General features: G+C 39.9%; 6 protein-coding genes and 1 long non-coding RNA gene across 9 annotated transcripts; 1 reads left to right on the top strand and 6 right to left on the bottom strand.

The window, feature by feature from the left end:
• Positions 1 to 50,500: 50,500 nt before the first annotated feature.
• Positions 50,501 to 52,248, bottom strand: LOC122013704 (phenylalanine N-monooxygenase-like). The gene is made up of 2 exons (XM_042569937.1): positions 51,298 to 52,248; positions 50,501 to 50,863 (listed from the first exon to the last, which is right to left on the bottom strand). The coding sequence occupies exons 1-2, from the start codon at positions 52,246 to 52,248 to the stop codon at positions 50,501 to 50,503; spliced, it is 1,314 nt and encodes a 437-aa protein (XP_042425871.1).
• Positions 52,249 to 65,944: 13,696 nt separating this feature from the next.
• On the bottom strand, positions 65,945 to 70,837 carry LOC122015354. Of its 2 annotated transcripts, XM_042572202.1 has the most exons (9): positions 70,325 to 70,772; positions 70,045 to 70,112; positions 69,879 to 69,923; positions 68,716 to 68,782; positions 68,305 to 68,459; positions 68,142 to 68,212; positions 66,895 to 66,963; positions 66,379 to 66,479; positions 65,945 to 66,308 (listed from the first exon to the last, which is right to left on the bottom strand). In XM_042572202.1, the coding sequence occupies exons 1-9, from the start codon at positions 70,637 to 70,639 to the stop codon at positions 66,006 to 66,008; spliced, it is 1,194 nt and encodes a 397-aa protein (XP_042428136.1). In that variant the 5' UTR covers positions 70,640 to 70,772; the 3' UTR covers positions 65,945 to 66,005. The 2 variants fall into 2 exon arrangements, with proteins under 2 accessions (XP_042428136.1, XP_042428138.1); XM_042572204.1 differs by lacking the exon at positions 69,879 to 69,923 and having other exon boundaries at positions 70,325 to 70,837.
• A 156-nt stretch (positions 70,838 to 70,993) lies between these two features.
• LOC122015501 (multifunctional methyltransferase subunit TRM112 homolog A-like) lies at positions 70,994 to 71,915 on the top strand. Its single transcript, XM_042572419.1, has one exon. It carries the CDS (start codon positions 71,105 to 71,107, stop codon positions 71,471 to 71,473), a length of 369 nt encoding a protein of 122 aa, XP_042428353.1. The 5' UTR covers positions 70,994 to 71,104; the 3' UTR covers positions 71,474 to 71,915.
• Positions 71,916 to 74,352: 2,437 nt separating this feature from the next.
• On the bottom strand, positions 74,353 to 74,793 carry LOC122016834. Its single transcript, XM_042574251.1, has one exon. It carries the CDS (start codon positions 74,767 to 74,769, stop codon positions 74,446 to 74,448), a length of 324 nt encoding a protein of 107 aa, XP_042430185.1. The 5' UTR covers positions 74,770 to 74,793; the 3' UTR covers positions 74,353 to 74,445.
• A 1,540-nt stretch (positions 74,794 to 76,333) lies between these two features.
• On the bottom strand, positions 76,334 to 82,121 carry LOC122016522 (Golgi apparatus membrane protein-like protein ECHIDNA). The gene is made up of 6 exons (XM_042573849.1): positions 81,961 to 82,121; positions 81,585 to 81,641; positions 81,292 to 81,495; positions 81,129 to 81,188; positions 78,603 to 78,729; positions 76,334 to 76,580 (listed from the first exon to the last, which is right to left on the bottom strand). Exons 1-6 carry the CDS (start codon positions 81,973 to 81,975, stop codon positions 76,492 to 76,494), a joined length of 552 nt encoding a protein of 183 aa, XP_042429783.1. The 5' UTR covers positions 81,976 to 82,121; the 3' UTR covers positions 76,334 to 76,491.
• Positions 82,122 to 82,489: 368 nt separating this feature from the next.
• LOC122016523 lies at positions 82,490 to 84,850 on the bottom strand. 2 transcript variants are annotated; one of them, XR_006121137.1, is made up of 5 exons: positions 84,799 to 84,850; positions 84,643 to 84,691; positions 84,211 to 84,276; positions 83,531 to 83,630; positions 82,490 to 82,888 (listed from the first exon to the last, which is right to left on the bottom strand). It is a non-coding gene; the product is annotated as an uncharacterized LOC122016523 (long non-coding RNA). The 2 variants fall into 2 exon arrangements; XR_006121136.1 differs by having other exon boundaries at positions 84,643 to 84,688; positions 84,799 to 84,835.
• Positions 84,851 to 109,293: 24,443 nt separating this feature from the next.
• Positions 109,294 to 111,739, bottom strand: LOC122013366 (ubiquitin-40S ribosomal protein S27a-like). Its single transcript, XM_042569626.1, has 2 exons — positions 111,243 to 111,739; positions 109,294 to 109,853 (listed from the first exon to the last, which is right to left on the bottom strand). Exons 1-2 carry the CDS (start codon positions 111,706 to 111,708, stop codon positions 109,774 to 109,776), a joined length of 546 nt encoding a protein of 181 aa, XP_042425560.1. The 5' UTR covers positions 111,709 to 111,739; the 3' UTR covers positions 109,294 to 109,773.
• Between the last annotated feature and the right edge of the window lie 32,440 nt (positions 111,740 to 144,179).

Here is a 144,179-nt window from a genome sequence, read left to right as displayed (position 1 = left end):
TCAACCCCTAGGATTATTTGATCTTGATCTCGTTGTTTATTATATCTGAGATGATTTCATGGAATTAGTCAAGATATTAATGCTAGGTGAATAGTAATTTATGGACATGATTGTCTATTTTCTGCCTATATACTAGTAGGATTATATCATAATATAGGGTACCGAGTATCCTAGTAGACCCTTACTTGTTATATAGGCTCATGCCTATATATTAGTAGAATTATACTATGATATAGTATTTCGAGGATCCTACTAGACCCTTGGTTGCTATATCCTATCGACCATGGTCTCCCATTCATGGTTGAGAGAGTCGTCAGCAACCGTTGGTATATCCTGTTGACCATTGTCTCCCATTCATGGTTGAGAGAGAGTCGTCAGTAACCGTTGGTATATTCTATTGACTATTGTCTCCCATTCATGGTTGAGAGAGTCGTCAACGATTGTTAGTATATCTTATCTCCCATGTGTGGTTGAAAGAGTCGTTAGTGACCATTGGTATATACCCTGTTTGCCCACGGGACCATCCTTGGTAAAGCCTTCTCTCGCAGACAACGACTAGTTATTTACCCTGTCATCCCATGAGACCATCGGTGGTAGAGCGTTCTCCCATAGATAGAAACTAGTCATTTACCTTGATTGCCCACGGGACCATTCGTGGTAGAGTGTTTCTTCTGCAGTCAGTATTTGTTATGTGCTTGCTATATGTCGGTCATGTATTTGTTCATGCAGATTTGGATGTACTGAATGTACTTCCGATTTGTTGATTATACTTGGTTGAGCAAGTTAATGAACTGTTATGTAATTGATTATACTTTTGGTTAGCTGTTGATTTTGTTAGGACATCTACATCGGTTAGTAAGTATTTTACCTGAGATTGCATTCTTTGATCTCCTGATAGTATATTATTCATGCGCTATTTTCTTTTACCCACTGAGTTGTTGTACTCACTACCCCCTTACTTTTCCTTTGACTTTCAGGTTAGTAGATAGAGGAGGTGTTATGTTATTCAGAGGTCCTGGTTGCCGGTCCCACTCAAGTTTGGATTTCTATTTGAGTTGGTGTACCTTCCGCTATTTTAAAATTTTGGTTTTCTTTTGTATTGAGTAATTTATGTTTTTGGTTAGTTTAATATGATCGATCACATGTTAACGCATACATACACGTATTGTCGTTGGTGACTTGGTGTTATTTTATTGCATTGGAGTTTGTATTGGCTTGAATTTGTTTGATATCAAGTATTTCCTATATTCTCACTAGGGGTACTGTCTGATTTGACAGACAAGTATACCCTCGGGGCATGACATAGGAGATGAAGACATTTTACTATAATGAATTCGTGGTAAGTAAATTTAATATATTTGGTATTCCATAATATATTTATCCTTTCTTATACTAAATGTTCAACTTACGTTTGTAGAAAAGATATACATGGTACGAAGACCAAGAAAAACAATTTAAAGTGACATGGAATAACTACTGTGCCAAACTCTACAGAGACATGATGTACTATATAAGAAAGAAAGACACTAAACTGACATATGTTTTCGAGGCGACATGGAATGCATGGGCGGCCACTTGGGCTATAGAGAGGTGGCAAGAAAATGTAGAAAAGACTTGAACAAAGAGAAATACAGAGCCAGGTGGCCTGAGCACTAGAACTGCTCGGCATACGTCCGGATCCAAATCCATTGTTGAGCACACCATGAATCTGGTGAGTTTAATTTAAAGTTAAATAAATAAATTTTTATATTTATTATTAAATTTATATAATTTTGTTCCAAATTATTTGTGTATGTAGGAGTATGAACTAGCCCGCCAACCTACTTGTATGAAGGTCTTTCTTAAGCACAAAAGGATGGATATACATTTGTCGATCTCAGATCGAAGGCCATACATGTAAAATTATTTACTTTATTACATTTAACTTTTTATCTTTATTAACTTTGTAATTATGATTAAATTGAATAATATTTATATTATATTTTTTTCACGCAGGATCAAATGACAGATAGAGTGACTCAAACATCTCTACCATAAGCAGAGGGGGGGGGGCACAACCTCTATCCATTGAGGCACTAAAGGATATTTATTATGATGTTGTTGGTGAACGGGAAAAAAACTCCACCCTTTACGACCTTAGCTCCTAAGCTAAAGTCGTATTCGATCATTTGAGGACTCTTAGGGGTCGTGATGGTTCCTCTTCCTGTTCTTTTACTGAGATGCAGTGTTTAAGATGAGAAAATCAAGCACTACGCACTCAAATTGCCTCAATGGATCAGAAGATGAATGAGTCAATAGCAGCTAAGTGGCAACAAGCCGAGGATGATTGTATGCAAAAATAGGATCATGATGCTCTCATGGCTTAGATGCGAGCGTTCATAGCTTATTTGCCCCCGCTGCCATAGGAGACTTAGGATTCATCAGATCATGATGATTAGTTTTTTTTAGGTTTGTTCAACCATAACTCAAGCAAAATATATTTATTATATTTTGATAATTTACTAGACTAGTATTTAAATATTGTATTACTATATATTTCAGGAGTCCAGAGCTATTGCCATTGATGATCATCATTTAATCATGCTGACTATCCAGGTATCAAAACTTATATATATGCAATATTTTAGTTATATATAAATATGATATAAATCTATCATATTTGACTTTCTGTAGAATTTTCTATTACAATTTTAGATATAGATGTACTATTTGGATTATGAATGGATAGTGTAATTTTTTTCTATTAGTTTATTTGTAAGAATTTTCTATTATGGATATGGATATATATGAGTTTTCTATTGCTATTTTAGATACTATTTGGATTGTAAAATGTATAAATATATGAATGTGAAATGTAATTGTGGATTGTGAGCACTTTATATCATTTGTATGTATGAAAATGTTATCATTTGTGATAGTTCTTTATGTATGACAACTGTATATAGGTTATGACTTAAATAGGAAGGCAACCTGTGATTTTTTTTATTTCCGTCGAAATACTGACGGAATTAGGCATTCTGTTGGAAAATATCGAACGATATTTTCCAACGGAATTAGGCATTTTGTTGGAAAATATCGAACGATATTTTCCAACTGAATTCTTAATTCTGTCGGAAAATATCAACTGAATTAGGTATTCCATCGATAATCCCTAAATGAGATTACCGACGGAATTAGTATTCCGTTAGAAAATAATTAGTACTCCGTCGGTATTTTCTAACGGAATACTAATTCTGTCGGTAATCTCTAAATGGGATTACTGATGAATTAAGTTAAGATTACCGATGGAATAAGCTATTCCATCCGTAATACTACCGACGGAATACCTAAATTTGTCGGAAAATACTTTTCGATGAATTTTATATTGGCACATTATTTTCTATCGGTAAACATCTTCACCGACGGAATTACGATCGAATATTCCGTCGATAATGCTATTTTTTTATAGTGTTATCTTCAATGTCATTACAATGTAGATGATTGTAGAATTTAGATGATGGTGGAATGACAGCTTGAAACGGATTATCTTCCGCTCGATTTATAAGGATCACAATCTTTTTGAGTTGACACTGTAACTGTGTTTTACTTAACGAACAAACATTTAGGGATGACCGTCATTAGTTTTTTCCTCCCATACAACTAATCGACAGTTTATAAATTCTCTCAAATAACTGGAGTATTGTCAAAGCAACAACAAAGTTTTCATGAATATCCATATTACAGTTCTCATGAACACCTATCATCATCATTTTTCCACAAAAAAATTGGTAAAAAAAAAAGACATGTTTATACACACTTTTAAATAATAATTTAATAATGGAAATTTTGGTTATCGTTGTATGTTGCTAAGACAACTGCCACAAGAATGACATACAAGCCAAAGCTACAAAGTATAGTTTTAGCACAACTGAAGATATAATCTGGTGTGTTTGGTGAATGTGCAGCAAAGAAGAGCATTTTTTAGTGCTATGCAGTTTTATCAAGGTAAATCTATTACCTTAACGACCCTTAGTATCGACCCTATAAATATGGAGGGAGGTAAATACAGGTACATAAGTGTTAGACGTATGGTGGAATAAACTCCAGGTCATCAGTTTCTGAGAATCGACTCCTGACTATTACACCAGAGATCCATCTCACAAAAATCATAAGGTTGACTTGTACATGTGTTGAGACATATTAGATACAAGTGAGATGTTAAGAAGATGAACAAAACTCAATATCTTGATTTAGTGCATCTTTTTGAGTTTTAGTATCATCAAAACAAATGTTTTGTAAAGTCTAATCATTGGGAAAGCTAATGTACAAGTCATGTGCATCTAGCCCAAAGAACATGATTGAAAATTTATTTTTAAAATCATTTCAAAATTATTTTGAAATTTTTTGATGAAGTCTATCTTTTGATAGAGATCACCATTGATTAGTTACATCCAAAGTAGAGTGAAACATTGAAATTTTTAATAGTTTCCAATTTTATCTCAATCTTTGAAAATGAGAGTTATTTTCATAGAAATCTATTTTTTCCTGATAGTATATGATATGAGTAATATCTATACAAAATTTCATAATTTTTTGATAATCGTAGAATTATTTATAATTTTCTTAATTGAATCTAAAATTTCATAAATCAAAAAAATCAAAAACAATAATCTACTGGACCCATCGATTACCTCACACTAATCGATTGGTTCAATCAATTAAGGTGAATTTCTATGAGCACAGAGACTCGTGGAATCGATTAGGTGATCGATTAAGTGGGCATAATCAATTAGCACGTGGTGATCAATTAGCACCCAATGCCAATCGATTCAGAACAGGTCAAAATCGATTGGTAGCTGAAACCAATCAATTAGAAAAGTTAATTTTGGTTTAAGTGTTCTGATTTCAGTCCATTAAGCCATATTTAGTCGAGTTAACCCTTCCTAACTCTCTAAAGTACTTTGATAAGTATTTAAGGGTAATTTTCTTGATAAAAATGAGAAAGGAATGGTTAAAGAGCACTAATTTAGTGTTTAGGGAGAGGTTTAGATTCAAAGATGAACTTTTAACCTCACGACTACAATTTTGGATTTCCTAAAGAGTTACAAACTCTAAATCAGTATTGGTGCAATGATAAAAGTTTGGAGCATATTTTAAGGAGGAGTTTCTCTTTAAAGGTATGAATTTTCTTTTAAATGAAAATGATGAGGAGACAATGGAAGATTGGAAATCTTTATTGTGATGGATAAATACTTAAGGCTGGGCATAGTATATAATGAAAGGTATGAGATTTTCATTAAATTCCTTTGAACATAATGATTATCGGGGAGAGTTTTTGATGTATGTCAAAAGGGGAGAAAATGTAGGGTTTAAGTTAGAAACCCTCATTCATGCCTTGGCATGAGATGAAGAAGGAAGTTAGGCTAATAGGTTAACCTAACTTAAACATATTGTCAAATATCAAAACGGGCGAGATTATTGGTGTAATTGTCTCCAGGTTAAGGTTGATCAGTTTGACTAAGCTTGAGTGGATTCAAGTTTGAGTTTCGATGTTTGGATAATATATGAGCAAAAGTTAAATAAGTCAAGGTTGACCGGATATTTGACACTATGTGAGAGAGAAGTCAAGTAGGTGTGACCAGATACTTGACTAGGAAGTCCTAACCGAATGTTAGGCAAGGCAAAATCCTAACTCAAGGGTTAGGTAAGAGTAAAGTCTTAATTGGAGGTTAGGCGGGTAAAATCCTAACTCGAGGGTTAGGCAAGGATAAAGTCCTAACTGCTGTCAGGTAAAGGAAAGTCCAAGTGAGTCAAGGAGGATCGCACATTGGCAAGAGGAAAATCGTAACTGTAGTTAAGCAAGAGGAAACATGTATATGTATGATTAATAAACATGTATAAATCATGACAAGATCTCAATATATGCAACATGCATCTACAACATAAGAAACCTACTTGCATATGGTCCCCGACGGCACTGCAGACAGCGAGGGTGTTTGGTCGGATGACATAGGAGTGGGAGCCGTGGCCGTCCCCAGCTCGAGAAAGGCGAGAGATAAAGTCTCGCCCTACTCGGAAGGCGGATGTGAGGCAGTAGGTGTAGAAGTTTGCAGTGCAAAGGTAGTCGAACGGGATGAAGCTTCCCCTCAATACCTCTTGCCTCAGATTAATGGCTCACCCGAGGTGGACGACTCCAAAGGCACCACGATCGGTGCCATTGATGGCCGCTCGGGATGGAGTTTAGCTGTGGTGGCCACGACATCGCTAGCCACCGTTTGGCTTCCTTCTGCCTCACTAGCCGCCACATGGCTTCCTCTTGCGTCATCGATTAGATCGTCAGATTGGTCGACCGACAGTAAGCTATGACTTTCCAGCTTGGTAACTCCCTTGGCATTAATTTCCATGTCAGCGAGCTTGCTTTTGTTGCTCAACTGTGCCCTCAACATGATTTAAGCTGCAAGAAAGGAAGGGAAATTAGTTAGATTCAAAGTTGGGGAGAAGAAAGGGCATACCTAGGGTAAGGGACAGTCACGTTCAGATTGAGCTCAGTTTGAACACATATAAGGCACTCTCTAATAGCAGTCAGTGTATGTAATATTTCTGATTGGCTAGACTCGAGGTTGCTTCGAGGTAGTCCGATCGGCTTTGATATCTTTCGAGCGATGGAGCCTTCATCACTTCCATTTGCTAGCAGTCGGAAAGTCGGGCCAAACGGGAAAACGAACAAAAAAATAATGCTCCTTCTAGTGCTTATTGGAGGATGACATTTTATCAAAAAAGATAGCACTCACTTGGGCTTGGAACAGAAAGGTCCTTGGCTTGGACAATTTGGGATAATAAAAGTAATGGAACATCCGAGGTACTAAAGGGATGCTATACAAACGGAATAGCACGACCAGTCAGCAAAGCAACCTAAAGGAGTTGGGCACTAGTTGGTGCAGGGAAATGTGAAAATATCTACACACTTATGGGTAAACGAGAAAGCAGAGGTCGGCGCAAAATTGGTCCTTAAAAAAGGGCAAAACCCATCGAGAGGCAAATGGAGTCAGTCATAAGCAGAGGGGATGGCAATTTGATAATCAATTGGAAAACGATAGGTAAGTTTCATCTGATCGATTTCATCGCCGTTAAACTTAGACCCAACCCGGGGATAGACTCAGGAGGCTGAGGAGACATGGCCATAGAAAACAAAGATGGAAGAAGATCAAGGACTCGATGAGAGAAAGAAAGAAAAAACTTACTGAGAAATATCAGACATGTATGCACATACACACCAGACTTATGTGCACACACAACAGAGGTATAGTCTGTTGGATCGTGACACACGTGAGAGGGGAGGGGTGAATCACGTGGTTTTTAAAAATTATTTTCTTTTAAAAATTAAAAGCAGAGTACGCAGAGAAAAACGAAAATGAGAAAGCAAAAACCAGGACACAAGAAAACATAGGCGGGTTTTACTTGGTTCAGAGCCTTCGACGACTCCTACTCCAAGGCCTAGGTACCGCGGACCTATCGATGGGCAGTCCACTAAAAACCTCTTCCGATACCCCCGGAAGAGAGAATCGAGTACAAAAAGTTAGGTCAAGTGCAACACACTACACTTGCCCTTTTATAGTAATTAAGTATAATGACAAAGTTACCAACACTCTTATGGATCAAAATGAGTGCTCTTCTTGTGTTGATGTCTGTCTACTTGGGGCCACCAAAACTCCTTGGATCAGTCATCGGGCTCAGCGGCTTCATAGTAGAGTCATAGTAGCAATCAGGAGCAGTCGGAAGCTTGAATAAACGCACAGTAGCTCGTATGTAGTTGTTGTTTAAGTGCCTACTCGAGACTGCCTTATAAAGGGCTTGGAGGACGCCTCCCATAGCCATGGAAGGCGCCTCCAATGAGGCAAAAGCTATCCCGATTTCCTTGGCACTTATCCGCAGTGAAGTTAAATTTTATCCACGGAAGGCGCCTTCCATGAACAGTACCGAGGCACCTTCCATAGCCATGGAGGGTGCCCTAGGGTACTGTTCACCCGAAGGCAACTTGCTTGATTTCTTTCCCTGCAACAAATGTGTTAGTCCAAATATCCTGCAAGACAAATGTTAGCATAAATGTAATAAATAGAATAATTAGTTCCTGTCCTCCCAGGACCAGGAACTAGTCAAGGTCTCAGTTTAGGGATCTCAAGTGGACCTAAACTGGACCGACGTCTACTGTCCCTCAATTGGGACACGTCCTCATAGTCACTCTCCTCCAGTGACTTACCTTTACTTACCTTTTGCTAGACATCCAATCAGCCCGTCGACTAGTCTGGGCTTCATGCCAGCTATCCGGTCAGCCCATCGACCTAGCTGGGCTTCGTGTCAACTATCTGGTCGGCCCGTCGACCTAGCTAGGCTTCGTGCCAGATATCTGGTCATCCCGTTGACCTATCTGAACTTCTTGCCAGCTATTCGGTCAGTTCGTCGACATAACTGGGTTTCGCACCAGCTGTCCGGTTAGCCCGTCGACCTAACTAGATTTTACCTGCACACTCAATCAAAGTGTTAGGTCACAACAAAACTAACTTAACCTACTTTGTCATTCATCAAAACCTGAGTTAGACCATTAGTGCTATCCGCATCAACAATCTCTCCCTTTTTGATGCAATGACAACCTGAGTTAAGATAGTGAAAAATATGAAAAAATAACTGGACCAATGAAATAATTTTGATTTAGTTAGGTAAGTGTTTTGTCTAGTATTTTGCTAAATTAATCCACCTAACTCTCCCCCTTTGTCATTCATCAAAAATAATAAGCATAGACGAGTTTGGAAAAAGTGGCTAAGTAAAGAAAAGAAATTTTTAACAACAGAAAATTTTCAGGTTTATTGGGAAAATTAACCTTATAATAAAAAATAAAGTTTGTAAAATTTTCAAAATTAAAAAAAAATCAATAAAGAAGTTAAAAATTTTCAAATGTGTCTTAAATCTTAATGGCAGAATTTTTAAAAATAAAGTTGAAATAATTTTCAAAGTCTACATAATTTGCAAAATTTACTATCTTTTCATTAGATTTCCAAAAGGTATAAAATTTGAAAATGCTAGACCAGAGATAGAAATTTAAAGAGACAACATTTTCAAAAAGTTTGGAAAACATTTTGAAAATTGAATTTTGAAAATATTTTAATATAACTTTCAAAACATTAAAAAATTATTTTCAAAAATTGAATTTTGAAAAAGATATAAGGAATGATTTCAAAATTGTCTTTTCAAAAATTTAAGGTTTTCAAAAATAACATGATAGAATTTTAAGTAAGAAAACCTTTTGAAGACTATGTCAAGACGTTTTCAAAAATTTTGACATTTGTCATACTGATTTTTAAAACCTATCTTTAAAACGTTTAAGGTTAAAAAAAAGTAAAAAAAAAGTTTAAAGATAGTAGTATAGTAACCCTTTAAAATTTGAAGCAGTTTTCAAAAATAATTTTATAAAATATTTAAAGAAAAATGTAAGTAATTTGCAAAATATTAATACTCCTCCTCAAACTGATAATATTTTAAAATAAAGCTTTTGAAAATATTTGCCAAAAAATATTTAAAGTAAGATTTTCAAAGTATTTGTTTTAAAAAATTGAGTTAGGATTTTCAAAAGAGATTTTAAAGAGAAATTTGATAAGGAATAATTAAAAAAAAATTCTAAGGAATTTAAAAAAAAACTTAAGGAAATAATTGTTTAAGTAAATATTTAAAAAAAATTGATCCTCCTTCTGAATTTATTACTCCCCTGAATTTATTACTCCCGTTGACTTTATCATTCCCCCTGAATTTATCACTCCCCCTTAAGTTAGCACTAAGGTTTGGGTATGTTAAATTTCAAAGCCTTAGCACATTTTTCTACCTAAGTGTTTTAGGAGATTTAGGGTTAGTAACACTTATGTTTATAAAGTTTACATAATTATCTCTAAATACTTGGTATATACGGATTTAAATAATAAGGTTATTTGACCAATAATCTTATTGAAATTTTTAGAAATTTTTCTAGAATTAATCGGAGCTCGTATGACGTATTTAAAGGGGATGCATTAATGGGCCCGATAAAAAACCTGTTTGGATATCCCAATTAAGTGGGAGTTGATTGAGAAATTAATCTAGGGCTTAATCAAAAATACCTAAGTTTATAAATTCCTTTCTCTTATTATTACCGTGCCCTAGCTCCCTCACCGCCGAACTCCATCTTCCCCAAACCCATCGCCGACACTGTCGCCCTCCCTGTCCTGGTCCTCGCCCGAGCACCACACAATCGGCGATTTCTTCTCCCTCGAGCCACAGCAGACGCCGACAAATCTCTCCCTCACGCGAGCCAGACAGCCAGCGATCACAGCAACCGGCGACCTCCCTTCCTCGCGCGCGAGCACCACCACAGCAGCCACCGGCCTCCTCTCTTCGCGCTGTGCCCTAATTGATCCGGCAAGTACCTTTCACTATGTTGATCTAGGATCGGTGAGGTATGGAACAAGTAGCTAAGGGAACGATTTCCTTGCCTTTAGTGTCCGATTTATGAGTTGTGTGGTGTTTTTGATTCTTCTTCATGATGTTTTTGCTTCGGCTGGTGGCTTTCTGCACGAAATCGGGGCAGTAGGGTTTATTTGAGGTAACTTGTTTTTAAATGGGTGCGATACGATGGTTTCCTCTTGGATGATTTTGAGCGATTCATGGGGTTTCTTCCGGTTTTCGACACGGAATTAAGGCATTGCGTTAAATCGAGAATTGGTCAGGGTTCTTCACCGGGTGTAAGATTTTTACTATGTAGTTTGGTTTCTTGCTTCATTGGAAAAGATTTTTGGTCTTGGATTGGTTCTGACCTGATGGATTTGGGGTTTGACTACGACTGATATGTTGTTCTATTCATGGATTCGCTGTGGGTTTTTCGTGGATGCACTTCGATAACGTTTCACTACTGAAGGTAGCAATGAAGTTCTGCACGATTCCTTTTGATGAGATTCTATTCTGTAGGCAGTTGCAGATTCTACGTGATTTCAAATTGACGTTGTCGAGGTTCAGATTCTTTGGTTGGTTTGAATTCAAACTGATGTGTTTGGCTGCTTGTATAATTGATGCGATGACGATCCTAGAGTTTTGGTTTGTTTTCCCCGGAGTCCTCTTGCGTTTTCTGGATTTAGAAGTGACATCGTTTGAAATGAATTATTTTAGTGTTGTTTCTGCATGTGTTGGCTGTTGTAATCCTAGATAGAATTGAAGTGGTTTAAAATGGTTGTCATTGTGTTTTACCGCTAGTGTTGGCTGTGAAGTTCTGGACAGATTCGAAGGGATAGGATTTAGTGTGGTTAGGTGGATGTGTCTACAATGTTTTCTTAAGAAACCTAAGTTAGGTTTGGGTTTAGCTAGATGTTGTTTATGGAATTAGCTAAATTGTATATCATGTGATTTACAGGACGTTGATTCGAGTCGAGCACTTTGACATGAGCTAGTTTAGCACGATCAACAGAAAAGGCGAGCACTTCTTGCTTTGTTTCCTTTTACTACTTTGACCTTAGTGCATGAATTATTTTGAATAAGGACTGTTTTTACCTTGACTCCACTCTTATTTTCCTGCGCTTGATACTTCCACGAAATCTTTGAGAAATTCGTTTCCATATCTATACAGTCTCTTTTGTTGTCCATGATCGGTAGCAGATACTAGATACCATGTTTGTATGCTTTGACTGTTACTTATTTATGTACGATATTGAGCATGCTGGCTTCATGTAGCATACCCGTTTCTGCTTATATATATATGATGACTGTTGCATTGTTTGCATCGTGTCATTGCATGCATGCCGCATCCTCGGCCACTCGAGAGAGTGGTAGCTGGAGTTGATGCCGCTTGTCTTGTTGTGCCCCACTCGGCCACTCGTGTGAGTGGTAGCTGGAGTACGAGCAGCAGGGACCCCCTTCGCTGTGTAGCTAGTTAGCTACTCAGCACCTGTCCATCCGGTCACTCGCGGGAGTGGCGGCCTTTGGGTGGTACAGTTGTCATTGATCCGACCTCTCGACCATACAGGGGTCATGGTGCAGAGAGGTGGGCGGGGTGACCATCCGTGCATACGCTGTTGTTATTATATTTGCTTTGGCTGCTGCTGTCTATATATGCTGTTATTGCTTACTTACTGCTGTTGTTCACATATGCTGATATGCTTACTTGTGTTGAGATGTATTCTCATTGTAGATGTTTAGTTATTGGAAATTTGTATATACCTTGCTTATTATATCTGTAGTTATGAGCAGTACTGTAGCAGATTAGTACCAGTTCTGACCTACTATACCTAGCCTAGGATATGGTGTTAGGTATGAGCAATTATTTTGGTTCTATTGTAGTATCTGCTATTCCTCTTATGAGACCGTATTCCTTTTGGCATTCTCTATTGGTTTTATTATGTTCATGCACTATCTCTTTCTTTACACGCTGAGTTCCAATACTCACCACCCCACAAAATGGTTTTCTTTCGCCAGGTAACAGATAGATGAGTTATGGATGCTTGGAGAGTCCCAGCTGCCAGTCCTACGTCACACTCGAGGATAATTTCTTTTTTTGGGTGATATGTTGATTTTGTGTATTTTTGCTTTTCATTAAGTCGATGTGAATTTTGGAGTCAAGTCTGGTGATTTCAGATATTTTTGTCAGTGTCGTTGTTGGTCTTATGTTCATATTGTTTTGTGTTTTCCGCTGCGTTTACGTTGTTGTGTGTTTACTTTCAGCCGTGTAGGCTTATTAAACTGCGTGGTTGTGTTTATTTCATTGTTGTCCAGCCGGGTAGGTTGAGTATATTAAACTGTATGTTATGTTGTTTCTATTGTGTATATATTCCAGTCGTATGTTGCTGATGTATATTTTGTATGTAGTAATGCTTCAGATTGTCACCCGTACAGGGGAGATGCTGCCGAAATTTCTTCGGATAGGGACTCCTCTGAGGCATGACAATTATTCATTTAAGTTTGATTAATCATTAATCAATTATTCTAAAAATAATTAACTTTAGATTTAGGTGTATTAAGTTAAACTTTAGTTTAAGGTTAAATAAAATAATTTGTTACTCATTATCAATAGTTTATTGATTAACTTTTACTTAATTAAATAATTTAATACTTATTTGATTAAAATAATTTAAATTTCGTATTAATTGATTGAGTTAATTGATTAATGAAAGTATTAGTTATAATTTAATTTTTCATTTACTTTATTTTTTTATTAGATTTAACTTAGATTAATTAAGTCAGTATTAATTTAGAGTTAAAATTATTAAACAAAGTAAAGTTAAGGTTTGATTTAAGTCAATCTTTAATTGAGATAAATTATGATTTAATTAAAGTAAAGTTAAAATTTTGATTAATGTTTTAACGTGATCCTGTCCAAGAATCGAGGCGATGGACGCTGGGGGGCGTGTCGCTCTTGTTGACTCTTGACGGACTCCGAGTTGAAGGAACCTGCAACCACAACAACGTTAGTGCCGAGCCAGAGTGGGGCTCCCCGGTGATGGCCCTCCGACGCTCAAGTCAGTCTCCGGCGATGTATGAACGAGGAAACAAAGAAGCAGAGTAACAGTAGCTACAGTAAAGTGTGCATACCTCCGTCGAAGCTTGGAGCCCTTTATATAAGGCTCCGGGGAAGCACATGCACGCTTCTCGGGGCATACACGCTTCTCAAAGCTTCTCCTAAAAAGACATGTCGAGAAAGCGTCCCTGACACCTTGCCTCAATGACCTGGGCATATTTCTGACATGACAGTAGAAGTTTCCGCTGTACGATCCTCTGCCTGTCCATGCTGCCAACCATGTCGTCTATCGATGGCACGAGTTCCCATGAGGATATTAGCTGATCCTCCTTTTGTCCGTTAGTGGGCCGAGCGGGAGGGCCGCTCGGCCAGCCCTTGGCCATTCGGGTGGTCTAGCCCTTCGGCCGAGCGGAGTGGCTGCTCGGAGCGGCCGCTCGACCAACATTCCACTGTCAGAGTTCCGTTGTGTTGTGACCCCTTATCACCTGCTCTGAGGTTCGATTTAAGTTCAAGCGAGCTAGCCGCTCGGTGTATGTCTTGCTTTGAGCGTCGGAAGCTCGGTGTCTGACCGAGCTGTGGTGATATCTTATCGATACTTCTTTGTCCCGGTCAGGCGAGTGAGTTGTCCGACCGGCCATCGATACATGGATGTTGACCGCTTAGACTTTAACTGCCACCGTGGCCATGACCCCCTGAGGGGTGGGCCCTTATCATCGGATCACATGCCTTCCTTTCGAGTCTAGTCGAAGGAGGCTGTAAGTTTGACTGACTGGACATCAAGAAGCATGGGACCGGTTGGCTGATCGACCACCATATTGGTAGAACTCCGATCGATTCGTCGAAGAGTGCCGGCTGGCCGTGAGACCGACCCCGGTAGCCGATCGACGCTCTAAGCATTCGCACTTGGGCTTTCTCCTTCAATGCCTTCGGACGCTTGGGGTCAATGCTGACATCACCAGAATCTCTTTGAAATTCATGGAAATCACCCCGTTAAGGCCAAGCACGCGCCTATTAAATGCGAACCAGTGAGGGAATGCCATGTGTCATGGCCGCAGTTACCATCTGCCCGAAGCGACAGGCTTTGACGTGACGTCCGACGGTTTGAATTCTACGGCTGGATCTATGTCTTGGATTTCACGCCCTAGATCCGACAGCTTTGCTTGGCCGAACCGAGGGCTTATAACGCCGTAGTGCCGCCTTCCTTGCCATTGCTTTCTGCTCAGTGTTCCGGCGATACGTGACCTGTTGCTCTGGCGATTCGCGATCAGTTGCTCCCGCGACTTCCCGTCTTCCTCTCTTCGTCCGTGGCAACCTTTCTTACTCTCTGTAAGCCTTCTTCGATCTTCACGTAGTTCTTTCAAATCTTCGCTTCTTTCTCGCGCTTATCGCGCTTTCTGTCCTATCAAAATTCTGTTCTTGTTTTCCGACCATGGCTAGCTCTTCTTGGTCGTCCGACCCCGCTCCTGGTCTCTGGTACAGTACCATGGAGACCAAATTTGGTGTGGGCAACGCCAAGAGCCTTAGGAATGTCTTTGAGATCCCCCCTGGCCATGAGATAATCTTGGCTGATTCGTCCGATCGGCCAAATAATCCGTCGGCCGGCACTATTTATCTTTTCCGAGACCAATTTGTGGGCGACCTTCGATTTCTGGTCCACCCCTTTATTCTTGAAGTTTGTAACTACTTCCGTGTCCCCCTTCCACAGCTCGTCCCCAATTCTTTCCGCTTACCGTGCGACATTATTGTGTTGTTCCGGTTGCACGACATCCCTCTAACCCCTCAAGTCTTTCATTATTTCAACTATCCTAACAAGTTTGAGCTAGGGACCTACCTTTTTTCAGTCTCGGGTCGGCCTAGTATTTTTTGACAAAATGTCAACTTCCAATAAATATTGGAAGGAGTATTTTTTTTCTTTCTGCGACCTCCCGAACGACTAAGCTTCCAGACGCGCTGGCAGGTTGGACTACCCTCTCAGCTGAATCTGAAGAAGCACAGGAGCCGACCGGATTACCTTCATGCAGCGAACATGCTGGTCGGTCATAAATACGACATTCATAAGCTACTGCTGGAGGGTGTTATGTATATCTTCGGGTTGAGTCCGATCCGTGCGAGGCTCTCGAGCGGCTTAGGTATGGGATTTCTTACCCTTTTCCCTAAAATCTAACTGATTTCTTCTTTTCTTTTGCACCTAAAATCATGATGCAAGCATGCGCGGTCGGTCTAACCAAACTCAAGGATGCTGAAATCGAGGCAGCTGCAGCAAAAGAAATGGCGAGCCTCGACTTGACGTCGATCGACTCCCATGAAGGCATGCTGACGGAGAGCGGGGGGACGCCTACTATGGACGAAGGCGACACTGGCCGGATGGCCAACATAGAGGTGGTGGGAAATCCACTCCCCTAAACCTGCCGCCCAAGCCGGAGGCTCGGAGTCTTCAGGTGATGATGAGCCACTCGTTAGGCGCAAGAGACGCTGCACAATCACATCTTCCCGATTTGCCACCTCGGTCGTGAGGCCCTTCGAGCGAGGGGGTACATCGTCTCCCGCGGTCATCCCCGAAACAGTGGAGGTCACTTCATCCAATCGGACACCCTCCTTGGTGATCTGCTGGCGGAGCCTATCACCGTGCGGCCGATCGCGTCTCTGCCTCCGTCTCGAATCCAACGGAGGCCACTACGGTCCAGGATCGATCCAGCATCAACTGCTACTCCTTCCGGTCCAACGATTTCCTCATCATCAGACTCGAGCGGCCAGCGATCGGTGACCGCGACCCTCAACCTTCCAACAGAGGACTACCTAGAGTAGTGCGCTCGCCCGACCATCCCCGAGCATAAGATTCTGATCCGCAGGCCACTTGCTAGTGTTTGGGAGGAAGCGAGGGCCCGAGCGGCTACGATGTCCCCAGGACAGCTCGACAACATCCACCTGCAGATGTGTTGGTTGCTACTCGGAAAGCCTAGAGGTTCCACTGTACAAAAATTTTGTACAAAGGTCTGAACCTTTTCCTAGCTACCATGTGTTCTTTTAAATTAAATTTTGGATCGCCTGCGGAACTTAACACGTTTGATCCAAAACTTAATCTATTTATTCTTTTAGGTTTTGACTTGGATCTCCTGCGGAACTTAACACGTTCGACCCAAATCACCTTAAGTTATTAATTCCATTAAATATTAATTTCCATAATTGGTTCCCAGTACTGACGTGGCGAGGCACATGGCCTTCTTGGATATGGGAGCAACCACCACCGACTAGACAAAACCTTTTATAGAAATCTAATATTTAATTTCCTAAAATAACTTTAGGTTAACCGAAAAGAACAATCAAATCACAAGGAAAAATAAAACAAAAGAACACAACTTCGAAAAACATATTCGAAATACTAGAATCGTAAGCCTCTTGTATTTGGTATTATTTCCAAAAATAACTAGTATGATGCGGAAAGAAAAATACTAGTTATACCTTTTAGAAAGACCTCTTGATCTTCTACCGTATTCCTCTTCTAACCTCGGACGTTGTGTGGGCAACGATCTTCCGAGATGAGAATCCACCAAAGCACCTTCTTCTCCTTTCTTCAAGTTTCGGCCAAGCACAAAGCTTCCAAAAGATGAAGATCTTTTTCCACCAACCAAGCTCCAAGGGATACAAGCTTTCTCTCCTTCTTCTTCTTCTTCTCCAAGTAGTATCCGGCCACCACAAGAGCTCCAAGCAAATAGAGAAGGTTCGGCCACCACCAAGAGGAAGAGAGGAAGAGAGGTTGGCCACCACACCAAGGAAAAGAGGAGAGAAATAATAGAGGTTGTTCACCATGAAGCCTTCTCTACCCCTCTTTTATAATCCTTGGTCTTGGCAAATAAGGAAATTTAATTAAAAACTTCCTTAATTCTTTTGCCATGAAAAGGAAAATTTTATTTAATTAAAAATAATTTTCCTTTTCTCAATTTACATGGCCGGCCACACCAAAGCTACAAACAAGGAGAGTTTTAATTAATTAAAACTTCCTAATTTGTCTCCAGAAATTTATAAAATTTCTCCAATAATTTAATCCCTTCATGATTGGTTTATAAAAAAGAAATAAATTAAAATCTTTCTTTTAAACATGTGGATAAAAAGAAAGTTATCTCTAAAAATTAAAATCTCTTTTAATCTACAAATAAGGAAAGATATCAAATCTTTTCTCAATCTTTTGTAGAAACTAATAAAAGAGAATTATTAATTTTTAAACTTTTCTTTTAAATCATGAACATGGTTAAAAAGGAAAGTTTTCTTAAAATTTAAAATCCTCCTTTAATCAACAAATAAGAAAAGATTTCAAATTTTAAACTCTCTTTTAAACATGTAGATGATTTACAAATAAGGAAAATTTTTACCAAAAATTAAAACCATCCTTTTAAACTACAAATAAGGAAAGAGATTAATCTCTTCTCTTAATCTTTTGTAGAAAACTATAAAAGGAAATTTTTAATTTTTAAACTCTCTTTTAAAATCATGATATCCACATAAGAAATAATTTTAATAAAAATCATTTTTAATATTCTAGTGGCCGGCCACCTAAGCTTGGGACCCAAGCTTTGGCCGGCCACCTACATGACTCATCCACTTGATCTTGGCCGGCCCTAGCTTGGGTTCCAAGCTAGCTTGGCCGGCCCCATTGGATGGGTAAGAAGGTGGGTATGCGGTGGGTATAAATCTCTATATACTAGAGGCTACGATAGGGACCGAGAGGAGGAATTGGTTTTGGTCTCCGATGAAATTAAGCATCCCGTGTTCGCCCGAACACACAACTTAATTTCATCAATAATAATTCATTCCACTAAAGAACTATTATTGAACTACGCACCAATCCCAAATTACATTTTGGCTCCTTCTTATTATGAGCGTGTTAGTCTCCCCGTGTTTAAGATATCGAATGTCCACTAATTAAGTGAGTTACTGACAACTCATTTAATTAATATCTAAGTCCAAGAGTAGTACCACTCAACCTTATTATCATGTCGGACTAAGTCCACCTGCAGGGTTTAACATGACAATCCTTATGAGCTCCTCTTGAGAACATTATCAACCTAGTATCTCTAGGACACAGTTTCCTTCTATAATCAACAACACACACTATAAGTGATACCATTTCCCATCTTATCGGGTTTATTGATTTATCGAACTAAATCTCACCCATTGATAAATTAAAGAAATAAATATCAAATATATGTGCTTGTTATTATATTAGGATTAAGAGCACACACTTCCATAATAACTGAGGTCTTTATTCTTTTATAAAGTCAGTATAAAAGGAACGACCTCAAATGGTCCTACTCAATACACTCTAAGTGTACTAGTGTAATCATATAGTTAAGATAAACTAATACCTAATTACACTACGACCTTCCAATGGTTTGTTCCTTTCCATCTTGGTCGTGAGCTACTGTTTATAATTTATAAGGAACCGATAACATGATCTTCTGTATGTGACACCACACACCATGTTATCTACAATATAAATTAATTGAGCAACTACATTTATCATAAATGTAGACATTTGACCAATGCGATTCTTATTTCTAGATTAATGTTTATACCAAAAGCTAGGCTTTTAGTATACACTCTAACAAGATGTCCACCGGGGTACGTATTTCGCTACCAATTCACTAGTTACTTCTGATCGGTGCTAACATTTTTCTGTTCTGTTGCAGTACTGGGTGGAGAGTGTGGCCACGTGCCAACGACTCGCCTTTGTGGAGGATGAGCTGAAGAAGCTCAAGCTTTCAGGCGACGGATCCTCTTCCCAGGGGCCATCAATCGCTGAGCTGCAGGCCGATTTGGAGAAGGCCAACAAACTCTTAGAGGCCGAGCAGAAGAAGTCTGCCGATTAGGCTATCATGTTGGGTCAGCTCGAGGGGCAGGTGAAGACTTATGACAAGAAGATCGAGCTGACCACAACTAGAAAAAATCGTGCCATTGCCGACTTGGAGCTGAAAAACCTGGAGGCTCGGTCCTTCGCCCAGAAGCTCAAGGAGGCGGAAGACCTATTGGGCTGAGTGAGACGGCCGCTCGACTAGGGAAGCTGCTCTTCGGGGGAAAGTGCAGACCCTCGACGATGCTCTGGAGGCTTCCCGCGCTGCTTTGAAGACTTACCAGGAGGCTGAGCCGAGCCCAGTTTGAAATGATGAAGCAGGAGTACCTCCACTCGAACAAATTTACCGACAAAGTTGTCCATCGGATCATCCGGGCCTTCGAGCTGGATATAGATGGGACGCTCGGTCAACTGAAGGCGAACGGTCACCTCCCCGACTACCTGACGGATGGTGTCATCAACCGTAGCCAACTGAACGATTCGATGCCCGATGACGTTTTCGATTATCTTGAGTGAGGTAGTCCTGTAAGAGTTTTTATTTTTAAAGTCACAATGTATGCCCGCCACTCGGCGGTACCCCTTTTCAATTAATGGATATTTGCCTGTTCGGCGAGCTTTTTTTTTTTTTTTTTAATTCTCATATGTTTGCCCTCGCTCCTTCAGGTCGATGATAAGTGCTAGTCTCACATTGCCTTCAGCGAAGCATTTTTACAATATGGCCCCGAGCGGGCGGAATATTCGAGGGCTCGGGTTGTCGTTTGACCTCAGATGAATTCAGCAAGTTCTCTCAGGTTTAAGGTTGCCGGTCGACCGTTGTCAGAAGCATGAGTTTTGTTGGAACCCCAAGGTTATTTTGGTGTGATCAACAAGTTAAGTTAGGTCCTGTGTTGTTTCTAACCGTGTGTCTAAGTGTGTAGGAGTTTAGGAGCACAGGTACTCGAGCGGAAGACGCAGCTAGCGAGAAGGACGACACGCGGTGCATTCGAGGGACGAGGTGCCGTAGAAGAGTACCCCGATGGACGAGAAGGAAGCGTGCGGTGGTTCCGAGGGACGAAAGCCGGTGCGAAAGATTGCTCGGGGAGCAAGAGACGTAGCTAGTGAAAAGGTTGGCACGGGGTGCGGCCGAGGGACGAACACTGCAGATGAGTACGATGGTGGACGAGAAGGAAACACGCAGCGATTCCGATGGACGAGAAGCCGGAGCGGAAGGCTGCTCGAGAAGACCGGAAGTTGGGTTCGGGTGAGCCCTTTTCCGGATGGCAGAGATCACCCAAGCGAGCGGATCCGGAGTAGAAGACCTGGACCGAGCTGAATCGAACCAGAGCACTGTTCCCAGATGAAAAAGTTAACACGGATTGACTTTACTAGTCCGGGGCGCCCGGAACAGCCCGGGGCGCCAGGAACCCCTCCGGGCGCCCGGACCAGCATGTTTGACCAGAACGCGTCTAATGCATTCTGAACATTGGGGGATAAAGTTTTATCCCCCCCAGGGCGCCCGGAACCCCTTCGGGGCGCCCCGACCAAGGCTATAAATATAGCCTTGGTCCAGAAGTTTGATAACGAACTCATTACTTGTAATTCCTACGCTTGTGTGCTTTAGAGTTAAGGTTTTGTTTCTGTGCTTCAACGTTGTAAGAGGCTTCTCCGCCTGAAGGAGTATTCTAGTGCGCTTAACCTTCCTTGGATTAACAACAACATCGGTTGTAACTAAGTAAATCTTTTGCCTCGTCTTTTTTATGGTTTTATTTATCTGCTTTGTTTATTTTACAAGTGTTAGCTTAAAGAGTTCGAGGAAGGGTTTTTGTTTTTGATTTTGCAGGATATCCAACAACCCCCCTTCCAGCCGACCCAACGGTCCTACAAGTGGTATCAGAGTTAAGACACCTCAGAAGGACTAACCGCCGTCTGAAGCAACAAAACAATGGCCGGAGCTAGCGAATATCCACTAGCATTCAAGGGGGAGTTTTCTTTATGGAAGAAACAAATGGAGGTATATCTTAATTCTGATTTTGGTATTTCTATAATATTAAAATTTGGCTATGAAGCACCAAAGACAACGAATGGAGAAGAACTCGATCTATGCCTCTGGAACAAGAAGCAACGTGATGAGTCAATGGCAAACGGTCGGGCAGAGTTTCACATTTTAACCGTGATACCAAATGAAGATCTCAACAGAGTCGGCGAATACAAAATTACAAAAGAACTTTGGGAGAAGTTCTTGAAGAGCTACGAAGAACCTTTGGAAGCCGACGACTCAATAGACATCGAGCCACCGACAGAACAGTCCGAGACTGAAGAAATTACCGAGACAACAATCATAGTGAAAGACTCACCTACAGATGATGAAAGCTCATCCGAGATGAGCATCGGTCAAGGGGGAGAGTCTCCAGAAGAAAGTAATTCAACAGGGGGAGAACCAACGATCGACGAGGTAAGTAAGGTATGGCCTCAACCCTCTGAACAACTGGTTCAATTAATCAAAAAATTACCTGAAGATTTTTATGAATTAAAAATTGAATCATCTAAATAATTTGTCGGATTAAAAAATCAACTGTCGAACACTTCTTGCAAATTAAGAATATTATCGAAAGAGTTTTTCGAATTACAAAATGTTTTGACGAAAGATTCTTGTGAATTACAAATTATTTTTTCAAAAGAATTTTGCAAATCAGAAATATTGCCGAAAGATTCTTGCAAGCTACAAAATATTTTGTCAAATGAATCTTGCAAATTAGAAAAATTGTCAAATAAATTTTTACCAATTATTTTGTCAAAACAATTTCTTACATGTTTAATATTTGTTGCTTTAAAGCTGAAAGAAATAGCCTGTCGATTAAAGTATCTCGACAAACTATTAACAGATATTAACATGATACAATTCTTTTCATGTTCAAATTTTCTTACTTCAAATTTGAGAAATTGTAATAAGTTAAAATGAGAATTTAAAACTTTCTTATAACAGCATGAAAAAAAATATAAAATAAAATAAAATTAAAAATAAATGCATAGAAATTTTTTTTATTTCTACATGTTCCAAAAAAATTTTATGCATAAAGTTTTCTACTGAGAAAACTCTTAATTTTCATGACGAAAACTTAGAAATTTTCCAAAAGTTATTTTTAGCTTAGAAATTTTCTCTGATATTTTGAGATTGCTTTTGTGAAAATTATTGCAAAATTTTCAAAGTTCTCAAAATTTTCTAAAAGTTCTTAATGACTTAGAAATTTTTCTTGACTTAGAAAATTTCCTTGATTTAGAAATACTTTCCAGAAAATCATTGAAATAGATTTTTTTTCTAAGTGTCAACCCTTAGATTTTTCTTGCAACCCCAATTTTTTATGTGATCAAAGAGGGAGAAGAAAAAGTATAAGTCTAGGGGGAGGTAGAAAATTGAGGGGTGGTAGGAAATTGAAAATTTTTTAAATTTAATTTTTTCTATCTTGTTGCATGTTATTGCAATATAAATTATTTCATTAGTCATGTCTATTTTTTGACCCTAGCTTAACTTGGGTTGATCACATCAAAAAGGGGGAGATTGTTGGAACCCCAAAGTTGTTTTAGTGTGATCAACAAGTTAAGTTAGGTCCTGCGTTGTTTCTAACCTTGTGTCTAACTGTGCAGGATCTTAGGAGCGCAGGTACTCAAGCGGAAGATGCAGCTAGCGAGAAGGACGACACGCGGTGCGTCCGAGGGACGAGGTGCTGCGGAAGAGTACCCCGGTGGGCGAGAAGGAAGCGTGCGGTGGTTCCGAGGGACGAAAGCCGGAGCGAAAAATTGCTCGGGGAGCAAGAGACGCAGCTAGCGAGAAGGTCGGCACAGGGTGCGACCGAGGGATGAAGACTGCGGATGAGTAGGCTGGTGGACGAGAAGGAAAAATGCAGTGATTCCGAGGGACGAGAAGCCGGAGCGGAAGGCTGCTCGAGAAGACCGGAAGTTGGGTTCGAGTGAGCCCTTTTCCGGATGGCAGAGATCACCCAAGCGAGCGGGTCTGGAGTAGAAGACCCGGACCGAGCCGAACCGAACCAGAGCAGTGGTCTCGGATGAAAAAGTCAACATGAGTTGACTTTACTGGTCCAGGGCGCCCAGACCAGCATATTTGACCAGAACGCGTCTAATGCGTTCTTAACGTTGGGGGATAAAGTTTTATCCCCCCAGGGCACCCGGAACCCCTTTGGGGCGCCCCGACTAAGGCTATAAATATAGTCTTGGTCCAGAAGCTTGATAACGAACTCATTACTTGTAATTCCTACGCTTGTGTGCTTTAGAGTTAAGCTTCTGTTTCTGTGCTTCAACGTTGTAAGAGGCTTCTCCGTCTGAAGGAGTATTTTAGTGCGCTTAGCCTTCCTTGGATTAACAACCACATTGGTTGTAACCATGTAAATCTTTTGCCTCGTCTTTTTTATGGTTTTATTTATTTGCTTTGTTTATTTTACAAGTGTTAGCTTAAAGAGTTCGAGGAAGGGTTTTTGTTTTTGATTTTGCAGGATATCCAACAACCCCCCTTCCAGCCGGCCCAACGGTCCTACTGGTTTAACATCACCGCTCGACGATTTGGCGAAGTCCAGAGTTAAGGTCGCCGCTCGACCGTTGGTGGAGACTAGGGTTTAACGTTGCCGCTCGACGATTTGACGAAGATGTGAGTTTAAGGTCGTCGCTCGACCGCCGGTGGAGACTAGAGTTTAACGTCGTCACTCAACGATTTGACAAAGACATGAGTTTAAGGTCTCCGCTCGACCGTCGGTGGAGACTAGGGTTTAACGTCGCCGCTTGACGATTTGACGAAGACGTGAGTCTAAGGTCGTCGCTTGACCGTCGGTGGAGACTAGGATTTAACGTCGCCGCTCGACAATTTGATGAAGACGTGAGTTTAAGGTCGCCGCTCAACCGTCGGTGGAGACTAGGGTTTAACATCGCTGCTCGATGATTTGATGAAGATGTGAGTTTAAGGCCGCTTGACCGTCGGTGGAGACTAGGGTTTAACGTCGTCGCTCGACGATTTGACGAAGACGTGAGTTTAAAGTCGCCGCTCGACCATCGATGAAGACTAGGGTTTAACGTCGTCGCTCGATGATTTGGTGAGTCGTTCGGTCCGGAACTTTGAAACCATTGGGTTCTTTTTTGTAGGTGCAGCGGAGGCCGGCAAGAAGGGGGGTGAATTGCTTCTGAAAAATTAAAACGATACCCTCCTCGGATCTTTCAACTCAAAGATAAGCAACTATAATAAAATTAAGAGCAGAAAATAAAAGGAGACAGAAATTTAACCTGGTTACAACCAAGAGGGTTGTTAATCCAGGGCAGTAAGAAAAGCGCAGTAGAAGATCTCCTTTGCTAAAGGCGGAGAAGCCTTTTTACACACTTAAAACGCTCACAAGTTACTAAGAAAGACTACAGAATTGATTGCTTGAGTTGTTGTTTCTTTCCTAGCTCCAGGGGCCTTTATATAGCTCCTGGAAAGTCTATCCCGAGGGTTGAAGGTGCCTCTATAAGCCTTGAAGGCGCCTCCATGACTTTTGACCGGATAGAACTCTATCCGTGCTCAAACGACTCTTTTGACCAGGCTTGAGGCACCTTAAACAAACTTGGAGGCGCCTCAAATGTTTGAGGCGCCTCCAAGCTTGATTGAGGCGCCTCAAATACTGCTTGAGGCACCTTGAGCTGTATTTCCAGCACATCTTCTCCTTTGCTTTGACTTCCGAAGCTTCACTTGGTTGGGTGATTGCGGCCAACCGAAATAGGGCTCACCCGAACCCAATTTCCGGCCTTCTCCTCGAGCAGTCTTCCGTCCGACTTCTCGTCCCTCGAACACCGCGCACGTTCTTCTCATCCACCGGAGTACTCTTCCGCAGCTCTCTCGTCCTTCGGACGCACCGAGCCCGTCGACTCCCTTCCCGTGCTGTCCTTCTCGCTAGCTATGTCTTCCGCTCGACTTCCCGCACTCCTAAGCTCCTGCACACTCAGACACAGGGATCAAACACAAAGCAGGACCTAACCAACTTGGTTGATCACATCAAAACACCCACGGGGACCAACAATCTCCCCATTTTTGATGCACATCAACCCAAGTTCAAGTTAAGGTAAAAATAGACATAAAACAGTAATTTTAAAGGAAATTACTAAACTAGCATGTTAAGCATTAGTTTGCAATAAATAAAATTGCAACTACTAAATTAAAAGTTAACTAAAAATATTTTTAATTTTTAAAAAATTCTCTCCCCCTAAATATGTACTTCCCTAAGCTTGTACCTTTCTCTCCCCTTTGATCACAACAAAAATGGGGTAACAGAAAAAATTTTTAGCATAAAATTTCAAGTTAGAAAATTTCTAATTTAAGATGAAAAAATGTCTAAGTTAGCTGAATTTGTAGAATTTTCAAAAAATAGAAATTTCAAAAAGATTTCTAAGTAAAATGAAATTTTTTGGAATTAAAAAAATTCTAAGTAAAATTTCTAAGTGACAAAGGAATTCTAAATAAAATGATTTGTTTAGATTTTTCAAAATAATTTCTAAGTCAAAAAATTGATTTTTATAAAAAAAATTCTAAGCAAAACTTTCAAGAGACATTTTTCTAGATAATAAAAAAATGAATTTCTAAGGAAATGTTTAATAACTTTTCAAAGCATTATTTAATTCTAATTTTAATGCTTTTATCAGAAAGTTAATTAAACATTTTCATTTCGATATTTCGGCTTCCAGGTCGTGGCGAGGCACTAGGCCTTCTTGATTATTGGAGCAACAACCACTTCCTTAGACAAAGCTTCCATAAAGAAATTCAAAGTTTAATTTTCTTACTGTAAGCTTTTAAATAAATTAATTTAGCACAGATTTCGGAACCCAATAGAGGTTCCTTCCTACAGGGTTATTCAAAAATTTCGGGGGTACATAGTTCTTATGCACTCTTCTAAGTTGACCCTGATGATTTCTAATGTACCAATTCAATTTTCCATAAATTCTAACTTTTGATTTTGGAAATTTATTTAAGCATGCATCAGTTTTTAAATTCTTAATTTCTAATTTTAGATTATCATTTTTTGATTTTAGATTATCGTACATCTCAAGTGGACATGCTTTTGCTAATTTCAATTTCAATTCAGCATTTTCTTTTTCTAATTTGAATAAGTCTTTAGAAAGAGATTTAATAAAGCGAAAAGACTGAGTCGGGGTTAGATTGCGTACCTGACTTACCTGACTCGGTGACGCTCCCCCTTCACTGCAGCTTTCCTCTTCTGATGTTCCTCCCCCTTCATCAATGCTCATCTCTGAGCTTGACTCTTCTTCCGGCTGATGGTTAGCTAGTAGAGCTAATCCCGAAAAGGCTTCGACGTCTGATTCGGAAGAAGACGAATATGACCAGGTTGCCTTCATATTTTTGTGCCTGGAGGATTCTGGCTTCTTGTACTTGACCTTTTCTTTTTGCTTGCTCTTTAATTTCAGGCAATCATCCTTGATGTGCCCTTCTTCGTTGCAGTTGTAGCAACGAATCGTTCTCCTTTTTCACTCATGCTTCTGCGATCTAAATGTTGGTGCAATATTCCCCAGGTCAAGGTTGACCAGGTTGACTGAGCTTGAATTGAGTCAAGCTCGAGTCTTGATGTTTGGGTTTCGATGTTTGACAATACATGTTGACAATACATGTTTGACAATACATGTAAACAACACATGGAGATTGCAGGTGCAATTGTTTATGTGGGGAGATTGTGAAGAAGAGTCAAGCATGTAAAGGTTGACTGGATACTTGACTGGAAAGTCCTGGTGAGTGAAGCCAGGCAGATTGAAAGTCCTGGTGAGTGAAGCCAGGCAGATTGAAAGTCCTGATGAGTGAAGACAGGCAGATTAAAAGTCCTGGTGAGTGAAGCCAGGCAGATTGGAAGTCCTGATGAGTGAAGACAGGTAGATTGAAAGTCCTAGTGAGTGAAGCTAGGCAGTTGGAAATCCTGGTGAGTGAAGCCAAGTAAAAGACCTAGTGAGTGAAGCTAGGCAATTGGAAGTCCTGGTGAGTGAAGCCAAGCACGAGGAAATCCAGATGGATCAAGGCTGATCAGACATCTGGTGTTGGAAAGACCAAGTAGGTCAAAGGGATTGACCGGATACTTGGCACGAGGAGGAAAGTCCAAGTAGGTCAAAGGGATTGACTGGATACTTGGCACGAGGAGAAAAATCCAAGTGGGTCAAAGGAATTGACCGGACACTTGGTGAGGGAGTCCTAGCAGGTCAAGGGTGACCAGATGCTAGGCACGATGAACCAACATGTCATGGTTGACCAGATGTTGGTTTAGGAGGCTTTAGACTTGATTTTAGGGAGAAATCATGAGCTAGATCGATCAGCTAATCGATTGGCTCATGCCCAATCGATCGGTCGATCGATCAGGCGAGTCTTCATGACAAGCCTCCTCCCAATCGATCAGTGGATCGATTGGGACAAGTACGCGATCGCACAGAACAACGCTGAATCGATCGGTCGATCGATCCAGAGCCCCCAATCGATCAGTGGATCGATTGGGAGTCGCGATTCTACGCGATAAGCCCTGGATCGATCAGCCAATCGATCCAAGCATTTCCCGAGAGCACAGAGGCGCTCTGGATCGATTCACCGATCGATCCAAAGCCTCCCCGATTGATTGGGAGTAATCTAATCGATCTGGATTTGACCGTTGGCGTAGCTTTTAGCTGCTGGCGAGCTGTTCTCTCGAAAGAACTTCCACGGCTTCGATCTTCTCTTCAGCGATCTTCACAGCAACTCCATAAATTTCTCACCGCCAGATCTTGAGGGTTCTTGGAGGTTTGTCCAAGTCAAGAGGCAGATCTACAACAGAAGAAGAAAGGTAGGGTTAGGGTTTTCTTGTGCAAACTTGTAAGCTTTTGCTTGTATTTTGTTTCCTTTCCCTTTCTTCTTATAGTGTGAACTTGTAAGGCTTCTCCGCTTTTGGTAGTTACCATAAAGGAGTATTTTCATAGTGGAGGGTGCGTGAGTGTGTGGATCCTTGGATTAGTCACCTCTTCTTGAGGTGGATACCAAGTAAATCCTTAGTGTTAGCGTTGTATTTGTTTTCTTTGTATTTTCCGCTGCACATATTTGAAGAAACAAGCAACGAAGAGCACGACGAGCGCACTGAGCTATTCACCCCCCCCTCTAGCTACACATTCGGTCCCAACAAGTGGTATCAGAACAAGGTTGCTCTTCACTGGAATCATCGCCGGAAAGGGAAAAGAGCTAGAGGGTGAAGAAGTTGGAGCAAAATTCTTCAAGTCAAAGATTTTATCAAGCTCAACTTCAATGGAATTCCAAGATGGACTTGGATTCGACACAAGGGTGTCTCCATCATTTACTTCAACAAGCTTCGATCTTTGGAAATCAAAGATCGAGAATTTCTTGATGATGGAGATAGAGCAATGGTTTGCTCTCATGGAAGGTTTTGAGGCTCCAACAAATTCCAAGGGCAAAGTCCTCAAGAGGAGCAAGTGGAGCCAAGAACAAATTCAAAGGAGCAAGACAAATGATAAAGTGACCAAACTTTTGGTCAATTTATTGCCAAGTAATATTTTGGCTCAAGTTGGAGAATTTAAGGATGCCAAGAAGCTTTGGAGCAAGTTGGCAAAGATTCATGAGATCCCCTCCACTGTACTAATTCAAGAAGAATCCAAAGAGGGAGACTCATTGGAGCAAGATCAAGAGGAGGAGGACTCCGAAGTTGAGAGATGCTCAACTTCCGAAGAAGAAGTCCAAGAAGCTTCATCTTCAGAGGAATGCAATGAAAAGGGCAAAGAGAGAGCATACTCTTTGTTCCATATACAAGACGAAGATGAAGAAGCCTCCACCTCTAGGATTGAGGGGGAGCAACTTTAATTGACACCGGATCAAGAAGAAGGAGAAGTCTCCACATCCGGGTCAAGAGAAGAAGAAGATGAAGAAGTCTCCACCTCTAAGATTGAGGGGGAGCAACTTTCATTGACACCGGATCAAGAAGAAGGAGAAGTCTCCACATCCGGGTCAAGAGAAGAAGAGGATGAAGAAACTTCCACCTCCACAAGTCAAGTCAAATCTATTGGAGGAGCATCATTGTCAGATCAAGAGGAAGTTTCTACCTCCGGATCAAAAAGAGAAGATGTCATCCCTACACATGAAGGTATAAATATTTCAATTAAAAATAAAAATCATATTATATGTTTTGAGTGTAGGGAACATAGGCACGACAAGAGCAAGTGCCCCAAATTGGCCAAGAAGAAGGACCAAGTGACATTAAAGGGCAAGGAGAAGCTCAAGGAGACCTTCCCCACAACAAAGAAGAGCAAGGAGCACATTGTGTGCTTCTCTTGCAACCAAAAGGGACATTATAGGAGCCAATGTCCCAAGGGGAAGAAAACGGTCAAGGCTCATGGAGGAAGCACAACTCAAGGGGGAGCCTCCAAGGTAAAACGAAAGGTATCATTTATTGAGCCTACCCCTTTAAATAATGGTAAAAAGTATGCTAGTTCTAATTTATATCATTTGAATGCTATTTACCATAAACATAGGAAGCATGATAGCATTAAGGGAAATCATATGGCTCTTCATGCTAAAACTACCACACGTAGGGTTAGGAAGGTAGATAAGAATTTAGGCAACAACTCTAAGGATTTTAGTTATAAGCCTAGAAATAGAAATGCTCATGGACTTAATGATAAATCAAAAACTAAGGATTTATGGAAAGAAAATCAAGTCTTGAGGTCAAGACTTGATAAAATGGAAAAGACCCTAAAAAGGATGGAAAATATCCTAAAAGGGCAAAATGAGAAAAACCTAGGTTTAGGAGAACAAAAGCCATCCAATAGCCATAGAGGTTTGGGATACAAACTTAAGGCTAAGAAGGATGTAATTTCTTACCATAGGGTTCTATATAGCTATGGAACCGAGTCTAGGTCTAAGGGTCAAGTCAAAAGTACAAGGGAAGTTATCCCTAGGAGTATTTTTGCAACTAAGGTGACTAAGACTTCTAAGAAGTCTAACAAAGTCATTAAAAAGGTCACAAGGGGGGAAATCCCTAGGGTTGACCTAGAAAAGGTGACCAAGGCTTCTAAGAAGCCAAACAAAGTCACTAGGAAGGTATCTAGGGAGGTTATCCCTAGCGAGTACCTAGAGTATCCAAGGAGCACCAATAGATTTTGGGTTCCTAGGAGCATTTTCTCTACCCCATAGATGGGTTAGAGAGTGTCAACTCAATTTGAAAGGGTAGTTAACCTAATCATGATGAAGTTGGCACTCAAGAAGCATTTTCAAGGTTATTATTAACCTTTGAAAATGAAAAGGATTATCATTTACTCTTAATTGGAGTAATATGTGCTATGAGTTGAGAAGTTTTGATGTATTTTCAATGGCACAACAAAATATGAGTAAAAGAAATGCCAATTTGGGATTTTGACATTTTCATAGAAAGTTAAGGGCAATTTAAGCCTCATTTTTAAATGGTTACTCTTGGAAGAGTAGATTGTGCCAAAATTTGAGGAATATAGTTAATTTCAATTGGCACAACAAATTAAGAGTAAAAGAAATGTCAAGTTGGGAGTTTGGCATTTTAGTAGGAAATTGGGCAATCTAGGATTTAGCCAAGGTTTTAGAATACTTAAATAGGTAATCTAGGTATATTTTATTTATGCTAAAACTTGTCATGCTTTGTTTTCCCATCATATGCCATGACATCATATTTGCTTTTACATTCATGCTCTATTATGAAAAACACAAAAATACCATGTCATGTCATACATACATCATGTAGTTATAGAAATTTTCTTTTGAAAATTATTTCTTTTTGATGTATGCCATAATATCATCATGCATTATTTTTTATTTCCTTGTAAATTAAGGAGTAATGGCATTTATTAACAAGTAACATCCTTGGTGGATGTTCATAACTCAAAATGCCTAGATAGATATGCATGATTCCTAGATTAGGGCAAAACCAAAGTTTACATCTCACTAAAGAACTATAAGGTGACTTGTATGTGTTTTAGTACACATTAGATACAAGTGAGATGTTAGAATGATGAACAAAACTCAAGATGTTGATTTAGTGCATTCTCTTGAGTTTTAGATTCATCAAAACACATAGTTATGTGTTTTCCAATCATTGGGAAAGCTAATGTACAAGTCATGTGCATTGAGCCCAAGAAACATGGTTGGATATTGGTTTTGAAAATGATTTTAAATATATTTTGGAAAACCTTGATGAAGGCTATCTTTTGATAGTAATCATTATTGAATAGTTGAACACAAACTTGAAGAAAACACTAAAGTTTTTGCAAGTTTTCAAGTTTATGTCAATCTTTGAAAATAGAATGTATTTTCATAGAAAATTATTTTTCCTTGATAGTATATACCCTAAATAATGTCTATAATAAGTTTCATGATTTTTAGAATTTTGTAGATTTTTCTAGGGGTTTCTGAAATTGACTGAAATGGTATTTCAGCAATTTTAGAGCTTCAATCGATCACCCGATCGATTGGAGTGCCTCAATCGATCAGGCGATCGATTGAGAAGGCATTTCTCACGAGCAGAAGCTCGCTGGATCGATCAGCCTATCGATCCACACAGTCTGAATCGATCAGTGGATCGATTCAGCATGGTTCAATCGATTGGGACCCACTTCCAGTCGATTGGGAATGCTGATTTTGGCTGGGAAAGCTTGTTTTCAGCATTCTAAACCACTTTTAGTCTAGGTAATCATTCCTAACCCCTTGGAGCACATTTGCACTCATTTAGGGGGAGTTTTCATGATGAAAACTATGATGGATTGGTTAAGGAAGACTAAGTAGAGGTTTAGGTTGAGGTTTGGTTTCATTATTGAATTTATGAACCTCAAAACTACTAAATTTGGGTTTTCTAAAGGTTTAGGGATTCCAAGTCATTGTTGGTGCAATGACATAAGTCACGACCATGTCTTTATGGGGAGTTACTCGTTAAGGACATGAAAATTAATTTTCATACACCTTGGAAGGTGGTTAACCTTCTTTAGCGAAAATGCTCGAGGTTGGACATTTGACTACAATGGAGAGTGGATATCTTCATTGTTCAAGAGGTGCATGCTCATGGATGAGCATTTGATGATAATGAAGGGTATGAGACCTTCATTATTGTGTTGTGAGCAACGAGTGAAGTTGTAAACAACGAAGGGTAACTCTTCAGGAGGAGAGTTTGTTTTTGATGAGTGCCCAAAGATGGGGAGTGTTTGTGATGTGTGCCAATAGGGGGAGAATGAAGAGTTTAAGTTAGGCCTTCATTATCTAAGAGGGAGTTTGCTCTCTTAGGGGGAGAATGTAGAGTTTAACATACGTATTTATTACCTAGTGGCATGAAGAAGGTTGAGGCCATGGGATTAGCCTAACTTAAAGAAGGTATTATCAAACATCAAAAAGGGAGAGATTGTTGGTGCAATATTCCCCAGGTCAAGGTTGACCAGGTTGACTGAGCTTGAATTGAGTCAAGCTCGAGTCTTGATGTTTGGGTTTCGATGTTTGACAATACATGTTGACAATACATGTTTGACAATACATGTAAAACACACATGGAGATTGCAGGTGCAATTATTCATGTGGGGAGATTGTGAAGAAGAGTCAAGCAGGTCAAGGTTGACTGGATACTTGACTGGAAAGTCCTGATGAGTGAAGCCAGGCAGATTGAAAGTCCTGGTGAGTGAAGCCAGGCAGATTGGAAAGTCCTGGTGAGTGAAGCCAGGCAGATTGAAAGTCCTGGTGAGTGAAGCCAGACAGATTGGAAGTCCTGGTGAGTGAAGTCAGGCAGATTGAAAGTCCTAGTGAGTGAAGCTAGGCAGTTGGAAATCCTGGTGAGTGAAGCCAGGTGAAAGACCTAGTGAGTGAAGCTAGGCAGTTGGAAGTCCTGGTGAGTGAAGCCAGGCATGAGAAAATCCAGATAGATCAAGGCTGATCAGACATCTGGTGTTGGAAAGACCAAGTAGGTCAAAGGGATTGACCGGATACTTGGCACGAGGAGGAAAGTCCAAGTAGGTCAAAGGGATTGACTGGATACTTGGCACGAGGAGAAAAGTCCAAGTGGGTCAAAGGAATTGACCGGACACTTGGTGAGGGAGTTCTTGCAGGTCAAGGGTGACCAGATGCTAGGCACGATGAACCAACATGTCATGGTTGACCAGTTGTTGGTTTAGGAGGCTTTAGACTTGATTTTAGGGAGAAATCATGAGTTGGATCGATCAGCCGATCGATTGGCTCATGCCCAATCGATCGGCCGATAGATCGAGCGAGTCTTCGCGACAAGCCTCCTCCCAATCGATTAGTGGATCGATTGGGACAAGTGCACGATCGCACAGAACAACGCTGGATCGATTGGTCGATTGATCTAGAGCCCCCAATCGATCAGTGGATCGATTGGGAGTCGCGATTCTGCGCGATAAGCTCTGGATCGATCAGCCAATCAATCCAGGCATTTCTCGAGAGCACAGAGGTGCTCTGGATCGATTCACCGATCGATCCAAAGCCTCCCCGATCGATTGGGAGCAATCCAATTGATCGGGATTTGACCGTTGGCGCAGTTTTTAGCTGCTGGTGAGTTGTTCTCTCGAAAGAACTTCCACGGCTTCGATCTTCTCTTCAGCGATCTTTACAGCAACTCCACAAAGTTCTCACCGCCAGATCTTGAGGGTTCTTGGAGGTTTGTCCAAGTCAAGAGGCGGATCTACATCAGAAGAAGGAAGGTAGGGTTAGGGTTTTCTTGTGCAAACTTGTAAGCTTTTGCTTGTATTTTGTTTCCTTTCCCTTTCTTCTTGTAGTGTGAACTTGTAAGGCTTCTTCTCTTTTGGTAGTTACCATAAAGGAGTGTTTTCATAGTGGAGGGTGCGTGAGTGTGTGGATCCTTGGATTAGTCACCTCTTCTTGAGGTGGATACCAATTAAATCCTTAGTGTTAGCGTTGTGTTTGTTTTCTTTGTATTTTCCGCTGCACATCTTTGAAGAAACAAGCAACGAAGAGCATGACGAGCGCACCGAGCTATTCACCCCCCTCTAGCTACACATTCGGTCCTAACACTAAATTTGTTAGATTTAAAAAACTTATTAAATCGTCTTACCATTAATGCAACCTCGTTTTCGTCGATCGAGGCTTTGGAGTCAGAACCGTTTGCTCTTGCCTTCAAAGCAATGTTCTGACTTGTCTTTTCTACTCCAATGGGCTCTGCAATTCAAGATTTGTGAAGTTCAAAAGTTGAAAATAGATTTTCTAGAGTACTTACCTCGAAGTCCTTAGAGATGTAGTACGCATCTACTAAGGACACCCATTCTTGAGTTCTTGGGAAGGCGTTGAGCGCGTATCAGATCGAGTCCTGGTTCATTACTTCTTCTCCAAGATTGGTTAGTTGCGTAACCAGCTCTTTGATCCTTGCTTGGAGTTGCGCTACTTTCTCGCCTTGGTTCATCCGAAGGTTCGTCAATTGGGTCCGGAAGATGTCGCGCCTCGCTAGCTTGGCTTCCGAGGTACCTTCGTGAAGCTCCAGGAATTTTTCCCAGAGGTCTTTCACGGAGGAGTAGCTTCCGATTCGACTTACCTCTTGTGGTGGCAGCAAGCTCAGCAGGTGGAATTCTGCCTTTCCGTTGGCAACAAACTCGGCCTTCTCCTTCTTGCTCCACTGATGCTCTTCTTTGTCTTTCGGAACTTCAAAACCATATTTCATAGTTAGTAAAATATTGAAGTCGGTTTTAAAGAATACCTCCATCCGACGTTTCCACATCGCGAAGTCTCCGTCGAACTTAGGGGGATGAATATTCGCTCTAGCCATCGTCTTGATCATTTGTGCTTCAGTCGGCGGTTAGCCCTTCTGAGGCGGTATGGCTCTGATACCAATTGTAGGTGCAGCGGAGGCCGGCAAGAGGGGGGTGAATTGCTTCTGAAAAATTAAAATGATACCCTCCTCAGATCTTTCAACTCAAAGATAAGCAACTATAATAAAATTAAGAGCAGAAAATAAAAGGAGACAGAAATTTAACCTGGTTACAACCAAGAGGGTTGTTAATCCAGGGCAGTAAGAAAAGCGCAGTAAAAGATCTCCTTTGCTGAAGGTGGAGAAGCCTTTTACATACTTAAAACGCTCACAAGTTGCTAAGAAAGACTACAGAATTGATTGCTTGAGTTGTTGTTTCTTTCCTAGCTCCAGGGACCTTTATATAACTTTTGGAAAGTCTATCTCGAGGGTTGAAGGCGCCTCTATAAGCCTTGAAGGCGCCTCCATGACTTTTGACCGGATAGAACTCTATCCGTTCTCGAACGACTCTTTTGACCAGGCTTGAGGCGCCTTAAACAAACTTGGAGGTGCCTCAAATGTTTGAGGCGCCTCTAAGCTTGATTGAGGCGCCTCAAATACTGCTTGAGGCGCCTTGAGCTGTATTTCCAGCACATCTTCTCCTTTGCTTTGACTTCCGAAACTTCACTTGGTTGGGTGATTGCGGCCAACCGAAATAGGGCTCACCCGAACCCAATTTCCGGCCTTCTCCTCGAGCAGTCTTTCGTCCGGCTTCTCGTCCCTCGAACACCGCGCATGTTCTTCTCGTCCACCGGAGTACTCTTCCGCAGCTCTCTCGTCCTTTGGACGCACCGAGCCCGTCGGCTCCCTTCCCGTGCCGTCCTTCTCGTTAGCTGCGTCTTCCGCTCGACTTCCTGCGCTCCTAAGCTCCTGCACACTCAGACACAGGGATCAAACATAAAGCAGGACCTAACCAACTTGGTTGATCACATCAAAACACCCACGGGGACCAACATTTTTTACTTATCCTGTAACTAGAGTACAGGGCTATCGGGGTACAAAGATTGACTACTACATGAGCGCACCTCTTATCCGGCTCGATAGGGTTGGAGATGATTTGTACTCCATGGTCGTTCCAATCATCTCCCGTCCTCGTCCTCCAAGTAGTAGGCACTCGAGCGGAGCTTTCCCATGACCTTAAAAGGCCCCCCAGGGGGCTTCCAGCTTTGAGACGTCGCCGACCGACTTTATTTTCTTCCACACCAAGTCGTTGACTTGAAACGATCTAGGGATCATCCTTCAGTTGTAGCTCTGCCTCATCCTTTGCCAGTAGGCCATCAACCGTACTGCAGCTTTGGTGTGCACCTCGTCCACCAAGTTCAGCTCCAAAAGCCTCCGCTCAGCGTTGTCCTCGCTGTAGTATTGTATCCGATCGGATTCAACGCCAACCTCAACGGGGACGACCGCTTCTCCGCTGTACATTAGGTGGAAAGTGTTAGAATGTATACTAAAAGCCTAGCTTTTTGTAAACATTTATTTTGAAATAAAATAATCACATTGGTCAAATGTCTACATTTGTATGCTAAGTGTAGTTGTTCAATTAATTTATATTGTAGATAACATGGTGTGTGGTGTCACACACAGAAAATCATATTATCAATTCCTTATAAATTATAAACAGTAGCTCACGACTAAGATGGAAAGGAACAAACCATTGGAATAGTCGTAGTGTAATTTGGTATTAGTTTATCTTAACTATAAAATTACACTAGTACACTCTGAGTATATTGAGTAGGACCATTTAAGATAAGTTCCTTTTATACTGACTGGATAAAAGAACAAGACCTTTGCTATTATGGAAGTTTGCGCTCTTAATCCTAATATAATAACAAGCACATATATCTAGTATTTATTTCTTTGACTTATCAATGGGTGAGATTTAGTTCGATAAATCAAGAGGCCCGATAAGTTGGGAAATGATATTATTTATAGTGTGTGTTGTTGATTATAGAAGGAAACTGTGTCCTAGTAATCTAGGTTGATAATGTCCCCAAGAGGAGCTCATAAGGATTGTTATGTAAACCCTACAGGTGGACTTAGTTCGACATGACAATAAGATTGAGTGGTACTACTCTTGGAGTTAGATATTAATTAAGTGAGTTGTCAGTAACTCATTTAATTAGTGGACACTCGATATCTTAAACACAGGGAGATTAACACACTCATGATATGTAGGAGCCCATATAGTAATATGGGATTGGTGCGGTAGTTCAATAATAACTCTTTAGTGGTATGAGTTATTATTGATGAACTTGAGTTGGGTGTTCGGGGCGAACACGGGAAGATCAAGTTCATCGGGAGACCAAAACCAATTCCTCCTCTCAGTCCCTGTCGTAGCCTCTTATTTATAAAGTATAATACTCACCCATACCTACCTTCTTACCCACCTTAAGGTGGCTGGCCAAGCCTAGCTTAGAGCCCAAGCTAGGCCCGACCAAACCAAGGTGAGATGATTTAAGAGGTGGTCGGCCCTAGCTTGAACCCAAGCTTAGGTGGCTGGCCATAATTAAATTAAAAAGATTTTATTTTTAAAAATCTTTCTTATGTTGAAATCATGGTTTTAAAAGAGAGTTTAAAATTTAAATCTTTCCTTTTATAGTTTTCTACAAAAGATTAAGAGAAAGGTTTGATATCATTCCTTATTTGTAGTTAAAAGGAAGATTTTAATTTTTGATAAAACTTTCCTTTTTTAACCATCCTCATGATTTTAAAAGAGAGTTTTAAAATTTAAATCTTTCCTTTTATAGTTTCTACAAAAGATTAAGAAAAGATTTGATATCTTTTCTTATTTGTAGATTGAAAGGAAGATTTTAATTTTAGAGAAAACTTTCCTTTTTGTAAATCATCCACATGTTTTAATAGAGAGATTTTAATTTGTAAAAGTTTCCTTTTATGACCAATCATGAAGGGAATTTTTAAAAGAGAAATTTTTATTTAAAAATTTCCGGAAACAAATTAGGAAGTTTTAATTTTGTGTTTAAAACTTTCCTTCCTTGGAGGATTAGATATGGCCGACCACATTAATAGAGAAAAGGATTTTTAATTAGTTAAACTTTCCTTTTCAATGGCAAGGAAAATAAGGAAGTTTTTATTAAAACTTTTCTTATTTACCAAGACCAAGGAATATAAAAGAGAAGGTAGAGTTGCCTCACCTGACAACAATACTTCTATTATTCCTCTCTCTTTTCTTCCTTGGTGTGGTCGGCCCTCTTCCTTCCCCTCTCTTCTTCTTGTGGCCGAACCTCATCTTCTCTTGGTGTTCTTGTGGTGACCGGATCTTGCTTGGAGAAGAAGGAGAGAAAGGAGGCTTTGTTTCTAGCATCCCTTGGAGCTTGGTGGTGGTGGTCGAACCTCATCTTCTCTTGGAGTTCTTGTGGTGGCCGAAATTTGCTTGGAGAAGAAGGAAGCTTGGGTGGATTCTCGTCTCGGTAGATCGTCGCCCACACGACGTCCGAGATAAGAAGAGGAATACGACAGAAGATGGTGAGGTCTACAAGTTATAAAAGGTATAACTAGTTATTAGTTTCCGTATCATAACTAGTTCATCCTTTTATTTAGATCTTGAAATACCAAACACAAGAGGCTAATGAATTTAGGTAATCGAATTTATATTTTTGATTTTGTGTTTCTTTTGTTTTTCAAATTTGTGATTTGATTGTTCTTTTTGGTTAAACCTAGGGTTATTATAAGGAAATTAAATATTAAATTTCATTGAAAGGCTTTGTCTAGGAAGTGGTGGATGCTCTCATACCCAAAGAGGCCTAGCGCCTCGCCATGTTTAACCTGGATGTCAATCTCTGAAATTAATATTTAATTGAATTTGTAACATGGGTGGATTTGGATCAATAATGTTAAGCATCGTTTGCGATCCAAGTCCAAACCACTAAGAATAGATAAGCTGAATTTGGAATCAATAATGTTAAGTTTCGTTTCCGATTCCAAATTTAATTTCTAAAGAACACAATAGATTGTTAGAAATGATTCAAGACTTGTACAAAAATTTTGTAAAGGGGAATCAGTACGATATTCCCAGTAGCAACCAACAGAAAGGAGTTGCCTCGGTTCCTTCCTTGGGAGTTGTGCGAAGCACCCACAGTACACTGGGGAGCTCATCAACCCAGCTGCCTCCCATATGGTTCAGCCGAGCGCGGAGGATTCTGAGAATTTCGTGATTGGCGACCTCCGCCTGCCCATTGCTTTGAGGGTAGGCTACCGAGGTGAAGGCTTGTTGAATATCATATCCTCCGCACCATTCTCTGAGTCTTTGGTTGGCAAACTGCCTTCCGTTATCTGAGACGAGCCGACGGGGGATACCGAACCAGCAAATGATGTGCTGCCAGATGAACTTCATGACCATCTGCTCGGTTATTCTTTCCAGCGGCTCGGCTTCTACCCATTTGGAGAAATAATCCACCACGATGAGCAGGAACATCCGCTGAGTTGTTGCCATGGGAAATGGCACGACAATGTCCATGCCCCACTGGTCGAACGGGCAAGAGACAATGGATGCCTTTATCTCCTCGGTCGGCCGGTGTGAGAGGCTATGATACTTCTGGCAGGACAGACAAGTGGCCACCGTCCAAGCGACATCCTCTTGGAGGGTTGGCCAGAAGTATCCAGTCAATAGGATCTTCCTGACCAGTGAGCGGCCACCCGGATGTCCTCCGCAGGACCCTTGATGGACCTCCCGTAGTATGTAATCGGCGTCCTCCGCTCCGACGCACTTAAGCAGAGGCCTAGAGAAGGCCTTCTTGTAGAGCTGATCCCCGATCTGGGTAAATCGACCAACTCTTCTCCTTAATGTACGAGCCTCCTCTTGATTGAACGATGCAGCTCCTGACCCCAATAATTCCACTAGAGCTGTTCTCTAATCACTTGGAAAGGAGAGTCCCTTCATTCGGTCGACATGAGCCACTAAAGATACCTGCTAGATCGGCTGTGGTATGACGATCGGCGATAGCGAGCTGGCTAGCTTGGCCAGCTCGTCTACAACTTGGTTCTCCGATCGGGGGATTTTATGTATGACAACCTCCCGGAAGTTGGCCTTTAATTTTTCGAAGGCTTCGCCGTAGAGCTTGAGTCGTGCATTACTTATCTCGAATGTCCTGGTTAGCTGCTGAGTGACCAATTGAGAGTCCGAGTGGATGAAGACCCTAATGGCTCCAACGTGTCGGGTGGCTTGTAGGCCGGCTATCAGCGTCTCATATTCGGCTTCATTATTTGTTGCCCTATAGTCCAGCCGAACGGACAGCTGCATCCACTCCCCCTGGGGGGAGATGAGCAATATACCGACCCCACTCCTTTGCCGAGTAGACGAACCATCCACATATATCTTCCAAATGACTTCGGGCTCAGGATTGTGTACCTCAGTGATGAAATCTGCCAAGGACTGGGTCTTGATGGCTGTTCGGGGCTGGTATTGGATGTCGAACTCGCTGAGCTCCGTATTCCATTTGATTAGCCGTCCAGATGCTTCTGGATTTAGCAACACCCTCCCCAAGGGACTATTGGCCATTACGATGATGGAGTGGCTGAGGAAGTACGGGCGAAGCCTCCGAGTGACGAGTACCAATGCGTAAACCAACTTCTCAAGACCGGTGTAGCAGGATTCAGCGTCTTTCAATATATGACTCAGGAAGTACACTGACTGTTCCTCGCAGTTCGACCTAACTAGTGCCGAGCTGACCGCATGCTCGGTCGAGGATAAATAAATTATGAGTAGCTCGTCGACAGTTGGCTTAGCCAACACAGGTAATGAATTGAGATACTCCTTCAGTTCTTCAAACGTCCGGTCGCACTCCTCATCCCATTGAAATTTGGTAGCTCGGCATAATATCTTGAAGAACGGCAAGCTTCGGTCGGATGCCTTGGAGATGAACCGAGACAGTGCTGTTATCTGACCGATGAGACGTTGGAATTCCTTCAGATTTTGTAGGAGGCGGTATGTCCTGTAGTGCCTTCACTTTGTAGCGGATGGCCTCGATGCCCCGTTCGGTAGCAATATAGCCCAGAAATCACCAGCTTTTTGCACCGAACAGATACTTATTTGGATTCAGCTTGATCCCGTATGCCCTAAGTTTCTGGCATGTCTCCTTGATATCTGCACATAAGTCAGCCGCTCGGAGAGATTTGATTAATATGTCGTCGATGTATATCTCCAAGTTACGGCCGATCTACCATCGGAATACTTTGTTCATCAGCCTTTGATAGGTGGCTCCGGCGTTCTTCAATCTGAATGGCATGACATTATAACAATACGTGCCATCAACCGTAATAAAGTTGACCTTTTCTTAATATTCCACGGCGAGCGGCATTTGGTGGTACCCTTGATACGCGTCCAGCATGCATATCAGCTCACACCCAGCAGTGGAGTCTACTATCTGATCAATCCGAGATAGCGGGCAAAAGTCCTTCGGGCATGCCTTGTTGAGGTCCCGAAAGTCGATACAGACTCGCCACTTATTGCCCGGCTTCAAGACCAGTACTACATTCGTGAGCCAGCTCAGGAATTGAACTTCCCACACGTGGCCGCCCTCCAGCAGCTTCTCTACTTCCGCCCGGATGATCAGATTTTGCTCGGCGCTAAAATCTCTCTTCCTTTGTTTCACCAGACGAGCATCCGGTCGGACGTGGAGTTGGTGTTGCACGACGCTTGGGGAAATCCCAGGGAGCTCGTGCATCGACCACGCGAACACGTCGTGGTTTTGCTGGAGACAGGCGATCAGCTCCGCCTTTTGTTCAGCTTCCAGTTCGGACGCTATGAAAGTTTTTGCTTCCGCTCAGCGAGGATGGATTTGCACTTCCTCTTTCTCCTCATAAACTAGAGTAGGTGGTTTTTTAGTGATGACGCTTACCTCTAGTCTGGGAGCCTTTCAAGTGGATTTGGCCTCGGTCTTGACCATCTCAAAGTAGAAGTACCGAGCGACTAGCTGGTCGCCTCTGACTTCTCCAACCCGATCATCAACCGGGAACTTGATCTTTTAGCAGTAGGTTGAAACTATCGCCCGGAACTCATTGAGGGCCGGTCGACCCAAGATGACATTGTAGGCTGAGGGGACATCTACCACGATGAAGTTTGTGGTTCTGGTCCTCATGAGTGGCTCCTCTCCGAGCGATGTGGCCAATTTGGTTTGGTCGATCGGCTATACCTTGTTGCCAATGAACCCATATAGTGGGGTCGTCATTGGCAGTAGCTCGCCTTGGTCGATCTGGAGCTGATCGAAAGCCTTCTTGAAGATTATATTCACCGAGCTCCTTGTGTCAACAAAAACTCGATGGATAGTATAGTTAGCGATTACCACTCCGATGATGAGGGCATCATCGTGCGGGACTTCTACTCCCATAAGGTCCCGGGGTCCGAAGTTGGTCTCAGGTCTAATTGCCCTTTCTTGGCCGCATCCCATTGCATGTATCTCCAACCGGCGGGCATATGACTTCGGGCTCGGTTGGAGTCACCGCTGGTCGGCCCACCAGCGATGATATTTATTTCCCCCCGCGCAGCATTACTTCTATTCTCCTCCTCCCGAGCGGATGGCTTGGCTCGCTCATGCGCGGCTCAGGAAGGATCAGTGCTTCCCCTTTGCTGATGATGCTGTTGCCGCTCGGGGGATCTTCTTGCATCATCCCGCCACCCGGAGGATTGATGCCTATGTCGCTGCTCGGGAGAAGGAGATCGTCGACGATAGCCCCTTGGGGCCGGTCTGGCGATTGATGTTAGACCACGACAATCACGTGTGTTGTGCGACACCGACTGGTGGAAGGAACAGAACATAGGTGTCTATACCTTGCCCTTTGGTGCCTTCGACCGATCGGAAGTCACATGCTGCACAGCTTGTGCCCTCATTTCTTGGTGCAATCAGCCTTCAGCTCTTTGCCCCTTTGGCGGTTAGTGGCTGCTCGGCGGTCGTCGTTCGATTGGCACCGAGGGTTCGGCTGGTGCCTCCTTCCTTCTGGCTGCCTGGGCTTCCTCCACGTTTATATACTCATTAGCCTTCTTGAGCATATCGTCGTAGTCGCGGGGCGGATTCCTGATGAGCGACCGAAAGAAGTCTCCCTCTACGAGCCCCTGGGTGAAGGCATTCATCATGGTCTCAGATGAAACTGAAGTGATGTCCATAGCTACCTGATTAAATCGTTGGATGTACGCCCGGAGAGTTTCTCTTGGTCCTTGCTTCAAAGAAAATAAACTGACGCTTGTCTTCTGGTAGTGTCGGCTGCTCGCAAAATGATGTAGGAAGGTCGTTTGGAAATCCTTGAGGTTTTGTATCGATCCATCCGGCAGTCTCCTAAACCATCGTTGTACCGAGCCAGAGAGCATGGTAAGGAAAACCCGACACTTCACCCCATTTGTGTATTTGTGAAGGATGGTCACATTGTCGAACTTGCCCAAATGGTCGTCTAGATCAATCGACCCATTGTATTCTCCAATAGCCAGTGGAGTGTAGTGCCTGGGCAGAGGGTCCTGCAATATCACTTTGGAGAACTGGAGGTTGATCCGCTCGGGGGGCGCGTCTGCTCGCGGTGCTTTGCCTTTCCTAGCATCCCGAGAGGGTGTTTCATCCGAAGAAGATCCTCGCTCTTGATTCGCTTGCGTGATTTCCGAGGGCGTTTGGAACAGAGCCCGATGGAACGGTATTGGCGTGCGCGCGCGCGCGCGGGGGGGGGGGGGGGGGGGGCTTCTACTTGCGTGCTGGTCGGCCCTCTATTTTGCCCCCAGATGGAGAGTTACTCCGGCCGATTCTCTTGCACCGCTCGGCCCTCGGACGCCGATGTTGCTTGTTGTGCTAGCCGGGCTCTTTTTGTTGTTGCTGCTCAACTATTTTGGCTGCTCAAGCTTGCACAAGCATATCGAGCTCCTCTTGAGTGAGCGTCACGGTGTGAAGTCATCCAGCTTCTTCCATCTTCTCAGCTTGGATACAGGTGCGTTCCCACAGACGACGCCAAATTTGATCCTGTCCGAGAATCGAGACGATGGATGCTAGGGGACGTGTCGCTCCTGTTGACTCTTGATGGACTCCGAGTTGAAGGAACCTACAACCACAACAACGTCAGTGCCAAGCCAGGGTGGGGCTCCCTGGTGACGCTCCTCCGACGCTCAAGTCAGTCTCCGGCGGTGTATAAGCGAGGAAACAAAGAAGCAGAGTAACAGTAACTACAGTAAAGTGTGCATACCTCCGTCGAAGCTTGGAGCCCTTTATATAGGGCTCCGGGGAAGCGCGTGCATGCTTCTCAGGACATACACGTTTCTCAAAGCTTCCACTGAAAAGGCATGTCGAGAAAGCGTCCCTGACACCATACCTTAATGACCCGGGCATATCTTTGATATGACAGTGGAAGCTTCCGGTGTACGATCCTCTGCCTGTCTATGCCACCAACCATGCCGTTTGTCGGTGGCGCGAGTTCCCACGAGGATATCAGCTGATCCTCCTTTTGTCTGTTAGTGGGCCGAGCGGGAGGGCCGCTCGACCAGCTCTTGGTCGTTCGGGTGGTCTAGCCCTTCGACCGAGCGGAGTGGCCGCTTGGAGCAGCCGCTCGACCAACATTCCACTGTCAGATTTTCGTTGTGATGTGACCCCTTTTCACTGGCTCCGAGGTTCAATGTAAGTTCGAGTGAGCTAGCCGCTCGGTGTATGTGTTGCTTTGAACGTCAGAAGCTCGGTGCCTGGCTGAGCTGTGGTGATATCTGATCGATACTTCTTTGTCCCGGTCGGGCAAGTAAGTTGTCCGACCGACCACCGATACATGGATGTTGACCGCTTAGACTTTGACTGCCACCGTGACCATGCTCCCCTGAGGGGTGGGCCCTTATAATCGGATCATAACGTATAGTCAGGTTTGTTTTACAATGACTTAAGTAAATGTTTTAATTAGGATAAATTAAGGTACTGATTAAGTCTTCTTAAATAAAGTTAGACTAAACACTTATTAATTATTTAATTAAGTTTAAAGTTTAAGTTGACTGGATTTTGATTGATTTAATTGTTTAAGTGCCTAAATGAATAATTTTTTTTTAAAATGATTTTTTTTTAAAAAAAGTTTTTTTTTAAAAAAATAAATAATCTTAATTTTAATTTTAATTTTAATTTTAATTTTAATTTTAATTTTAATTTTAATTTTAATTTTAATTAAAGTTTAAATTTAAATTTTAAATTTAAGTTTTAAATTATGTTTAAATTTTAAGTTTTAAATTTAATTTTGAAGTATTAATTTAAGTTTTAAATTTAGTTTTAAATTGAGTTTAAATTTTAAGTTTTAAATTTAAAGCTTTAAATTTAATTTTCAAGTTTTAATTTAAGTTTTAACGTAAGTGTCTTAGTTTTGAACTGATTTTTTAAAGAATTGTTTTTTACAATAATTTTTATTTTTTTTAATAATTTTTAAAATGATTTTAAAAGTTTTTTAAAATAATTTTTAAAGTTTTATTTAAAATAATTTTTTAAAAAAATTAAAATGATTTTTAAAGTTTTTTAAAATAATTTTTAAAATAGCTTTTAAAATAATTTTCAAAATAGATTTTAAAATGATTTTCAAAATAATTTCTAAAATAAATTATAAAATAGTTTTTAAAATAAATTTTAAAATAGTTTTTTAAATAATTTATAAAATAGTTTTTAAAATAATTTTTAAAATAGTTTCTTTTTTTACTTAGTTTGATTTTAATTTAATTTAGTTTAATTTATAATTTTTAAGTTTAGTTTAATTTTCATGTTAGATCTTCTGGACCGCATTTGCGGTCCAGATAAATCTCCCTTTGCATGTATTGATGGAGATGTATGGTCCCCACTTGTAAAATAAGTGGGGACCATGCATCCCACCAATACATGAAAAAGGAGCCTCCTCTTGACCGCTTTTTGCGGTCAGAGGATCTCTAATTTTAGTATTAAGTTTAATTTTTAATTTAAGTTTTGTTTAATTTTATATTTTTAATTTAGTTTAATTTTTAATTTAGTTTAATTTTTTATTTTAGTTTAATTTTTAATTTTTAATTTAGTTTAATTTAAATTTTAAGTTTAGTTTATTTTTTAATTTTAAGTTTATGTTTAACTTAATTTAATTCTAATTTTAATTTAACTTTAAAGTTTAAGTTTAATTTTAAATTTTAATTTTAAAGTTTAATTTTAATTTTAATTTTAATTTTAATTTTAATTTTAAGTTTTATCTTACTTTAATTTTAATTTTAATTTCAAGTTTAATTGTAATTGTAATTTTGATTTTAATTTAAGTTTTAATTAAAGTTTTAAGTTTTAAATTTAAGTTTAAAGTTTTAATTTAAGTTTTAAACTTAATTTCAGAGTTTTAATTTAATTTTAAAGTTTTAATTTAAGTTTTAAAATCAATTTTGAGGTTTTGATTTAAGTTAATTTTTAGTTAAATTAATTTTAATTTAATTTAAGTTAATTTTTAGTTAAATTATTTTTTTAATTTTAAATTAAGTTAATTTTAATTTTAATTGAATTTTAATTTTAATTTAATTAATTTAACTTAATTGAATTGAATTTAATTTAGTTTAATTTATTTTAATTTAATTTACTTTTAATTTAATTTATTTTAATTGAATTGAATTTAATTTTAATTTAATTTAAGTTTTTAGTCATCTCATCTGATCTATGTTTTCAATCAGGGAATCCTATAATTTTTGTGAAATGAGTTAAGTTCAATTTTAGGGTTTGGTTTAACTTTATGTTAGATTCAGGTTTAGCTTTGGGCTCAACAGACAGACATTCTTCGGATAAACTTCTAGGCTATGGTCAGTCACTTGGACATCATTATAGTAACCATGCCTTCGAGGTTTTCCAAATAGTCCTATCTACTGAACTTAGTACAAAACCTTAGTTTAACTAGTTAAGATTCGTAAGGGGTAGCTTCAGTTAATTCCACTAAGCCAAATGCATCAGGTCGAAGCCATATCTTCCTAGTCATGCATAGACAGAGTTTTCCTAACCTACTATCATCCAAAACTTCACTAGTATCGTTTACCAAGTTAAACTGTTGTCCCTATTTAAGCTAGTCCTAATTACCCAGTCGGGTAAATTGTTATCTTGGAGGTGCCAACTAATTTTGAATTGGGCTCACCTGAACTCATCTTTTGGTCTTTTCCTCGAGCAAGCTTCCTTCCCAACTTTTCATCCCTCGAACGTCGCACATATCCTTCTTGTCCATCGGTGTACTCTTCTGCAGCATCTTGTCCCTCGAATGCACCCAACCCGTCGGCTCCTTTTTCCATGCCATCCTTCTTGCTAACTAAATCTTCCGCTCGACTTCTTATGTTTCTAAGCTCCTACACACTTAGACACAAGGATCAAATACATAGGACCTAACTTAACTTGGTTGACCACATCAAAACAACCACAGGGTACTAACATTACCAACACTTTAGGAGTGTAGAGTTTGAACGGACTTATGTGTTGGTGTTAGTCTACCGACAACGGTTGGATATAGTAGTAGCACCGTAGCAATGTGAAAATGCAGTAGCAGAAAGGTCATAGTAGCCCGTATGGAAGTTCTATCTCTTATATTGGTCGAATAGCTCTTTTATTGAGCATTGAGAGCGCCTCCAATCTCATCCGAGGCACCTCCAACCTCAAAAGTGATCTCGTAAACTTCAGACTCGATCAGCTCCACAAGCTTCGATTTCTATCTGCGCGAGGGCACCTCTAAGTACTCCGGTGCTCCTCTAATGCACCTCCGAGGTGCCTCCAACATCTCAAGGGTGCCTCCCTGCAGCAAAACTTTATCCGCAAAGTTTATCTCCTCAAGGGTGCCTCCAATATATCCAGGGTGCCTTCATTCGAGCTCTGAGGCGCCTCGAGTCAGCTTCGAGGCACCTCGAGTACTGTTCATCCGAGAGTTAACTTTTGCACTTCACTCATGCAAAATACATTAGCAAATATACCCTGCAAAATAGTGTTTACATAATAAATTGATTATTAATTAGATCTTGTCTATCCAAGACCAGGATCTAGTCATGGTCTCATCTTAGACTTCCAAAATAGATCTAAGCTCGACTAGCGCCTATGGTTCCACTGGGACTTGTCCTCACTGGATCACTCTCCTCAGTAACTTACCTCATTTACCATGTAGAATCACTTGACTCTCTTTTGATTTACCATGTCTTCCCACCAGTTGTTAGATCCATAGACCCAGCTGAGATTCGGCTAGCTGTCAGGTCCCGATGACCCAACCAGACTTTCGGCCAGATATCGATCACTCCCTAAGCTATCCGAACTTCCCACTAGCTATTAGGTCCAATAAACTTAGCTAGATTTCAGCCTGGTATCAGGTCTTCCAGACCCATCAAGTCCTGTACACTTGGTAACAAAGTTAGATTACATAACATCTAACTTTAATCCATTTATCATTCATCAAAATCTAAGTTTGACCATGGGTGCCAACTGCACTAATAGAAGTCAAGTAGATCATGGAGGACAAGATACTTGATGGGAAGTCATAATTGAAGGTTAGGCAAGGTAAAGTCTTAACTTGAGTGTTAAGCAAGGGAAAAATCCTAATTGGAGGTTAGATGAGAAAAGTACTAACTCGAGAGTTAGGCAAGGGTAAAGTCCTAATTATGGTTAAACAAAGGAAAGTTCAAGTGGATCAAGGAGAATCATACATTGGCAAAGGAAAGTCCAAATGGGTTTGGGAGGACCACACGTTGGCTAGAGGAAAGTCCTAACTGCGATTAAGCAAGAGAAAAATTCAAGTGGGTCAAACGGAACTATACTTGGTGATCGGAAGTCCAACGGAAAGTTGTCACGAGATGGAAAGTCCAAGTGGGTCAAAAGTTGACCGGACACTTGGTGAGGAAATCTCAACAAATCATGGTTGATCGAATATTGGGCAAGGGAATCCTAGACTTAGATTAAGAAAGTTAGGATTGGTAATCAATTAGGAAATTGATTAGGAGATTCTTGCGAGAACACAGAAAGGGCTCGAATCAATTAGTTAACTGATTGAGTCAAGCCTAATCGATTGGACCAATCGATTAGGGCCAACAGTTTCGCGAAGAGGAATTCATGAAAATAAGGTTGAATCGATTGACCCAACCAATTCATCTACTGCTAATCGATTGGGTCAATCGATTAGATAATATTTTGTCGCAAGGAGGAAGAATTGATTGAGGCAATCAATTAAGAAGTCTTAATCAATTGGGTTAATCGTTTAAAGCTTTTTTCGCGAGAGAATATAGGATTGTGGAATAGATTGAGTAATTGATTAAAATCTTCTGAATCGATTGAGATGACTCACCAATCAATTAGGATTTGAAAAAGAGTCGTTCTGTAGGTGCGCAAATGGTTGGATGACTTGACAATCGGTTAGGGAAAAGCTGAATCGATTGGGAGGCATCGAAGAGCCCTAAAAAAGGGTTTTGTGGATATTTTAAAGCAACTCTCCCATACATCTCTCACGTTGGTTCTTGGGTGTTTGGAGAAGAAGTGTTGTTGCATTTTCTACCACCAAGAGCCAATCCAAAGTAAAAAAAGAGCAAACAAAGCAAGGTTCATGTTGTAAAATCGTTTTCAATTTCTTTGCAACCTAGTTTGCATTTGAGTTTGTACGAGGTTTCTCTACCTTTGGAAAGTTTTCAAGGAGTAATTTCGTAGTGGATGAGACCGTGAGAGCTGGACCCTTGGATTAGTCACCTCAAGGAGGTGACTCTTAGCTTCAAGATGTCTGCTATAAATCATCAACACAAAGTGATCAAAGCTATTCAGCCACCCTTTAGCTTTCGAAGTGTCCTAACATGGGCCTCCCCTTAACTTCGTTCAAGGTCACCCCATATGACATACAATCTAGTCCATGATTCTGATACCACTTATTAGGACCAAAAGAATTCACATATCTCCACAATAATATGATATTATCTACTTTAAACCTAAGCTCTCATGGATTCATTTTTGGATTCTATCTAAAAAAATCTTTATACTAATGAGATATTTTTATCTTTTAAATTTATAATTTTTTCATATATGTTTAATATAAGACTTTAATCGTATTTCCAACCCATGGATCATAATTTTCTTGTATCCTTCAATTTATTTAAAAAAATTTATTCCTTGGTAAGCCAATGAACTTTTTTTTGTCTAAATTTGCTCATAGATTCTCTAACAAATTTGGCAATCGAATCTTTGCACGAGCCATCAGAGGTTTGGCTTTGAAGAGGCTCATCCTTTCCTCCAAGAGGTCGATGCTAGTCTCGTCGGCAGGTAAGCTCCACTCGAACGCTTGAAGCACCCTTCCAACCAACATGTAGGTCATTGCCGTGCCAAGCTGAGCTCCCATGCACTGTCGACGCCCGATGGTGAACGATATCATTCGGAGGCCTTGCTCTGCTAGCTCCACCTCTTGGTGTCCATCCATCTAGTGTCGGCTCGGGTTGAACTGGGTCGGATCCTCCCAAACCTTGGGATTTCGCCCGAGTGCAGCTCGACCCAACAACACCATGCTCCCCTTGGGGATGAAGAAGTTTGAAACGACCGCGTCATCGATGGCTACGTGAGGGGGGTTGAAGGCTGCGACTGGGTGGAGACGGATAGCCTCGCGAGCGCATGCCTTCAGGTAGGGGAGTCGAGCAAAGTCAGATTCGACTACTAATCGCTCCTTGCCGACCACCCGATCCAACTCCTCGACGGCTTTTCGCATGATGTCAGGTCGTTCCAGTAAGTGTGCCAACAACCACTCTGCTGTGTTTGAGGGATTGTCCACAGCGGCATACATGAACTCCTGCAAAAAGTAATTTTTTTCGTTAAAAAAAGTTCCTAATTAATTTTATAAAATTATCGTTACATCTATTATATTATATTATATTATATTATATACAGTTGAATCTTAGTGCAGTACGAAGTAAACACATAAATAGAAAAGAAAATATGAATAGATGAGAGTGTCGGATGTAGGAATTGTAAGAAAGATTTCAAAAAGATAGAATATTCTAATTAGGGAAGTATGACAAGTATAACTGCTTAGAAATCATTAAATATGATAAATTTTATTTAGATAGATATAAGGATACAGTAAAAATTGGAATCTAATAATAATGTATGATAACGACAGAGGATCACCGTAAATGATCTTTTTGCTAAAAAATAATTCGAATTTAATTTTCTTTAAAATAATATATTATCCATGATAAATAATAATATATCGTTTACACTTACCGCGCATTGAGCTTTAATCTCCTCAGTGCTGAGCATCGGCTTGCCGGAGTCGTTGGTGAGGGAGATCATGACGTCGAGAAGGTCTTCCACTCCCTTCTTTTCTCCGCTCCTCCACTTATCGATTCTTTCATCGATGATCGGATCATGGTACTTGTAGACGGTGCTCGCCGCCTGCTCGGCTATCCTCTCATGGCCTTCCAAATCCAGGCATCTCAGCAACGGCACGAAGTCCGACGGGCAAAAGGCGTAGATCACCGACAGCATCGAGAACGCCGCCTCAATGTGCTCCACCTCCTCCTCTCCGGGGCCTTGGTGCGGGCCGCCGGCCCCGAAGTGCCTCACTCCGAAGATCATCCGCCTTATCACATTCCCGCTGTAGTACCTCATTGCCAGCCGAATGTCGACGACGCCGCCACCTCCGGCCAAGCACAGGTTGCGCAGGTACAGAGTGAGATGGTCGGCCTCCTCGGTCCGCGCCGCCGCCAGCCAGCGCAGCCTTGCGCTGCTCAGCACCTCGGACGCGATCACGCGCCGCATCTTCTTCCACTGTGGACCCATAGGACTGACGACCACCGAGAGGAAGTTGCGGCTGGAGTGCTTGGTGGCCACGGTGAGCGGCCGCGATGCGAAGTTGGCGTCGTGCCTCTTGAGAAACTCGCACGCCAGCTCCGGCGAGTTGACGACGACGACGTGGGCGCTCCCCAGGCGTATGCAAGTGATGTCCTTGCCGTCCGCCTCGGCCATGACCCACCGGAAGTGAGGCCGGTGCCGGAGCAACTGGATGAGGCTGCCCACGAAGGGCCACGGGGTCGGGCCTGGGGGAAGCCGTTTGTCCCGTTTCCGGAGAATCGAGAAGAGGCAGGCGGCCAAGAGGAGAGCAACGGCAGCGCCAAGGAGTCCGGTGGTGGTGTCGGTGCTATGTGAGTGAGGCCAGGCCAAGCTGAAAAACATTGTTGATAAGGTGTGCAGTGTAAATGCCAAATCACAATTGTATTTATAGATGAGTTTTGGATAAATTTAATTTGAGAAAATTACATGTAAGTTTTATGTTATTAAATTATTATAATTTAGTTGGGTATTTTAGTTTATATTTTACGCATGAGTTTTTATGGAATGTAGTGAAGTTCCTTCCTCCCGTGAGCCATTCATGTTGTACAGCTTCCAAACTGTCAATATATACACATGATAATATTATCCCGTGGCATCAATAATACGGTTGCATGCAGTTTGGTTTAATGAACATGCGATGTCAAAGAGAAATCGCTATTCTCATGTTGACAGCTTCCAAACTGTCAATATATACACACGATAATATTATCCGTGGCATCAATAATACGATTGCATGCAGTTTGATTATTTAATGAACATGTGAAATCGCTATTCTCTCTCGCACCTTCTGTCGGTAGTTGCTAATCTTCATTGGATGTCGATGGATCACACGTGGCTGGAATCCGATCGTGATCCAAACCGGATCACGATCGGATTCCAATCGGATCGTGGTCGGATTCCGGCCAGATGATGGCTAGAATCCGATTGGATCACGATCAGAATCAGTAGCGCTGCGTCTACTAGCGTTGCGATCGATTTTGGCCACGAAACGGCCGGATTCCAATCGTGATCTGATTGGAATCTGATCACGATCGGATTCCGTCCGGATCACGACCAAATTTTGATCGGATCACAACTAGAATCAGTAACGCTGCATTCGCTAGCGTCGCAGCAGATTAAAAAGTAAACTAAATTATAAATTATAAATTATAAATTAAACTAAATTAAAATTTTAAAATTAAATAAAACTTAAATTAAAAATTAAAATTAAATTAAAATCAAACTAAGTAAAAAAAGAAATTATTTTAAAAAACATTTTTAAAAACATTTAAAAAATTCTTTTAAAATTTATTTTAAAAAAACTTTAAAAATTATTTTAAAATTATTTTAAAAAAAATATTTTAAAAATTCTTTTTTAAAAAAAAATTCTTTAAAAAATCATTTTAAAACTAAGACACTTAGGTTAAAACTTACATTAAAACTTTAAAATTAAATTTAAAAATTAAATTAAAACTTAAATTTAAAACTTTAAATTTAAACTTAATTTAAAACTTAAATTTAAAACTTTAAATTTAAACTTAATTTAAGACTTAAATTAAAACTTAAATTAAAACTTCAAAATTAAATTTAAAACTTAAAATTTAAACTTAATTTAAAATTAAAATAAAAATTAAAATAAAAATTAAAAATAAAAATATTTATTTTTTTTAAAAAAAATCTTTTTTAAAAAAACTTTTAAAAGAAAATTTATTCATTTATACACTTAAACAATTAAATCAATCAAAATTGAGTCAACTTAAACTTTAAACTTAATTAAATAATTAATAAGTATTTAGTCTAACTTTATTTAAGAATTTAGGTTAACTTGATCAGTACCTTAATTTAACCTAATTAAAATATTTACTTAAAACATTAATCAAAATTTAACTTTACTTTAATTAAATCATAATTTATTTCAATTAAAGATTGACTTAAATTAAACCTTAACTTTACTTTGTTTAATAATTTTAACTCTAAATTAATAATACTAACTTAGTTAATCTAAGTTAAATCTAATAAAAAAAATAAAGTAAATGAAAAGTTAAATTATAATTAATACTTTCATTAATCAATTAACTCAATCAATTAATATGAAATTTAAATTATTTTAATCAAATAAGTATTAAATTATTTAATTAAATAAAAGTTAATGAATAAACTATTGATAATGATTAATTGTTATTGAATTAGTAACAAATTATTTTATTTAACTTTAAACTAAAGTTTAACTTAATACACTTAAATCTAAAGTTAATTATTTTTAGAATAATTGATTAATGATTAATTAAATTTAAATGAACAATTATACCAAGTATATAGAGATAATTATGTAAACTTTATAAATATAAGTGTAGCTAACCGGAGGGCTGTAAATGAACTAAACGTTCGTGAACAAACTTGGTGTTCAGCTTGATAAGAGCTTGTTTATGTTCGTTCAATATACATAAGATTAATTAAGCAAACAAGCTTGAACAGCTCGTTAAGCTAAATAAACAAGTTTGAACACATATGTGTTCAGCTCGTTAACGTTCGTGAACAACGTTCGTGAACAACGTTCATGAATAATGTTCACGAATCATATTCATTAATAAAACTCTTTTCAATATACTAAATAAATAATAAAATAAAATAAATATATAAATAAATTTAAATTATCAAACTCAATAACTAATCAAACAATTAAAAGTTTCAAACAATCAAACAAGTTTGAATTGAAAGCTTGATAACATCTAAATGAACCAAGCTCGAATCAAGCTCAAGCCAAGCTCGAACCAAGCTCAATCCAAACTCAAATCAAGCTCAAGCTCAAGCCAAGCTTGAATTGAGAGCTTGATAACATCTAAACGAACCAAGCTCAAGCCAAGCTTCAAACAAGCTCAAGCTCATAAAAAATAAACCAAGCTAAGCTCATAAAAAATAAACTAAGTGTCCGGTCAATCCTTTGACCCACTTAAGCTTTTCTTCTTATGCCATGTGTCCGGTCAACCTTGACCCACTTGGACTTATCGTCTTGTGCCAAGTGTCCGATCAATCATGACCCACTTGAACTTCCACCAGATGTCTGGTCACCCTTGACCCATCTGGATTTCCTCGTGCCAAGTATCTGGTCAATCCTTTGACCTACTTGGGCTTCCCAACACCAGGTGTCCGGTCAACCTTAACCCACTTGGATCTCTTCGTGCTTGCTTCACTCACCAGGTCTTTCCATCTGCCTAGCTTCATTTACTAGGACTTTTCATCTGCCTGGCTTCACTCATCAAGACTTTCCATCTACCTGACTTCACTCACCAGGACTTTCACCTAGATTCACTCACTAGTATTTTCCCACTGTCCGGCTTCACTCACTGGGGCATTCACCTTCCTAGCTTTACTCACTAGGTCTTTCATCTAGCTTCACTCATTAGGATTTTCTAACTGCCTAACTCCACTCACCAGGATTTTCCAACTGTCTAGTTTCACTCACTAGGTTTTTCACTTGGCCTCACTCACCAGGATTTCCAACTGCCTGACTTCACTCACCAGGACTTCCCCTTTCCTAACCTCCAGTTAGGACTTTCCCAATCAAGTATCCGGTCAATCCTTTGACCTATTTGACTCTTCTTCACATCAGACTGGTCAAACCTTGACCAGCGGGGAATTGCTCCAACAATCTCCTCAATCGGACGATTACTCCTGCAATCTCTATATATTGTCAAATATCGAAACTCAAACATCAAGACTCAAGCTTAAGCCAACTCAAACTTAGTCAACCTGGTCAACATAACCCAAGGGATATTGCACCAATAATCTCTTCCTTTTTGATGTTTGACAATACCTTTAAAATAGGCTAATCCCATAGCCTCAACTCTTTTTTTATATCAATGCATGAATGAGGGTTTCCTTCATTCTCTGCCTTTCCTAGAGGGCAAACTCCCCCTTTGGATAATGAAGACATAATTTAGACCTTACATTCTCCCCCAAACTTTCCTAGAGGAGCAATGAAGGCCTAACTTAAACCCTACATTCTCCCCCTATTTGCACACATCAAAAAGTCTCCCCCTGAAGAGTTACTCAACGTTGTTCATAACCTACCACATTGTTCACAACACCAGAATGAAGGTCTCATACCCTTCATTGTATCCAATGCTCACCCTTGAGCATTAAACCTCTTCACAATGCTCATCCTAGAGCATTCATCATTCCAACAATGAAGGGTATGAGACCTTTATTGTAGCTAATGCTCACCCTTGAGTCTTGTTCATACCCTTCATTGTAGCCAATGCTCACCCTTGAGCATTAATCCGCTTCATAATGCTCATCCTTGAGCATTCACAACTTAACGATGAAGATATCCACTCTCCATTATTTTTAATGCTCAACCTTGAGCATTTACTCTAAAGAAGGTTAACCACCGTCCAAGGTATTTAAAAAAATAATTTTCATGTCCTTAAAAAGTAACCCCCCCTAAAGACATGCTCCAAACTTCTGTCATTATACCAATAATGACTTGGAGTCCCTAAACCTTTAGGAAACTTAAAAACTTGAAGTTTTGAGGTTTAACAGATTCAATATTGAAACCAATCTCATCCTAAATTTCAATCTAGTGTTCCTTAACTATTTCTCCTTGTTTTCATCATGAAAACTACCCTTAAATGTATATAAATATATTCCAAGAGGAGTGGTTAAAGGGACTAAAAGTGGCTTAAAATACTGAAATCGAGCTTTCCCAGCCAAAATCAACATTTTCAATCGATTGGGTTGGGGCTCAATCGATTGACACTTGCTCAATCGATCCACTGATCGATTCAGCGAGGTTTTGTTCGCATAAAATGTCCTTGAATCGATCGATTGATCGATCTAGCCAGGGTTGAATTGATTGGTTGATTGATTCAGCGAGCTTCTGCTCACGAAAATCTCCTTTCTCAATCGATCAGTTGATCGATTGAGCATGTCTAATCGATTGGCTGATCGATTGAGTTTCTGAATTTCTGAAATCTAATTTTAGCCGAAATTCAGAAATACTCTAAAATTTTTACAAAATTCTAAAAATTATGAAACTTCTTGTAGACATTATTTAGGATATATACTATCAAGGAAAAAGATATTTTTCTAAGAAAATACTTCATATTTTCAAATATTGACACAAATTTGAAAACTCTTTAAAACTTTAATATTTTCTTTTAGTTTGTGTATAACTTTTCAATGATGATCACTATCAAAAGATAGTCATCACCAAGGTTTTCCAAAGTATATTTAAAATGAATTTCAAAACCAATTTCCAACCATGTTCTTTGAGCTCAATGCACATGGTTTGTATATTAGCTTTCCCAATAATTAGAGTACACATAACTATATATTTAGATGAAATCAAAACTCAAATAGATGCACTAAATCAACATCTTGAGTCTTGTTCATCATCTTGGCATCTCACTTGTATGTAATGTGTACTAAAACACATACAAGTTATCTTATAGTCTTTGTGAGATGTAGATTTTAGTTTTGCCCTAAACTAGAGATCATGCATATCTATTTAAGTATTTTAGAAATTTTGAACATCCACCTAGGATGTCGTTTGTTAGTAAATGTCATTGTCCTTATTTACAAGAAAACTAAAATGATGCATGATGACTTATGACATACATAAAAAAGAAATGATTTTCAAAAGAAAATATACTAATGCTACATGATGTATGTATGACATGACATGGTATTTTTGTATGCTTTTCATAATAAACATGAATGTAAAATATGATGTCATGACATATGATGGGCAAACAAAGCATGATAATTTAGCATAAATAAAATATACCTAGATATTCTATCTAAGTATCCTAAATCCTTGGCTAAACCTAAAATTAATCCTAGATTTTTCCTCATTTTCTCAAGAAAATGTCAAACCCCAACTTGGCATTTCTTTTGATTTCCCTCATTTGTGTCACTTAAAATTAAATCCAATTCCTCAAATTTTGACACGTTTTACTCTTCCAAAAAGTAATCAATTAATCCTTTTCATTTTCAAAGGTTAACAAAAACTTTGAAAATACCTCCAAGTGCCAACTTTATTAAGGTTGGGTTAACCACCCTATCCATTTAGAGTTGACACTCTCTAAACCCATCTAGCGTGTAGAGAATATGCTTCTCGGAACCCAAAACCTATTAGTGCTCCTTGGATACTTTAGGTACTCACTAGGGATAACCTCCCTAGATACCTTCCTAATGACCTTTCTAGACTTCTTAGAAGCCTTGGTCACTTTGTGTAGGTCAACTCTAGGGATAGCTTCCCTTGTGACCTTTTTGGTGACTTTCTTTGACTTCTTATAAGTCTTAGTTACATTAGTTTTTCCAAAAATACTTCTAGGGATAACTTCCCTTGTATTTTTGACTTGACAACTAGACATAGGGTTGGTTCTATAATTATATGGAACCCTATGGTATGAAGCCACATCCTTTTTAACCTTAGGTTTGTATCCCAAACCTCTATGACCATGGGATGACTTTTGTGTTCCTAAACCTAGGTTATGCTCATTTTGACCCTTAAAAATATTTTTCAATTTATTTAGGGTCTTTTCTAATTTATCAAGCCTTGACCTCAAGGCTTAGTTTTCTAACCTTAAATCTTTAGATTTTGATTTTTCTTGATTTCTATAAGCATTTCTATTTTTAGGCCTATAACTAAAATCCTTAGAGTTAATTGCATAATTTGTCTACCTTCCTAGCCTTAAGTGTGGTAGTCTTAGCATGATAGGCCACATGATTTTCCTTAATTCTATCATGCTTCCTATTTTCATGATAAATAGTATTAAAATAATATAAATTATTTTTAGCGTACTTTTTATCATGGGTCAAAGGAATAGGTTCAATGAATGATATCTTGGATTTTACCTTAGAAGCTCCCCCTTGACTCGTATTTCCTCCTTTGACTTTGACTAATTTCTTCCCCTTAGAACATTGACTCTGGTAATGTTCTCTTTGGTTGCACAAGAAGCACACTATGTGCTCTTTGCTCTTCTTTGTCACGGGGGCAGTCTCTTTGGGCTTCTCCTTGCCCTTAGGTGTCACTTAGCTCTTCTTCTTGGCCAATTTGGGATACTTACTCTTATAGTGTTCCCTACACTCAAAGCAAATAATATGACTTTTATTATTTAATATTGAAATAGTTATACCTTCTTTGCTTGTAGGGGTGACACACGATCCTCCATTTGATTTTTCTTGACTTGTGGAGGTGGTACCATCTTCTTCTTCTTCATTTGACCCGGAGGTGGAAGTCTCTTCTTGCTCCGGTGTTAGTGAATGACGCTCCCTCTCAATCCTAGAGGTAGAGACCTCTTCATCTTCATCCTCTTGCACATGAAACAAAGAATATGTTCCCTCTTTGCTCTTTTGGTTGCACTCCTTTGAGGATGAAGCCTCTTGGACTTCTTCTTCGGAAGTTGAGCATCTCTCAACTTCGAAGTCATCTTCCTCTTGGTCTTGCTCCAATGAGTCACCCTTTTTGGATTTCTCTTGGTTTGGTGCAGTGGAGGGTTCTTCATGAACTTGGCCAATTTGCTCCATAGTTCATTTGCATCCTTGTATTCTCCAATTTTGCAAATGAGTGTGCTTGGCAATAGACTAACCAATAATTTGGTTACCTTGTCGTTCGCCTCGCACCTTTGAATTTGCTCCTTGCTCCATTTACTTTTCTTGAGAATTTTGCCCTTTGGATCTTTTGGAGCTTCAAAGTCTTCCATTAGAGCAAATCATTGCTCTATCTCCATTATGAGAAAATTTTCGATTCTTGATTTCCAAGAATCGAAGTTTGTCATTGATGTGAATGGTAGAGGCACCCTTGTATTATATCCAAGTCCATCTTGGAACTCCATTTGAAGTTGAGCTCTTTTGAAATCTTTGACTTTGATGATCTTGCTTCAACTTCTTCTCCCTCTAGCTTGTTGCCCTTTCCGGTGATGATTTCAGTGAAGAACAATCTCGCTCTTATACCACTTGTTATGATTAATTGATGCTAGAGGGGGGGGCGGGGTTGAATAGCTCCTCACGCTCTGTTTGCTTGCTTCAGTGTTGTTGATATGCAACGGAAAGAACTCGAAACAAGACTCATAATGCTAACATGTAGATTTACATGGTATCCACCTCAAGAAGAGGTGACTAATCCAAGGATCCACACATAACACAAACTCTACTAATAAAAACACTTCTTCTCGGTAACTACCGAAGGTGGAGAAATCTTGTACAAGACTCACACAACAAGAAGGAAATATAAGTATACAAAAAAAGACCTCTCCTTGATTGACCTTGTTGTTGAAGAACGCCTCTTGAACCTTGGAAGTGCAACAACACTTGTCCCCAAGAGCTTCCAAGAACTGGTGGTGAGTGTCGGAGAAGATCGCGTGAGTTGGAGAAGAAATGTTTTTTTTGGTGTTTGAATGCTTCGGCGCCTTTATATCTGCACTTTTAGGGCTTCCAATCGATTGGGGCTCATCCCAATCGATTGTCACGTCAGATCCTAGCGATCTTGGCCGTCTAAAACCTGTATCCTGCGCAACGGTCGTATCCTAATCGATTGGGGAGGCTTGAATCGATCGGCTGATCGATTCAGAACGCCTCTATGCTCTGTTAGAAACTGCATGAATCGATCGACCGATAGATTCAGGCTTTCTCGCGATCGCACGAGAAAACCAGCCCCCATTTGATCGACGGATTGATTGGCGGTGCCCAATCTATCAGTTGATCGATTGGGAAGAATTCTGTGCGTGCGGTATAAGCTCTCAATTGATCAGTTAATCGATTGGGCTGCTGTTTATCATAGCACTGTGCCCAATTGATCAGCTGATCAATTGGGCTTGGTCCAATTTGATCACTTGATCAAATTGACCAACCCTAGCTTTCCTGAATCAAGTCTAGGGCTCCCAAACCTAACATCTGGTCAACTGTGACCTGTTGGGACTCCTCATGCCTAGCATCCGGTCAATCTTGACCTGCTGGGACTTCTTCACCAAGTGTCCGATCAATCTTTTGACCCACTTGGACTTTTCTTCTCATGTCATGTGTCCGGTCAACCTTGACCCACTTGGACTCATCGTCTCGTGCCAAGTGTACGGTCAATCATGACCCACTTAGACTTCCACCAGATGTTCGGTCACCCTTGACCCATCTAGATTTCCTTGTGCCAAGTATCCGGTTAATCTTTTGACCTACTTGGACTTCCCAACACCAAGTGTTCGGTCAACCTTGATCCACCTGGATCTCCACGTGTCTGGCTTCACTCACCAGGTCTTTCCATCTGCCTAGCTTCACTCACTAGGACTTTTCATCTGCCTGGCTTCATTTACCAGAACTTTCCATCTGCCTAGCTTCACTCACTAGGACTTTCACCTAGCTTCACTCACTAAGATTTTCCTACTGTCCGGCTTCACTCATCGAGACTTTCACCTGTCTAGCTTCACTCACTAGGTTTTTCACCTGGCTTCACTCACCAGGATTTTTCAACTGCCTAGATTCACTCACTTGGTCTTTCACCTGGCTTCACTCACCAGGATTTCCCAACTGCCTAGATTCACTTACTAGGTCTTTCACCAGGCTTCACTCACCAAGATTTTCCAACTGTCTAGCTTCACTCACTAGGTCTTTTACCTGGCCTCACTCACCAGGATTTTCAACTGCCTGGCTTCATTCACCAGGACTTCCCCTTGCCTAACCCCTAATTAAGACTTTCCCAGTCAAGTATTCGGTCAATCCTTTGACCTACTTGACTCTTCTTCACATCAGACTGGTCAAACCTTGACCAGAGGGAAATTGCTCCAACAATCTCCTAAATCGGACGATTGCTCCTGCAATCTCCATATATTGTCAAACATCGAAACCCAAACATCAAGACTTAAGCTTGAGCCAACTTAAACTTAGTCAACCTGGTCAACCTGACCCAAGAGATATTACACCAACAGCTCCCCCTTCATTGATGTTGGCTTCTGAGGAGCTTTGTTCTTTGTGACTAACCATCAGTGCTAGTCCAGTGTATGCTTCTATTTTAGGCTCAGATGACGAGCTTTCATCCCAAGTGGCCTTGAGATTCTTGTGCTTGTTTTGCTTGGGGCCTTTGCCTTTTTCCGTTTTGAGCTCTGGACAGTCCTCCTGTATGTGTCCTTTTTTTTGACACTGGTAGCATCGAACCTTCCTTCTATTGCTTTGATTTTTTCTGTTCTGTAATTCTTTAAATTTATTAGACATAATTTTTTAAAAAAACTTTCTTACCATGTACGCTTCTTGGTCTCCTTCCAGATCTGAGTCTGACTCGGATTCGTGTTTCTTGGTGGCTCTTAGTGCTAGATTCTGACTTGACTCTACTGTTGTACCTGTACATCGAGTCTCATGTAATTCTAAGTTGAAAACAATTCCTCTATGGTACTTACCTTCAGGTCCTTCGAGATGTAGTAGACATCTATGATCGAAGTCCATTCAGGGATGCTGGGAAAGATGTTTAGTGCATAGCGTATTGAATCTCAGTTGGTTACCATTTCACCAAGGTTGCCCAGTTCGGTGATCAGCTCCTTGATCTTCACGTACAGTTCAACTACCTTCTTACCTTTTTCTATACGGATGTTCATCAATTTGTTTCGAAGAATGTCCCATCATGTGAGTTTCACTTCGGATTTTCTTCGTGGAGTTCCAGGAACTTCTCCCAGATGTCTTTTGCCGATGTGTAGCTTCCGATATGATTTACTTCTTGAAGCGGTAATACACTTAAAAGGTGATATTCCACTTTGTTGTTGGCTATGAAATCGCTTTGCTCCTTTTTCGTCCAGAGGTACTTTTCTTTCTCTACGCCTTGTTGATCATTTGGAGCTGCAAAATCGTACTTAATTATTAAAAGAATTTCAAAGTTGATTTTTAGGAATACCTCCATTTGACATTTCCATTGTGTGAAATCCCCCTCGAACTTAGTGGGATGAGGGTAGTTTAACAACTAATAAAATAAAGAAGCACAGAAAGTTACTTGGTTGTAACCTAGGTAGTTGTTAATCCAAGGAAAAATAAAGCACTAAAAGATCTCCTTTGGTGAAGGCGGAGAAGCTTCTTACACTCGTTGAACGTTCAGAAAGTTACTAGGAAATGAATACTTGAGTTGTTATCTATTTCTAGGTTCAGGGGTCTTTTTATAGCCCATAGAAAATCTTATCCAAGGCTGGAAGGTGCCTCTAACAAGGTGGAAGGCGCCTCTAATGAGGCAAGTGAAGATAAAGTTTTATTTTCGCTAACAATTGCATTTTGCTCAGTCTAAGGCGCCTTCAAAGGGTTGAAGGTGCCTTCCATGGGTGGTTAAAGGCGCCTTCCCATAAAAAAGCACGGAGGCGCCTTTAGCCACATTGACGGCACCTCCAGAAGCTTCACAGCTCCCCCTTTGGCTCTTCCGCTGCTCTAATCATCTAGGTGATTTCGTTCATCCGGAATTAGGCTTACTCGGACCCATCTTTCGACTTTCTCCTCGAGCAGGCTTCCTCCCCCGGCTTCTCATTCCTCGAACCTTGTGCACGCCCTTCTCGTCCACCGGTTTACTCTTTCGCAGCACCTCGTCCCTCAGACGCACCTAGCCCATTGGCTCTCTCCCGTGTCGTCCTTTTCGCTAGCCGCATCTTCCACTCGACTTCTTGTGTTTCTAAGCTTCTGCACACTTAAACATAAGGATCAAACACAACATGACATAATTGAACTTAGTTGATCACATCAAAACTATCCCAGGGTTTTAACAGAGAATTCTAGTGAGCTTTAACTGTCTTGAATTAACAACCTCCCCTGTTGCAAACTAAGTAAACATTGAGTCTCTTACTTTCATTTTATGTTATTATTTTTGACTAACTAACATGTGTTGTCTTTGCTAAAGAAGAAAGAAAAAGATTAGTTTTAATTCTAGCTTGCAGGCTATTCACTCCTCTAGCCGGCCTACACAGGACCAACAATTGATATTATAGCCGAATTGCTTCATAAGGGACTAATTACCATCTAAAGCACAAATGGGTGGAGCAAGCATTCATCCACTAAAGTTCGAGAGGGTCTTCATCATTTGAAAAAAATAAAATGAAGGTATTCTTCAAAATAAACTTTGATATTTTGCTTACTGTAAAATATGATTTTGTAGCACCTATAGATCAGCATGGAGCAGAAAAAGAAGAACACTTCTAGACCAAGAAGGAGCAAGCACTTCGTGTTCAACAACAAAGCAGAGTTCCATCTGCTAAGCGTACTATCGCCACAGGAAGTCAACTATGTTGGCACTTATGAATCAACCAAAGAACTCTGGGAGAAGTTCCTGGAGTTATATGAAGGAAGCTCGGAGGTCAAACTCACAAGAAGAGATCTGTTTCAAAACCAACTCAGCAACCTCATACTTGAAGAAGGGGAAACGATTGCTCAGCTACATGCCAAACTCAAATAATTGATCACTAGAATCACCAACCACCGAGAGATGGTAACACATCAGAATTCTCTCCGATATGCTCTCAATGTCTTCCCAAGAACTCTAGACTGGACATTCATAGTAGATTCTTTCTACATCTCAAGGATCTTGAAGTAAGTACCTTAGAAAGTTTATTTTCAACTTTAGAATTATACAAAACTTGATATGTAGGTCTAAGAAGTAAAAAAGGAACAAACTCAAAACCTAGCTTTCAAAGCTAAAAAGATCAAGTAAGAATTAGACTTCTCACTCAATATGGATTAAGAAGCGTATATGGTAAGGAAGTTAAAAAAAAAAAAATCTAACAAATTTAATGAGTTGTAAACAAAAAAAAATCCAAGAGGTAAAAGAAAGATTAGATACTATAACTGTGACGATAAGGGGCATTTAAAGGACAACTGCCCAAGACTGAAAATCAAAGGGTCAAACAAGTTCAAACACAAAAATCTCAAGGCCATGTGGGACGAAACATCATCATCCAAGTCTGAAAAAGAAGAATACGCAGGACTAGCACTGATGATTAATCATTAAGAATTAGATAACGAAGCAACTACAAAAGAAAGTATCGATGAAAGAGGAGCTACGTCAGAAGTTAGCAATAATAAAGTGAGAGATTTCAACTTCAGATTAGATATATTAAGTAAGGTATGTCTTCTACCTCATAATCAACTATATTCAAGTATTAAGTTAATGTCTAGATCTTTGTAAGCTTAAATTAAGAATATCTAATTGAAAAAGGATAATATGAATTTAAAAATTATCTTAGCTAAAGTATGTTCACTACAAGAATTTGATAAAGTTAAAAATAAAAAATATAAAATTAGAAGAACAAATAGAATAGCTTAAAAATTCTGCATCTTTAAATGTTCAGAATTTTAAAAAATTTTGAAAGTTAAATTGATATTTTAGATTTCACAGTAACTAAATTAGAAAAATTCTTATAAATTATATACGACAAAAATTTCTGAAAAATCTAAAATTTCTGATAAATCTAATACGTAGGAATTTATTTTCGATTCTAAAATCATATTTAACTTAATTAAAATTCATTTTTATGCATGTCTTAAATTTAATGTACTTTAATTTTTAACTTTATTTATAAAATTAATTATTTCACATGCCTCCTGTTAATATTTTATATTGAATTTTATTTTTTTATAAAATAAAGATATTATTTACTCATAAAAGTATTTTTAAAATTTTCTTTTTGTTATATTTATTTTTAAAATATCTCTTTTAAAAATGAGTTTGACGGTTAAAAATATTTAAAAAATTAATTTTTAAAAACATAAATTTTTTTAATCATAAGTTATGATTTCTGTTAGAGTAAATTTTTAAAAAAATTTCTGACAATTATCTAATTTTTTTATGAAAATTTAATAAAAAATGTAATTTAAAATTTATTTTTTAAAGAAAAATAATTTTAAAAAATCTAATTTTTTTGGATAAATTACTTTTGCATTTTGAATGGCTAGGAAAATTAATCAAATTTTTAGAATTCAAAAATTATTTTTAAATATTTATTTTTAAAAAATAACTTTATCTGTTTAAAAAAAAATTATGGTTAAAACTAAAAAAAAATGGTAACTGGGTTTATTATTTTTTTTACTTAAAAAAATGGTTGAGCACAACTGAAGATATAATCTGGTGTGTTTGGTGAATGTGCAGCAAAGTAGTGCATTTTTTAGTGCTATCATAGGCTGTCGATAGGTGTGAAGGGCACAGGTCTAGTTTTGGAAACCCAGTATCCGATAAATATAGTGAGGCAGAAGGAGACGACCGATAGGAGCAAAGCGAAGGATGTGGCTGCATCTGATGGCCCAATTCTTGGTGACACAGGAGAGACAGATGATAGTTCAGAGGCTGGAGCTACATCCAATGCCAACCAATTGCAGCTAGCTGAGAAGTGCTGGGATTTGCTCCATGGTTTACCATCTGTTGGATACCAGAAAGCAACGGCCACCTTGCTGGTCTGGCCGATGGTAAACTGAGCGTCCTGCATCCAGACGTGTGATATTCGAAGTCAAGTATAAGCCACATGAATTGATTAACTTAACGCAGCATACCTGTTGAAAACGATCCATTGTTCTCAGGGGTCTGGAGAATTCGAAAAGGTAAGTGCCTTGCTCACCGCTCTTCCCATACGGAGAATCTTCTTCTATGAATCCTGGACAATACCATTTTAGGAGGTAGACTAATAAGATGACGAGAAATCGAAAATGCAAAAACTTGGGCTAATAAACTAAATGGCCCATTGTGTCGACCATCGAGGGAGAAAAAAAAATCACTACAAAAAAACAAAGAATGACTGAACATTCTGAACACAATCACCTTAAAATAAATACAATTGTATTGGTAAATATTTGTGAACTATTTACATTTAACATCGATACGTTTTCATGTATATCCCATGAACGAAACACTGATACACTTGCTATAAGTTAGAGCAGGTAGCCAAATCAATTTTCTTTGAGAAATACTAGAACTGTTAAACACTGGTAGATTCATTACAATTTAGAATGAATTGAGTGACCAAATCAATTTTCTTATCCACATGATAGTAGATAATGAGAGTAGTATACCTGTATGAGACACTAGAGAACTGTGCCACCAAGCTCCTACCCAATCATTTTTCCCAATTGATTTATCTTCTGCGAAAACAATGACAAGTCATCAAACTTGTTTTTGGTGCAAATAAGTATTTGTAATGATGTAAAAGGAGAAGGTAGCAGAATTAAGTAAAAGAAACCATTTATAGTTTTCAAGAAGCCATATCAAGCATACAAGGTCCACACTAATTCAAGACTTGAACCCAGAATTAGAAGATGCTGGTATACCCCCAGTGATGCAGGAGAAACTTCTTCTCATTTAAGTATAAAAGATATTCCAACAGAATAGCTTCGTCCAAATCTTGATCTCATAGGTTCATTTACTGAAATTTTGTTCATCATGTTATCTGATATTGGAGTTGTGATAACAGAATGCTTTCGTCGAAATCATGATTGAAACTTGAATTTGCCCTTTCAGAAAGGATGTAAAAAACAATAATAGGTAACAAAAGACCCAATTAATCACCATTATCTACATATCTATTTTTTTTTTCTGAATTCAATTATGTACCTACAACAAATCCTGCTGAGTAATGAATTGTTGGATCTAAGTTGATTTCAAGTTGAGGAGAAAGAGTGATAGATCTGTTCCTAAAAAACTCACCTGAGATAACAGGGAATTTAAATGTCCAAAAGTTGGCACTTTATCTGGTTCCATAAATACCTGGAATCTCAAAGTAATATTTGCTTTTATGGATCTTTATATTTGTTCAAACACTGAATCTGATAAAAATATTCCCTTTAATCATCTTTAGATCTTTTCCAAACCAGTGGATTGAAATAGAGTGGTGTGGTTATAGTTAAAACATATAAAATAAAATTGCCACGGGAAACACAAAAGAACTGAATTAGATATGGTCTTCTTTTCTAAAAGTTTGAGGATCCATGGAATTTATCAAACCCAACATTGAAAAATATATTCTAATAGAAATATCATAGATTCTAAATATTCTATGCTTCATGAAGACAAAGTGTGTAAATCATGAATGCCATTATTTAAGACTTCCATCCAAAGAAAATGATCAAAACAAAGACTAAACTGAAGATGGAATAACACAAGGGAGTAAATGAAAATATATATTAAAGCTTGCACAATGTCAGAAATGGCAAATGACTTTTATGGATAATGTCTTAAAATAGTGCAAGAACATTGGGAGACAATAAGGATTATTCTATTTTAGACAAACATCAATCTACATCAAGACAATGTTTAATCAAACCTGGAGGACCAGTTCCATCAAGGTAACGACAGTGTGGATTCCAAGCATAAACATCAACCAGATGTCCGAAACTGTCATGGATAGCAAAAAGGACAAAAGTAATTTGTGTCACTAATTAGAAAAGGACTCTCCAAAAACATGGCAGGAAAGGATCATAGTTTACCTATCATTTCCATTTCCTTTACTGTTGTCAACAAGATTACTACCATATAGCCGTCCAGGAATCGCTTTGCCAACAGAAAAGTGCATAATGTCTACCTCGTGACCATGGCAGTTTTTATCAGTGCATGAACCAGGCATGTGAGAACAACCTCCCATCTAATAATAAAACAGATGAATTCTCATTACAAAAGTATCAAAAAATAAAGAAAATGAGAAAGGTCTCGCAAATGTTGCTAGAACTCTTCCTACCTAGTCAAGCAGGTAAAACACAAAACTATGTTCTTGAAAAATATGCAACAGAAGTACTAGAGAATACCATTCATGCATCTAAATAAGTAGGTCAATGGCATAACAATACATTTTTATTTTACTTCTTTATAGAAATAGTTTGAGAGGCCATAAAAGAACTTACATTTTTATATGTTGCATTTTCCCCAACTTGAAACATTAGAGCAACTGAAGGACATTTATGATCATCGCTGGATTTCAGCAAGACAGAGAAATGAAAAAGATAGAAAGAGATATTAATTATCAAATTGAACAACATCTAGAGGTAATGAATAGGAAAACAAATTTTCACTAACCAAGATTAAAAAGGCATTAATCATCATACAGGAATAGTAATCAAGCAAGAAAACTAGCAAACAGTTAGATGGAACCTTGGTGCGCCATATTAAGGTATTGGCACACAACTTTCCTTTTATTCATATTTTTCTCCCATGGGTTTACATTTAATGACAGAGCTCATAACCAGTAGCTCCAGACGATTGTGTTTGGGACATTTCCAGATAGTGTAATTATTTTTGACACTGAACCAGCAGAAGGCCATGAAATGTACTTAGTTCTTCTACAACACTAAACTATTTTATTCAAGGACTAGGACCATAAACTATCCTACTTAGATAAAGAGATCAAAAAGGTTGTATTGATTGACGGTAACAGCATCAAAAGCTCATCAGTTGGACACTGTCAGATTAATATAAGACAAAGAAGTAAAACCAATTAGAGGTACGTGTAAAAAAATACAAAACGTTGAGGACTTTTATCCTTCAAACAAACAGATTCAGAGTATTATGAAATTTCAAAGAAAGACTATTTTAATGTAGGCTATGCTGGGGCATTCAAATTAGAGTATGTTCTCTGTAGATACTCAATTTAGTGCTTGAGTTCAGTTACATATTCAATTGATATCATTTTGAGTACAACAAATCTTTGTCTGATATATTTATTTTAAAATAATGGACTTGCCAAATACTTTTTTATGTTTGTCAAACAGTAATTAAACCAGTGTCAAGCTGGTGATTAAAAAGAAGTATGTAAGATGATCTGGGTTTAGATTCCAAGGATGGCAAACAAGTTCTGCAAGTAAACTCTTCTTTTTGGTAATCCAAGTATCCAACTCTGCGAAACAACTAATCCTCGAGTTGGCCAATCCGGCCCTATAGAAGTTTCCCACCACGGTAAATCGGGAAGCGCTCGCGGAGGCCCATCCAAGCTGCCAGCTTTCTTAGGTTTGACGTCCCATTAGAGGAAAATTCTAGCAGTGCGTCGCAATTGGGCTTCGAACCTTAATACCTGGTTAACCGCTTGGAGGGCCAACCGCTGCACTGTGGCCGGGGGCTGCAAGTAAACTCTTTGTTGCTTAGCAAATGAAGAACCACATGAAAATATCAAAAAGGGAAAAGTAAACCGCACGCAAATCGAAGCAATTGATAATCTTCATATCCAACAAATTACTTACTCCAAAGAATAAGCATACTCGCCAGCAACTTGCAGCATGAAGTATACGTTTCGACCATCATGCACAGCCTACTAAACAAACAACAGTCAGATAAAGATAACCAAAAGTTAGATCCACTAAGACATCAGGCAGAAAGAAACCATTGATCCACAGTACCATGACCTCATGCCTCTGTTCCCTTTTAGTGCCTTTAATACAGATCCAATACAAACTCGAAACATAGTCGATATGCCTCGAAAGATAAATCTTCAAGTGTATTTAGTTCCTAGAATTTTGGTACCTTGACAGTCATCTTTCCGCCGCCGTAAGCCTCATCCTCGTCAAAATCGAGCGCGGGAAGGAGAGGGAGCAGAGGCCCATCAACGCCCGCCCAGTCATCTGATCGGCCGTCGATGGTGACGGTTCCTGGACGGTAACCCGCGACGAGATGGATATCGGGTTTCGCCTCGCAGCTTGACTCGTCCTCGTCCTCGTCTTTCTCCTCCTCCTCCCCCTCGCCGTGGTGCTCGTGCGCACAGCCGAGTCGGATCCTCGAGGTGAGGGTAAGAGCTACGAGAGCCAATAGAAGAAGAAGAAGACGAAGCTTGCGGATCATGTCCGGGCGGAGGGGGTTGGGATCGGGGTCGGCGTGGGGATCGCAGAAGAGGCGGAGGCGGCCAGATTCGCGAGGAGAGAAGACGAAGAACGCCAACTGGCGTCGGAATAGAGACGACGAATGGAATCGACATTTACTACGAAATTTCCCTTGAAAAAGAAAAAAAATTACAAATTTATTAACAATTTCAAATTTTATATATTTTAAAATATGATCACCAATTTTTAATATTTAATTCATTTAAATTCATATGTATATTCAGATAATCTTTGAACTAATTGAACTATAAAATAAAATAAAATAAAATAAAATTTATATAAAAAATTTATTATTTTATAAAAAGAGAAGGCCATGATTAGGGTTTCTCCCAGACCTGTGGGCTTATCTTGATGCTCTCTATCTCTGCCGCCGCCACGCAGTGACGCAGCCGCGAATTAGAGAGCTGCCGGCGACGAGTGCCGCAAGATGAGGCTTTTGACCCACAACATGCTCTCCAGCAACGTCAAGGGCGTCGTCGATGGCTTCCCGCTCCGCCTCGAGGCCGAAAAGTGGGTAGAAAAGGAGGTGGAGCTCAACGTCGACTTCCTCCGCCACATCTTCCACAAGATCGAGTGGAAGGCCCTCGCCGGCGCCGCTCGCGCGGTCGGTTACGGCGAGCTCCCGGACGAGGCCGACGCCGCGATGCTGGACGCCGAGGATTTCCTTCGCCGCTTCCACCACGCGCTGCTCGAGATCCATGTCGAGGAGGGCGCCCTCGTCTGCCCCGACACCGGCCGCCGATTCCCCATCAACAAGGGCATCCCCAACATGCTCCTCAACGAAGATGAGATATGATTCCAAGCTCAAGATTACTTTTTTTGCCTTCGTTTCTTTGCGTACTTGCGATTTAGGGGTGGTTTTCGTAGTTAATAGAAAAAAATCAAAAGTTAATGGAGACAGATTTCCATGAAGCATCCGTGAAACCAGTAGAACTGTTGGCTATGCAAGTTTTGATATTGAATTTTAGGATCATAATAATTCCTAAAATTCTCCAATCGTGTTGTTGTTTCTGTGTTAAACTTTTGATCTTGTGCTAAAAATCTAAGTATAAAAGTAGAAGTTTCATGATAAATTGCTTTCAACGATGTTCATCTTCACAATATGTTCATTAACAAAGATGAGGTATGATTCTAGGGCAGTTAATCTCCTAGATTGCTATGAAGCATTCCTGAAACTTGTAGAACTGTTCTTGGAAGTTTTGTTCTTGAATTAAAGGAACATGATGTCATTTGCTTAATTCCCTAAAACTCTCCAATCTTATTGATGTTTGTGAGATTGATAGCTTTATGATCTTGTGGTTGATATCTAAGTAGAAAAGTAGAAGATGCATGATAAAATTGTTTTTCAGTTTGTCAATTTTAAAAATGGTGGAATTATATAGGTTATTTTGTGTTGTATGATCAATCTATTAGTAAAATTTGGTCGAAATACGAACTGAATATGCACTCGTCTATTCATATAGCGACTCAATTTCATCACTTGCATACGCCCTTTGAAACCTAGAAATTGGCACTCATCAATGTGTGTGATGCATATGTTCGATAAATTATTTGTGAAGATACTAAGGGGGTGTTTGGTTGATGGGTTTGGGAATGAGGGAATGGAATGATAGTAAAAGATAGTGTTTGGATTGTGGGTTTGGGAATGACATTTTGGAATGATTACTAAATTTATGGGAATCAACCAAATCCATATAACTTGATGGGTTTCATTTCCATTCTTATTTTCATTCCACCCTATTATCAAATCAATACCCATAGTCATTTCCATCATTTAACCAAACGCCCCCTAAGTTACATTAGAAATCTACATTGACTCTCAGAGAAGACAATTGTGTGATGATCAGTTCACGATAAGCCCTAGATCATTAGGGTCTTTCTTGCTATATTCATCCCCGCAAGTCAGAGGACCGCTAAAGCCCTCGTCAAAGCAGATTGAAGTACTTCGACCAGGACACATCTCTTTCCTGTGCATAGCAGCGGTGTATAACAATGACTGCAATGAAAGTGAATACTAAAACATCAGTTCACGATAAGCCCTAGATTGTTAGGGTTTCTTGCGGACTTGGAAGATAGAAGGAATGTCAAACACCTAGTCAAGTGCATTCAAGTACATCGATCAGAAAAACCTCTCTTTCTAGGCATATAGCAGTGCATGACCACTGCTGCTGTCCAAGTGAACACTAAACATCTGTTTGAGGAAATCGATAGACATCCATCAAGCATGTGTGTAAGTCTCTGGTTGTTGTGGTTGTGTGAACTAGGCAATACAAAGATATCTCAAGCCGATATGGTCAGTTTACTTCGAATGATGGATTCAATAGAGGAAAGTTTTTCAATATATCCTTTCCATTGTTTACTTTGTTATGAAATAATAAACGGATGGATTACAAATCCATGCGTGGATGAACTTAGTAACAATTTTTTATCCATCCACGATCGGGCAGAATGTTTTTCTTTTTCACCGTGCATCTCTCATCACGTCCCTGCCGGAAGAAGCGTTAACATCTACACTGATGGAGGGCAAAGGGGTAGCTACGACAGCGTCAACATCTACACCTCCAGCATTGATGTCCGAAAAACGATGTGGTGATGGAGGACCACAACAGCAGAGCCCTCGACGTCCACCTTGCTCGCTTCATCGCCAGGTCCTCCGTCGCTGCATTGCATCTTTGTATTTGTCGCAGGTCACCCGGATGTTACACCCGGCCAAGCTAGAGCCAGAGTTTGATATGATGAAGTCCATGCTCCGCGAAGGTTATGGAAAGAAATAAAAAAAAATGATGAGCTTAGTCATTACGAAGGAAGAGTTGGGTTTGGGAGTGGAGATGGACGGAAGTGAATCAGAGGAGGTGAGATCTCTATTGAGAAGGAGAATAGCGGCTGATAGTGGATGATGTGATGGGGCAAGCGTCATGATTTGTCACAGGCATCCTCACACGGCCGCTCACGAGGTGGATCGACGAGCATCCCTGAATGGCGGCGGGCATCCCCGCTCGCGAGCGGTGGGCATATCCCCACACGCTTGCTCGTAAGACAGAGCTTCTTCTCCCACTCTTCCTTTATCTCTCTCTGCCTGCCTCATACACCGATCTACTCTGTCTTCTTTCCCTTTCCCGGGTATTTCTCTTCCCTTTTGTTCCCTATGTCTACTCTGCTTTCGCTAGAATTCTTTTCTCTCCTTTTTTTTCCTTCTTTTTCTTTTCCATATTTTTCCTCCCTCTCCCCTCGCTCTCCCTCTCCCTCTCCCTCTCCCTCATGTAGAGTAAACAGAGCATTAGACTAGTGCCAATTTGAACAAGGAATGTGGGATCTTCTCAAACCTCTTTAATTAATATTTAATATACAATACATGTGAATATATTAGTTCTATTTACAGAGCTTCACTTCCAAAAGTATTTTTTTTTAACTTCAATATAATAAATAAAATCATCATTTTTATATTTATATCTATATATATAACTAGATTTTTTTTTAAAAAAAAAAGTAATTATATTGCATACTCTTCACTCATTAAATTTTTTAGATAATTCAATAAAAATAATAATGATTTGTGGTCTTCGTCAACGCCGAACGATACGATCATAGTTTGACTACTTCGTGCCTAATCAACTTAGCTGATGAGGAGAAGGAACCGATGGCGAGCACTAGCAGTAAGACAGTAATCGATTAAAATAAGAGTGAATAATAATTAAATATCTCTTTATTAATTATTAATTATCATTCCTTTCTACTTCACCTATCGATCCTTCTAGCCAACAACCCTTCTCACAAGCTGCATCCGCAGAAGAGAAAGAAGCAGCAGAGCATGGAGATCAGAGCCACCGATTCCAGCACCGTCACCGCGGCCCACGCCACCTCGTCGATCGCCTCGGCGGTGACCGCTCGCCACCGGAAGCCGGAGTCGCCGGCGCCAGAGATGGCGCTCCAGAGGCCTGAGAGACGGAGATCGGATGGCCACCGGAGGCCGGAGAGGCTGACGACGGCGTCGGAGAGGTTGGCAGAGAGGAAGAGGGAGACGGCACTCCAGGCGGCGGAGAGACGGAGGCCGGACGGCCACCAGCGCAGCGTGGACAGGAGGCCGTTGCCCATCGCTTCGTCTCGGGTTTGGCCTCGTTGGTCGGGAGATCAGTGGCTGATTATAGCTAATAGATACCGGTGCTAACGATAATTCCGGTTTAGACTTTGTAACACTGATACGTCGTCGGAGAGAGAAACAAAACTTAGTCTGCCGTGGGTCCCAGCACTTACTGTCCTGAACAGGCACATGTCTGAAAACTCGTTCAGCCGGTGCAGCACACAACACACTGTCGTTGTATGAGCAGGAGAACAGTTAGCCATCCTTCTCATGAACCATGCCCCCACTTGAGGCTATAAATAGGAGCGGTGAAATCGTCACCATAACTTCTCTTTCATAACGGTCCTATATTCTTTGAAAGAGTTTGTAACAACAGTTTTTGATACCAAACAAGTCACACATTATATGTATTAAAAATTAACTCTAAAATCTATTAAAACAACCATCTATATAGATATTAACTACATCCATGAGTGCTCCGTTAAGGCTATAAATGAACGTTTAGAGTATAAAATTTTAATATTCAATTTGATAAAAAACAGTTAACGAGCACACCATCTCATCAAATTAAATAAATAAATTTAAATATACTTGTGTTCAACGTGTTAACAAAGATTATTCATAATTCATGAATAATATTTTATGAATAAAATTTACAAACTATATTCATCAATAAAAAGTTATTATCAAAGTTGTAAAATAAACATCCAAAACCCATCAATAAATTTAAAAATATAAAAAATTTAAACAATCCAACTAAACAATAACTTAATAACTATTTAACAACTGTTTTAATAGTTTAATTCACATGACTTAATTTGATTCAGTTATCTTATCAAACAAATAATTATCTTATCAAACAAATTTAATTAGTTTATTTAGATAAAAATGAATCCAATTTTATAACCTAACCTAAGTCACCTAAAAAAATTCTAAGTTCAAATTGAAAATTTTTGAGTTCTGATCATATTTAGATTTTAGGTTAAGTTGAAATTTTTAAAGTTGAATTCGGATCGATCTGGGTTGACTAAAATTTAAAGTTTAGTAGATTTTTTAAGATTAAATTAAATTTTATTTTAAAATTAAAATACTTTTATATATATTAATATCAATATTAGTATAATAATAATGGAGTAGTGAGATAAAAATGAATAATTATAGAAAAATAGTCAAAAGAAAAAATTATTTTGAATCTGATTAATCGGGTCAAATTTAGGTTTAGGGGCTTCAAAATGTATTCAGATTTGGGTAGGATTTGAATTGAGATTTTTTTAAAAAAAAATTCCAACCCGATCCATCACACCCCTATTTACACCACTACTGCTATTTCCTATCTTACAATTCAACAATTGGTTCCATGCAGATTGCCCGTGTCCTAATCATCACCTATACATAATCTTGGGGTGCATAAGCAATGCCACCACTATTCAGACTTCTCAATTGGTTTCCTTAAACGTTGTCTTTCTACATTAAATTCTGAGACTCAAGGAAACGGCAGGTACAACAAATAATATTTTGATCTTGTAAAGCATCGTACCTCAACAATTAACCAAGTAAAGAGCTATTTGGAATCACATCTAATCTCAAAATGAACCACAATAAACTTTATAAGCGGAAGAAACTACGGTCCAAACAGATCATACACGGCTTAATGGAAAAACTTTGGAAGAATGAAATTCTTCCTGAGAAAAAAAAACATGCTACTCTGACATAGCCGTATCTACCTTAATGTTGTTTTAGACGACACTAAATGCTGTTTGTAATGATGAAGTGAAGCGGGATGCAATCGTCTGAGTTGCAAATTGTTGAATCTGCTTCTTGGCATCTGGGACAAGAATAGGGATGTATGAGTTTACAAAAGATGAACAACATTGCAACCGAGGAAACTGTGCGCTCTCAGTGAGAACAAGTTCCAGCATTTTAGTAAAGAGTACATAAGTATTGACAGTAATAGTTATGATTCTGGACGCGTAAATATATTTTATGTAATTCTAGTACGTAAACAGAAGATTGAATGTAGCCCACAAATTCCAAGGGATGCAAAATCTAAGGGGATATGCAACTAGAAAATTGTCACAGATGAGCCAAAAATCAATCTAATTCATTCAAGACCGATAAACACCAAGTAACTGCGACAAGTATCACAGTAAAGAGTTTGAACGATACATCAAATTAGATTATCTTTGCTAGGATGGCATTTCAATTAGCTCTATTTACTCGCAAGGAGCGCTAAGGAAGTTTCATTGCTATTCCATCTCTAGCAATTGCTCACGTTTGAATATTAAATTTCATCCAGATGGATATATATCTTCCAAAATAAGAGTCCACAACAATAAAACTGTAAACTGAATAAAACTGAAAAAGCAACTGGTTAAAATTTCCACAATTGCCTATAGATCAATGATGTCAGCACAGGTAATGTTACAATGGCTACTATTACAGTTGCATAGTGCAACACCAGAAAATTTTTGTCATTATTACAATGGTCCTAAACGTCATGTGCAAAACAAATGTAACATAAGAATAGTTATCACTGATCAGTTGTGAGCTAAATGTGTCTGATTGGTCCCTTGACATAATCCACTCAAATGTATAAGCTTATTTCTAAGTTGTCCATCGATTAAATCCACTTCAGAAAATTTTTGTGCCTAAGGTGTAAAAGGATACCAGTATGCAATTGACACTCCAACCAATTCCAGTTTAACAACAAAATTTCATGGGGCCTAAGGTGCTACAGGAAGAGTTATATATCCTAATGTGCCAGAATCATTGAGATAATCCAATACTGTTGCTAGGTTAATAGGTCTGAATTCCTCCTATGTTTGCCACTGTCCATTAATGTAAAGTGAATTGATGGCTCACCTAACAATGTCCTTCAGAGAATCCATTAGGTTGAAATTAATAGTTTTTCTCCTACAAAACTCCACTGAATCTATCTAGGCCAAGAGCTTTGTTCTTACAAGACTATGGTTGTTCCATAAGTCACCACAGGAAAACAAATTGAGTCAATCTGTAGGTTTTCAAAGTAATTGATACGGTAGATTAAGAATGGTTCATGCAAGTCTGGATTATATAATAATCGAATTTGTGGAGCAAATCTTGAAGCAGATTCAATCCTTGAATCTTGAAATTATTTCTGAAGTTTATGGTGCAAATTAAATGCCATGGAGGGTTCACAAAACATTACAAGAGAACAGGAAATTCCAATTAGGTCAATGATGCTATTTGGAAGGCATCCAATCATATGTAATTTGAATTAGTCCCTTCCCTTTGATTTGAAACATTGGATTAATTTGGCAGCTTGAATTAGTGGTGTAGAAGTGCTAATTATTATCGGTTTGATTTGTTGGTTTTTATAATTACAGTTGGATTGATACTTGGTGGTTTTAAATATCTAATATTTATTGACTTCTTAACCTTAAGTTTGCTTCAAAACCAAGAAACCTGGCCAACAAGTCAGATTCCCTACATAGAGAGTTGTACTAGACTTGTTTTCTTGAGAACTACTGAATGATTTCAGACTTTTCTTTCTACTCAGTGTGATTGCTACCTTTCTTTCTCGTAAGTGTGTTTGTTCAAAATAAGTGTGATTGCCTAGGTTTTATAGCTTCTCGTGTGTGTTAAGCTATCCATCATTCTGTAAATTAAGCTTGTGCCGTACAGAACCCAAATCAGTTCAACCAATGAACTGGATTAAGCTATGCAAGGATTCGAAAGGACTCATCACGCTCACATCATGAAACAAACACAGATATTTGGTGACATTGGAGGAAATATTTTTACTTTTCGATCAGAATAACCTAGAAAACACAGTAAGTTACCAAAAAGAATCAAATAAGATATGCACCTTTACGGCATTTAGTGAAACCAACAATATTTGCGATGCTGAGGGTCAAACAAACTCCTACTACAAGGAGATAATCTGCTTGAAATCTTAGAAGTGAGAATATTGCTAGAAAAAGCCACGCAACAGCCTGCATAACAAAGAATTTACCATAAGAGTACTGATAATAAAACAAGGCAATGTGTAGATACTTCTAATTCAAAATATTAATCAGATGTTGTGTCTCTACAATGCCGGATCCTAAAGGCCAACAAAAGATTCAGAATAAGTGAAAATGCTACCATAAATAAAAGGATCATTTCCCAGATTGCAAGATGAGGTAGAAATTACATATATAACATGAGCAGATAAAAAGATAAAAAATAATGAACATATACACAAATGGAGTATCAGAAAATCAACTCGAGAGAAAATACTCAATATTATTTCTTTGTGTTTATAGAGAATACTTTCCACATTCTCATGTCCTTGAAAAGCTGCAAATTATGTATCTCTTTAAGATTAAATCTAGCAAAATGCCACTACTCTCTTTTCATACCTGTGAATGAGATAGCTGATAGCAAATTCTGTTAAATCTCCAATAGATGAATGAAATGCTGCTTGCCTTTCCAATATCTTGCCTTCAATGCAAGTTGAGCTTACATATTGTGTGGAAATTATATAGGCAAATCCAGTTCTAGTTTCAGATGGGTGCAACAAGGTTATATTTGGTTTACATATCCTGTGGCATAATTGCAGTTTACAGATAATTCAAAATTTTAGTTTTAATGGATTAGTTAAATCGGGTTTGAATGGTGGACATTTCATTTTCTAACCAATACCCATTCTCTAAATATGACAATGAACAGAATAACTGTGAAAAAAAAAGGACAGTCCGGTGCACGAAGCTCCCGCTATACGGGGTCCCGGGAAAGGATCCATTGTACGTAATCTTACCCTGCTTTTTGCAAAAAGTTGTTTCCAGGATTCGAACCCGTGACCTTTTGATCACAAAGCAACAACTTTACCGTTGCATCAAGGCTCCCCTTCCAACAGAATAACTGTGACAAATAATGCAATAATCACTCCTTTATTAAAAGTGATCATTTATTTTGTTGGGCTAAGTGAATTCAGGGGACCAGTGCTATCCCAGCCCCTAGGTCTTCCAGTGGTTAGGTAAACCCATATTGCATGTCCAATACACATTCACATATGGGGATGCATTTGTAAATAGTTATTTAAGAAAACATTCAGATATTTTTAGCAACTTAAATTTAACCAAAATAAACAAACCACTAAAACAGTATGGCGATCGACTAAGAACTAAGTTTCAAACTATTAAGCAATAGACAAAATGTAGTGCTTATGAAAAAGGGTTTAAATAACATGCAAAATGTTGGGGTTCAATCAAAGTCCTACATTGAAAAGATTTGGTAAAAAACATGGGGTTAAAAGGATGCATGATATCTCCATTGGTATGAGGCCTTTTGGGGAGAGCTTAAAAGTAAAGTCATGAGGGTCTAGGCCCAAAGTGGACAATATCATGCCATTGTGGAGATATGTGGACATCCTTCGGTCACAACAAATGGTATCAGAGTCATGGTCCAGACCAGATGCAATGTGGGGTGACCTTGAATGAAATTGAGGGTAAGCCTGGAGTGGGTCAGGATGACCAGATGCTCGTGGGGAGGCTCGGAGCAGGTCAGGATGGCTGGATGCTTGCAGGGAGGCCTAGAGCAAGTTACGGTAACCAAATACTTGCAGGGAGGCGAGTAGGTCAGGTGACCGGATGCTCGCAGAGAAGCCCGGAGTAGGTCAGGGTGATCGGATACTTGCAGGGAGGCAAGATTTGGTTCAATCAAAGTCCCACATTGGAAAGATTTGATAAAGATCATGGGGTTAAAAGGATGCATGATATTTCCATTGGCATGAGACCTTTTGGGGATAGCCCAAGAGCAAAGTCATGAGGGCCTAAGCCCAAAGTGGGCAATATCATGTCATTGTGGAAATATGTGGACATCCTTTAGGCACAACACAAAACATTGATAAATTTCTTTGGAAACATAATTAGCATCAAATTTTCACAATTGGAACACTCTCCTTTCGTTATCTGAATTAAGTTGATTACAAAGTATAATTGTGTTAAAGTTTTTCCTTTTCTGAACTAATGCATCAGCATTTTAAGCTTTCGAAACTTAATCTAGCAACAAACTCAAAATGAGTGTAATTAGCATTTTTGTTGTAGACCATCAAATGGTTATTCCTTTACACTAACAATGTAATAGTTTATTTTCCAAATTTAAGAGACTTCTTCTCTTCCCATTTGGTTCTATATAAATACGGATTAAACTGCACATAAAAATGACATGATCAACTATGTGCAAATGCTCATGGAAACTTAAATATTTTCCATCAAATATATTGTCATCTGAAAATCCTGTCATCACATAGAGTATGTGACTAGTACATAATGCAGCCATAGATTGTTTTCTAGACCAAGTTTAGAAGCTTAAAAATCATACACAGAATCTGCATGAATTAAATTCTTACTGTGAGATAAAGGGTCCACCAAAAGAGCCAAGAATCCTTCTTATTCATACGTGCAAGAGACTGAAAATATAAAGAAGCAGAAATCAAATAAAAGTGGATGCATAAAGCATCAGATCAATTCATCATACAAACAACTCCAAAGTGAGATATAAAATGTAAGAACCTCCTGATCCAAGCACTCGAACTTCCAAATGCTTTCTCCATCCTCATTGATCTCATTCCACCACCTCAGCCCGACCAAAATCCTCCCACTGACATTCTTGACGACCCAGAAATCTAGAGCCGCAAGAAAAACAGTTACCACAAAAATGATGACAAAACTGTCAATGAAGAGCGCCGACAGGATGTAGAAAGCCAGCGCTGCACCCTATCGAGAAAGACCGAGCAAAAAAATAAGAACTAACATCCACATGTTTTTCACACACAAAAAAAAAAAAATGAATGCCGAAGATATACCTTGAAAAGAACATGGAAAAGGCACGTCCTAGGGTTGGCATAATTCTCCACTGGAGGCTGCAAGGAAACAAATTATATCAAGAACCGAAAATATGAACAAAATATATGTCAACTCCCATGAGAAATCAAATCTAGATCTAACGTGCGCAACTCCAACTACAAAAAAAAAACCCCCACTTTTCTTGATTAATTCGGTATCCAACATAAAGCCCGTACGAGATCGAAGATCGATAGAACCAAAAAAAATGAATTCGGTAAATCTGATCGATTGAATCGAATGGAACAAACGGGGGAAAAGCCACTTCGGGAGGAGATGGGAATCGGTGAGCTGAATCGGAGGACAAGAGAGAGACAGAACCGTTATTAGGGTTTGTACCTGAATCGAATCCATCTGGAGAGTGAGATTGGCGATCCCCTTCCGGCGTTCTCAGTCTCAGCGATCGAATCGAACACGAGAAGATGAGCCTTACCCTTCTCCGCAACGAACGCAGCAAAATGGACTTAATTACCGTAAACGATCCGTCCAACTGTTTGGTTCGCGATTTTAGAAAATATAAAAAGTAAAAAAAATATTAATTTTTATTTTTCAAATATTTAAAATATAAACAAATATTTAGATAAGACTTAAAAATGTGTTGAATAATAAAATAATTTTTTTAAACGACATTAAAATACTTTTAATCAAGTTATAATCAATAATAAAATAAATTTAACAAAAACTAGAGAAATTTTAATTAAAATTATTACAATAATATTAGAAAAATATTTTAAAATAAAAAAAATCTATTATTTTGTTTACCAATACTAAATTATTTTATTAGCAATATGACTGCCAACTTGAGGCTTGTTTATTGAGTGGGAGAGGGGAGGAAAAGAGTCTTCGATCTGTAATTTACCAATGCAAGTTAAGCAGCTGGTAAATGCCCCTTTATTTTCAATTAATGTTTACCTACTAATATCCCTAATCCAAGGGTACTTTGGGCAAATAAGCATTGTTTTCCACCCACCTCTCCTCTCTTCTCCTGCCAAGTAAACAGAACCCTGAGGGGTCTCAAGTTGTTTCATTAGAGTAGTGAACTTCTAGTTGATCCGCTTCTCCTGTTTGTTCTCGCCGGTAGAAGCTGCAATTCAAGTTAATCTTTCCCCAAGAACACCTTGTCGATAAGCTGTGGTATGGAACTAGCACCAAATCCCAATTGTACGCTTTAACAATACCAAGGCTGCATTTGTTTTAACTGTTCTAACTTCAGCTAAAACATTAACCATGAAGCCGCGGAAGCTTTGTAGATCTTCGTTAACCAACCCTGCCAAATGAGAATCGAACGAGACAGTCATTGAAACAGTTGAAAAATGGATCAATTGTAGAAAAAGAAATAAAGATGAAAAAAAATTGAAATAGCATCTCATTGACAAACAAAGAGCTGCAGAAATTTTACGAGAAACAGTTGCAAATGGGCATCGATTTATGCTTAGAGGATCGACTTGAAGACTAAAAACTTTTAGGAGATGCAGACAAATTTTAATAACTTTCTAAGATAGCAACGGGGGTGAAGAAAATAACAAGCAGTATAAGGTCATCATTTTTTCAAAAATGGAACCCACTTCACAACTCATTTCTTGTAAAAGCCAACGCCATCTGAAGTCGATTATATGATCGACTCTCAAAATGCAAATTAAACTCAACTGTATAAACAGCTATAAAATGTTATGCCATCAACAATCGGCTATGTTGCTTACTCAGTAAAGCATGTGAATCAGTGATTTCATCAAATAGCTTCGTTTGAATATGTATGACATGATCATGTAACTATATATCCAAAATTCATGCAGATCAATAGGATTATTTCAATCGGTTCATTTTACATGGGGATAAGTCTTTGGAAGCTAGATGAAGATTTTACATGAAACAGCAAAAAGAAGATCAAAATGGGGAATGATATTCTCACCTTTTTTCCTATTGAAAAGTTAAAACAACAGCAAACTATTCGAGTTGACGCAGAGGAGAGGATGAAATTATATCTGCTCGTCTGCTGCTCATTCTCTCCACTGATGTAATAATAGACAACTCAGAATAGTATGGATGCTGAACTCAATAAAAATAAAGACAACACAATTCTTGAAATTGGCCATTCTAAATGACAAAATATATGAAAACTCAAAAGACATGAGGAATGACAAAATGATATGCACCATCAAATAGAATAAGCAGTCATTTTAATCTTTACTGTTAAGAAGATTGAATCTCTCATGTTATTCCTGTACAAACTCTTATTACATCTGAAACTGGTATCATTGCAAAAGGTAAAACCTTGTCGATTACTTGCAGTTACTTGCTTAGCGATATAACAACTTGGTCGCACTTATTGATCATAACTTCAAATGCAATTTCGTGAAAAAATTATTCACTTGCTGGGAAAGAGACTTGTAGCATGGAAAAATGAAAAAACATGGTTACCTGTGAAATATAATGGTGCAAATGACTTCCTTTACTTAAAGTTAAACTTTATTTCGTGTTGAAAAAACTTTGTCGATATTTATTGATGAAATCAATCACTGACTAAGTCGAAGAATCTCTAGGACCTCATATTTCTCATATAGAGCAATGAAACAAAAGGAAGCAACATACTCTGTCTTCTCTATTACTGATTGTGTTTGCATTTCACTCCGTCAGATCTCCACTAATCCCGGTCAACTATTTCAAGAACAATGATATCGAATTAGATGGTCAATAATTCGATATTAATAAACCCTAAATCCTAATAAACATCAGAAATTGTAACCTCCGAATGCCTATTTGCAGCAAACCCTAGATCATAAAAACATGGTCTTGATTTATGTAGGACAAAAGTTCCCCTAGTTACGGTGAAAACATTTTCAATGGTGTATCACCAAAGCTACAAAAGTATTCATGGGGAACTAGCCACGGCCTGGACTCCAAATTAACGATCACAGGAATCGAAATAGAGAGCAAACAGGAAGTTAATGGAACTAAATCCGTTGGTTCTTCAGAAACAGAAAGATCGTTCTTTGGACCCAAAAAAAACACAGAAAAAGTCACCTTAGGACTGCTTCGATTTTGTAAAATTCTGCTTCCGGAATAAACTCTGCTGCAAACCAATCAAGAATAAGATCGCAAAAAGTATACATCTAAAAGATTCAAACTTTGTCGATCTGAAAAAAAAAAGGGGGAAAAAAATCGATATTTATTTTGTACCTGGGAGGGCTTTAAACCTAGTGCTGCAATGCCGATTGTTGGGAAAAATAGTCTGTCGTTGGAGTTATACGAGATATTAGTTGAATTTAAATATTCGAATTAAATTAATCTACAATTGAGATGATCTGAGCTGATAATCTTAGGCTGTCAGCCGGGACTGGTTTCTACCAGGTGATGAAGGCAGTCTGCACAGTGTTGACAGAGCGGGCTGATCGGCCGAGCAGCAGAGCATCACGAGCGAGCGCAGCCGATTAGAAAGACTGATCGAGCAGCACGATCGGGAGGCAGAAAGAGGTCGACTGGGCAGTAAGGTCGACCGGACAAAGTAGTCGTCCGATCAGAGAGACAGAGAGCCGACCATGCGAGTAGACAGACCTAGCAACAGGTCGGTCGGCGGACAGAGAGGCAGGTCGGATGAGCTGGTGTTAGTCGGGTGGACAGACAAGCAGGTCAGGCAAAACAGACCGGCCGAGCGAGAGGCAGATCGAGCGAGCAGACAGGTCTAGCGAGAGGCAGACCGGGCAGACAGATAGGTCTGACAAGGGGAGAGGTAGACCGGACGGACAAACAGGTCTGGCGAGAGGAGAGGCCAACTGGGAGAACTAACTGAGACCAATGACTAACGCATTTTCCTTGAAATATATTCGCCCCACTTTCGGCTGCGCTTCAAGACTTACTTGGGGCATTTGTTTCCCACGATACAACAGTTGACAGTGATTCCACCAAGCACTGGTGGGCACGACGAACTAAGTGGCACCCGATTGCTATCACGGGTACTCCGCCGAGCAGGAGTTGCACAACAGAGGAGGAGGGAACACTAGTGGAGAGTTACTGCTTTCTTTGCGTTTTTTCTGCCTGTGATCGCAGCTTCCTTATATAGGAGCTTAGATTAATGACAGCGTTAATGGTCGATTAATGACCATTACTCGTCGAGCAGTGAAACGTCGACCGTTTCACTCATTATCACTCGATCGTTTTGATTCTGCATTAATCTCGAATTTAATGCATTCATTACACAACAACAAAAAGTTTACATGATAAAATGTTGGTTGTTCCACTTGGGCAAATTTTGCCCCCACTGGCCCAACATTTGGCGCACGTAAGTCGTGCCCGCACACGAGTCAATATGGTTCAGTGCAAATCCGAGCCCTAGATTTGCACCCCCTGCGCACCCACGCGTGAGAGAGAACCTCTCCCCATGCATTTGTTCACATCCTTAATGCATATGAATCAATATAAATCAACCAACATGTCATGAAACTCCTAATGTGAAACTAAAATCTCATTCACAATGGAGTCTCTTTCCTCTTCCATCTCTTCTCCATTCACATCACTTATATCCAACAACGATGCATTAAAAATCGAAATGGAACTCCACGCCTACGTTCTCACATGGTTAAGAACTCCGATCTTGTACGAGGAGGAAGGATCGTCGCCGTCGTCGATGCCATCGCCTGAGCCAGAGATATCTCTCACCTTTCCGCCAATTTGGTATTTAGTAGAAATCCATGTAAAAGAATTTTGATTGTGCCAAGTAAATAAGTTTTGAAATTTTTACGAGCCAGATCCTATGCCCCCAAGATCCCTTGTCTCACTCATCCCCTCTAGTTCATCATCGGTCGTTAGTTCGATTAGAACTATCATGGTCGACTTTAGGCATAGGTCATTAAGGCCTATGCCTAGAGCCCCAATTTTTATTAGGGCCCATTATTTTTAATGTATTAAATATATTTTTATATATTTTCTTAAAAGATAATGAAAAAAATATGGCCCACATGATAAAAAATTACACAATCATATTCTCTAAAAATTTCTAAAAATTGAGGTTATTATTTTAATATTTTTATGTATATTTTTTTAAGAATAGGGTCACTTGATTAAATATTTACATTATCTCAATATATCAAAGTTTCAGATTTTGCAAAGATCTCATTAGGGTTTTAATGGATAGAGTTAGGACACTTTTTTTAACAAATTATTTTTTTTTAATTATGGATGTTATTTTATAAAATCTAATATATTCCTCTTCAATATCTCTCAATCATAGCTTACTCTGATTACATTTCTCATTTGTTGGTGATACTCTCTCCTTTGATCAATAAGAACATGAATTAGAAATTTTTTATCTCATCCATATAATACAAAATAAAAATGCTAGTTTTTTTAAGTTCCCCCTTTTCCCCTTTTTCAACTTTCTCTTTCTGATGATTGTTGCTTGATTAAATTCAAATGTGTCATCAAAATAAAAGATTTTATTATTTTTTAGCAATAACGAGTTAGATACCTTTACCATTTCACTTCCTTGATAGATATTAAGTTTAACTTTTATTTAAATATATTTACAGTAATAAATTATTCAATTTTCCATTTGTCTTCATTCTATCATTTACAATTGTTCTGGTTTAGGTAATGAAAAATATGATTTATTTTTTTTTCTTTCGCTTTGTGCTTAAAAAGGCTTTCATTTAGTTCTTGATAAATGTCGGTTTGATTTCATTGTGATCTTTATTTTCTAAGGATTGTATTCAGTTTTATCATTTTGTATATTATTTTTTATTTATTTGTATTTTGTGCTTCGATGATGATGAAATGAGCATGGGAGCATGATTTTTTTATATTGTTATCATATTTTATTGTTCTTATTTTCTCAATTTTGTTCCTTCTAGTAAAGGTTGTTCTCTCCATTTTTCATTTAAATACACTTATTTTTAGCTAAGTGAATTATAAAGTTATTATCTACTTGAAGTGCATTATTATATCAATAATAATACTCTGTTTAATACTTTCTCTGAATTAGATTATCAAAACTTGAATATAAAATTTAAATTAATAATTTTACATCTAAAAAATGAGAAAATTAAATTATATAAAAAAATATTTTTTTAAAATTAATATTTAATTTGTTAAAAAAAAATTAAACCATCATTTTCGATATAAATCTGAATGAAAAAAGGTGAGAAATATCTTTTTTTTTAAATAATGTCAAAGGCGTAAAAAAAAAATCGGCCTAGGGCCTCAAATAGACTTGAGCCGACCTTGAGAACTATACCCTGGAAGGAAGGTGAACCTAGAGGATCGCCGCAGGCCGATTCTAGAATCCGGTCAGATAAACGACAGAGGAAAATTTGCTCAAATCCGGTTGGATTTCGACGCCGATCGTACCGGTGGCGATCCCCCTGGGTTCACCTTCCCTCAAAGTATAGTTCTGATTGGGCAGACGACCAGAGCTGACTGCGATGGGCTGGAGGCAAGGCGGGCCCTGACTTTTAGGGGCTCTTGGCAAAAATAGAAAAGGGATCTTTATAGGGAAAATTTTTTTACTAGCATATAATTTGAATAGAGTTTAATAGAAAACTTGAGAATCAATATATTTCATTTAAAATATGATAAATTCCATATAAAATATATTTCTCAAGATTCTTTAAAAAGTGCAACACCATACAAAATATATTTCCTAAGTTTCTCTAAAAAGTACAATACCTATAAATACCAAAAAAATAAAATAAAATAATCATTGAAAAAATCTAGATTTTTAGCATTTTTAGAAGCAATCAAGTTTTTCTAACACCAGTCATTTACATTCAAATCATTATCATCATTTTCTCTCAATTCTTCGTGTTCATTCGTTGCATAATTATGATCATCATTTTCTTTCAATTCTTCCCACTCGTTGATTGCATGATCATTTAGGGGGTGTTTGGTTTAGGGGAATAGGAGTGGGGAATGGGAATGAGAATCATTGATTGTTATTGTTAATGTTTGAATTATAGGAATAGGAATGCAAATAAGGGAATGAATCCTTGAAATTGGGTAATAACGCATTCCCATGTACCTTCTCTTCAATGAGCCATTACCCTATTTTCATCAATCAAAATATTTCCTTATTCCAAAAATACCCTTGACCTAAAACTAAAATTTTCTCCCTTAATACCAAATATCAAAATATATATATTTATTTTTTCTTTCATATCACTTCTCTCTCCTTGTTCTCTCTCATCATATTTTCTCTCTCATCATTTTATCACACACTTTCTCTCTCCTTAATCTCTCCTATCACACTCTCTTTCCTCTTTTTTTCTCATTACACTTTCTCTCTCCTCAATCTTCCATCGCACTCTCTTCCTTCTTTTTCTCTCATCATACTTTCTCTCTCCTCAATCTCTCCCATCACACTATCTTTTCTCTTTTTTTCTTATCACACTTTCGCTCTCATCACACTTTCGCTCTCCTCAATCTCTCTTGTCACATTCCTTCTTTTTTTTCCTCAACACATTTTCTCTCTTATCATACTTTCTCTTTCCTCAATCTCTCCCATCACACTCACTGCTCTCTTTTTTTCTCATCACACTTTCTCTCTCATCATACTTGCCACCGAGCTACCGTGATTTACCTCCCTCGTGATGACCCTGGGCAGGGTGCGGCGGGGGCCCTGAGGGCGAGGGTTTCGCCTTTTGCCACACTCTCTCCCCTCATTTTTCTCATTATATTTTCTCTCTCTTCATCCTCTCCCATCATACTTTCTCTCACATCATATTTTTTCTCTCATCTTCTCTCATCATGATCTCTTCTATCACACTCTCTTTTCTCATTTTCTCTCATCATATTTTCTCTCTCTTCATTCTTTCTCAACACACTTTCTCTCTCATCAGACTTTCTTCCTCATCATATTTTTCTCTCACATTCATCTTTCTCTCACATTTAATTTTTTCTCTTATATTCCTTTAAGGATAAAAAAGGAAATTTTAATTTATTCCGATAGAAAATATGCAACTAACCAAACATTGCTTTTAAGAGTGATATTCATGCTCATACTCATTCCCATTCCACAATACAATGATTCCTATTCCGATTCCTATTCCTAGGAAAGAACCAAACGCCCCCTTAGTTCTTCTTGATTACTCGATTGTTGTTCATTTGTTGTATGATCATTTAGTTCTTCTTGACTTTCTTCTTATAACTCATCAACTTAATATTCAATTGAAGAGTCAGCTTTAAAAAACTTACGAAGAACACCTTTGTGAGTTTTAATAATCCATTCCACTCCTTTTTTTTCTGACTTTCAAATTGATATTTCTTTGGAAAAATGTTTGTACTACGAAGTTCAAATGTAAAAATAAAATACACAAAACTAGCAATGAAGCTAACAATGAAACAAATACAAACATTGAAAATAATAGTGAAAGAGCAATAAAATCCGATTTGTGCTTGAAGCAATCGATATAATCTACTCTATAATGATTAAAATTGGGATAATATATTTTAACTCTTTTAAATCTGCAAGAAAAATTATAAAATATTGGACTCTAATATAATATTAAAAATTAATATTGAATATTGATAATAATAAAAAATATAGATAAATAGGTAACTTATATTATAAGTTTATATATTGATGAAACTAAAATTTCAATTAGAGAATTTTTTTTTTTAATTTAATTAGAAGAGATTCAAAAAAGAAAGGAGGAAATTAGAGTTTATGATTCAAACTAACGAATTATTGAAGAAAGAGTTGTGCAAGGAATAAAATTTTGAAAAGGAAAAAAGGATTGTTTCCATTCCTAAAATATTTTTTTTGCCTTTATTAAAATAATCCAATAATATATATATGTTTCGACCTTTAATAAAATAATCCAATAAAATATATTTTTTGGGACCATTATTAAAATAATCTAACAAATATATATATATATATATATTTGGATCTTTATTAAAATAATCTAATAAAATATATTTTTTTAGATTTTATTAAAGCAATCTAATTATATATAATATATATTATATATGCATATCAAATTCGAGACCCTTAAAAATCGAGAGTCCTAGGCCATAGCTCCCAGTGACATACTCAAAGTTGACCTTGACTAAAGACAACAAGTAAGATACAGAGACAAAGGATCCGATCTCGATGATAATTTGACTCGAACCGAGAATTTTTTGGATAAAAAGTTTGATTTTGAAACTTGATTTAAAATAACAAAAAAAATATTTTAATATTAAATAATCATTAAAATCATAAAATTCTTGGTGATACATATTTTTTTTGGTTTTAATCGTTAAAATAATAACATGGTGACATATAGATAAATTTTAAAATAATTAAATTCAAAATTATAAGTCAAAAGATTTCACTTTTATAATTGCACCCCTAATGACTTTCCTTTTTCAAAAAATATCTTAAATTGATAAATTTGCACATACTATTTTGTCCAACAAAATGATGATATATACTGTGAGTTAACTCTAATGACATAATATCATGTATTTACTATGTCATTCTCGTTGTTAATGCTAAGTAAATTATGAAGGGAAAGGGGCATTTTGACAATTCTAGGTGTTGCTTACAAAACAAGAAGTTCTAATGGTCAACGAAATTTTTCAAAAAAATAAAATCTATAACATGTGATCATCAGTTAAAAGTTGCTGTAAGAGTCGTTCCACAATATCGCTTTTCCATAATTACCCTTCATTTTCAAGCATTACCATTGTGGCAAAGCTAAAGTTCGATGAGAGAAGGAATAAAGAACCATCCGTTAACGATAGGCTTATAGAGTTACAATCGGAATCCCAAAGCTCTTTTTCCATCTCCTCCATTCCTTTCCTCTTTGCGCCTCTGGAACTATTGATCCGGTGACTAGAATCAGGGGCTCATAGAAAAAAGGGTCAATGACACGGGAGAATCAAAGGTCTGGCCGAGTAGGGAGGAAGTCTCCTGGCCGACCGGCCTTAGTAGACCCCGAGCCAGTACGAAGACAGCTCGACCTCGGGTTGAGCTTCCGACGCTCACAAACTCCTTTATGGAGGAACCGCTATGCCGAGTAGCTAAGCTGCTCGGCCGAACTACAGAACCACTAGTCGGTGCCCCATCCGAGCATGTGACCGAGCAGTCGTCTCGCCCGGTCTGAGGTGCGTGTATACCCGGGCGCCCTGGAGGTCGAGCGATCAGCCCGACCGACCCAACTAGAGACAAAGGGCTTAGAAGAGGACAAAAGGGACAGCTAGTGATATCATTCTCGAGACGTTTGCCGCCGACAAGCAGCATGGTCGGCGGCTGGGCCGTACCAAGGATCGTACGGAGGAAGTTTCCGCTGCCATGACAGAGATATGCTTGGATAATTGCGATATGGTGTTAGGCATACTTTTCTGACACAATCATTCCAAGGTATGCTTTGAGGAACGTGCACACCTTGGGAAGCGTGCACGCGCCTCTCCGAGGTCCTATATAAAGACCCTCGGACTTCGACAGAGGTATGATTTTTCTCCCCATCTACTGTAGTCACAGACTCTATTCTGCCGCTGTTTATTCTCGCCATCGCTTAACTTGAGCGTCAGAGGGTCGTCGTCGGGAACCCCTTCCCGGCCCGACTTTGGTGCAGGTTCATCGGAGGCTTACGTCGCTGCGAAGATCACCTGGGAGCAGCAGAGAGCGCCACGTCCCCAGTTTCCATCGACTCAGTGCACGGACAGGATCAAATTGGCGCCGTCTGTGGGAACGCACCTGAATCCGAGCCGAGAAGATGGAAGAAGTTGGACGTCAACTCATGGTAACGCTCTCTCTCGAGGAGCTAGAGGCACTCATTCAGGCACGAGCCGCAAAGATGGTGGAGCAACAGTAGAAGGCCCAAGCCGAGGGAATAGCGCAGCAGGCCGCCTCGATTTCTGGAGGCCGAGCGACAATGGAGGACCGACCAGAGCAATATTCTACCTGGGCTCAGAACAAGGGGCAGACCGGCACACCAGGAGACGCGCCAGCCGCCCCTATCCCATTCCATCGGGCATTGTTCCAGACTCCGTCAGAGTTGGCCCTAGCCAACCAAGGATCGTCCGATGAAGCACCCGTGTGGGACGCCAGAAAGGGGAAACCGTCGCGCGGAGAGTCATCCCCCGAGCGGGTCAATCGCCAGTTCTCTGAGGCGATCTTGCAAGACCCTCTCCCAAAGCATTACGCTCAAATATCGATCGGGGAGTATAGTGGTGTAACGGATCCGGACGACCATCTCGATAAGTTCGATAATGCTGCCACTTTTCATCAATATACCGACGGAGTCAAATGCAGAGTCTTCCTCACTACATTGTCCAGTTCGGCTCAACCCTGGTTCCGGAGGTTGCCGAACAAATCCATTAAGAGCTTCAGAGATTTTCGAACGGCATTCCTCCATCACTTTGCCAGCAGCCGACGCTATCAGAAGACTAGTGTCAGCCTCTTTTCCATGAAGCAAGGGCCAAGAGAAACTCTCCGAACCTACATCCAGCGCTTCAACCAAGTAGCTATGGACATCCCCTCGGTCTCGTCTGAGACAATGATGCATGCTTTTACACAAGGCTTAGTCGACGAGGACTTTTTTCACTCGCTCATCAGGAAGCCGCCTCGCGACTACGACCACATCTTGAGGCGGCCCGGAAGAAGGAAGCGTCGGGCGAGCCCCCAGCCCAAATCGAACGGAGAACACACATCAACCAGCAACCGCCAAAAGGACCGCGTGCCAAGGGGATGAGGCCACCTCAAGATTCCAGGTCACCAGCCGTTCAGCACATTGCGACCGAGCGGCCTCGACAAAAAGGCAAGGTATGGACGTCCATGTTTTGCAAAATCCATCAATCAGCCACCCATAACACTCGGGATTGTCGGAGTCTTCCCCCGGTCAGCCAACCTGAGCCGAGGATCTATAGTCGTTGGTTGCCTTCACCGGACAGGCGAGCTCATCATCAGCACGCCGAGCGGAGGATAGTTAGGCGTTCACCCGAGCAGCATCACCATCAGCAGCAACAGCACCAGCCAGTGGCGTAGCCAGAATTTACAATCAGCGGGGGCGAATTCAAGCTAACCATGGCACGCTGTTGAGGTCATGCCTGATCTCGCCACCTCGCTGCAAGGCCGTAGCCCAGGCAAAGCCTCACAGCGAGGTCGCAGCCAAAGCGAGATCTCTCCCTGTGACGCCGCTGCCAAGCTATCGCTAAGAGAGGAGAGGGAAGGGGAGAAGATCGAGCATACCGATGGGATGATGCATACTGGTGCTAGAGATCGAAGAGGAGAGGAGAGGAACGTGCTAGAGATTGGAGAGGTGGTCGATCAGAGAGGAAGATTTTAGGGCGCTGGGAAGAAAAATCGAGAATAAAAATCTTAATTAGAAAATTAATTAATGATGGAAACTTAATTCAATCACTAAAATAGCAACGGAAACTTAGTTTGTTGCTAAATTAGTGACCATAATTTATTTCGATTTCTAATTAGTGACGGAAATTAAATTTCATCGCTAATTGTGAGTTTTCTTGTAGTGAATTATATGATGAGTTGCAATAAATGATATGATTTAATTGATCAAATTTTTGAAGGCTCGCCAATGAAATTAATCGCCTTCATATAACAAATCAAACAATGCTTGACTAGCAAACAAAAATATAAATATATGAAAAAATAACATTATATGTTTTTCCAACATTTAAATTCGTAATCGAAAGAAATAAAGCAAGAAAACTTTACCTTAATCAAAAAGCGTTTGCTGTGGAGTATCGGCGAAGCGACGATGACAATGCTAGCAGCAAACGATATCAGTGCTAGTGATAGCGGCGTTCAGTGATAACAACATGGACGACAACGACATCAATGTGCGGCGGAGGATTTTGAGGGTAAAATTAGGATTAGGGAAAGGAAAAGAATAATAAGGGGATTATAAGAGGAAGACGACCACAGGAGTGAAAAAAGGAAAGGGGATTAGAAGGAAGAAGAAAATACGAGAAGGGAGAGGGGAAAAAGTACATGCAATGGGAGAGAAAAAAATATCGAGAGAAAGAAAAAAGTTAGCTGAGAGAAGAAAAAAAAGGTTTGGGTTCTCTTATTTGTTTTAATTGAACAATTTGTAAAAAAAATAATCTTGATATTTTTAGAATTTATAATTAAATTATTTTTAAATAATTTCATTGTATTAATTTTTTCCCTAAATTTCAGGGGGGGCGGCCGCACCCCCCTTGGCCCTATGTAGTTACGCCCTTGGCACCAGCCAAGGGCCAACCCTCGAGTCTCCCACGAGCAAACCAGACCATCCGCTCGGGAGGAAGAAAATAAAAGTAATTCCACTCGGGGGGGGAAATCAACATCATCGTTGGTGGGCCAACCAATGGTGACTCCAACCGAGCCCGCAAGTCGTATGTCCGACGACTGGAAATACATGTTGTAGGATGCAACAAAGAGAAGGCGAGCGGGCCGGCGATCAGCTTTGGTCCCGGCGACCTCGAGGGAATCAAAGTGCTGCACGGTGACGCCCTCATCATCCGAGCGATAATAGCAAACTACACTATTCATCGCATCTTTATTGACACAGAGAGTTTGGTTAACATAATCTTCAAGAAGGCGTTCGACCAGCTCCAAATCGACAGGGCGGAGCTACTACCGATGACCACGCCCTTATTCGGATTCACGAGGAATGAGGTTCAGCCAGTCGGTCAGATTAAGTTGGCCATTTCGCTCGGGAAAGAGCCACTCAGAAGGACGCGGACTGCTAACTTCATCGTTGTGGACGCTCCCTCTGCGTACAATGTCATTTTGGGCCGACCAGCTCTCAACGAGTTTCGGGCAGTTGTCTCAACTTTCCACCAGAAGATCAAATTCCCCGTGGAAGACCAAATGGGAGAAGTTAAAGGCGATCAGTTGGCAGCGTGGCGTTGCTATGTAGAGATGGTGCGAGCAGAGACGAGATCCGCTCGGAAGGCTCCCCGTATCGAGGTAAATACTATAGCCGAGAAGCCGCCTACTTTTGTTTATGAAGAAAAGGAGGAGGTACAGATTAATCCAGCTCGACCAGAGGCCACGACATTCATAGCCTCCGACCTGGAGGCAAGCCAGAAGGAGGAGCTGACCAGATGTCTCCAACAAAACCACGATGTCTTCGCGTGGTCGACGCACGAGTTGCCAGGAATCTCGCCGAGCATCGCGCAGCACGAGCTACATGTCTGGCCCGACGCTCGCCCCGTCAAGCAGAGGAAGATGGGCTATAGTGCCGAGCAGAACGCCATAATACAGGCGGAAGTCGAGAAGCTTCTAGAGGTCGGCCACATACGCGAGGTGTAGTTCCCAAGCTGGCTCGCAAATGTTGTGCTAGTCTCCAAGCCCGGCAACAAATGGAGAGTCTGCATCGACTTCCGTAACCTGAACAAGGCATGTCCGAAGGATTTTTACCCACTGCCCCGGATTGACCAAATGGTGGATTCGACCGCCGGGTGCGAACTGATATGCATGCTGGATGCATATCAGGGTTATCACCAGGTGCCACTTGCCCAGGAGGATCAAGAGAAAGTCAGTTTCATCACAGCGGATGACACTTATTGCTACAACGTTATGCCGTTCGGACTAAAGAACGCAGGGGCTACGTACCAGTGACTCATGAACAGGGTGTTCCGGAAGCAGATCGGGCGAAACCTAGAGGTATATGTTAATGATATACTCATTAAATTATTCCGAACGACCGACCTCTGTGCAGATATAGAGAAAACTTTGACACTACGGGCGTACGGGATCAAGTTGAACCCGCAGAAGTGCCTGTTCGAAGCAAAAAGTGGTCGTTTCCTAGGCTACATAGTCACCAAGAGAGGCATTGAGGCCAACCCTAGCAAGGTCAAAGTGCTACAGGATATGCCGCCGTCCAGAAACTTGAAGGAAGTCCAGCGCCTTACGGGCCGCATAACAGCGTTATCCCGGTTCATCTCCCGGACGGCCGATCGGAGCATGCCCTTCTTCAAGATCCTGCGTCGGGCAACCAAATTCCAATGGGACGAGGAGTGTGATCGAGTGTTCGAAGAATTGAAGACTTACCTCAACTCATTACCTGTATTAGCTAAGCCATCTGTTGGCGAGCCTCTCCGCATTTATTTGTCTTCAACCGAGCACGCGGTCAGTTCAGCGCTAGTCCGGCCGAACGGCGAAGAACAGCCGGTGTATTTCCTTAGTCACATTCTAAAGAATGCTGAGTCACGCTACACTGGTCTTGAGAAGCTTGCCTTCACACTTGTTCTTGCCGCTCGAAGGCTCCGACCCTATTTCCTGGGGCATACGATTATCGTCATGACGAATAGCCCCTTAAGCCGAGTTCTACTGAACCCTGAGGCGTCCAGGCGGCTGATCAAATGGACCACAGAGCTTAGCGAGTTTGACATACAATATCAACCCCGAACGATAATCAAGGCACAGTCGTTGGCAGACTTCATCACTGAGGTACAAAATCTCGAGCCCGAAGTCACCTGGAAGGTGTATGTAGATGGATCGTCCACTCGGCAGAGAAGTGGAGTAGGCGTGCTGCTGGTCTCCCCCACGGAGAACGGATGCACCTATCCGTACGACTGGACTACAAAGCAACCAACAATGAAGCGAAGTATGAGGCACTTATAGCAGGTCTGCAAGCTGCTCGGCATGTGGGAGCTAGCAATGTTTTAATTCATTCAGACTCACAGTTGGCCGCTCAGCAACTTTCGGGAGCATTTGAGATAAGCAACGTTAGGCTAAAGCTTTATGCGGAAGCCTTCGCCAAACTAAGAGCCGATTTTCGAGAGGTGGTGGTACAGAAGATCCCCCACGCGGCCAATCAGGATGCAGATGAACTGGCTAAGCTGGCCAGTTCGATATCACAAATCGTCATTTAGCAGCCAGTCGAGCAGGTGTCCCTGGTCGCCCACATCGATCGGATGGAGGGACTCACATTCCCAAACGACTGGCGAACGACTATAACCGAGTTTCTGAAGTCCGGAACAACGCCGTCCGATCGATCGGAGGCACATCTGCTCAGAAGAAGAGCTGTTCGGTTCGTCCTCATTGGCGACCAGCTCTACAAAAAGGCGTTCTCCAGGCCTCTGCTTATATGCGTTGGCCCGGAGGATGTGGACTACATTTTGCAAGAAGTACACCAAGGCTCATGTGGCGGGCATCCGAGCGGTCGTTCATTGGCAAGGAAGATTCTTTTGGCCGGCTATTTTTAGCCGACTTTACAAGAGGACGCCGCCCGGACAGTTGCCACATGCTTATCCTGCCAACGATACCACAGTTTCTCACATCGTCCCGCGGAAGAATTTAAAACTTCCACAGTGTCTTGCCCATTCGATCAATGGGGCATGGACATTGTGGGACCATTTCCAATGGCAATCGGACAGCGAAAGTTCTTGCTAGTAGCAGTGAACTATTTTTCCAAGTGGATTGAAGCCGAGCCACTAGCTAAAATAACCGAGGAAATGGTCAAGAAATTTATATGGCAGCATATCATTTGTCGGTTCGGTATCCCGCGGCGGCTCATCTCCGATAATGGGAGGCAGTTCTCGGGTCAGCAGCTCAAGGAATGGTGCGAGGGGTACGACATTCAGCAAGTCTTCACCTCTGTAGCATATCTCCAAAGTAACGGGCAAGCCGAAGTCACCAATCGAGAGATCTTACAAGTTCTCCGGGCTCGGCTCGACCATGAAGGTGGCAGTTGGGTAGACGAGCTACCCGGGGTATTATGGGCGCTCCGAACGACGCCCAAGGAGGGAACAGGAGCGACCCCCTTTCACCTGGTGTGCGGTGGAGAAGCCATCGTCCCGGTAGAAGTCGGGATAGAATCCGACCGGATCAAAGTCTACGACGAGAACAATGTTGAGCGGAGGCATTTGGAGCCAGACTTGGTGGACGAGACATGAGCCAAAGTCGTCGTTCGATTGATGGCGTATCGGCAGAGGATGGAGCAAAACTACAACAGACGAGTAATTCCCAGATCTTTTCATGTCGGTGATCTCGTCTGGAAGAAAGTCAAGTCGGTTGGCGACGTGACCAAGCTGGGAGCTCTTTGGGCCGGGCCGTTCAAGATTGTAGAAAAGCTCCGTTCGGGCGCCTATTACCTCGAGGATGAAGATGGACGGAAGTTAGAGCGACCGTGGAGCGCAAATCACCTCCAGCCGTACCGAGCTGGGTGAAAGGTGTGTCATTGTAACTCATAATGTTCAATCCTGTTGTATCTTTTGACCGCAGGAGTAAAATCAAAGGAACAATTTATGCCGAATGAAGACCGTCGAGCGGCGACGTTAAATCTCAGAGTCGAACCGGCGACTATAAAAACCCCGGATTGAAGACCGTCGAGCGGCGACGTTAAATCCCAGAGTCGGACCGGCGACTATAAAAACCCCGGCTTGAAGACCGTCGAGCGGCGACATTAAATCCCAGAGTCAAACCGGCGACTATAAAAACCCCGGCTTGAAGACCGTCGAGCGGCGACGTTAAATCCCAGAGACAGATCGGCGACTATAAAAATCCCAGCTTGAAGATCGTCGAGCGGCGACGTTAAATCCCAGAGTCGAACCGGTGACTATAAAATCCCCGGCTTGAAGACCGTCGAGCGACGACGTTAAATCCCAGAGTCGAACCGGCGACTATAAAAACCCCGGATTGAAGACCGTCGAGCGGCGACATTAAATCCCATAGTCGAACCGACGACTATAAAAACCCCGGCTTGAAAACCGTCGAGCGACGACGTTAAATCCCAGAGTCAAACCGGTGACTATAAAAATCCCGGCTTGAAGACCGTCGAGCGGCGACGTTAAATCCCAGAGTCGAACCGGCGACTATAAAAACCCCGGCTTGAAGACCGTCGAGCGGCAACGTTAAATCTCAGAGTCAGATCGGCGACTATAAAAACCCCGGCTTGAAGACCGTCGAGCGGCGACGTTAAATCCCAGAGTCGAATCAGTGACTATAAAAACCCCGACTTGAAGACCGTCGAGCGGCGACGTTAAATCCCAGAGTCGAACCAGCGACTATAAAAACCCTGGCTTGAAAACAGTCGAGCGGCGACGTTAAATCCCAGAGTCGAACCGACGACTATAAAAACCCTGGCTTGAAGACTGTTGAACGGCGACGTTAAATCCCAGAGTCAGACCGGCGATTATAAAAACCCCGGCTTGAAGACCGTCGAGCGGCGACGTTAAATCCCAGAGTCGAATCGGCGACTATAAAAACCCCGGCTTGAAGACCGTCGAGCGGCGACATTAAATCCAGAGTCGGACCGGCGACTATAAAAGCCCCGACTTGAAGACCGTCGAGCGGCGACGTTAAATCCCAGAGTCGAACCGGCGACTATAAAAACCCCGGCTTGAAAACCATCGAGCGACGACGTTAAATCCCATAGTCGAATCGGCGACTATAAAAACCCCGGCTTGAAGACCGTCGAGCGACGACGTTAAATCCCAGAGTCGAACCGGCGACTATAAAAATCCCGGCTTGAAAATCGTCGAGCGGCGACGTTAAATCCCAGAGTCGAACCGGCGACTATAAAAACCCCAGCTTGAAGACCGTTGAGCAACAACGTTAAATCTCAGAGTCGAGCCGGCGACTATAAAAACCCCGGCTTAAAGACCGTCGAGCGGCGATGTTAAATCCTAGAGTTGGACCAGCGACGATAAACCCCCCGGCCCGAAGACTACCGAAGGCCACTCAGGAAGAATGCGTGCGAAGAAGTAACATTAGCAGAGTTAGAATTTTATATTGACTCGTATAAAAATAACACAGTCAAGTAGGCTGAAAGTCAGATTAAAGTGGATAATTTTAACTCGCAGAACGACGAGCATACAGATGAAAACTTCAAAACATAAAAACAAAGACAAGCAAAAAACGCTCCTCACTCCAGGACAAAAAAGATGGGCTCGGGGATGGTTTCTAGCAGTCCGGCTAGGTCTTTGGGAGGGATAGAGGCCGTCTCCGGAAGTTGGCCCTTAGCCTTCATATAACAGTTGTCGCCCGAATGGCTTCCTCAAAGGCCAGGACTAGCCGATCGCTAAACTTCTCGCCAAATTCGTCCGAGCGAAAATAGTTCTGCTTCATCACCGCGAAGCGGCCTGATTCACCGTCCTGATATTCCTTTAGTGCAGCTCGGGAAGCTTCGAGAGCGTCTTGGAGATCCTTCTTATCTCCTTGAAGTTTAGCTTCAGCAGCCGATCGGCTTTCTCGCTCGGTGGATAGCAGGTTGGCTAATTCTTGGACGCGTTGCTCTAGCACTCGGGCCTGCACATTCTTTGCTTCTAAATCAGAGACGACCCCATTTTTTCTGTTGGTCGCCAGCTTAATCTCCTGGTCGTGAGATTTAACCTGGGCTTCAAGCCCAGCTACCCTGGTTTCCAGACCAGAAGACTTGTGTCGCTCGGCCGCAAGCAGTTTCTCTGTCTTGCTCAGTTCGGACCGAAGCGTGGCGTATGAAGGCCCCTGAGCAGGCGCCCCTCCGGAAATTTGAAGTTTCTTCAACTCTTCCTCCAGCGCAGCCAGGCGATTGTTGACCGCGATGTTCTCCACCCAGTTCTGCGCTCAAATAAAATAATATCAAAGACCAAGTTAAATAGCCATATAGCAGGTTAAGGAGCATACCCCGGTAGCTTGCTGCAAGTGGTTGTCGCCAAGCTGACCAGGAGTCATCAAGGCAACTCGGGCCCTCGCATCCTCCCATATTTTGGCGAGTGGTCCACGGATAGTAATCTGATGCTCTGGGGCAACTGGCCGATCAGCCGCCAAAAGAAATTCTTCTGTAGGGAGATGAAGGATGGCCTTAACCACTCGACGGCCGCTCGGATCCGACTGAGCTGAGGCTGGCCGGACGACTCGCCGAGCAGCAGGATGACTCGCTGAGCGGAGCGGAGATTATACCAGAGCGCCTAAGCTGAAGATGAGCTCGTGGCTGGGAACTAACGGGCTGCGCTCCAAGGGAAGCCACAAGCAAATCAAGCTGGGAGGGAGTTCGGTCCGAAGAGATGGCCTCGACTGAAGCGGGGACCGGGGTGATTGCTGCAGAGGGGGCGCCGACCTGCTCTGTCGCCGGTTCCACAGATGTAGCTGAGTGGGTGTGAAGGTCCGTCCTGCGCTGTTTGCGTATTACCAGTGGGGAGTCCTCGGCCGAGTGCCCCGCGTCTTCCGACGCCGGAAGTCCGGCAGACGAGATAGCATCGCTGACCGTTTCATTTGTAGGGATCCGAACGGCCAACTCTCCAACTGCGGGTGGAGCTTCTTCGCTTTCACCCTCGTGTGAGTCGACCAATTCGATGCCTAGATCGGCCATCTCCTTAGCTGTCGCCGCTTCTACCTCGGCAGCTTTCAACCTCATCCGATCAGTAGCCTTGGCACGCCACATGATGTCGACTGCATAAAAGAAGAATAAATCAGTTAGACCAAAAGAAAGGGGGACGAGGAAAACGCTTACCCATGCTGCTCGGAAGCTTCGTTCGAATCGGGCCCAATCCGAATATGTACAACACCCCCTCGTAGAGCAGCTTGTGGATGTTGAATCTCTGCCCGGCCAGTAGTTTGGCTGCATGGAGGTAATCTGGCTGGCTCTTGTATTTACCAAGGTCCGGCGGACTCGGCACAGTGGTCTGCCATTTAGTGCGGAAAGATTGTCGCTTGGGAAAACGAAGGTAGAAGTAGTTTTCCTTCCAATGTTTGTTCGAGGTCGGCATCTTGTCGAAGAAAACAAGACCGATCCGCGACTGGAAGAGAAAAGTACCCCACTCAGACTGTTTGGGATAGTAGAAATAGTGGAAAGTCTTGGGGACTAAGGGGATGTCGTGCAGCCTAAAGAGGACAACTACCTCGCACGGCAACCTAAAGGAGTTAGGGACGAGTTGGCCGCGCGGGAGGCGGAAGTAGTTGCACACCTCAAGGATGAAAGGATGAATAGGAAAACGTAGACCAACCACAAACTGGTCCCGGAAAAAGCAAACAGTGCCGATCGGAGGGTCGTTTGGCCGATCGGAGGGTGTGGCTAGTATTAGTTCATGGTCAAAAGGAAGTTCGAAGGTTCGAATGAGGCTCAGCGCGCCCCTCTCGTCGAACCGGCTCTCTGTGGTGGTATATCAGAGGCCGTGGGCGAGGTCGGATTGGCGAGAAGATCTGACCATTGGTGATAAAGGCCGAAGCAAGAGATGGCAAAGGTTAAGGAGAAGAATGGCCGGAACAGTGTCTAAGGGGGGGCACAAATACGACGAAAGTGCAAAGAAAAACGCAAAAGAACTGAAAGGATAGGGGCGAGGGAACCTTATAGAAGATATGACCGAAGGAGGAGGCGAGGGATCACCGGAGCGCAGAGAAACGAGTTCGCCGGAACGCTGAACAAGATTAAGCGGAAGCCCTCGGATGCGCACACGCGATAACACGAAGTGACTGGGGAAGAGGAGATGCCCTTATAAACGTTGGGCTCGGTCGACCGGAGCCGTCTGATCCAGGTCACGAGATCCAAGGAGCGAATTCGAAAAGTCAAAGGTCACATCAGCCATGACAACTCAAGCGAGCGGTGACGGTTGCGCGACCACGTGGCGCCCGCTCACAAGTCGCATTTAATGAGCACCATTATGTGGGCATGGTTGCGTGCTCAGCCTTAATGGCGTTGATTTGCACAAATCCCGAGGAGTTTCTAGGGATACCAGCATTGACCACTGCCGGAGCGGCGTGACAACCACCGGCAAACAAAATTTGCCAAGTGTTAGCCGGTGACGTGCCGATCAACATCACCCATTTACGTAGTCCCTGATCGGATAGACATTAACATCGGTAGCCGAGTGGCATACACGCCACCAAGCCAACGGTCCAGTCAGTCGGACTTGCCGTCTCCTTCAACTAGACTTAAAGGGAAGGCATGTGATCCGGTGGTAAGGATCGAGGGCCCACAGAGGAAGGGGTCAATGACATGGGAGAGTCAAAGGTCCGGCCGAGCAGGGAGGAAGTCTCCTGGCCGACCGGCCTGAGTAGACCCCGAGCCAGTACGAAGATAGCTCGACCTCGGGTTGAGCTTCCGATGCTCACAAGCTCCTTTATGGAGGAACCGCTATGCCGAGTAGCTAAGCTGCTCGGTCGAACTGCAGAACCACTAGTCGGTGCCCCATCCGATCATGTGACCGAGCGACCGTCTCGCTCGGTCCGAGGTGCGTGCATACCCGGGCGCCCTGGAGGCCAAGCGATCAGCCCGACCGGCCCAACTAGAGACAAAGGGCTTAGAAGAGGACAAAAGGGGCAGCTAGTGATATTATTCTCGAGACGTTTGCCGCCGACAAGCAGCATGGTCGGCGGCTGGGCCGTACCAAGGATCGTACGGAGGAAGTTTCCGCTGCCATGACAGAGATATGCTCGGACAATTGCGGTATGGCGTTAGGCATGCTTTTCTGACACAACCATTCCAAGGTATGCTTTGAGGAACGTGCACGCCTTGGGAAACGTGCACGCGCCTCTCCGGGGTCCTATATAAAGACCTCCGGACTTCGACAGAGGTATGATTTTTCTCCCCATCTACTGTAGCCACAGTCTCTATTCTGCCGCTGTTTCTTCTCGCCATCGCTTAACTTGAGCGTCGGAGGGTCATCGCCGGGAACCCCTTCCCGGCCCGACTTTTGTGCAGGTTCATCGGAGGCTTACATCGCTGCGAAGATCACCTGGGAGCAGCAGAGAGCGCCACGTCCCCAGTTTCCATCGACTTAGTGCACGGACAGGATCAACTATGATACAACATTATTTATGATTCGATTCTCAACTACGACGTATTTATAAAAAAAAATTCCAAATGAGACTTACAATTAAGGGATACTGGGCTTTGGATCGTCTGTTACATGAGTTTCTCAATTTATCTTGGTGTCACATGTACTTCCCAATTTATTCTGATGACTGATAAATTTTTTTTATAAAACTGAACTAGTTACTAGCTCGAGGTTCCAGACTTGTTAATCTTTTTTTTTATTCCATTCCTTCCCTCTTCGCCATCAGGTAGGCTATGTTTACCTAGAAAGATAAAAAAGGAAAGAAAATGAATTAATGAGGGAAGAAAATTAGTAGGGAAGGGAAAGAGAAAAGAATAAAAGAGAGGGGAAAGAATACAAACTCTTTACAAAAAGAAGAGAGAGAAGCGAAAGACAAAAAAAAAAAAACATAATAATAATAATAATAAAGAGAATCGTAGTGTTAAAGTATTGCTCCTTATAAAAATCTTTCCACGTCTTCTGTTTGATTTGTCGGATGATATTTCTACTGCTCACTGACGGTGCGATTGTTAAACTGAGTTGATGATCTTAACGGCGACGATCACAAATGTTGGGACTCAAGATTGAATATTCAGTGGTAGGTTCTGAGATGTGGCGGATGGCTACAATCGCATGAAGGCGGTGAAGATGTACTCGATGCGGTGGGCTAAGGCAGAGGAGGAGCGGGAAGCGTAAACAAGGCGTCGAGTCTCCAAAAATCTAGCAACAACATCAACTTTCTTCTTCTCCCATTCACTAATAGCAAACATGAAGAGAAGTTTGTTTTTCCTCTCCTCACTGTAGAAATTAACGCCAAAGAAAAAGAGTAGTCATCTTTATATGTATGAATTAAAAGATAAAGAGTACAAGGCCTTATATAGTTAATTACAAGAAAAAGTCTAAAGAAAAAATCTAAACAAACCTTAACTGAAAAGGTAAATGACTAAATTGCCCTCAAGGCTATAAACAAATAATTCTAATTAATTATATAATCTAACATTCCCCCTCAAACTCACGATGCTACAGCCAGAAGCATTGAGAGTTTGTCAGATAAAAACCGGAAACGTGAAGCGGAGTGAGCCTTGGTAAACATATCAGCTATCTGTAGTGGGGAAGAAACAAAAGGTAGTATGATAGTGCCAAGCTATAGATGATGATGAGCAAAATGACAATCTATCTCAATATGCTTCGTTCTCTCATGAAAAACTGTATTGTGTGCAATCTGAATGGCACTCTGATTATCACAATGAAGAGCAGTAGGTTTTTGAAGAAAAACTCCCATATCTGCAAGCAACCAACGTAGCCAAACAATCTCACAAGTGGCGGTAGCCATGGCACGATACTCAGCTTCTGTGGAGGATCTAGAAATAACATCTTGCTTCTTGCTCTTCCAAGAGATAAGAGAATCTCCAAGAAAAATACAGAAGTCGGTGGTCGACTTACGATCCGTAAGATCACCCGCCCAATCAGCATCAGAATATGCACAAAGTTCTAACGAGGAAGTAGAAGGGAATAAAAGACTCTGAAACTGAGTTCCTCGAAGATACCGAAGAATGCGAAGAACAGCAGCCCAATGAACTGTGGTCGGTGCAGTGACAAACTGACTAACCACATGTACAGCATATGCAATATCAGGACGAGTCACAGTGAGATACACCAAGCTTCCCACAACTGTACGGTAGAGATTAGGATCAGGCAAAGGAGAATCATCTGAAGGAGAGTACCTAGCATTAGTCTCAAGGGGAGTATCAACTACCCTGTTGTCAGTGAGATGTGCACGCTCAAATAGATCAGCTATGTACTTTGACTGAGACAAAAGATAGCCTTTAGGTGAAGAGGCAATCTCGATCCCCAGAAAATAGCGTAATGATCCCAAGTCTTTCATAGCGAAACAATGTGCTAATTCAAACTTCAAGGACTCAATTCCATTAAAATCATCACCGGTAATAATCATGTCATCCACATATAAAGACAAAAGTATACGACCTGTACGCGTACTCTTGACAAATAAAGCTGAATCATGATTACTGGAACGAAAGCCAAGTGAGGTAATCACCATGGAGAACTTCGCAAACCAAGCACGTGGCGCCTGTTTGAGTCCATAGAGAGCTTTGCGAAGCCTGCAAACTTCACCAGAACGGTGAGAAACTCCAAGAGGAGGCATCATATACACTTCTTCTTGAAGATCACCAATCAAGAAAGCATTTTTGAAATCCATCTGAGATATTTTCCATTGACGAGCAGAGGCAACAGCAATCAACATACGAACAGTGGTCATTTTAGCAACAGGAGCAAAAGTTTCCTCATAATCTATGACATATTCCTGAGAGTAACCTTTAGCAACAAGACGAGCTTTGTACCTTTCGATAGAACCATCAGATTTAGTTTTGATCTTATAGACCCAACGAGAACCAATAGCGCATTTTCCTGGTGGTAGAGGTATCAAATCCCAAGTATGAGTATGATGCAGAGCAGTTAATTCCTCATCCATAGCATTCTGCCAAAGAGGATTACCAACAGCTTCTCTATAGGACAGAGGCTCAGAAAGACGATGAACAGAAGCAACAAAAGAAGCAAAGGAAGTGGAATAACAAGAATAAGCAAAATCGGGTAGTCTAGTAGACTTATGAGGACGTGTAGACCGACGAATATTATTGTCCGCAATCTCTTGAGGTGATGGAACAGGCGCAGGAGGGGGAGGTGGAGGTGGAGGTGGAGCTGGTGTCTCGAGAATACCAGATTCACTGAAGCTGTCATGTGGAAGAGTAGCCGTGGGGGAGGCTTCGTCGGTGTCGGTACTGAAGGGATTAATGTGAACAAGATCTGCATGAGTCATGTCATGTGATAGAAGAGGTATAGAGAAGAAAGGAATATGCTCAAGAAACACAACATGACGAGAGACATATAATTTTTTACTGACTGGATCAAAACAACGATATCCCTTTTGACCAACACCATAACCAAGGAAAACACATAAAGCAGACTTAGAGGACAATTTATCACGCTCGATGTGTGGTCGAAGAACAAAACAGGTACAACCAAAAACACGTAAAGAGGAATAATCAGGAGCATGTCCATACAATTTTTGAAAAGGAGACAAACCCGAATTATGAGAAGTTGGAATCCTATTAATTACATGAGTAGCAGTAAGAACTGCTTCTCCCCAAAAAATACTAGGAACATCTGCAGACAATAAGAAAGAACGGGCTGTCTCAACAAGGTGTCTATGTTTTCTCTCTGCAATCTCATTTTGTTCAGGTGTTTCTCGACATGATGTTTGATGTATAGTACCTTCTGGTGCAAGTAAGTGAGAAAAAGTATTGGAAGTGTATTCACCTCCCAAATCACAACGAAAACACTTGATAACTGCTGAATCTTGAGTTTTGACAAGAGCTTTAAAGTTATTGAAGATGGTAAGATAATCAGATCTGTGTTTCATAAGATAAACTCAAGTATAGCGAGTGCAATCATCAATAAAAGAAACATAATATCTAGATCCCCCTTTTGTAGTAACAGGAGAAGGCCCCCATACATCAGAATGAATAAGATCAAAAGGATTAGGAGAAAAAGATAGACTTCTATTGAAAGGTAGTGCAGAAAATTTTGCTAGTTTACAACCACTACAATCTGAAATATCATGACTTTTTAAAGTTCCTAATACTCCAGATGAAGCTAAAAATTGTAAACGAGAGGCTGAAACATGACCTAGACGAGTATGCCACAAATAAAAATCAGAAGAAGAACGACTCAATCGGAAAGATGACAAATCGATACTAGAAGCTGCAACATCTGGTACTTGAAGCTTATCCAAAACATAGAGTCCCCCTTGCCTACGGCCTATCCCAATCACCTTCTGAGATTGCGGGTCTTGCACATAACAATTGGATGAGGAAAAAGAGATTAAATATCCAGACTCAGACAATTGACTAACAGAAACAAGATTAAGTGTAAGACTAGGAATAAAATAGACATCGGGAAGAGATAAGCAAGTTGTAACAACAGAACCAACACCTAATAATGGCATCGGAGTACCATTAGCCGTCATAACTGATACAGATGAATTAGAAGATAAGGAGATAAAAGATGACAAGTTAGGTGACATATGATGAGATGCTCCAGAATCTAAGATCCATAAAGAGGAAGATATACCTGATGCACTAGAGGATGACAAACCTATATTAGAAGAAGCAGACATGGCAGAGGGCTGTGAAGCAAGGAATTGTTGAAACTGCTCAAGCATATGCGGATCTAAAGAGGGGCAGCCACTGCATTACCAGACTGTGGTTGATTACTAGATTTCCACGAAGCATTCTGATGTTGCAATGGTGGGGACTGAGATCTTTGCTGCTGATGTTGTTTACCTTTGTTCAATAGTAATGGACATTGAGACTTCCAATGTCCTTTTTCTTTGCAATAGGCACACTCATCAATAGAAACCTTCGAAGTCGACCTACTTTGATTATGTGGCATAGATCGTTGTGGTGTTGCAAAAACTGATGGCGTAGATGACGCAATATTCTTCTTATCAACCTGGGACTTAAGGCGAATCTCCTCAGCTAGCAATTCATGTACTACTGAATCAACAGAAGGGAGAGGACTACGATGTAAAATTGTTCCACGCAATCCTTCAAAGTCATCGCGAAGAGTCATCAAGAACTGGACAAGACGTTGTTCTTCTCTACGAGTATTGCGAAAACACCAAACAAAACCAAGTATTGCGAAAACAAAAGGAACCCAATCAAAACTGTACGATCCGCGAAAATTGTAGATCGAATTAACAATGATTCAATCAAATTATCAAAAAGATAGAAATAAAGGCTCTGATACCATGTAGAAATTAACGCCAAAGAAAAAGAGTAGTCATCTTTATATGTATGAATCAAAAGATAAAGAGTACAAGGCCTTATATAGTTAATTACAAGAAAAAGTCTAAAGAAAAAATCTAAAGAAACCTTAACTGAAAAGGTAAAAGACTAAATTACCCTCAAGACTATAAACAAATAATTCTAATTAATTATATAATCTAACACTCACAACAGCAACAACAATTGCCAGCCGTCGCTTGCCGTCTCCTTCTCCTTCTCAAGAGCAGCACCTTGCTATTTTTGTTATCTTTTCCAACCATGCACAGCAACTGTCGAAGCTAGCCAGGGCAGTCATTGGATCCCGTCGAAGCACACTGAGGCCATTGGCAAAAAGGAGAAAGGCTCTCCTTCCTCGTCTTTCAATGTTTCCACAGCTTCATCATTGGTTTGTCATGTTCTCTCAGCCAACAGCAGTAAACCATCACTCCTTTCATCTCCTCCAAGATTTCCAACAGCAACAACATATCTCGTTGTTTTTTTTCTAGTTGCCAACCATAATGAGCCAAAGGTATACCCGCTCTCTTGTTGCCCAAATCATAAGACATTTAGGTTTTCCATCTTTGGAATGTATGCTAGGTTAAGTACAGAAAGAGGAAAACGACACTCGAACCTGCATCCCACACTAATGCAAGTGAGCTGGCCGATTCCCCATCAGATGTCGGCTCCGATGGCCAGGCAAGGGAGACGGTGAGCCCAGATGATCTGAAAATGAGACAGAGACTATAACAAGAGAGGATGCTAAAGCTAACTCTTGCTGCACAATAAACAAAAGAGGCACGACAAACAGAAGGAAAGGAGGGAGAAGGCAAGCGATGGAACATGACAAATAAACTCTCACAAGGACACCGGTGGATAGGTAGAGGATGTCGCGCTAGACAACATATTGCATAATAGTTGCACATGTTAAGAGAGAGAATTGCTTTCTCCCCGATTTGGACGGAAACAAAGATGATAAAAAAATTATCCATCAATGGATTTATAAATTTATCTGCCTATTAAATAAACAAAAAGGATTCTTTTTAAATTTATCCGTCCATTAAATAAACAAAAAAAATTCCATTAAATAAACAAAAAGAATTCTTTATGTTTTTTCGAAGTAAATAAGAGAAAGGAATATAATCTACCATTTTTTTCAAAAAAGTAAACCTAGGATAAAAATATTTCCATGATTTTTGTTTCCTTTGTCCCAAGTAAACAACGCAGTAAACTCCTTCCTTTACCTCTTGTTCTCTCTACGCCCTAACTTTTGACGCACGCACGAGTTCCAAACATTAGATCGGGAGATCATATTTGAAGAACGTAACCCAAAACTTGAATAAGTTTGCTCTACAAGTTTACTTCATTGCCTTGTTTAAATTGTGATTTGTAAGCCATATGGGGCTAAACTTCGGACAATATTGTTGCAGGTGTTACTTCAATTCGCAGAAGTGCATTGGTTACTAATATATTTGTTTGAGCTTAGTGTTTTGTGGAAGGGAAATCGATATTTAGGATCGATCTATTCTATATTATTGTATATCACTGAGGGAAATTGAAGAACTCTTAATAAAGCAACTAGTGTGCAAAATTGGTTGAATGCATAAGCAGAAACACATCCTTGCATTAACTCAACAAGTTAGTAAATAACACTCAAATCCAAAAAAACTATCAACTTTTGCATGAAGAACATTGAGTCATCAAATGGATTGCCCAAAAATCAACAAACAAACTAATATTATTGACCAATTGCACAAGCAAAAGGAAGCAATCTTTGAGATGCAAAGCAACCAGTTAATCATCCAACATTAGATTCAGAAAGAAAACAATGATGTCTTGATCGTTTGTCAACAGAAACAAGTAAAATCGCAAGAACAGGAACAAACAAACAGTGATGAACAGATGCACGATAAAGGAGCGAACTTTATAAGCAGAGTATCCATTTAGTCATCCAGCGTTAGATTCACAAAGAAGATAATGATGCCTCAAAATGAGGTTGTATAGATTATTTTTCTAACAGAGAAATCGAGTAAAATGGAGACCAAAAACAAGTAAAAGATCGATTTTGGGGGTGGAATTTTCGTCATCTAGTGGAATTGGTACTTTCTCACTCACCTTGCGCCTTCTGGTAAACGTAGGTGAGGCCACACTTGCCGCAGTAATGGCGGTCGAAATGGTTGGCCACGAAGGTGCCGGCGCCGCACTCAGCGTTGGGGCACTCCTTCCGCAGCCTGGTGACCTTGCCGGTGGAGTCGTCGACCTTGTAGAACTGAAGCACGGCTAGCTTCACCTTCTTCTTCTTGTGTTTAATCTTCTTGGGCTTCGTGTAGGTCTTCTTCTTGCGCTTTTTAGCGCCGCCGCGGAGGCGGAGGACGAGGTGGAGAGTGGACTCCTTCTGAATGTTGTAGTCGGCGAGAGTGCGGCCGTCCTCGAGCTGCTTCCCGGCGAAGATTAGGCGCTGCTGGTCGGGCGGAATCCCTTCCTTGTCCTGAATCTTTGCCTTGACGTTGTCGATGGTGTCCGACGACTCCACTTCGAGGGTGATCGTCTTTCCCGTGAGGGTCTTCACGAATATCTGCATATTCGCAGCCGATGATGCTCCCGGCAACGCCGCCTATGAAGAAATTAGGGTTAGGGTTTCGCTTTAGATAGGAAGAAGAGCAATTATATACGTTGGCACATGATTTGCTATTCTGCCGGGTGTAGATAATGTCAAAATGTACCAATTAAGCTTACCGTTGGTACTAAATCAACGGTAATCAACGCATTAAACTGAGAATATAAGTGACTGTCATAAGATGTTCCGGCGGTACATCATATTCGATCCTCATGAAAACTGATTCTTTTATTGGCCAAATAAAAAAAATCACTGAAGATTGCCAAATTTCATTATTTTCTAAGCTCATGTAGCTTTTATTGTGATATCCAAATCAGGACACGCACAAAGTTCTAGTTAGTGCAAGGCCTCGAAGCAGGTTGAATATTATCAGATCTATTGCATGTTATTTTACGTTCGATGTTGTAAGAAGTTATTTTCAACATTTAAGTTCATGATCTCAAAGTCATGTGATAAGGATTTTATCATTCGGTGAGCCTTTCCTTCAACTTTCGTTATGACTAATCATCCCACATACATATTTTATGTATGTAATATAATATATGAATATATATAAATTAATAAATATTTACTGTCAAATAATTAAATAAATATGATTTATTCTATAAAAAATTTAATCGGAAAATAACCTAAAAATTAGATTGTTAATCATACATCAAGTTACAGTGAGAATATTTTATATCATCCAAATAATCAATGAAATATAAAGATGGATAAATATGATTATGATTTTTTTCAAATAATTGATGAGATACAAATGAATTGATGTGGCTGTATTGATATACAAAAGAGCTGAAATAGATGGATTATTACGTTGTAATACAAAAAGAATAAGAAAGAGAGAGATGTAGTAAAATTAGAGAGGGAGAAAGACGATGAAGAACCAATAAAAATTGAAAGAAGTGACGTAGATAGTATAAATTAAAAAGTTATACATATGTGATTTAATAAAGATAAAAAAAATAAAATTATTTTTAGTGTAAAAAAAAATATTAACATAACTTAATTCATCAAATCAATTATTAAAAGGTCTAGCTTCTTAATTAAACAGTAACATATCAAAATTATCAAAAAAAAAGAACGAATCACAAGTCCGCTGCAAGCCGTTTGTTGGCTTAACATAATACCATAATTCGAAATCCAATTGGGACAAGAGCAGACGTTACAATAGAATTTTAGATGTGGAGGTTAGTTGTTGGGCGAATTAATGAGCCATGGCATCAACTTGATGGACCATAACATCAATTGGGATATTGGATTAACAAAAATAACAAAAAAAAAACTAATGGGTCATGACAACAACTTGATGAGCTTGATCTATGTAGGCCTTAATTTTGGGCTTCAATGGGCTTGATGGAAATTGACATTTAGTTTTCATAATTAATTTGTTTATTAAATTCATTCATATGACCTATAGACCTATACATTAAGGCATCCTTAGTGTATGGCTATGGGAAGAGTTATAATGCATAAATATTAATTTATTAAAAAATCAAACAAAAATATTTAGTATAACTAAATAAAAGTATCAACATTCTAATTATTTTTTTTTATCAAAACAAAAATACATCATCAAATGAAATCATTTAAATGTATTTATCATAATTAAATAAAGATCACACTTGCAAAGGCACCTATTGATTTATTATTTTTAAAAAATATGTGCATTTGTATTTTAGTTATTATTTTTCTACCAAAGTAAACACACTTGCTATAATTAAATCAATAAATTTAGTAGAATATGGATGAACTTTTTTATCACATTAATTGATAGAAACCTACTTTATATGCCTTAATTGTTATTCAAAGCCCACTCCAACAACAAACTTGCCCAACCCTAAAATAAAAAAAAAAAATGTAGCAAGATGTCGGTAAGAATTCTAATGAGTAATGAAGAAATCTAAACCCTCATCCAAAGAAATCTCTCTTTTGGTTACATCCACACGATTAATGATGCGAAATGACACTCATCTTCCACTAAACGTTTTACTCTCGATCTCTCAAGTCAACACTAGACAACATTGCTATCATGGACCAAAAGCTAAACCACTTTATTTCTTATTCCACGAGCTCACTCAATCAAATTAAATTAACAATCAACATGAAAACAAAGTCCCTCCAAAAGCTTTCTTCTCAAGGACGTGGCCCAAATCGTATAATAATTCCATCCAGTGACACTTTGAAAGCGATCTTAATTATTCTCAAGTTTTAAAAATATTTGATTAAAGAAAAGATTATTCTCTAATAATTATCATTATTTTTCTTCATGTTTTTTTTTTCCCTAAAGAGGACCAAGTGAAAGCTCAAGGAAGAGTATAAAGTTTGGTTGAGACAGTGACAAATTTAACCGCGTGTTGCATGCGACCATGCAAATATTCTAAATTCGTCGCCTTGATTTTAAGTTCGGCAATTTACCCGGAGTACCTAATTATTCAGATTGACCAAAAGGTCATCATACTTAAGTAATTATCAAATGGTATATTAATATATCTAACATTTTTATTTTACCTCTCCTTACAATTATATCTCCGTACAATCTCTCTCTCCCTCACTCTCCACTCACGGATCTCTTTTTTTTTTTTTTTTCTCTCATCTATTAAATTTTATTCAATTCAAATTATTTTTTTTTTTCAAAACATCTAAACCACCACCAGTGAAACCAAAAACAACAATGCAAAATATATTTGGGCTCCTTATCATTTTAGAAATCAATAAAATCTAAAATAATTGTAATAAGAGGTCTTTAGATCGATCAGTGAGTTTCGGTCGAAATCCACTGATCGACTTAGAGACTTAAGATTGCAACTATTTAAGGTCTTGTAAATTTCTAAAATTGCAAGGAGTCCAAACATGCTCTCTATTACTATTTTCAGCTTTCCTAGTGGTATTCTAGAGATTTAAAAAAAAATTAATTCACTTTTTTCCTTTTCTTAATTTTTTTTTTCATGCCTGTTATGAAAGATCAATCTCATGTTGGGTCTGATATCTCTCCCTATCAGACCCAACTTGGGCCTGATATCTCCTTATAACAAACCCAATGTGGGCCTAATATAGGGAGATATCAGGCCTAACAGAAACAAAGAAAACAAGAAAAAAAAGAGAGATATAGTTTTTTTTTAAAAACCTTTGGTCTACCACTAGGGAAGTTGAAAATAACAATGGAGAGTATATATAAACTTCTTGTAATTTTAAAAATCCATCGGGCTTGTAATTTTAGAAATTAAATATGTCAAGCTCAAACTTGAAATTAAATATGTTCAAACCATAGAGATATAATCTCATGATTAACGAGTCGGTTTTAAACTTGAAGCGTTGATTTGTTGTGTCAAAGCCATGATTAATATAGTTAGAGGTGAAGTTGGGTGATATGCATTTGATGTATACTTATTAATGTATTAACAACCCGATGTTTATGCGAAGATCAATCAATTGCTAGCATAGTGTGACAGTTGGATAGAAGTGATATGCAATTGGTAAACTTGTTACCTACCACTATAGCTAAAAATGCATTGTTGGCCAAAGTCAAAGTTATTCTTATCTGTAGTGAATATTAACCCACTTGGAGAAAACTTACCATTTCCCGAATTCAAAAATAAGGGTATTTGAATTTGATAAATAAGCGGGTTTTTATGTAAATTATTTACATAAATAATATCATGTCTCTTATACATTCTCATTTTTGTATTTCTAAGTTAATCATTTAATTATGACTTCTATTAATCTGTGTTCAATTTTAGACTCGAATAAACTGACTGGGCCAAACTTTTTGGATTGGTTTCAAAATTTGAGAATTGTTCTCAAAGCTGAGAAACTAGCTTATGCCCTTAATCAGCCTCTTCTCACAAGTCTTGATGTCGATACAATTGTGGACCAATTGTTGGCCCTTCAGAAACATAAGGATGACTCTGTACTTGTAAGTTGTATCATGCTAGCTGCTATGACTCCTGAACTACAGAAACAACATGAGCATTTGGATATTTATGATATTGTTTATCATCTTCGTAAGGTATTTGATGAGCAAGCTGGATCCGAAAGGTTCAAGGTCTCTAAGTTTCTCTTTTGCTCAAAGATGCAGAAGGGTTCGTCCGCAGTACAATATGTACTAAAGATGAATGATTACATAGAGCATTTAGCATCACTCAGTTTTACAATGGATCATGAGTTAAGTATTGACTTAATTCTACATAATTTATCAAAAAGTTATTCACAATTTGTGATGAACTATCAGATGAACAATTTGGAATCGACCATTCCCAAGATGATTAATATACTCAAGACTGTAGAGTTTTTTTTATTAAAGGTGAACAAAAAACTATGATGTTAGTAGACTCCTTCAAGAAATATTCTATGAGGAAACCAAAACATCAGGCTAAGGGAAGAGCAAAAAGGTCAAAATAGTAGAACCGACACAAAAGGGCTCATGCCATCATTGTGGCAAGATGGAACACTATTGAAGAAACTACAAGATCTATCTTGAATCTATGAAAAAGAATAAGACATTTGATGCCCCATCCTTTTCAGGTACTTTTGTTATTAATTATCATGTTATTTTCTCATATACTTGGATATTGGATACTGGATGTGGCTCACATATAGACAATGACATACAGGAGATAAGGAATAATGAAGACTCGTTAAGGGAGAAACAAGTCTACGAGTTAGGAATAGAGCAAAGGTTGCTGCAGTCGCTATCATAACATACTTGTTACAGCTTCCTAGTGGACTTGTCTTAAAACTAGATAATTATTATTTTATTTTCGCATTAATAAAGAACATTATTTTTATTTATTGTTTAAATAGAAAAAATTTCCATTTGACTTTTAGTAACAATTTTTGTTATATAACGTTGAATGATGTTCTTTATGACACTGGAACTTTATGCAATGACATCTACGCATTAGATACATCAGTGACACATTCAATATCGATACAAGTAATAAACACGCCCGATTAGAAAATCAATTAAGCTCTTACTCGTGGCATTGTCACCTTGGCCATATAAGCAAGAAACGCATGTCCGAATTGCAAAAGATTACAGTTCTCAAATCATTTGAATTAGATACATTTGATACATACAATTCATGTTTAAAAGGCAAGATGACAAAGTTACCTTTTTTCTGAAAAGGGTGAACAAGTTGATGAGTTACTTGGGCTCATATATAGCAATGTATATGGACCAATGTCTACTCATGCACTAGGAGGTTATAGCTACTTCATTACTTTCATTGATGATCACTCTTGTTATGAGTATGTGCATTTAATGAAACACAAGTCTGAAGTCTTTGAAAAGTTTAGAGAATTCAGAAATGAAATAGAGAAACAATTTGGTAAAAAATATCAAGATACTTTAATCTGATCAAGGTGGTGAATATTTAAGCCAAGAGTTTCAAGATTATCTAAGGGACAATGGTATATTGTCTCAATAAACTCCGCTATATACGCCACAACATAAAGGTGTATCGGAAAGACGTAACCGAACCTTGTTGGACATGGTTAGGTCAATGATGGATCATACAAATCTTCCCAAAATCTTTTGGGGTTATGCACTCATGACAGCTGCTTACTTGCTAAACAGAGTCCTAACCAAGGCAATCTCAACTACTCAATATGAGGTATGGACTAGTAAGAAACCCCTCATATCTTATTTAAAGATATGGGGATATCCTGCTCATGTGAAGAGGACTATATCAAACAAGTTGGACACTAAGTCTGATAAGTGTTTATTTATTGGATACCCTAAGGAAATTAAGGGTTACCAATTCTATCACCCCTTGGAACAAATGGAGTTTGTTTCAAGGCATGCTACCTTCCTAGAGAAAGAATTTCTCTTACAGGAAGCAAGTGGGAGTATGGTTGAACTCGATAAAGTTCAAGAGACTTCAATAAACACTAACGAGATGTCTAGTCAAGAACCACAGTCAATTATGACACAACCTCCTCGTAGATCAGGTATGACACACAATATTCCTGAGAGATATGGATCTCATGTAAGATAATCGAATGATGTGTTACTCATTGAAGATGTAGAACCTACTGATTATGAAGAGACTGTGAATAGTTCAAAAAAGGACAAGTGGCTTATAGTCATGAAGTCAGAAATGGATTCCATATACGAAAACCAAGTTTGAAATTTGATGAACCCACCTGAAGGCATTACGCCTATAGGATGTAAGTGGATTTTCAAGAAGAAAACCGACATGGATGGTAATGTAATTACCTACAAGGCAAGGTTGGTAGTGAAAGGCTGTCGTCAAAGACAAGGCATCGACTATGACGAAACCTTCTTACCTTTAGCCATACATAAATCCATTCGGATACTCCTATCCATATCAGCTCATCATGATTATGAGATATGACAAATGGATGTGAAAATAACTTTCCTTAATGGAAATCTGCTCAAGGACGTGTATATGATACAATCTAAAAGTTTCACATCTGTTGACAAAAATAAAGTATGCAAGCTTCAACGACCCATTTATGGACTAAAGCAAGCATCCAGGAGTTGAAATATCCATTTTGATGAGGCAATTAAAGAATTAATTTCTCAAAAAATCCAGATGATCCTTGTGTGTATCAAAAGATTAGTGGGAGTGTGGTCGTATGATTATATATTGATAACATATTACTCATAGAAAATAATGTGCCAGTTATATAGTCAGTTAAAATTTGGTTATCCAAAATATTCTCCATGAAAGATATGGGAGAAGCAATTTACATCCTTGGAATGAAAATCTATAGAGATAGATCGAAAAGGTTGTTTGATCTTTCACAGTCAACATATATAGACAGAGTGTTAAAATGGTTTAGCATGTCTGAATCCAAAAAAGGTTTCATACCTATGAGGCATGGAATTCACTTTTCAAATTCTATGTGCCAATGTATAGAAGACAAGAGGATTTGTATGGATAAGATCCCTTATACGTCCACAATAGGATCTATCATATATGCTATATTATGTACTAGGTCCGATGTATCGTATGCTCTGAGTGTTACAAGAAGATACCAATCATATCCAAGATTGGATCATTGGGTGGCTATCAAGATGATTCTGAAGTACCTAAGAAGAACTAAGGATATGTTCTTAGTTTGTGGAGATGGTGATATGATTATACGTGAATATATAGATACTATTGGTGCGGTTCACACTAATGGTCTAACCCGAGTTTTGATGAATGACAAGTAAGTTAAGTTAGGTTCCGTCATGATCTAACCACTTGATTGAGTGTGCATGAAATCCAGCTAGGTCAATGGGCCGACCGGATAGCTGGTACGAAATCCAGCTAGGTCGACGGGCCGACCAGATAACTGGTATGAAATCCAGCTAGGCCGACGAGCCAATCGGATAGCTGATATGAAGTTCAGCTAGGTCAACGGACCGATCAGATAGCTGACACAAAGTCTAGACAGGTCGACGGGCTGACCGGATGTCTGGCAAATTGGTAAGTTAAGGTAAGTTACTGGAGGAGAGTGACTAAGTGAGGACGCGTCCCGATTGAAGGGACAGTGGGCGTCAGTCCAGTTTAGGTCCATTTGGGATCCCTAAGCTGAGATCTTGACTAGTTCCTGATCCTAGAAGGACAAGAACTAATTACTACTCTGTATTATTATTAAATTGTCCCAATACTTGTTTTCCAGGGTATTGTTGTACTAATATTATTTTGTAGAGCAAAAAAAGGAAATTACCTTTGGATGAATAGTGTTCGAATGCGCCATCAAGCGCCTTCCAAAGGATAAAATTTTGGTGTCGCAGCCAATAAGTCCTGGACTATTCAGGATCAAACTTGTCTCATTGGAGGCGCCTTCCATGCTCTATTTAAGGTTGCTCGCCCAAAGCTTCTTCAACAACTCCTATACGAGCTACCGCGCATCTGATTGAACTTCCTACTGCTCCAGGCTTCTGCTACGACTCCGCTACAAAGCTGCTATGCCCGACAACTGCTCCGAGGACTTCTAATTGCAGCCCGACATCGACACGAGTACTCCCACTTCAATCTCCAAAATGTCGATAATTTTTTTTGTGTAATTAAATATTACAAAAGGACAAGTGCAGGGTGTTGCACTTGGTCTAACTTTACTTGTACTTCGATTCCCTCTCTCGAAGGTACCAGAGGAGGTTTATAGTGAATTTCCCATCGATAAGTCTACGCGACCTAGGTCTTGGAGTAGGAGTCGCCGAAAGGTCCGAACCAAGTAAACCGCTTGTGTTCCTCTCGTGTTTGTTTTTTGTGTTTTTTCTTTTCCGCTGCGTTTGTACTCTAATTTTAAAACAATGAAAAGAGAATTTTTGAAAACCACATGATTCACCCCCCCCCCTCTCACGTGCAAATTGATCCAACAAGTGGTATCAGAGTAGGTTTTGCTCAGATTTGGTACAACCGTCAATCAAGCAGGGGGAGTAGCCATTTTTTCTGTTCTATCTGAATTGATAAAACTTTACCTAAAAAAAGGACAGCCCGGTGCACGAAGCTCCCGCCATGCAGGGTCCCGGGGAAGGATCCATTGTACGCAGCCTTACCCTGCTTTTTGCAAGAGGCTGTTTCCAGGATTCGAACCCGTGACCTTTTGGTCACATGACAACAACTTTACCGTTGCGCCAAGGCTCCCCTTCTTGATACAACTTTACCTATTCAGATAATTGCTTTCATTCAATTTTAATTTGAGATTGGTGCAATACCTCTCAAATTTTTCTACATTTTATTTATCTCAAACACTGCTAATCCAAAACCAAGTCTTGGTACCTCATTTTAGTTTTTCTTTCTACAGCCGTGAAATGACACAACTTGAAGGGTACAACACCGTTCGTCCTCCCCTATTCAACGATGGCGACTTCCCTTACTGGAAGAAGCGGATGGAGGTGTACCTAAAGACCGACTTCGACCAGTGGTTCTGTATGACTAGAGGCTACAAAGCTCTAGTCAACAATGTTAGAATTCTAGTGGACCTGGAACATTGGAATCCAGAAATGAAGAAAAAGGCACAAATCAATTTCAAAGCACTCAACACAATTCAGTGTGGACTAACAAAAGAAGAGTTGAATCGCGTCGACCCACACGAAAACGCAAAGGAACTTTGGGACAAGCTCATAGAATTGCACGAGGGAACCAACACCACTAAGGTAACAAAAAAAGACTTATTTTTAAATAAATTATTTAATGTCAAAATACAGGAAGGTGAGATTGCCAGTCAGCTGTGTTGGTGCCTCTAGGGTTTCAATATTGTTTAACAATATACTTAAGTTTGGTTAATTTGACTAAGGGTTGACCCAAACAGGACTTGATGTTTGGGAGAGAGAAGCCTGGTCAGGACTAGATGACTAGCAAAGATAAGTTCTAACCAAAAGCTAGGTGGTGGAAGTCCCGGTGAGTGAAGTCGGACCCTAGTGAGTGAAGCTAGGTGGTGGAAGTCCCGGTGAGTGAAGTCGGGCCCTAGTGAGTGAAGCTAGGTGGTGAAAGTCCCGGTGAGTGAAGTCGGGCAATGGAAGTCCTAGTGAGTAAAGCAAGGCAACCCTAGGGAGGTAACCCTAGGTTTACTGTACTATTTTTATATATATTGTGCTAACTCAGTGTTGCTAGGTCGATGGGCTGACCGGGTAGCTGGTGCGAAGTCCAGATGGGTCGAAGGGCTGACCGAACGTCTGGCAGGTAAGTTAAGGTAAGTCACTGGAGGGGAGTGACGGTGAAAACGTGTTCCCGGGAAGGAAACTTAGGCGCCGATCCAACTTAGAGCCATTTCAGAAATCTAAGTTGAGATCTTCACTAGATTCCGGTCTCGGTGAGACGGAATCTAATTAATACTCTATTTTGTTTATTATAACTATGCTAACACTTTGTTTTGCAGGGTAATATAATTTGCATTGTGCTTCAGACTAACATTTTCTTGCAGGGAGAGAAGCTTGCTGGAAAACGGAATGCAAAAGTTATCCCCAAGCGACGTCGCAATGTGGAGCGCTCTGGTTGGCTAGGCTACATCATAGTCCAGGCGCCTGGAAGGGATCTGGGCGCCTAGAGCTTCCTATCTAAGGAGGTCTTCTCCATAGCTTCACAACACAACAACGATATCTGCTCTACTGCGTTATGCTCCTACGACGCTACTCCGACAACGTACGGCTAAAGAGTTTTTCTTTCCTTTATTTTGTTGTCGATATTGTTCTTAATAGTTCATGTACTCAAAATAATAATATGATTTTACATACAATTAGTGATTACCCAGCGAAAGCACTCGACGAGTACGGGCTTTGGAGTAGGAGTCGACCAAGGCTCCGAACCAAGTAAATTGGTTTGTGTTAGCGTTGTTCTTTTTCTCTTCCACTGCTTACTCTCGATACGATAGTTTTTTTAATCGCTATTCACCCCCCCCCTCTAGCGAATTTCTCGATCCAACAAGCTGCACACGAGGATAAAGGGCATCCTCAATGGACTCCTCACAATCAACCACCAATTAGAGAATCGGGACCTGATAAGGTATGCCTTAAACACATTTTCTCGAAATGCACTATGGGCGTCCATCGTGGATGCCTATAAGATTTCGAGGAACTTGTTAAAGTTAAAAGTAGATGAATTATTATGTGAACTAGAACTGAATGAATAGACTAACATTAAATCCGAGAAAGGTCTTGCTCTTATTGTAGAATTATCAAAAGACAAGTCCAAATCCAAGCCGAAACCTGAAGACGAGTCTGACCCAGACTCAAATGATGAAGAACACCTGGTGAACTTGGTAAGAAAAATGTTCACCAGGAGAAAGAAGAACTTCACCAACAAGGACTTGCAGAAGATCAACTCCGCCTCCAACTCTAACAACAAGAACGTGACCTGTTTCGGATGTAACAAGAAAGGGCACTACAAGACCGACTACCCGAATATGAAAAAGAAGAAGGCCCTCAAAGCGACGTGGGATGAATTGTCCGGAGATGAATTAGATGATAGAGAACCGAAGCACTCCAACTACCTCGCACTGATGCCGCACAGACCTGAATCGGAAAGTGAATTGGAAGATGGGTCTGAACCCGAATCAAGCCATGAGTCCGCACTCATTTCTGAAGGTTCCGATGAGATATATTTTAGATTAAATAAAAAATTCTTTAAAATCATTGCATGCTTAAATAGGAAATTAACTACTTTTGAAAAATAAATAAATGAACTAACAAAAGAAAATGATAAACTTAATGAACAATTAAAATTGAACTCAACAACTGAACCAATTCAAACTGAAATCCCAACTCAAGTTGCAAAACTTAAGGAGGATAATTTCAAATTGAAAAATGAAATAATTAAAATAAAGGAATTACTTGAAAAATTCACAACTAGATCCAAGAATCTTGACATGATACTTGGATCACAAAGAGCTGTGTACAATAAGTCCGAACTCGGATATAAGCCCAGCTCAACCAACAAATCCTTTATATCTTTAGTTAACCAAAATAAAAATCAAAGTAAAGCTTGGGTTTCAAAAGCGTGTCTAACCATGCAAGTAGGACTCAATCAATATTATATACCTAAAGATAAACTTTATTATATAAATCATAATAAACCATCTCCCTTAAACTCTAAAGTTAAATCTTCAAAAATAAATACAAAACAAAAGAAAAACCTTAAGTTATTCAAACCTAACTTAAACAAATACAATATAAACAAAAATTATAATCAAGTATGCTATAATTATAAAAGTAATCAATATAAACCTAAAACTTAAACTTAAAATGTTCAATAATTCAGGGGGAGACTCCAAATTAGTTGACACCTCTAAGATAATAACTTACCTAGTAGGGTAATTAGGACTAGCTAAAATAGGGACAACAGTTAAACTTGACAAAAAGTACTGGTGAAGTTTTGGATGATAGTAGGTTAGGGAAACTATGTCTATGCATGTCTAAGAAGATATGACTTCGACCTGCTGCATTTGGCTTAGTGGAACTAACTGAAGCTACCCCTTACAGATCCTAACTAGTTAGACCAAGATTTTGTACTAAGTTTAATAGATAGGACTATTTGGAAAATCTCGAAGGTATGATTACTCTAATGATGTCAAGGTGACTCATCATAGTCCAGAAGTTTATCCAAAGAATGTCTGTTTGTCGAACCCAAAGCTAAACATGAATCTAACACAAAGTTAAACTCAACCCTAAAATTGAACTTAACTCATATCACAAAATTATAGGATTCCCTGATTGAAAACATAGATCGGGCGAGATGGCTAAGGATTTAAAATTAAAAATTAAAAATAAAAATTAAATTTAAAAATAAAAATTAAACTTATTATTTTAAAGTTAAAAATTAAATTAAAAGTAAAAATAAAAATAAAAATAAAAATAAAAAATAAAAAATTTAAACTAAAAATTAAAATTAAATTAAAATTTAAAATTAAACTTAAAAATTTAAAATTAAATTAAAAACCTAAATTAAATGTTAAAATAAAATTGAAATAAATAAAATAAAAATAGGAATACTTAAACTTTAAAAGTAAAATTAAAAGTAAGTTCAAATCTAAATTGATATTAACTCCTACTTATTATAAGAACCAAGTGGATATTGGACAGTGGTTGCTCCAAACACATGACGGGGGATCACACCAAGTTCACTCAATTAATATACAAAAGCTTAGGAATAATTGCCTTTGGAAACAACGATAAACTCAAGGTAATTGGGGTAGATAATATTGAACTTAAAACTGATTTTATTGTTAAGAAAGTATTACTTGTTGAAAATCTCAAATACAACCTTTTTAGCATTAGCCAATTATGTGATTCTGGATATAAGGTTAGGTTCCTATCCTCTGAATGTCTAATTAAGCATTTAGATAACCCTTCTATAAGTCTAAAAGGGTTTAGAAAAGACAATATCTATGTAATTAACCTAACCACTTCCTCATTTAAGTGTTATTTAACACAAAAGGAAGAAACTTGGTTATGGCATAGAAGAACGTTACACACAAACTTTAGAAATCTAAGTAAATTAAATGGATTAGTTAGAGACTTACAAAAATTACCTAACTTAGACTCAATAATTTGTAATGCCTGTTAACAAGGAAAACAAACAAAGTCTACTCATAAATCAACTAATCAACTTCAAACAAATTCAATCGTAGAACTATTGCACTTAAACCTATTTAACTCCCATGGGATCAAATCAATAAATGAAAGTCTATATTGCCAAGTAATAATAGATGATTACTCTAGATTTACCTAGGTAAAATTTTTAAAAAATAAGGATGAAACATTTGAAATCTTTAGTAATTTTTGTAAAAAAATTAAAAATGAAAAGGTCAAAAAATTAAAAGAATTAGAAGTGACAACGGAGGTGAATTTAGAAATCATAACTTTAATCAATTATGCCTTGAAAATAGTTATCATTACGAATATTCATGCCCTAAGACACCCCAACAAAATGGAATAGTAGAAAGAAAGAACATAACTCTACTTGAAGCCTCTAGGACAATGCTAAATGAGTATAACTTGCCAAAATACTTTTGGGCAGAAGCTGTTAGGACAAGATTGCTATGTACAAAATAGGATCACAATAAACAAAACTCATAATAAAACATCATTTGAACTCTATTATAATAAATAACCCAAATATTAAATACCTTAGAGTATTTGGATATCCAGTCTATATACTCAACATAAGAGAATACTTAGGAAAATTTACCTCAAAAATATAAAATAGAATCCTTTTAGGCTACTCACTAAACAGTAGAGGTTACAGAGTATATAACAAAGTTACACTAAGAATTGAAGAAATCTCAAATGTAAAATTTGAAGAGTCTAACCAAAACCTAGAACAAACCCAGAGTCAAATAATTGAATTTGTTCGAGGTATCACTAGTCAAGGGGGAGCTAGTGAAAACCTAAGTCATGAAGAAGAAGATCAACTTCAACTGAGTGAACCTACTAGAACCATAAGAGTAAACCCAAGTCATCCAATTGACTAAATAATTGGTGATCCGGACCTAAGTGTTTAGACCAAGTCATCCTTTAGAAATTTAAGTCAAATATCCTTGATCTCAAAACTTGAACCCAAAATGATAGAAGAATTCTTACTTGACCCAAACTGGATCATTGCCATGCAGGGAGAATTAGCCCAATTTAAAAGAAATGAAGTCTGGGACTTAGTACCAACACCTAATAATAAAAAGGTAATAGAAACAAAATGAGTTTTCAGAAATAAACTAAATGGAAATGGAGAAATTATTAGAAATAAGGCTAGACTAGTGACCGAAGGATTTAGTTAAGTCGAGGGACTTGACTATGATGAAACCTATGTTCCAGTAGCTAGACTTGAATCTATTAGAATGTTACTTAGCTATGCAGCCCATAAAGGTTTCAAACTTTATCAAATGGATGTTAAATCCACCTTCTTAAATGGGCTGCATCAAAAAGGTCAACGAGAGAGATTATTGGTGCAGTTCACACTAATGGGCTGCATCAAAAACTTTCCCTAACTTAACCCAAGTTGTCATTACATCAAAAAGGGAGATATTATTGGTGCGGTTCACACTAATGGTTTAACCCAATTTTGATGAATGACAAGTAAGTTAAGTTAGGTTCCGTCGTGATCTAACCACTTGATTGAGTGTGCAGGAAATCCAGCTAGGTCAACGGGCCGACCGGATAGATGGTATGAAATCCAACTAAGTCGATGGGCTGACCGGATAGTTGGTATGAAATCCAGCTAGCTCGATGGGCCAACCGAATAGTTGTTATGAAATCCAGGTAGGTCAACGGGCCGACCGGATAGCTAGCACGAAGTCCAGACAGGTCGATGGGTTGATCGAATGCCTGGCAAACTGGTAAGTTAAGGTAAGTTACTGGAGGAGAGTGATCAAGTGAGGATGTGTTCCGGTTGAAGGGACAGTAGGCGTCGGTCCAGTTTAGGTCCATTTGGGATCCCTAAGCTGAGACTTTGACTAGTTCCTGGTTCTGGAAAGATAGAAACTAATTACTACTCTGTATTATTATTAAATTACCCTAATATACTTATTTTGCAGGGTATTTTTGGACTAACATTATTTTACAGGGTAAAAAAATAAAATTGCCTTTGGATGAACAGTGCCCAAAGGCGCCTTCAAGCAGTGAAAGTGCATTTGTACTATTCATAGAAGACGCCTTACATGGCTTTGTAAGGCGCCTTCCACAGGATAAAATTTTGGCGTCACAGCGAATAGGTCTCAGACTATTCAGGATCAAACTTGCCTCATTGGAGGGGCCTTCAATGGTTATGGAAGGCGCCTTCCATGCTCTATTTAAGGCTGCTCGCCCAAGTTTCTTCAACAACTCCTATACGAGCTACCGCGCATCCGATTGAACTTCTGACTGCTCCAGCCTTCTACTACGACTCCGCTGCAAAGCTGCTGTGCCCGACGACTGCTCCAAGGACTTCTAATTATGGTCGGTAGACCAACATAGACACGAGCGCTCCCACTTCAATCTCCAAAGTGTCGGTAAATTTTTTTATATAATTAAATATTGTCAAAGGACAAGTACATGATTTTGCACTTGTTCTAACTTTACTTGTATTTCGATTCCCTCTCCCGGAGGTACCGGAAGAGGTTTATAGTGAATTTTCCATCGATAGGTCCATGGGACCTAGGTCTTGGAGTAGGAGTTGCCGAAGGCTCTGAACCAAGTAAACCGCTAGTGTTCCTCTCCACTGCGCTTGCACTCTGATTTTAAAATGACGAAAAGAGAATTTTTGAAAACCACGTGATTCCCCCCCCCCCCCCCTCTCACGTGCGACTCGATCCAATAGATACAAGTTTCCAGACGAACAAGGATGACTCCAAGCCCTAGTCTGAATTCATATTCATTTTAAATAGAGGCGCAGTTAGTTGGAAAAGTTCCAAGCAAGACACTGTTATAGATTCTATGTGTCAGGTGGAACACATTGCAGCTTCGGAAGCAGGAAAGGAAGTAGGTTGGATCAAGAAGTTTGTTACTAAACTTAGAGTGGTTCCATCCATTATTGAAGCATGGCCTGTTTACTGCGACAACATCGGAGTTATTATGCAAGCAAAGGAATCGAGGTCTCATCAACGATCAAAACACATGCTTCACCTCTATCATCTGATCAGGGAGATCATTAGTAGGAAAGAAATAGAGCTCCAGAAAATTTCCACTGAAAGGAATCTAGTGGATCCTTTGACAAAGGCTCTACCACAAGGTAAGTTTGAGTGTTACGTCCATGCTTACAATTTAGGACACCATGCCGATTGACATTAGGCCATGTGGGATGGTTAGATTTTGAGAGATGTCCTAAGACAATCGTCTTATGATTTTTAGTAAATATAGATTCCCTATTTGAGTATATATTATATGTTTGATTGTCTTAAATTCATTTACTGAATATCCGTAATACAATTCATAGTAGGAGAGAAATTGTGATTGGATCACAACTAGTGATTATCTCTATATGTGCAATTATGAACGTATTGGAATTTCCCTAGTCGTCGAATTAATGCATTTGGACATCATCAATTCTGTAAGACTAGCACAGGTTATACTCCTTGGTTTACCAAGCAGCTATTTTCTCATTGGCTGGAGACATTGGGATGTCGAGAGTTAAACGTGGATGCTAGTTATGGTAACTTGTTCATTGGAGTGACTCACTGTAAAACTTCATATGGTTATGTATATATATGGATATGTCTACAAAGCTCTTACTACAACTCGAGTGTAAGTTTCTTTCTACTTGAGGTATACAATTCATCTTGGCTATGGAGATTTATACTTTGATATCTTAAGCAAGCACCTCATTAAGGTGTGTACCCAGGATGATTGGGTATAAGTCAAAATACCCTAAGATATTTAGATAGTCCATAGAAGATTCATCGCTCCTTGTGTAGAGACGTATACCCTATGACCACTCGTTAAGATTATTACTTAAAGTCTTTGACCAAAGATCACATGCTAACAGTATGAGACTCTTATACACATGTATGAGTAATTTGAATATGTAGAATGATGAAGTATTACATGGGCTAGGTGTGACGTAGTCAGTCTAGTGGGGACATACACATAGAATATATCCTGAACCAAGTGGGTATAAGATAAGTGAAAGGAATAAGGCACGACTCACTATAACTGTTGAAGAATTTAGAATTAGTTCTAAGATCAACTATGATTTATTTTACTAATTGAAGATCATGATATACTACTAGGTGTCACTCATGATCGTTCTATAATAAAATAGTTAATTATGGATGGCCAAGATAAATCGAGAACCTATTGGGTCACATGCACTAATGAGTCTCTAAAAGACGTAAACCAAGTTAAAAAAAATAAGATTCTTAGATCAAGAAATAAATATTTGGTTGGACTATACATAAGACAAATATGGAAATATTTGTCATAATGGAAGCGTGAATGAGATACATCTCTTATGGTAGAGTTGAACCATATTTGGTTTAATCATGAATTAATCATGAACCAACTTAGTTTAGTTATGAATCAAATCAAGGGGTTAATAGACTAATTTTTAGTTAAGGGATAATGGGTTGGATTTGGGTTTTCTAATCCAACTCATTAAAGAGGATTATATATAGATGTAAATTGGAAGAGAATTAGATAGAAGTTTCATTATTTGGTCGATTGACTTTTGGAAACCTAATCCTCCTCTCCCTCTCCTGTCTCTCCCGCCTCCAACAAGAGGGTTCTCTGTCTTGTTGTCGTGACCACTACAAGGGAGAAAAACTCTCCCTTGTGTGTTTCTCTTCTTCTTTCTCTTGATCCCGCTTCTTCACTTGTGACTAGTAACTTCCGAATGAGAGGCTTGTACTCAAGGAGTTTTCTTGAAGAGCTCGGGGTGGATATGAATAGAGGCAAGGTTCGACAATGTCGCTACGATTGATGCCCTTCTCGTTACAGATCATTAGTAAGGTATACCTAGCGTAAATTTACTTCCGCTAAAATTTTAATTATGCGATCATATTTGACATGTTGTATCCTTATATGTATGTGGTGTGTGTGATATAATAATTAGGAATTATTTTATTTTTTGTTGCACATGTTTACGAAACATGTTCTACCACACACCCGCATCGGGCATAACCCAACACAATAATGCCCACTCCATCATCTTTCTTGTGTACCATAACTTAAAACCCAAGTTCTCTATCATCTTTGCCCTCTCATCTATCTATTTTTCTCTTGTACACACAAAATACTAATTTTTCTCCTAATCATTGTATCTACTACCTCTATTGATTTACCAGTGAGGGTTCCTATATTCTATATTCTAAATCTTAGACTATTAGTTTTCTTATGATATTTGTTTTTATCCAACTTATGGTGTGAGAATTCTTGCCTATTTAACACTATATCAAAGTTCTCATGGAGATGTAGCAATCCTTACCGATACGTTACAGTCGGACCCTGCAACATAAACTCTTGTATATTTAGCATTACACCTGAGTTCTAGAGATGTAGCGATCCTTGTCGAGACGTTACAGTCCTTCCATGGAACAACCTAGTATTAGCATAATAGTTTAATATATCCATTTATTGAATATTTATCATAGTTTTAATGTTGACTGGCAACCTAACTCAACCCTCCTCCTTTATCCGGGTTTGGGACCAACCATGACTAGTTCATCATGGGCAAAGTTACAAGTATATCTTACAACAACTATAAAATCATAACTTCTTGATCTGGGGAATGATTAGTGGGTGTCGCATGGATAAAAGAAGATTGGTGAAACCTGCTATGGTGGTCCAACAAAGGAAAGTCAAGTCAATACCTGACTCCGTAGCCTCTCGGCTCTCCTGGCTCCTTAGCCTCCTAGCCTCTGATGTGTATAGATTATAACTATTTTTAAGCATCGTTTATCATATATCTTATTGCATTCATGAGCATGATTTGAATTCGCATACCCTATTTCTATGTGATTTTGTTACTTTTACTCTTCTAGTTCGAAAAACTATTCTTTGTTTATTTTCATTGATAGGACATGTTTTTGAAGTAAAAATAGAGTAAAAAGTCTTAGAACATGGAATTAGAGGAATGAGCACACTTTGGTCGTGTCACATGATATGAGCATGCTCCTATAGATAAAAAAAGATGAAGAATGGAGCGAAAAAAGTCTTAACATGGGCTAGCCATATCTCATCATCGAGTCAAACACATGAAGCATACATGAAGAAAAAGACTTTCAAATTGGAGTTCTAATCAAGGAATATGATCTAGTCATGTTCATTGACACGTGCATGTTCCTATGGAAGAAATTTGACAGAAAACTGAGCTAAGATAAAGTCTATATTCTCAAAAATGTCTGGGTCGTGCTTATAGGCATAGTCGTGTCAATTTCTAGCATAATCCAGTGTTTACCATGGTTTGGTCATGCCTTTTAGGCATGGTCATGTCATTTTGGCATAGTTGTGTCTTTTTTAGACACGGTCGTGTTAAATTCTAAACTATAATGCAGACTAAAAGTAAAATGGTCATAACTTTCAGCTCGGTTGAAGTTATTGCCGTATGATCTATCAAAAGTTGGATAATTTTAAGATCTACAACTTTACTTCAAGATCCAATTCGAACCAAGTTTTGGCGGAGACCAACAAATGGGGTAGATATGGAAATATTGGGGGAGGTATAAAAAGGGTGAAGTAAACCCTTGCTGGACTATCTTGGACCGGGGGCTCCTCCACCTTCCTTGGACAAGGGTTTTCCCCTTCTAGGGGAAACTCTAGAGCAGTCACCTTCATCCATCTTGATAATCCGTCCACCGTCGGAGCTCGAAAACACCTCCAAAGGCACCAAAATTCATGGATAAACATTCTCTTATGTCTATCTTGTGTATTGAGTTGTAGCTTTCTATTTTCTTTATATCTTGGTTGTATTTCCCTTCTCAATGGTGAAGTTCTCCGGATTCTAGGAGTAGGGAGTGTTAGGGTCGATTGATTCTAGAGGGGAAAGGGGGGGTAAATAGCTAGTCGCGCTTCGGTTGCTTGCTTTGATGATGTTGTTGCAGCGGAAAACACTCAAGCAACTCTCACAATGCTAACACAAGGGATTTACTTGGTATCCACCTCAAGAAGAGATGACTAATCCAATGATCCGACCCTCACTCACTCATCTATTATGAAATAACTCATTCTTGGTAACTACCGGAGGTGGAGAAGCCTCACACAAGCTCACACACATAAATATACAAGAGGAACAAAACACAAGCTAATACAAATATCAAATCTTACAAGATTTGTAAAACCCTAGCTTGCTTCTCCTTCTTGTATGGAACGCCTCTTGACCTTGGAAGTGCAGCAACACTTTGCTCTAAGAAAGCTTCAAGAACTAGCGTGAACCTGTGAGAACAATCGCAAAAAGAAGTGGAGATAAAGGGTTGTCAAATCGCTGCGAGGAAGAAGGCTTTTGAGCGTTTCCTTCACAACGGTCATATCTCAATCGATTGACCAATCGATTGAGGAGGTTGAATTAATCGAATGATCGATTCAGAGCACCTCTGTGCTCTGCTGGAGAAGGCCTGAATCTATCAGTTGATCGATTGAGCCTTTATCGCAATATGCATGATTTCCAGCCCCCCCAATTGATTTGTCGATTGATTGGCGGTACCCAATTGATCGCTTGATCGATTAGGAGCTCCTTTGTGGTTACGATTTTGCTTCCCAATTGATCGGTTGATCGATTGGGCCAGCCTTCACTTGCGCACACAACCAATCGATCGACTGATCGATTGGACTACGGTCTAATCGATTGGTTGATCGATTAGCCTCCCTTTGACTTGCTTAAATCAAGTCTAGGATCCCCAATTCCAACATTTGGTCAACTGTGACCTATTGAAACTCCTCATGCCTAGCATCCGGTCAACCTTGACCTGCTGGGACTTCTTCACCAAGTGTCTGATCAATCTTTTGACCCACTTGGACTTTTCTCCTTGTACCAAGTGTTCGGTCAACCTTGACCCACTTGGACTTACCGTCTCGTGCCAAGTGTCCAGTCTTCCATGTCCCACTTGGACTTCCACCAGATGTCCGATCACCCTTGACCCATCTGGATTTCCTCGTGCCAAGTATTCGATCAATCCTTTGACCTACTTGGGCTTCCCAACATTAGGTGTTCGGTCAACCTTGACCCACCTGGATCTCCACGTGCCTGGCTTCACTCACCAGGTCTTTCCATCTACTTAGCTTCACTGACTAGGACTTTTCATCTACCTAGCTTCACTTACCAGGACTTTCCATCTGCCTAGCTTCACTTACTAGGTCTTTCACTTGGCTTCACTCACCAGGATTTCCCAATTACCTAGCTTCAATCACAATGTCTTTCACATGGTTTCACTCACTAGGATTTTCCAACTGCTTGGCTTCACTCATGAGGACTTGTCCAGTCAAGTCTCTAGTCAACCTTGACATACTTGACTCTTCTTCACATCAAACTGGTCATCCCTTAATCAGAGGGGAATTGCACCAACAAATTCCCCAATTGGACGATCGCATATGTAATCTCCCTATATTGTCAAACATCGAAACTCAAACATCAAGACTTAAACTTGAGATAACTCAAGTTTAGTCAACTTGGTCAACCTTGACCCAAGGAATATTACACCAACAATCCCCCCTTTTGATGTTTGACAATACCTTTAAGTTAGGCTAATCTCATAGCCTCAACTTTTTCTTCATCCCAATGCATGAATGAGAGTTTCCTTTATTCTCTCCCTTTCCTAGAGGGCAAACTTCCCTTTTGGATAATGAAGACATAATTTAGACCCTACATTCTCCCCAAAACTTTCCTAGAGGTGCAAAGGCCTAACTTAAACCCTACATTCTTTCACTATTGGCACACATCAAAAGCTCTCCCCCTGAAGAGTTATTCATACATTGTTCACAACTTTACTCGTTGTTCACAACACCACAATAAAGGTCGCATACCCTTCATTGTATCCAATGCTCACCCTTGAGCATTAAGCCTCTTCACAATGCTCATCCTAGAGCATTCATCATTCTAACAATGAAGGTCTCATATCCTTCATTGTAGCCAATACTCACCCTTGAGCATTAATCCACTTCATAATGCTCATCCTTAAGCATTCACAACTTAATAACAAAGATATCAACTCTTCATTATTTTTCAATGCTCAACCTTGAGCATTTACTCTAAAGAAGGTTAACCACCTTCCAAGGTGTTTGAAAAAAAATTATTTTTCATGTCCTTAAAAAGTAACTCCCCCTAAAGACATGCTCCAAACTTCTATCATTGCACCAATAATAACCTGGAGTCCCTAAACCTTTAGGAAACCCAAAAACTTCAAGTCTTGAGGTTTAAAAGATTCAATATTGAAACCAACCTCATCTTAAACTTCAGTCTAGTGTTCCTTAACCAATTCTCAGTTGGTGCGGGAAGCATCAGACGATCGAACCCGAGTTTTGATAATGGCAAAAGGATTCAAAGTTAAGGTGTGGTGTTATTTGATATGTTGATTGAGCTTTGCAGGAAAGTCCTAGCTACGGTTAGGCAGATGAAAAATCCTAGGGGGTTGTAACCCTAGGTCCTAGGGGGTGGTAACCCTAGGCAGAAAGTCTTGGCAGGTCGGAGCTTCGGGCAAAAACCCTAGGGGGCAGTAAGCCTAGGTGGAAATATTGGTGTCACGAACTAGGTGAAAGTCTGGACGAGTCGTGGAGCGAGCGTCCAACATGAAGACCGGAAGATTTGAGCGCCGAGAAAAAGTCCAGTCGGTCTGGAGGATCGAACTGACAAAAGGTAACTTCTCTTGAGTGGAGTAGGTGAGGACGCGTTCCCCGCTAGAAGGAACAGTAGGTGTCGGTTCGACCTAGGATTTTCAGACGGAAAACCGAAGTCAGAATCGGGCAGTCCGAAGACTATCAATCTATTTACTTATATATCTGCTATATTCTAACTCTATTTTGTAGGAGAACGTTTCTAACAAATTCTGTGCAGGGTCAGAATTGACCGGGATCGGTAGACCGAACTGGGTTATCGGTCGACCGAACCCCAAAGCAGCTGATCGGACTTCCAGCGAGTGGACCGGGCTCGACCAGGGGATTGGTCGACCGAACCAGGTTTTTGGTCGAACGAACGAGGGATAACTCTTGACTAGATCAAAGCGGAGCGAGCGGATCAGGCGGATCGGATAGGAGGAGACCGCCTGATCGGTCGACCGAACGCGGGGATCGGTCGACCGATCCGCCTCGGGTCAAACCTGATCCCGAGACTTGGGGATCCGGATCAGTCTTGCAGAGCCTATAAAAGGGAGCCTCGGGAAGCAACCAAAAATCGAACTCGATCAGAACATCCTATGCACTCATACGCTGCTCCGAATGCTCAAGCAACGCTTTGCTGCTTCGACAACTGACGACTAATTTCCATTCATCTCTTGTATTGTCGGTATTGTCTTAATTTGAGCTGTAAACTATTATACTTGTACACTTTCTCAATATTATAATTGTTGCCCACCGAAAGTGATCAACGATCGCGGGCCTTGGAGTAGGAGTCGCCCTAGGCTCCGAACCAAGTAAACTCTTGGTGTCTCTCTATGTTTGTGCTTATTCCGTTTATCATTTCCACTGTTTCTAACTTGAGCGTTTTTCTGAATTCGAAACAAGTGAAAGGCACGAGCGCTATTCACCCCCCTCTAGTGCTTTCGATCCAATAATTGGTTTCGGAGCGGGGTAGCTTCGATTTGGTGCAACCACCAATCATGTAATTTTTCGTGGTGTCTTTTAAATTTTTTGGAGTCGATTGGAATTAGCATAATTGCTATATTCCAATCTGTCTTTTTTCATTCGAATCGACTTTCGCTCGAAGTTGGTGCAACACCACTCGAGTTCATTTTTTTTATTATTATACATCCCACACTGCTAATCCAAGACCAACTCTTGGAACAGATTTTTTTTCCCCTTTCTCTGTGTGCAGGCGTTAAAATGGCACTTCAAGAAGGTTATAGCACCGCTCGACCACTGCTCTTCACCGGAGACGATTTCGGGTACTGGAAGGGTGGGATGGAGGCGTACCTGCAAACCCAGTTCGAAGTCTGGATGATCACCAAGTCAGGCCTCGAACTCCCACTTGACGGCTCAGGCAAATTAGTATCATACTAGAACTATAACACATCCTTAATAAAGAAAGTAGAGGCGAACACAAAGGCAACCTGCATACTCCAGTGTGGTATGACAAAGGAGGAACTCAACAAAGTAGGACCATTCTCAAGTGCAAAAGAGCTATGGGAAAAGCTAATCGAACTACACAAGGGCACATCAGAAACCAAGGTAAGTAAGCGAGATTTGCTTTTCAATAAATTATATAACATCAAAATGCAGGAAGGAGAGACAGCAAGCCAGCTTCATGCCAGAATTCAAAATCTGCTGAATGGACTCCACGTAATAGGATAGAAAGTGGAGAACAGAGATGTAATAAGGTATGCACTCAATGCCTTCCCTAGGAATACCTTGTGGGCATCCATGGTAGATGCGTACAAGGTATCCAAGGACTTGTCTTCAATTAAATTAGATGAACTCTTCTCTGAATTTAAACTGCATGAGCAGACTAATGCACGACCGGTCGAGAAGGGTATAGCTTTGGTTGCAGGTAGCAGTAGAATGCGTGAACCGAGGTTGAGGCGCAGAACTGAACCAGAGTCAGAAGAAGAACCTGACTCGGACGATGAAGAAGATGAACTTACGACTGAACTCGTTAACCTAGTAAGGAAACTCTACAAGAAAAAGAAAGGCTTCACCAAGAAGGACCTCAAGAAGGCAATTCAATCCAAGGAGGCTCAACTAAAGTCAAAGGTAAAATTTGAAGTGACATGCTACGGCTGTAATCAGAAGGGGCACATCAAAGCCAATTGCCCAAATCAAAAGGATGCAAAGAAGCAGCAATGGAACAAGAAGGCTCTAAAGATGACCTGGGATGAGTCATCCTCGGAAGAATCCGATGACGAAGAACTCGAACAGACGAGTTTTCTCGCGATGACAGCCCGAGACTACATCAAAGAATCCGGAAGCGAGGACGAATCGGAAGCTGAGTCCGAGAGAAGCCATGGATCCGTATCCATTTTCGAAGGGCCTGACCCCGCTGTAAGTATCCCGCGTTTACACAATTTAGTAAATTATTTAATGTGAAAATTAGAAAAATCAAACATTAGGATAAAGTCACTTCTAAAGGAGATAACAACCCTTAAAGAAGTGACTAACTTCGAATCCTTGCCTAACCCAGTTCAGACTGGAAACTCAACTCAAGTCCAAAAGCTCGAGGAAGAAAATTCCAGCCTGAAAACTCAGGTCAAGGATTTGAAGAAAATGTTGGAACAATTTTCTTTGGGCTCTAAGAACCTTGACCTAATTCTTGAAAAACAAAGAGCCATTTACAACAGATCTGGATTAGGATTTAAAACTAAATATCGATCCTATCTATCTTTAGTTAATAGACCAAATAGTAAGATAGTTCAAGCCTGAGTACCCAAGTCCAACTTAGTTAATCAAGTTGGACTTGGTTAATATTGGGTTCCCAAGGATCAAGTACATTACCTTGATAGACCATATCGAGGTTATGATCCAGGGGGAGCCAAAAGAAAAATTGTATTAATAAACAAATAAATCATTAAAATAACATAATTAGAATATAATTAAAAATCTAATCTATAAATTAAATAAAAATATATAAAATTATCAATAATTTAGGTGGAAGCTTCAGAATAGCTGGCACCTCCAAAACTAACCTACCCGGCAAGGTAACCCAAACCAAGCTACCCGGCAGGGTAATTAGAACTAATTAGAAAGGGAATGAGTTTAACTTGACCTATGATACTGGTAAAATTTTGGATGATAGTACGTTAGGGAAGCTTAGTCTATGCATGTCTAGGAAGATATGGCTTCGACCTGGTGCATTTGGCTAAGTGGAACTAACCGAAACTACCCTTAATGGATCCTAACCAGTTAGATCAAGGTTTTGTATTAAGTTCAGTGAATAGGACTATTTGGAAAACCTCGAAGGCATGGTTACTTTAATGATGTCCAAGTGACTCACCATAGCCCAGAAGTTTATTCGAAGAATGTCTATTTGTTGAGCCCAAAACTAAATCTGAATCTAACACAAAGTTAAACCAATCCCTATAATTTAACCTAATTCATCTCACAAAATTATAGGATCCCTTGATTGAAAAATACTTAGAATGGTGTGAAATGCATAGGGTACTGCCTGGACTTCAGAATGCTTATGTCAGTGCATCGACATAAGTCTAGGCGTTAAATACTAAAAAGACATTAATCAAGTTAAGTAATCCTATCTTAGTCAAATCTAACTGGATCACTGATTTAACTTGACTAACCAAGTGAAAACTGTTGCCCTCTAGGTAAACAACGAATAGCTAATGGTTAGACATGTGGCTAAGGAATTGAAGTTACTCATGCTTGAACTGTAGGATTCTTTGAATGTTAGCTGTGAAAGTGGCCTTACTTAAACTTATTTAATCAAGGAGTTTTAAAATCGATTTTTTTCTCTTTCCTGTTAAACATCTTTTATCCTAAAGTTTCTACATTTTTTTTTCAAATCCTTTCTGCTAAATTATGTTTCAACCTTCCTTTAGCTAAATTTTTTTCTATAATTAAGCCTTGAAATTTTTAGTTTGCAACATTTGTTCCAAAAAAGCTAAGTTTTGATCTTAAGATTATTAACTAAGCCTTGAAATTTATTCTAAAAAGCTAAGTGTATTAAGTTAGCTAAATTCAAATGATCTTAAGATTATTTTCTTATTTTTTATAAATATTTGTTCACTTAGCTAAGTGTTTTAATATTTTACATATATGCTCTCTTTAAGTATTAGCTAAGAAGATTTTGTGCCAAACTAATATTCTCTAAGTCTAAATTTCTTTTTAGCCAAGTTATACTAATAACTTAGGGGGAGAGTATAAGTAAGTTTTGATATATGGCAAAGGGGGAGAGTATAAGAAAATTCAAAAGAAGTTAAGAAAATTCAAAGAAATTTAAAGTGGAGCTTTTATTAAGGGGGAGTTCTTCACTTACTGCACTTAATTTATACTATCATGCTTGTATTGTTCTTTGAAAATTCTTTATACCATTATTTTACTTAAATTTGAATTTTTGTTACCATAATAAAAAAGGGGGAGATTGTTGGTGCGGGAAGCATCCGACGATCGAACCCGAGTTTTGACAATGGCAAAAGGATTCAAAGTTAAGGTGTGATGTTATTTGATATGTTGATTGAGCTTTGTAGGAAAATCCTAACTACGGTTAGGCAAATGGAAAACTCTAGGGGGCGGTAACCCTAGGTCCTAGGGGGTGGTAACTCTAGGCAGAAAGTCTTGGCAGGTCGGAGCTTCGGGCAAAAACCCTAGGGGGCGGTAACCCTAGGTGGAAATCCTGGTGTCGCGAACTAGGTGAAAGTCTGGACGAGTCGTGGAGAGGGCGTCCAGCATGAAGACCGAAAGATTCGAGCGCCGAGCAAAAGTACAGTGGGTCTGGAGGACCGAACTGACAAAAGGTAACTTCTCCTGAGTGGAGTAGGTGAGGACGCGTTCCCCGCTAGAGGGAACAGTAGACGTCGGTTCGACCTAGGATTTCCGGACGGAAATCTGAAGTCAGAATCGGACAGTCCGAAGACTGTCAATCTATTTACTTATATATCTGCTATATTTTAACTCTATTTTGCAGGAGAACATTTCTAACAAATTCTTTGCAGGGTCAGAAATGACCGGGATCGGTCGACCGAACCGGGTTATCGGTCGACCGAACCGGGTTATCGGTCGATCGAACCCCCAAAGCAGCTGATCGGACTTCCAGCGAGTGGACCGGGCTCGACCAGGGGATCGGTTGACCGAACCGGGGTTTCAGTCGACCGAACCAGGGATAACTCTTGACCAGATCGAAGTGGAGCGAGCGGATCGGGCAGATCGGATAGGAGGAGACCGCCTGATCGGTCGACCGAACGCGAGGATTGGTCGACCGAACGTGAGGATTGGTCGACCGATCCGCCTCGAGTCAAACCTGATCCCGAGACTTGGGGATCTGGATCAGTCTTGCAGAGCCTATAAAAGGGAGCCTCGGGAAGCAACCAAAAACTGAACTCGATCAGAACATCCTATGCACTCATACGCTGCTCCGAACGCTCAAACAACGCTCTGCTGCTCCGACAACTGACGACTAATTTCCATTCATCTCTTGTATTGTCGGTATTGTCTTAATTTGAGCTGTAAACTATTATACTTGTACACTTTCTCGATATTATAGTTGTTGCCCACCGAAAGTGATCAACGATTGCGGGCCTTGGAGTAGGAGTGCCCTAGGCTCCGAACCTAATAAACTCTCGGTGTCTCTCTGTGTTTGTGCTTATTCTGTTTCTCATTTCTGCTGTTTCTAACTCGAACGTTTTTCCAAATCCGAAACAAGTGAAAGCCACGAGTGCTATTCACCCCCCCTCTAGCGCTTTCGAACCAACATTCTCCTCGTTTTCATCATGAAAACCACCCTTAAATTTGTATAAATATGTTCCAAGGGGTTACGAGTGGTTAAAGGGGCTAAAAATGGCTTAAAGTGCTAAAATCAGGCTTTCCCAGCCAAAATCAACCTTCTCAATCGATTGGGGTTGGGGCTCAATCGATTGACACTATTTCAGTCGATTGCCTGATCGATTCCACGAGCTTCTGTTCACCGAAAATGCCTTTGAATCGATCGACTAATCGATCTAGCCAGGGTTGAATTGATCGGTTGATCGATCAATAAGCTTCTGCTCACGAAAATCCCCTTTCTCAATTGATCAGCTGATCGATTGGGTTTCTAAATTTCTGAAATCTAGTTTCAGCCGAAATTCAGAAATGCCCTAAAAATTCTACAAAATTCTAAAAATCATGAAACTTCTTGTAGACATTATTTAGGGTATATACTACCAAGGAAAAATATTTTTCTAAGAAAATACTTCCTATTTTCAAAGATTGACATAAACTTGAAATCTTGTAAAAACTTCAATGTTTCTTCCAAGTTTGTGTTTTACTTTTCAATGATGATTACTATCAAAAGATAACCTTCACCAAGGTTTTCCAAAGTATATTTAAAATATTTTTCAAAACTAATTTTCAACCATGTTCTTTGGACTTAATGCACATGACTTGTATATTAGCTTTCCCAATAATTGGAGTACACACAACTATGTGTTTTGATGAAATCAAAACTCAAATAGATGCACTAAATCAACATCTTGAGTCTTGTTCATCATCCTAACATCTCACTTATATCTAATGTGCACTAAAACACATACAAGTCACCTTATAGTATTTGTGAGATGTAGATTTTGATTTTTCCCTAAACTAGGGATCATGCATATCTATCTAGGCATTTTAGGAATTATAAGCATCCACCTAGGATGTCACTTGTTAGTAAATATTATTGTCCTTAATTACAAGGAAATTAAAATAATACATGATGATTTATGGCATACATCAAAATAAGTAAATTTTTAAAAGAAAATATACTATAGATACATGATGTATGTATGACATGACATGATATTTTTATTTATTTTTCATGATAAGCATGAATGCAAAAAAAATGATGTCATGGCATATGATGAGCAAATAAGGAATGAAAATTTAGCATAAATAAAATATACCTACATATTAGATAATCTTTAATCTTTAGCTAAACCTAAAATTGATCCTAGATTTGCCCTCATTTCCTCAAAACAATGTCAAAACCCAACTTGGTATTTCTTTTACTCTTGTTTTGTTGTGCCAATTAAAGTTAAACCCAATTTCTCAAATTTTGGCACGTTTTACTCTTCTAAAGAGTAATCAATTAATCCTTTTCATTTTCAAACGTTACCAAAAATCTTGAAAATGCCTCCAAGTGTCAACTTTATCAAGGTTGGGTTAACCACCCTACCCATTTAGAGTTGACACTCTATAAACCCATCTAGAGCGTAGAGAATATGGTCCTCAGAATTCAAAACCTATTGATGCTCCTTGGATATCCTAGGTACTCATTAGGGATAACCTCCCTTGATACCTTCCTAATAACCTTTCTAGACTTCTTAGAAGCCTTGGTCACTTTCTCTAGGTCAACTCTAGGGATAGCTTCCCTTGTGACCTTCTTGGTGACTTTCTTTGACTTCTTAAAAGTCTTAGTCACCTTGGTCTTGGCAAAAATACTCCTAGGGATAACCTCTCTTGTATTTTTAACTTAATTGCTAGACCTAGGGTTGGTTCCATAACTATATGCAATCCTATGGTATAAAGCAACATCCTTCTTAGCCTTAGGTTTGTATCCCAAACCTCTATGGCCATAGGATGGCTCTTGTTTATCTATACCTAGGTTTTGCTCATTTTGACTCTTAAAAATATTTTCCATTTTCTTTAGGGCCTTTTCTAATTTATCAAGCCTTGACCTCAAGGCTTGGTTTTCCAACCTTAAATCCTTAGATTTTGGTTTTTCTTGATTCCTATGAACATTTTTGTTTTTAGGCCTATATCTAAAATCCTTAAAGTTATTATCCAATTTGTTATCTATTTTTCTAGCCTTAGACTAAGTGGTTTTAGCATAATAAGCTACATAATTTTCTTTAACTCTATCATACTTCCTATTTTCATGATAAATAGTATTAAAATAATATAAACTATTCCTAGTATGCTTTTTATCATTACTTAAAGGAATAGACTCAATAAATGATACCTTGGATTTGCTCTTGAGAGCTCCCCCTTGAGTTGAGCTTCCTCCTTGGGCTTTAGTCTGTTTCTTCCCCTTAGGACATTGACTCCTATAATGTCCTCTTTGATTGCAAGAGAAGCACACAATGTGCTCCTTGCCCTTGCGTTCCACGGGACCAACTCTCTTGGGCTTCTCCTTGTCCTTGGGTGCCACTTGGGCCTTCTTCTTGGCCAATTTTGAACACTTGCTCTTATAGTGTCCTCTTTCCTTACACTCAAAGCAAATAATGTGAATTTTATAATTTAAACTTGAAATTGTTATACCTTTGCTTGTAGGGGTGACACATGATCCTCCAGTTGATTTTTATTGATTTGTGGAGGTGGCACCATCTTCTTCTCCATTTGACCCGGAAGTAGAAGCCTCTTCTTGCTCCCATGTCAATACATGACGCTCCCTGTTACGCAACCGCAAGTTCACAGTTTCATCGTCAGTAATAAAAAGATATCGATCCCACAGGGACTGGTTATAAGCACAAGAGATGTCTCACGTATAATTAGCTAAACAAATCAACAAGGTAAGGAATGAACTAAGTAGCAACTAGAAATGGAACTAGGAAAGTAAATGAAGTATATGGTTGGGCGAGTGTTGGATCATTTTGGTGCCATCTGTGGTAACGGAACCTACATCTGAATGGGAAGGTGGAAGACGCCAGACGATTCATGATGGTGACGCTGACACAAGAGGAGCTCGACATTCTGATACAAGCCCGAGCAGCGAAGATAGTAAAGCAACAGTAACAACAAGTGCTGGCCGAGTGCCAACAGGTGATGGTCGAATGCTAAGCGCAAGAGCCAGCAACATCAACCATCGGTCAACCAGCCGAACAGGTTGACCGAGTGGATCGAGTATCCACTCGGGGTAATAGCAAGAAGTCGGCCGGCATGTATGGGGATAAGCCCAATGCGCCTATCCTCTTCCACAGAGCTTGTTCAGGACCCCATCTGAGGAACAAGGTCGAGTGGACAAGAATCAGGGGTTTTCCTTAAATGAAGCACCCGTTCAGGATGCGAGGAAAGGGAAGGCACCCAAAGAGGATGATTTGTCCGAACGGGTCAATTAGCAGTTTTCGGAGGGGATTCTGAATGACCCTCTGTCAAAACACTACACTCCGCTAGCGATTGGAGAGTACAACAGAATCACTTACCCAGACAACCACATGGCCAAATTCGACAATGCGGCCACACTTCATCAATACACCGATAGAGTTAAATGTCAGATCTTCCTCACCACTCTCTTCGGATCGTCATAACACTGGTTCAAAAGATTGCTGGAGGGATTGATCCACAACTTCAAGGACTTCTGGGTGGCATTCCTTCACCACTTCGCCAGCAGCCACCACCAGAAGATGAGCGTGAACTTGTTCTCACTCAAGCAAGGGCCAAAGAGGCATTGAGGGCCTACATCCATCGCTTCAATCAGGTGGCAATGGACATCCCAGGGTCTCCTCGGATGTGTTGGTGAACGCCTTCACCTAAGGGCTCACCGAAGGAGAGTTCTTCCAGTCACTCATTCGGAAGCCACCGAGGGACTTCGTGTTAGAGTGTATACTAAAAGCCTAGCTTTTGTAAACATTTATTTTTGAAATAAAAGAATGACATTGGTTAATATCTACATTTATTTGTTAAATGTAATTGCTCAATTAATTTATATAGTAGACAACATGGTGTGTGGTGTCACACACAGAAGATCATGATTGTCAGTTCTTTATAAATTATAAACAGTTGCTCACGACTAAGATGAAAAGGAATAAACCATCGG

This window comes from Zingiber officinale, chromosome 8B (assembly GCF_018446385.1).
Source record: "Zingiber officinale cultivar Zhangliang chromosome 8B, Zo_v1.1, whole genome shotgun sequence".
In the NCBI taxonomy this organism is placed as follows: Eukaryota; Viridiplantae; Streptophyta; class Magnoliopsida; order Zingiberales; family Zingiberaceae; genus Zingiber; species Zingiber officinale.
Note: the sequence above shows the minus strand (reverse complement) of the source record. Positions and strands in the feature narration are given on the sequence as shown.

Excerpts from the sequence above, each read along its gene's own strand:
- LOC122013704 (XM_042569937.1), bottom strand. The coding sequence starts at position 52,248 with ATGTTTTTCAGCTTGGCCTGGCCTCACTCACATAGCACCGACACCACC. Across the intron at positions 50,864-51,297 it reads AGATTAAAGCTCAATGCGCG|GAGTTCATGTATGCCGCTGT; the intron begins GTAAGTGTAAAC and ends TACTTTTTGCAG.
- LOC122015354 (XM_042572202.1), bottom strand. The coding sequence starts at position 70,639 with ATGATCCGCAAGCTTCGTCTTCTTCTTCTTCTATTGGCTCTCGTAGCT. Across the intron at positions 68,213-68,304 it reads AAAGGAAATGGAAATGATAG|TTTCGGACATCTGGTTGATG; the intron begins GTAAACTATGAT and ends TATCCATGACAG. Across the intron at positions 66,964-68,141 it reads TGATGGAACTGGTCCTCCAG|AAGATAAATCAATTGGGAAA; the intron begins GTTTGATTAAAC and ends TTGTTTTCGCAG.
- LOC122015501 (XM_042572419.1), top strand. The coding sequence starts at position 71,105 with ATGAGGCTTTTGACCCACAACATGCTCTCCAGCAACGTCAAGGGCGTC.
- LOC122016834 (XM_042574251.1), bottom strand. The coding sequence starts at position 74,769 with ATGGGCAACGGCCTCCTGTCCACGCTGCGCTGGTGGCCGTCCGGCCTC.
- LOC122016522 (XM_042573849.1), bottom strand. Across the intron at positions 81,496-81,584 it reads TTTTCCATGTTCTTTTCAAG|GGTGCAGCGCTGGCTTTCTA; the intron begins GTATATCTTCGG and ends CTTTCTCGATAG. Across the intron at positions 78,730-81,128 it reads GGTGGACCCTTTATCTCACA|GCTGTTGCGTGGCTTTTTCT; the intron begins GTAAGAATTTAA and ends TTTGTTATGCAG.
- LOC122013366 (XM_042569626.1), bottom strand. The coding sequence starts at position 111,708 with ATGCAGATATTCGTGAAGACCCTCACGGGAAAGACGATCACCCTCGAA. Across the intron at positions 109,854-111,242 it reads CGTTTACCAGAAGGCGCAAG|ATCATCTGGGCTCACCGTCT; the intron begins GTGAGTGAGAAA and ends TCTCATTTTCAG.